At 43.9% G+C, this 144,179-nt stretch overlaps 1 long non-coding RNA gene and 1 pseudogene across 3 annotated transcripts; both read left to right on the top strand.

Moving 5' to 3' along the window:
• The first annotated feature begins 52,129 nt into the window (after nucleotides 1-52,129).
• On the top strand, nucleotides 52,130-119,750 carry LOC144369680 (E3 ubiquitin-protein ligase RNF213-like; annotated as a pseudogene). Its single transcript, XR_013429432.1, has 40 exons — nucleotides 52,130-52,320; nucleotides 53,327-53,764; nucleotides 54,743-54,915; nucleotides 55,158-55,313; nucleotides 55,610-55,821; nucleotides 57,698-57,981; nucleotides 58,545-58,803; nucleotides 60,162-60,359; nucleotides 64,824-64,977; nucleotides 67,769-67,930; nucleotides 70,640-70,729; nucleotides 71,355-71,477; nucleotides 75,652-75,823; nucleotides 77,554-77,727; nucleotides 77,911-78,057; nucleotides 88,191-88,776; nucleotides 89,513-89,674; nucleotides 90,521-90,755; nucleotides 91,706-91,846; nucleotides 91,956-92,120; nucleotides 93,175-94,327; nucleotides 95,225-95,418; nucleotides 95,628-95,783; nucleotides 96,418-100,032; nucleotides 101,792-101,928; nucleotides 102,491-102,586; nucleotides 103,495-103,613; nucleotides 104,342-104,473; nucleotides 104,911-105,036; nucleotides 105,452-105,589; nucleotides 105,848-105,986; nucleotides 107,402-107,593; nucleotides 108,322-108,467; nucleotides 109,590-109,744; nucleotides 110,906-111,118; nucleotides 111,391-111,572; nucleotides 112,187-112,307; nucleotides 118,431-118,531; nucleotides 118,693-118,875; nucleotides 119,552-119,750. The product of XR_013429432.1 is annotated as an E3 ubiquitin-protein ligase RNF213-like (transcript).
• A 65-nt stretch (nucleotides 119,751-119,815) lies between these two features.
• Nucleotides 119,816-126,348, top strand: LOC144369903 (uncharacterized). 2 transcript variants are annotated; one of them, XR_013429750.1, is made up of 4 exons: nucleotides 119,816-119,912; nucleotides 124,449-124,560; nucleotides 125,341-125,603; nucleotides 125,924-126,348. It is a non-coding gene; the product is annotated as an uncharacterized LOC144369903 (long non-coding RNA). The 2 variants fall into 2 exon arrangements; XR_013429749.1 differs by lacking the exon at nucleotides 125,924-126,348 and having other exon boundaries at nucleotides 125,341-125,641.
• The last annotated feature ends 17,831 nt before the right edge of the window (nucleotides 126,349-144,179 follow it).

Here is a 144,179-nt window from a genome sequence, read left to right as displayed (position 1 = left end):
CTTTTTTAAATTATGAGACATGGTCTTGCTAAGTTGCTTAGGTCCTTGCTAAGTTGCTGAGGCCAGGTTTGAACTTATCATCCTCTTTTCTTGAGTCTCTTGAGCCTCTGGAATTATAGGGGTGAGCCACAATGCCCAGCTCATTGATTAACTTTTGAATGTTGAAGTCATTATATTCCTGGAGTTAGCCCCAGTTGGTCCATTATGCATTTTTAAAAAATATTTTTTAAAATATTGTCTGTGTTTTGCTAGACTTAGTTAACATTATGAGAAGGGTATTGCCCTTTTGATCATGATGTATATTGATCTGCATGTTCTTTTGATGTCCCTGTTAGATGTTTGTAGAACAGTTGTGCTAGCCTCAAAAAATGAATTAGAAAGTGTCCTTTACTCCAGTATTTTCTCTTAAGAGTTTGTGTACACTGCTGATATTTCATCTTTAAATGTTTGGAAACAATACCAGTTTCTCTGTTTTAATTGTAGGAAGGGCTTTTTTTTAACAACTTCAAGAAATTAACTACAACTTCAAGTTCTTCAAGAGATTGAGAGTTATTTTGAGTTTTTCTTTTTCTTTGTACTAATTTTTGGTGTTTTTTGTTTTTGAGGAATTTGTCTTCTTTTCTAACTAAATCCATTTACTTCTTTGTTCATAATGTTTCTTATTCTTAAACATCTGCAGAGTCTTCAGTGATGTTCTCCTGTGCCTTCCTGATATTGGTGATGTGTGTTTTTCTCCTTCTTAATCAGTTTTTCTAGATGTTAGCAACTATAGCAACTATGTTACTTGGTGGGGTTTTGTTTGTTTAAGAGGGTTGTTTTTTTGGTTTTTTTTTTTTTTTTAGTACTGAATACAAGACTCTTACAACTGAGCTAAATCCCCCATCCTTTTTTACTTTTTATTTTGAGATAAGAATTCACTAAATTGCTGAGGCTGGCCTCAGACTTATGATCCTCCTGCCTTGGCATTCCCAATCACTGGGATTACAAGTGTGCAACACCACATGCAGCTATATTAATTTTTTTGAAGCATTAGCTAACGTTAGGCTTTACTGATTTTTATATTGTTTATTTTCTCGTTCATAGATTTCTGCTCTTGACTGTAATGGTTTAATTATTTTATTTTATTTTACTTTTTTTTACAAGTATAAAAGTATTTTATTTATTTATTTTTATTTGTTTTACTTAGTTACACATGACAGTACAATGATCTTGACATATCATACATTTGAATCAGATGGGATATAAATTCTCATTTTTCTGAGTATATAGGTTGCAGAAACACATTGGTCATTCGGTCACATATATACACACAGTAATAATAATGTCTGTTTCTTTCTACTATCCTTCCTATATCCCTACCTCCTTCCGTCCCCTCCCATCACTTCTCTCTATCTAATCTAGGGTAATGCTGTTCTTTTTTTTCCTCACATCTTCATACATGTATTTTGTATAAAAGTATTTTAATTAGTTCATTTTGCCTTAAAGAAATGCAGACAGTAAAACAAATAAAATTAATGATCTTTTATGCCATAATTTGTGTCAGGAAGAGTTTAGTCCAGTAGCTTTTTACAATGTTGGATTATGCATCTCCAGGTATTTAAGCAGCTGAAAGACAATTGTAGTGAACATTCATGGTTTACAGAATGCTGGAGACATATCCGCCTTATTCTGAAGGACAGCACTAAAGGAAAGGAAGGTCACTGACGTATAGAAACCCACCTGTATTTTAAGCCATCTTCAGATAGTGATCAGGTTTGTACTATATAAAGGCAGCAAGAATCACTGGTGTATCATCTTTTCTCACTCTCAGGCCTTCAGCAGGTGCAGCAATTTGCAGGGCCTATGGATCTAGGGAGATAACTTGTCCACTCTTTAAAAGAAAATGACTTTGCTTCAGGTTTCCATGTCATAATATCTTTGTAGTAACCATGCTTGTGTCATGATAGTTAAAGCTATGTGTCTTAAAATAAAACAGACAACCTCTGTTGTCTGTCTACATCAACAGAGGGTGTATTGCTAGAGAAGAGCGAACTGTAACTCATTTTCACCTGTCTTGTTTTTAGAAGAACCAAGAAACTAACTTAAAACTTTAAAAGTTGCCCTCACATATGATTAATTAATAAAGTTTTTAAAAAGTCTTTTAGGGCCTCTCATTGGATTGTTTGGTCTATAATGTGGTTTGCATTGTGTTTGATTTGTTTGGAGAAAGATGCACAAGAGGACCAGGTCACATTAGTGAAAGTTTTTTTTTTTTTTTTTTTTTTTTTTTTTTTTTGTGGTGCTGGGGTTTGAACCTAGGGTCTTGTGCATGCTAGGCAAGCACTCTACCAACTGAACTATATCCCCAGCCCTAGTGAAAGTTTTGATCACATTAAAGATAACAGTTTAAAAGGTCAATGTGTTTAAAGACAAAAAAAATCATAAAGTAATTGTTCATTTCAAGGTTAAACTTTGTCATTGGCTTGTTACTAACATTTGAAATTATTATTAAGAATCTTTATTGCCCTTTTATTTATTAATAAGGAGAGGAAAACTTTTGCACTGTCCCTTTGCAATTGTTTTGTAGATAATATATTACCACTGAAAGCAAGATACTTAACTAAAGAGGGGAGGGGAGGGGGGATAGTAGAGGATAGGAAAGGCAGCAGAATACAAGACACTAGTATGGCAATATGTAAATCAATGGAAGTGTAACTGATGTGATTCTGCAATCTGTATACGGGGTAAAAATGGGAGTTCATAACCCACTTGAATCAAAGTGTGAAATATGATATGTCAAGAACTATGTAATGTTTTGAACAACTAACAATAAAAAAAAAGACTTACATTGTGCCAGGAATGGACAATACTGATTCATGTATGTGCATTAACTTTTTAATAATGAAACAGCATAATGAGGCAGAAGTTATTGCTGTCTCCATTTTACAAATGAGGCAATCATGGCTCAGAGAGATTAATAATAAATGTGGCCCAGATTGCAGAGCCTAGAATTTAGAGACAACGTTGCCTCTTAGAGGGTTGTATGCTGTATGTTCTCATGTCAGGTGTGCTGGTGGAGAAGGACCAGACTGGGTAGCTCACCCAAGCAGCTTCTAATGCTGATGCTTAGTTATAATGCTGATTTCTTCCTGTTAGATGTGTCAGTTCATATTAAGATCTCAGAATTCCTGGTTCCCAGCATTTACATAGACAGCAGCTTCCTGTGATCCCTTTTAAGAAGCTATAACCAAAGAGTCCCCTGAGTTGGTTTAATTGTTTTAGATATAACTCGCCCTTATTTCTTAAAATTCTTATGGTATAAACTTTATCTAATTTAAACACTTAAAGTTCTAAATTCCTAATTATACCTTCTAGCTGAGCCATACACTTTTGATATCCAATACTTTCATTTTTCATATTGTGTAGTTCTACATTTTCTTCTTTGGCCTATCAGTTCTTCAGAAGTTTGCTATTTAATTTGCAAAACTTAGGAGAGTTTCTAAATATCTTCTTGTTATGGATTTCTAATTTAGTTCCCTGTTGTTAGAGAATTATGGTTTTGATTCTTTTAAATGTATTGAGGTTTGTTTTATGGCTGCACACGTGATCTGTTGGGGTGCTCATTCCTTGTGGACTGAACAGACGTAGGGATTGCTCTGGTAGAGCATATTGTTCTATAGATGTTCATCAGGTCAGGATGGTGCTTCGAGTTTTTGGACTAATATTTGGTTAGTTCCATTGATTGGTTCCATTAATTCCATTGATTGCATTTAATGGGTATTAAAATTCCAGCTATCATTGTGACTTTCTCTATTTCATTGTGGCTTGCACTCTTGATTTTTTTAACTTTCTGTGAAGAATGCTGAGTTTTGTAATTGCTTACAGAGCTTTTGCTCTCTTTGTTAACGTGGCTGGTTTGCTCTTTGTCCTCTTGTCTGTGCCTTCCACTAAATTGGAGATTCAGTTTTAGCACCCTCAGCTTCAATCCAGCAGGCAGCCCATTTGTTATGTAGTCTCTCATAATAGGAACAATTATGAAAATTGTTTAACTACTTTTTAACAAAAAATATTTTATGGGGAAAAATGTTTCACTTCCTATAAAATATGTGACTACACTTGAATTTTGATGCTTTTGATCTGAAAAGAGCCTTTCTTCCCCTTAAATCTCATTCATTATTTCTGTCCTTGAATTGATTATCTTCTTTTTTTTTGTGAGGGCAGCACATGTACCGGGGCTTGAAATCAGTGGTACTCTACCACTGAGCCACATCCCCAGCCCTATCTTATATTTTATTTAGAGTCAGCATCTCACTGAGTTGTTAGAAAAGTTGTTAGAAACTTTTGTGTAGGCTTACTTTGAACTTGTAATCTTCCTGCCTCAGCCTTTTGAGCCACTGGGATTGCTGGCATGTACCACCATGCCAGGCCCCTGAACTGACCTTCTTCATACTGTTTTATTTATAGCATGTGCCATCTAGGGAAGGTGGTGGATCTGCCCTGCCCTCCTCTCAGCTCCTCTAGAAGAGCACTTTTTATCCCAGCATGTTGGTTCCTTCCTCTGTGTTTCCCTTCCACCTGCTTCTCCTTCTCTCTTGCATCTTCTTACCAACTATTGCAGTTATTTCTCTCTTCCCTCCTTCACAGTGACTTCTTCATATAGAAGTTTCTTCTGCATCCATGTATCATCAGGCCTTGGATCAGTGCCCACATTAGGAAGGCAGAAGGTTTTCAGATTGAATGTTAATAGCACAGATGTTCTGCCATTGGGTAAGCATGTCCATTGCACTTGCATTGTCTAAGGAATTTCATAGATACCAGATTCTGTTTCAGCCCTTCCCTGCAAATGACTGATTTTATAGATTTTTCTCCAGCTCTGGTACTCTTCAGCACCCCCAAACTATGCCAGGTAAGCATGAAACATAATTTTGTTTGAAAGTAGGAAGTAACCCCCACTAGAATTCTCAAAAAAATTTAAGAATATCATTTTCCAACCACTTCTTTTTGGCTTTTGGGATGTTTTCTAAGATTCAGACTGGAAGCCCACAGAGTGCTGAAGAGGGGATGGCACAGTGTGAGCCCCTTACTGTCCACCCTGTACCTCAGTTTCTCATTCCACCCTGTAAGCACCTGGCCTATGGCCATGGAGAAGCCTGCAGCAAGTGACCAGTGTTCTCTTCCTTAAATCTGGCAGGGCAGAAAAGAAACTGCCCACTCTTGCAGATTTGTTTAGAGTCTGAGCAGAATCTCTCTCTCAGGCTTAGATGACATTAATGCAAGCATTCTTGACCCAACCACAAGCACCCTCAACCCCACCACAAGCACCAAGGCAGAGGCAACTCTCATTATGTGGTGTTTTTAACCAGCAATAAATTTCAGCTCAAGAAAGGTGAAGGAATACAGGCTGGGCTCACACAGTCAATGTGCTTGCCTATTTAAACTCTTTTTAAGGAAACCAAAGATATAACAGATAGCAAGCTCCAGAGAAAGGCATCTTACACTTGCTGATACCCAAACCTCCTCATTCGGATTATTTATTGCTTCAGGTTCTTTTCTTTGAAAAAGAACTTTTTCTTAAGTGCTCAAGAAGACACTGCAGTGGGGGAGAGCCTAGAAGAGAGAGAAGGTTGTGCTGGGGCCCCTCATCTGTTGCAAGCATTCTGCCTCAGCTCTGTAACAGCTCACACAGGGAGTTTTTAAGTCCATTTGGTTAAACTGAACACAACTCAGGTTTCATTTGAGGACAGTCTACTCCATGCAGGGTTGAGAGGTAAGTGTTCTCGCTCATGAGATCAGTCCCCAATTTGCTAGAAAACAAGCTACTGTGTTACAGGTTTGAGGGGATCAGCAGAGACATATTCTGGAAGACCAGCTCCTCTGTCCCCAGCAGGCAGCAGCCTGAAGGGCCTGTTGCAGTCCAGGTCTCTGCTGGAAGATCTCAGACTCACTGTGTGGTGCACCTGGGTATTTACAATGGTGGGTTTCATTGCCTAAAGCTGGATTAATTGGTTCTGCAGAAAAGAATTTAGCACACTTCCCACCAGGGCCTCCAGGCCCTTCACATCAGTGCAGACCCCCCACCCTCCAAGGAGCTGGGAAGGCAGGACTGCAGTTTGGAAGGAGAGCAGGCTGCTGTCACGTGTCCCCTCTCTGGCTTGCTGAACATTTGTGCAGGGTCCTGCTGCCCATGATGCAGTGTGTATCTCCCCTTGCAAATTCTTTGAGGATCAGGCTTCCTTTTCTCTGCCTCCATTGCCTTTGGATATACTAGAAGGTGCTTCTGTTCAGCTTTCCTCTTCAAAGATTTCTCTCCTATGATTTAATGATAGAATGCAGTTTTTGCAATATCATTGCTTTTATAAAATACATGTTTGCAAACAAGAGAAGTGTGTGTGTGGTGGGGGGATGCCAGACAGCTCTGGTGTGCACCAAGGTCAGGAAGCAACATATTTCATGTCTGACATGGGTGCATTTATTTGTTTATACAGAACCACCTGCTCAGCCATGTGTCAACCTTAAGGAGTCCTTATGCATTCCACACTCCATTAAAGATGTGGGGTGTTTGGGTTTTGGTTTTAATTAATAGATTATTTGGGGAGCAGTTTCAGGTTGATAGAAATTCTGAACAGAAAGAGTTCCCTGTACTCTTCTCTCAGTCTCCTTACAGTCTGTTCTATTAATTACAGTTGACAAACCAATCTTGATACATTATCATGAGCTGGACTCTGTGGTCTACATTCAGGGTAACTCTTTGTGTTTTACCTTCTATGGATTTTGACCAATGTGTAATGACCTCCATGATGATAATGATAGTATCATTGGCAATAGTTTTTCTGCTTTAAAAATCTTCTTCATGACTTTGCCCATCTTCTCCCTTTACCTCTAGCAACTACTGGTCTTTTTAGTGTCTCCATACTTCTACATTTCCAGAGAGTCATATAGTTGAGATCACACAATATGTAGTCTTTCCAGGTTGGTTCCTTTCACCAGTAATATGCATTTTAATTTCCTCCCTTCATGTGGCTCAATAGCTCATTTTGTGTTAGTACTGAATACTATTTCACTGTCTGGGTGCATCCATTTCTGCTTGTCCATTTACCTCCTGAAGTGAATCTTAATTTTCTCCAACAGTTTTGAAAAAAGTTGCTGTAAATATTCATGCGAGTTTTTGTGTGGAATTCTAAGTTTTGAACTCATCTGGATAAATAGCAAAATTCTTGGATTGTAAGATGCTGGATTTAAAAATCAAATCATTGGGAATGTTTGACATCTACTGCTGCACTTCCAGACCTTGTGTGCTTTCACCAAGGATGACTACCAGGAGGACGGATTCTGAGAGCCTTACTGGGAAATTGCCTATGAACATTTTATTGGGAACTGGACCATTTATGTGGACTCCGTCCAGATGCAGAGGGAGATTGAAAACAAAATCACAGGTAAGAGTCACAGATTTTTCTGATGAGACATCAAGTACACTTGAAGGCACTTTCTGTAGGCAGTTGTCACTTGTGTGTTTTTTCTTTCTGTAGGCAGTTGTCACTTGTACATTTTACTGTTCATAGCACAGAGAGTGAATCTCTGTTTTGTCTCTTTTGCTGGGTACTGTAAAAAAAAAAAAAAAAAAAAAAAGAGGTCTTTTTAGCTCATGGTTTCAGAGGCTGAAAGTCTAAACCACATGATACCAGCTCTGGTGAGTGTTCCTTTGGCTTCATCACACGATGAATGGCAGGCATCATGATGGGAGGATATGCAAGGAGGAAAGATCTTTCAGCATAACAGGAAGCCTGAGCATCCCAGGAGGGCCCAGGCTTGTTCTTCTATGACATCATTCTTGAGAGAACTAAGCAGGGTCCCAAGGGAACTACCTTAATCCCTTCTGAGGGACAGTGTTGCTTACTAAGCCCCACCTCTTAGAGGTTCCACTACCTCTTAACATCTCCACACTGGAAACCAAGCTTCTGACACACAAACCCTTGGAGGATAGACCACATCCAGTAATAGTTAGCAAGTGCAAGGCATAGTTCTGCACTCCTAATTTAGACAAACCTTATGAGTACATGGTACCTCACTCATGGTTCTTATGACATCTCTAGGGCCTCCTGTGCTAGACCAGGCAGCTCACTCAATCTGCTTCTCCTTTGTCCACATTTCCTAACTCTTGCACCCTCTCTGAACCAAGTTTGGTCCAAAGAAAAACAGGCTTGATTTCAGCCTTTTTGGAGAGAGGGCTGCCCATTACCTGGGGAGTGGACACTTCAGTGAACACAGGCTATGTCAGGATTTAATTTCCAGAGAACAAAGCAAAATTCTTGGTTCAGAGTCTGAGAAGTGGGCAGGTCATTTAGGAATCAGCTCCTTGGGTTGGCAGTCAACCCTAACACAATAACTTGTGAACATGGATGGGATCTCACTTAATGGAAAGCCCTTGGGAAGGAAGAACATGACCAAAGTCCTCCACAGCCTCCTCTTCTTCCTTCTGATCCCTCCACATCATACACACACTTCTTCCAAGACCCCATAATGTATCAGGAAAACCTTGTGAAGATGGCAGCATACTAGCACCTGAGTCTGGTTGGATTCTTTTTATGGTGTTCTTGACCTTGGTTGCACGTTAGAAGCTGCAGTGATCTCTAATGCCTGCTTTACTTGAGGGAGTCTGGACAAAGGGGGTATTAAACAACTACCCTGGTAATGGGATGAGTAGAAAGTTGGAGAAAGGAGGACCCAAGGCAGAGGCAGAACTTTGTAACTCCAGCTTACTCTGAAAGGAGGTTCACTGACAGGTTCCCACTGACCTGTGCTGACCTGTGCTGTGCTGAATGTGTGTTCATTGTAGGAATAAACTCTTAGAATGAAAATATGAGGAGTCTACCCTGGTACAGTTCTTTAAATCTATTTCCTGCAAGGAAAGACATCAGCTGGGCCCAAAAAGGAAAATATGCACATTGTTTGATCTGGCAATTACTAGAATCTTATGTTGCAGAGGTAGCTGCACATACAGGGCAAAAATGAAAGGATATTTCCTGCAGAAACATTCCTGAGAGATAAATGCAAAGCAAACTAATTTATCAGTAGGAGGTTGCATGGGGCATTGGAAGTGCATCCATACTGGGGAATAGTACACAGCTATAAAAGAATCCATAGACCTGTCCAAAATATTTGATTCTGTTCTAAAACCAGAAGCAGGAATATATAGGTGACACAATTTAATTTAAATTGAAGTCTGATCTTTTGTAAAACACCATATGAAACTACTGTTCATAGATATCATAATAGTTAAATGTCAGTTGTTTCATGTGGTTGAAATTAAAATATGTATAATATATTGAGTATTAACTTATTAACAATATGATAGCTTTTAATAAGAACATGAAAGGGCTATTAGGAATATTTACTTTATAATGCCCACATTTCAACAGTACATTTTTTCCCAAAGAGTATGTGTTGTATTGGTAATTTTTAATTAAATCATATTAAGGCAGATGATCATGCAATTGCCTAGACAAAGCTTTTTCTCCTGATTTTGGCATGAGGGACATGGCTCCACCCCTCACCCTAATAATGAAAATAAACTAGAATCTAATGTCCATGGCCCCTTAGTCTTCTGGAACATCTGCCTCCTGGACCCTTTAGGGGAAAGAGAAAGTTGCTGGGTGGGGACAAAGGAGAATTTTTTGTCTTTTGCTTTATTTGATTTTATCTTATTTGGAGTGCAGAGATGCAACTAGATTTGGACATTGTGACTTTTCCTAAGAGGGCACTAGAGTGAGTACTCATTTTGAGACCAAATCAATTTTTTTGTCAATGTTATGTTGACCAGAAATTTTTTGTTTTCTTCCAATGGGGAGCTCATTGCCCCTGGTCACAGAGCTGTTCAAGTGTGGGGTACTTATTTATAAGGCCAAGGGGTAAACATGAGTCCACATAGTTCCCTGGGGTTACAGGGAAGTACCTCTAGAGAGCCCACCTTTCATCACATATAGGGAAGGGATCAGTCTGCTTCAGTCAGGCCACTGGCTCTTAAATACAGTAGCTTTGTAGGGCTAGGGGAGGTGCTGGGCTAGAGGGTTGAGCCAGCAGCCCCAGGACAGCCAGCCCTCTGCCTTGCCCAGCCCTCAGGACCCATCTCTGCTTACCATGGTCTTGCAGCCTGGCTTCTGTGTGCCCCGCTGCCACTTCCCATAAACCCTATAGAGGGAGACAAAGTGCTGCTTTTCACTGGGAATCTAAAGCAAAAGGAATTTGAAAGCTTGGTACTATTGGTACATCCTATTTTTCAAGAATTCTTTTACTCTTTTGGCATATTGTATTGGGCAAATCCATGAATTACCCTTGCTCTTTTAATTTAAATTCATTTTAAGTAGTATTCTAAAAGACAACATTAACATGATACAAAAATGTTTAAAAAATCAAAATACTGAATGAGGAAAAGGTCATTTCTAATCCCAGAGCCAAGTTTGACCCACTAAGATCAAGGACATCAGATGTATTTCCTAAATCTCACCAAAATCGGGAAGGGAGGAGACCTTGGTAAAAATGTAATACCACTCAACACCCCTTCCCTGTGTCCAAAGCATCAAGAAAGAAAAGTGAATGTGGTCATTTTTGGCATTAAGGCTTGTTGAGTTCGTTTGCATTCCATCCTGTGTATTTCAGCTTGTTTCCCTGGTGGGTAGTGGTTTGTGGTTATTTCCACAGTAGGATGAGCATTACTTTTTTTTAAAGGTTTGGTGTACAATTTTGCTCCATTGTGTAATTTATTGGATTGTCCACTTGCACTTACATATTTTGGCTGGGCAGCTAGGAGAGAACTTGAGTTGAAAGGGAAGGGACATCCACAGTAGGCTTCGAGCCTAGGGCAACCTGTCCACTCCAACAGCTCAGCAAAGTCCTCGGGAGCCAGCAATACCATGCAAACCAGCTCCCTGAGCACCAGCTTCATGAGCAATGTGAGCAATGCTGGCTACATAGTGCACAAACAAAAGGACCAGCCCTTCCCACAGCCCCAGATCATCCCCCTGAAGGGCCAGATAAGACCCATGGTGCCCCCACCCCAGCTCTCTACATCCCCATTGGTGGCTAAAAGGCAGTGCCTGCCTATGGGGTATACCTGCCCAACTTCTATTGGTCCAGATCCCTGTGCAAATGACTCCACAGCAGGTGCCCCCTCAGATGGTTCCCAAACTCAGCTCATGTCACAGCAGCATCGGCTCCACCAGCATGGTCTACATCACTATGGCACCCTCCAACACTTCTGTGGCATAGAGGGCAGCTCTGCTCTTGGAGAACACTGTTCTTCTAGAACATCACAGAAGATGTGGTCTATAGCACCACACAGGAAGCAGAGAAGGAAGAAGATGACTCTGTCCCAGAGACCAAGCTCCTGAGGGACAATGACACTCATTGTCACACACAGATGAATGAACCACAAGTCCAGCTGGAACCTGAGGGGTATACAGGGGCCAGGCACCAGGAGATGAGACCCCACTGTGACCCCACAGGGACTTTAACCCCCTTTGAGAGATCACAAGCCACAGTAATCACAAGAATGAAGACATTGGAGGGCTGGTTTGCAGACTCAATGACCTAAAATCCTGCACCTGTCTTGTCCATTTTCTATACTCAGAGCTGCCTCTGGGTCCCCCCCCCCCCATTTGTTTGGAAGCCACACTGGTGCCTAAGCTGAGTAGAGGGCCAAGCAGCATTTCCTCTTCAGAAACAGGACACATAGTGACCCCTGTTCCACCTGCCTTTATCCTGGTGCTCAATCAGTAGTGAGATGCATATGCTCTGCAGAAACATAGGCAACATCTTCACTCCATATGGTATATGTATCAAGTATTAGAAATGTGGGGAGAACAGGTCTGAGAAGGGGTAGGTAGCAGGTGGTTACCTCGGGCTCTGAGATTCTCATCAACCAGCCTGCTGGTTTAAGGATGGAGGGAGCTCCATTTCTCTCTGCTGCCTCCCTGCCAGTTGTATTCTCTCAGCCAAAGATTAGCAGGACAGCACACTGCCACCTACCAGGGTCCCAAGAAAAAGGGCTTCTGAAATGGGAGCTCCTTATATTCAAGCAAAATGTACCTTTATAGAAACTGACACAATCTTGTATTTTTGTGAAATGGTTTTAATTATATTGCATGTGTATTTTGCCCACTTTGCTGGAATTCAAGAAAAATATTTCTTGGGTTTAGAATGTTTAAAAGGAAGCAGTATTGTACAGAACACAGTATTGCAGTATTGTTATTTTTATTGTTTTTTAAGAATCATGTACAGACCTTCCATGATATATATATATATATATATACACACACACACACACACACACACACACACACACATACCATTTTCATGGAAGTATTTTAAGCTTGAATAATAACTTAGTAATTTAATTGTTTACATTATCCACTTTGGGATGCTTGTTGTACTGTGTGGAAGCAGGGTCCATTCATTTCAGAGCCCTCCTGACACAAAAGCCAGCAGGCACACCTGGTGCACGTTGCTGTTCTGTTTGTAAATCTCACACATGGTGTATCCAATAAAGTGAAACAGAACCTTTGTCTGGCACTCTTGCAGGCTGTAAGGAGAGGCTGTGGAAGGTGCCTGCTGAATGAAGGAGATGTGTGGTGATTCTCTGGGCCCTTTCTGTGGGTTTGAAAGATTCACATAGGACCATCAACTCCAGGCTAAAACCAATGTAGTTGTAGTATAGAGAAGTGATGGAAATCAATTCCTTTATTTTTATTTAATTTTAATTATCATGTGTTAATTGTGCACATTGGTGAGGTTCAATGTGATATTTGAACACATGCCTACAGCACGTGCTAATCGAACTCTTTGCCATGCTCACCCACCCCTCTACCCAGCCTCTAGTAACTCTAGTTTACATTCAAGTTGATTTTTTCCCACTGATTTTCTCTGTTGAGAGCTCAAGTGTGAATCAGTTACAGATAATGGATTTATGGTGGCCCCTGACATTGTTAGACCTGGAATCTGTCATTTTCTGGGGCCCCAACACAGGGCTGAGATATAGAAAGACGAGTGGGGGAGGGGGTAAGCATAGGGCTCTAAGCCCCCTGTTCCATCTGTAGTGCAGCTGGGTGCAGTGAGCTGGACTAGAAGACATTTCTGGAGGCCAGTGGCTCCAAGAGTCCCTGACAAACAGGGGTTTTGGAAACAAGGGCACAACCTGGAGGTTTTTCTGGAAGCCAGCAAGCAACCCTGCTGGGCCCTTTACCTTGACATTTTGATAGAGCTACTTCTTGTCTATTGGAGTGGTAGAGGGGAAACAGAGCTGTGAGCCTACTCAAGGTAGACCAGCATTCCTTAGTCTGCAGGTGATGCTCTGCAGATCATGTGGCAGAATGCTCACTGCCTTCCCTGTGATCATTCTGACCAAGCAGGGCTGGGTGGCCCCAAAATGTGCATTTCTAATGAGAGGGCCTAGGATGCAATCTCTTCCTGAGAACTATTGAGGCAGAAAATCCTTGAGCCTCAAGACACATTTCAGGGGACAGGAGCCCATCCCAGATGATGAATTCCATCCTAGTTCTCCTTCAGAGTGTACATTCTAATTGAATTTGAAATTGACTCACAGCATAGCAAGGTTCATGTAGTACAGGCATTGTATACCAGTTTGGGTAAGGATGAGAGGTCACGAGGAGGAAAAAAAACCCACTTGAACAACAAACCCCTTCTCTTGAAGTAGATCCCTCATGCCAGGGTGTGCAGCACCTTGAATCATTTTGACTTTAAGGTTTCTCTTATTGTAGTAGAAGAAAAACAGTATCTTCCTCACCCAGAGCAAGGCGTATGCCTGAGACCTCTACAAGAAAACCCAGATTAGCAAGAGAAAAGCATCCCATTTATTTGGTATGAGTTTTATGTGACCCAGAAGCCTTCGTAAAAGAAGACCCAAAGCATTAGGGAAAGATGGTGTTTTTGTGCTGAAATTAATGGAGTGGACAGTGGCAGGGAAGCATGATTGGTCAATGGGTATGACCCAATGGAAATTTACTTGGGGGACTTCAAAAGGCCTCTTTGTTAGATTCTTCTCTGTGTCTTCAGAGATAAGGACATTCCTTCTGCCCAGGTATAGGGGGAGAATCTCTGGAGCGAGGATTTTAGGACCTGCTTCAGAGCGAAGCCAGAGAATTCTATGAGTTGCTTCAGGGGAGAAGGGCAGGATGAGGTCAGAAGGCCTTCTGCTTCTACAGTTTCCTCGAATGTCACAGAGCTGTGTTTGGGGGTAGAATGTCCTGACCTGTTTTCTTGCTCTACTGGCCCAGCACAATACAGCTCACAGATTCACCCACACACAAATAAATAAATTCTGTTTCTTCATGTTCATTCTAAGATCAGGATAGAAAGGAATAGATCTGACTGGTTTAAGAATCATAACATCCTCAGAGGCCCTCTCTTGGCCAACATTGTCCAGAATGCATAGGGAAGAGATATTATGTTAAATGAAGTGACTTCTCTGATCTTAAAGAGGAACTAGATTCTGTCTCTGACTTGATTCACCTGGAGGGTTGACTATTCAGTGGAGACCTGAGATTGAAAAATTGGAACTAGCCCTTGCATTGCTTTTCCATAAGCAGAGCCAGAAAACAAGGCTCCGTGCCACTTCGGTCAGCCTTGACTGTTCCTAAGCATTAACAGTGTGCTCCAGGCTACCAACAGCATGGTAGGGCTACAGCAGCAGAAACTGGGAAGGTTTGTTTCCCAGGGAGTGGGGGAATACCAATAAAACATCTCTGCCTGCTCACTCCAAATGTAACATTGTGGTACAACTTTAGAAAATGTGATTGAACAATGATTGCTTAATGGGGACACTCCAGATCCATTGATTATAGAGCTGAGCTGCATGATTCGAGTATATGTAATAGGTCTGTCCTTATTTGTTCCCACAAAAGAGGAATGTTTTCACAGCTGTTAAGTTGCTTGCATATAAGTTAGTTTTTTGATTTGTTTTATTTGTTTATTTGTTTGTTTGTTTGGAGGGGGTACTGGGGCTTGAACTCAAGGGCACTCAACCACTGAGCCATATCCCCAGCCCTACTTTATATTTTATTTAGGTCTCACTGAGTTACTTAGTGCCTCACCATTGCTGAGGCTGGCTTTGAACTCTCAATCCTCCTGCCTCAGCCTTCTGAGATTATAGGCATGCAACACTGTGCTTGGCTTGTAATTGAGTTTTAAATCGAGGCATTGGACACCACATATACCTTATACACCCATTAGATTTTTTTATAAACAACAATTGTTAAGACAGCCTGTCATCACACTGCACAGACTTTTCTGTACTGACTTAGGTTGTGTGACTACCCCTGTGTACAAGAGCTTCCCATCAACTCAGGAAAATCCCTTGGTGAGATCTCATGGCATGGAAACACTTTAAATCCATTCACTTCTTTTTTAATTTTTACTCTTTTATACATAAAAACAATGATAATATGTACTAATGGAGTACCATGAGATGTTTCATACATATATATGTTGGGTAATGTTTAAATTAGGTTAAACATTTTTAATTTCTCAAACATTTATCATTTCTCTTTTTTGGTAATAACTTCCAAAATCCTTCTAGCTTTTTAAAATATGCAATACATTATTCTTGTCTACAGTTGCCATATTATGAAAAATTTTCTTTCTTTTTTAGGGGGGCTGGTGTACTAGGAATGGAACCCAGAGCCTCACACCTGCTAGGCAAATGCTTACCCATGAGCAACACCCCCAGCAAGTGAATCTACTCACATGTTCATGTTGGTAGCCATCTTGGGACAGTTTGTGGTTTTGTGATTATGTTTGAAACAAATCCCAGGCATTAGTTCCATGTGCATGTTTGTTCCCGAGACATTTACAATCTTTTGAAGTGAACATTTAAAAGAGAGTTGTGTCAAGGATATCATTTCCAAATGACATCTCTCAACTTCTAGCTACAGTTAGAGTGGACCGACTTTCTGCGATCAACTTCATTCCCTATAGCTCCTGCCTTTCTCCTCATCATTCCTCAAAGTAGTAGAGACCTTAAATATTCAAAATTATTGAATTTTCAGTAGTCAGCCTTAGAAATAAAAGAGTAATACTTTATGCAGGTGGAAAGCCTTGGATTTTTGGTTGACCTGGTGACAGCCAGGACACAAGCCTCATTGCTATATATTTAAAATTAGGACAGTAGTGTTTTTACAGTATTATATTTCTTTTTCAGTTTTATTTCATTCACTTAATTAGTAAATAGCAGATACATTTATGTCATTCAGGAATTTCTATCGCTCATTCCCTCAGCCTTCCCTTCACCTTCCACCTTGAAGTAATTGCTGTTGCTGATTTCTTAGGGATCTTCCCAGAGTTTCTCTAGGCATAAATAAGCCAGTCCATTCATATATCATTGTACATACCCCTTTTACTTTTTTACACAAATGGCCACCCTCTACACAGTTTGTTTCTGTCAGTGGAAGGCACTCTGGCCCCGAGTGTTCCATGGCAGGTATGGACCTTACTTGCTTTAACTCATCCCTGGCAGCCAGACATTTGTGTGACTTCTCCCTGTTGCTGTCTTAAACAGTCCTAGCGCCAAGCCTGCACATGTTTCTGTTTCAGACATTCCTGGAGGTGGTCTTGCTGGTGAGCAAAGGTGTGAGCTGTCATGGACATCCCTCCAGGGGGTTAGCCAGCACTGCTACCCTGATAGAGTGTGCCAGGTCCCTCAGCATTGGAGCAAGCCTCACCTGAGGCCAGGGTGTCCCCACACCTGACCACCTGCTGGCAAAACGGGCCTAGGGCCACAAGGCTCCCCTTGAATGTATACTTTTATGAAGTCAGGCCACATTAGAATTTTTAACTCATTGTTTTATTCACTGTCTTCTGTAGTCTGAGGTTTTAGTGAAAACTGTTACCCTGAGGCAGAGAGACAGATGCAAAACCATCCCTTGGGCATTGGAAGGCCCTAGATGAATCTGTGAGAACCCAGGGGAGAGACCAAACAGAAATGAACATTTATTTGAAACTCTAGAAGGCAACTTTAACCCTCACCAAAGATTGGAATAGCAGTCACCCACAGAGCGGCAACAGCAACACCCCACTCCAGGATGGCCTGTAGCCTGTCCATCTGCTACTGTGATCCAAAGTCTACCTCCAGATGAATGACAGCTCATGGGTCTCAGTGAAAACTAGTCATCTGTAAAGGAAAGGATTCCCACTCTGGTGAAAGGAAGAAGTCAACCTGCCTCTCTGGCTCCTGCTGTTCAGACGTGCTAGCCCTGTGCTAGAAGTACAAACCAGTGACAGCCCATGCTCTCCATCCTGTGGCCTCATCTATATGGCCATTTCCTTGTATTCTGCTGTCTATAATGTGGCTTTGCTTTCCAAGAGTTTCAAAAATCAACTTTTTTGGTCTTTTTTTCTCTTTCAACTGCAGTTGGTTGTCGCTTCATCATCCTGGGTTTTTTTTTTCTATTATTTCTGTTTTCTTTTATTTGTTCTTATTAGTTATACATAATAATAGAATGTAGTTTGATATATTATACATATGTGGAGTATAACTTCTCACTCTTGTGGTTGTACATAATGCATAATGTAGAATGACATGGGTCATGTAATTATATATGCACATAGGATAGTAATGTTCGATTCATTCTACTTTCTTTCCTGTTCCCATTCCCCCTCCCTTCCCTTCATTTTCCTTTGTCCAATCCAAAGTTCTTCTATTATTCCCTACCCCCCCATTGTGAATTATCATCTACATATCAGAGAAAACATTTGGCCTTTGGTTCTTTGGAATTGGCTTATTTCACTTAGCATGATAGTCTCCAGTTCCATCCATTCACTGTCAAGGGCCATGATTTCATTCTTCTTTATGGCTGAGTAATAGTCCATTGTGTATATACACCATGTTTTCTTTATCCATTCATCTGTTGAAGGGCATCTAGGTTGGTTCCATAGTTTAGTTATTGTGAGTTGAACTGCTATAAACATTGATGTGGCTGTGTCACTGTAGTATGCTGATTTTATGTCTTTGGGGTATGTTTTAGTTAGCTTCTTCACTGCTGTGACTAAATGACCCAACCAGGACAACTGTAGAGGAGGAATGGTATTTGAGGGCTCATGATTTCAGAGGTCTCAATCCATAGACAACAGGCTCCATTCCTTGGGTTTCCAGGTGAGGCAGGACATCATGGAAGAAGAATGTGGTGAGGGAACCAGCTCACATGATGATCTAGAAGCAGACAGAAAGACTTCACTTTCCAGATACAAAATATATTACTCCATAGCCCCACCTCCAATAAATCACTTCCTGCAGTCACACTCCACCTGCCTCCAGTCAACACTGTCTGGGTTAAGGCTATCATAACCCAATCATTTCTCCTCTATACCTTCTTACATTGTCTTACACATGAGCTTTTGTGGGACATCTCACATCCAAAACATAACAGGGTTTAAACCAAGGAGTGGAATAACTGCGTCAAATGGTGATTCCAATCCAAGTTTTCTGAGAAATCTCCATACTGCTTTCTAGGGTGGTTGCACCAATTTGCAGACCCACCAGCAATGTATGAGTGTGCCTTTCCCCCACATCCTAACCACCATGTTGTGATCTTTACTGGAAAACCACAGTAAAGCCACCTCTTTGAGGGGAAAGCCTATCTAAACTAATAGGAATATCGAATCACAGAACACTGTAAGAAAAGCCACCATGACTTTTAGATATGCAAAATAATTCAAATTAGGCTATAGGTGCGAAGACACTAATATGCAAATTGTCTGAATATTTATTAGATTTTCCATCCTTTGCTCCCTAATTTCCATTTGCTAGACAGTTTCTCCCATAAAAAATACAATGTTTAACTTCAGCCAACTAGTACCTGAGTGACTTAAGGTGGAAATAGCCAGGTGTTTAACCCTGCAAAGAGAGGGCCATGGATCCCTACAGGTATGCATGATTTCAGTTAGGCTTCTCTTTTGTGCAACACCTCACACTTCCTTTGCCTGGACACCCACAGAGTGTTTAAACAGGATTAAGTTCTGGGCCTTGTGGAGGTCCTTCCTGTTCCTTCAGGGGAAACCATGGCCTCATGAATTTCAACTGGTTGTGTTAAAAACTGAGTCATGACTAATTTTTTAACAGCTTTACTCTGCTACAATTTACTTTTGTAAAATTCACCCATTCTAAATGCACAATTCATTGATTTTAAGTAAATCTGCCTATTGTGCAGCCTCCTTCCCAATCTAATTTTATAAAATTCTCAACTTTTCACATAGATTTTTCATGCTTGCCAGGCACCATGGTGATTGCCTATAATTCAAGTGCCTTGGAAGCCTGAGGCAGGAGGATCAAGACTTCAAAGCCAACCTCAGCAATTTAGCGCAAGACCTTTAGCAACTTCATAACACCCTGTCTCTAACTAAAATACAAAAGAGCTGAGGATGTGGCTCATTGGTTAAGTGCCCCTGGGTTCAATCCCTTGTACCACCCCCCAAAAAAAAATTTTTATGCTTGTCAGCTCCAGGCAGTCCACTCTACTTTCTCTGTTTTTGGATTTGCCTTTTCCAGTGTTTCACATCAATAGAATTACTGAAGATACAGTATTTTATCTGGCTTCATAAATTTAGCAAAAATTTTTAGGGTTCATCCATGTTGTACATGTATTAGAGACTCATTACTGAATAGTATTCCATTGTCTGGATATACCACAATCTGTACCATTTCACTTGTGGATTTTTCCAATTTAAGGCTATTATGAATAAAGCTGCCATAAAAATTTGCATATGTTCATATATGGGTACAAGTTTTCATTTGTTAAAAGGTAAACTATATCAAATAATATAAATAACTAATTTACTTTTATTTGTGATTCTAGAATTGAAAAACAACTCATTCTATGTAGATGAGTGTTCCAATGAGCTGAACTGAGAAGTTTGGCCTCATCATAAGAAATCAGAAAAGGAAACAAAGAGGGATTGGTCCTTTCTAAGTTTCTTTCTTAGCATGGAGTAAAACAGAAGAATTTCCCATTCCAGCTAAAACTGGCTTTGTCTGAGTGTTTGGCTATTACCCCTCACTCTTCTGTGTCCTTGAAAGGTGAGGTAACATCTTGGTGGTGTGGCACTTTAGCACAGTTACTCCATTTTTATTCAGCTGGGGCCCATTGCAGGGGCTCAGTGCAAACTCATGGGCTCCTATATGGTTTAACTCTTTTCTCTGGGGTGGATTCCTAGGAAAAAAAATTGCTGAACAATGACAAATAATGGACTTTCTTTTACATGGTCCTAGGGATTGGATGCAGGGCTTCTGCATGCTAGGCAACTGCTCTACCACTGAGCCACATCCCCAGACCTTTTTATTTTCTGAGACAGGGTCTCACTAAGTTCCCAGTGGACTTGTGATCCTCTGGCCTCTCAGCCTCACAAGTAGCTGAGATTATAGGAATGTACCACCACCTTGACTGGCTTCGATTTTAGCAATGGACGGTTGGTGTGCCAGGTGTTAGTAAGAATCCACTCACCAACACACATTTCTTACACAGCACCACATAAAGCAGGAACAATGTCCCCTGCATGAACAGGATACCAAGCTGGTGCTAAACTACTTTGAAATAAATATCAGTATTTTTGGTTCACTTTCACACTCACCTTCTGGTGCTTTCCTGTCCACAGTGCTCACAGGCTTATACTGAAGTATGTGTTCTCTGCTGGAGCACACGTGCCTGGAGGGGTCAAAGGCTCAGGCTGTGGAGGCACCATGTGTAAAATCCATGGTCTCAGGAGGTAAGAAACACTTTTGTCCTTTCCCTTCCCCCCTCTCTCTTTCTCTCTCTCTCTCTCTCTCTCTCTCTCTCTCTCTCTCTCTCTCTCTCTCTCTCTCTGTCTCTCTCTCTCAGGTAAATGTTCTTCACATTGTAATTATTATTCAATAAGGGGAAACTTCTAGTGACTTATTACTTTCCGTATAAATGCTGTTTCTTTCCTATGCAATACCATCAACCATATTTATTTTGTGAGGGAAAGTAATCTGGTAAGTGTTCAGTTTATTATGTAGTTCCTATAAATATGCATATTCATTACCCATGAGGTAGTCTCTTAATAAATTTCATTAACTTGATTATCCCTTGGGGAAAGTTTTTCTTGTTAAATAACCTCACATATACAAAAACCCAATCTCTTCCTGATATGTATAAGAAAACCAGAGTGCATATTAGAAAAGCTGTTTTTAATCTGCTGCAGCTAATTCAGTTATTGAGAACAGTATTTTGGGGTTTAATTGCGCGAAATGCTCAATTCCTAATGCAAACAGCCCAACAGAACCCTTTTCAAGATGCTCCACTGTGACATTAGATTATTTTGGGTGACAACACTTGCTGAACTTTAATTGATAAAAGTTGAATATTTTTCAAAGAAAGAAAAAAGACATAAAGTTATCAACACAATTTCTTCATTGCCCTAGTGCTACTGAGAAAGACTTACTCTCATTATATTTAGTTACATATCATGTGTCAAATGAGAAAATTGCTCACACAGTTGCTGAAAAAAATATTCTTCCAGCATTTTGTATAATATTTGATATGGTATGTATAATATTTGATGATAAGTCAGCTAATAAATTAAAAACTGTATCTAGTGACAACAACATATCTCTTCAGATTTGTACTATTGCAAACATTTAAAATTAATACCTCTTACTCAGTTACAATCTAGTGTAGATTTTGCAGGCCAGCTGGATGAAAGCACTGATATTAGAAACTACACAGTGCTTTTAGTTGTTAATGTCACGTTTGCATGGAAGGATGATTTCATGGAGGAATTTTTGTGCTTTTTTAAATTTAACCTCTCATTTAAGTGAATTAGATATTTTTTACAGAATTGGAAAAGTGCATTTTTGGTTAATATAAATTAAACTGAAAGAAATGTACAAGAATTACAAGTGATAGGACAGCAAGCTAACTGGAAAACACAGCATAGTAATTAAAAAATTGCTGGAAGTTACTAATAATGGTGCTATGTGGAATCATTCATTTTTCATGATGTATATATCATGAAGCTTTAGCATCCAGAAAAATTCCACAGAATCTCATGGAAGTATTGGAAAATGCAGTAAATGTTGTTAATATTATTAAAGAAAGCTCACTGCATAGCTGACTTCTTGATTATGTTCAGAAATTGAAACTAATCACACCAACTTACTGTAGCATACAAAAATTCATTAGTTGTCTCAGGGAAAAATCTAACCAGGGTGTAGGAGCTAAGGAATGAGATTCACAGTTTTCTCATTGAAAAAAAAAATCTCATTTAGCCAATATTTTTGAAGATGATATATGGGTAACAAAATTAGCATATTTAACTGATATTTTTGGCATTTTTAATGAACTGAGTTTAAAACTACATGGGAAAAACCATAGTATTTTCCAACATGTTGAATGTATCCAAGCATTCTCAAAGAGATTGTTGTCAAGGCAAGCAAGGCTTAAAAGTAATCATCCTAGCTACTACATGTTCCCAAAGTTTTTATGACATATTGAAGAGAATATTTATTAATAAAACAATTTGAAGGAAATGAAATTAGAAGTATTGTTGTATCTCACTTCTCTATCTCAAACATTTAACCATTTCTCTCTAGAAGAGAAACTTGAGACATTTCCATTTGCTTTTCAAAACCCTGAATCAATGATCAAGTTAAACTTAGTACCTAAAGAAGAAAATAAATTATTGCAGCTTAGTTCTTCATATATGTTGAAGAATGATTATGAGACACTAAGTTTATAAGCATTTGGATTAAGATAGAGGAAGCCTTTCTTTGCTAAGTAGAAAGAGGATCCTGCTATCACTACCATTCACAACAGCTTGTTTGTGTGAGGTGAGCTTTTCTATCTTAACCCAGTTAAAATCAAAGGGAGGAGACAGACTGCATGGCACAGCAGGTATGTAGGTAGCATCATCTTCCTGTGCTCCAAACTGGAAAGAGCTGTTGAACAGAAAGCACACTTGTCACGTTAAACCAAATCTTCCCTAGATTTTGCTTTTGTATTATTTTTAATGTTATTTTGTAATATTTTCCATTGTATTTAAATGTTAGTGGAACACAGTATGTGATAACCTCATTATGCTTCCTTTTATGCTTTAATATTAATAAAATCAATGATTTTATGTTTATTGAACAAGAAAAATACAAACAATAAGAAATTCTAGAGAGGATGTGGAAAAAATGGAATACTTTTTCACAATTGTAGAGATTGTAAATTAGTACAACCATTATGAAAATCAGTATGGAGAATCCTCAAAAGACTAGGCATGGAACCACCATATGACTCTGCTATACCACTTCTGGGTATTTATCCTAAAGAATTGTAAGTTATCATACTACAGTGATACATGCATAGCATGTTTCGAGTATAGCCAAATTATGCAACCAGCCTACCTGTACTTCAACAGATGAATGGATAAAAAATGTGGTATATATACTCAATGTAGTTTTATTCACCCATAAAGAAAAATGAAATTATGTCATTTGAAGGAAAATGAATGGAACCGTTATGTTAAATGAAATAAACCAAGCTCAGAAGGTCAAAGGTCATTCATGTTTTCTCTCATATGTAGAAGCTAGAGAGAAAAATGGAAAAAGAAGTTGGAAGGCTTGTATTTTATGAAAATTAAAAGGGAATCAGTAACAGAAAGGAACCCAGCAGGTGGGAGAAAGAGGGGAAGGGGGGAAAGGTTGGGGAGTAGGGATATTGGCCAAATTATATTATTATATTTTGTACATGTATGGATATAAGATAACAAATCCCATCATTTTGTACAATTATAATGCACCAATAAAAATGTGGAAAATGAAAAAAATTAATTAATTTAAAAAATTAAAAAAGAAAACTCTGTGACCTACTGTAGAGTTACAATTTCTTCAGGTAAAAGAGACTGAGGGATAATCATTAACTAATCAAGCAGCATGTCAATCCAATCCATTCCTATACACATCTCTCTTTGCTCATATAGCTGCTCTGTCTTGTGTTAATCTTTTCCCTCTCCTGATCTTGGGGCTGAAGATGCTGAGGCTTAGGTTTCTACAGAGAACTGTGGTAGTACAATTAATTATACACTCATATTGACATTACTTGTGACTCTTGGTAAGCTTTCTACCTATGGGAAATGTTTTGCTATAAAATTTCCTCATTCTGATTTTACTTTATGATACCATTTGCTCTATGGGCAGCTAGTGCTTGTGTAATAAGAAAGATAGTTATTAAAAAGTCTGAGGGTAGGGCAGAAAAGGGAAGTCAAAGAAAATGACAATTACAATTTTTTAAAAATAAAGGAATTAACTTTGGATACTTGCTGAATATAATCATCTTAAATACTATCAAATTAATATTAAATATTTTTCTCTTGAGCTGTTTCAAAGCATATTATAATTGAGGTTTTATTACAAAATGTACACAAAATAAAAGCCAACAGTGAGTTCTGTCCCATAGATAGAATAAAAGGGGACCAAATAAAGAAAATGAATTTTATCACTGTGTTGTGCCCTAGGAAGGCTTTGGCAGAGATGGGAGTGAATATAGGACAAGTCTTCATTCCCAGCAGTTCAGGATTCAAATGTGACATTCAGTTTTGAAACACTGTGCTGACTCCCTGCTGTACTGACTAAAGCAATTTGTGTTCCAGCAAAAGCACTGTGATCATTCAAATTGGGGTTCTGGCTCTTCTTCAGTACATGGTACTTGCTTCTTCTTGATGTTCATTAGTAAAACAAAAGCACTGGACTGAGGCAGAGGAAACCCAAAGCAACCCCCACCCCAGTCACCAACTAGCAGACCTCCTAATTGGTTTTTAAGCTGCTCACACCTGTCACCCAAGAACTGCAGCAGCAGCAGCAACAGCAGCAAAGAACTAGTATCCCAGAATCTTCCAAATAGGACAAGAGTTCCTGGCTGCAGCCCAGACAGGCTGACAAGGGGAAGTCACAAAGTTCAGGTTGTTGAGAGGGCATGTGTGCTTCTTGATCTTAAATGGGCCAACAGTTCCCAGCTGGTATATAGGGAGAGGCTGGCACAGATCCCACAGGAAGCCAGAGCTGGGAGGGACTGTCCTGTCAGTGACAGAAGAGTTCTGTTCTGGACCGGAAATCATCAGGAGTGAGGGTAGTCAGGGTACTGCTTCTGCCAAGGCCCTTGACATCCAGGCCTCTCACTCTTAAGGATCTGCACCAAGCCATGAAACCTAGAGGGCCTGATGCTAAGTAGCTGGACCAGAGCTGATTGAGAACAAGCCTTGAATCTGCCTTACATCTTGGGTTTTAGAGTCTGGGAGACTGCGGTGGTTGTGAAGGCTCTGGTGAGATAAATGTTGGCAGGACAGCTTGGGGTTAGTATGGGTTGATGCTTGGTTCTTGGTCCCAGTTTGGCTGTGGGCCTGGGCTGCCCCAAGTGGTCAGCCAGTGCCACCTGGGGAAGACAGCTTGTTCCTCACTTTGGAGGATCATTGCAGCAGAGCAAAGGAGGGGTTGAGAGGACCTTAGTGGAGCCCTGAGGATGGTGGCAGCTGTATTCTACAGGCACTGCCTCCCTTAGTTACACTTCTGCTGAAGGTTATTGAGCCCCATGGCAAGCTGGGACCAGAATTATATTGTAAAGCTATAACTAGGGCAGGGGCTGGCTTAGGGGTAGGGTGCTCACCTGGCATGGGTGAGGCCCTGGGTTCTATCCCTAGTTCCTCTCCCTGCAAAAAGCTGGAATCATCCTGGGCAGGAAGACTGTGTCTTGCATTTTCTTTCCTAAGGCAAGAGGTCAGATGCAGGCCCAGGTCACTCCTTGCATCTCCCTGGCCTTGCTCTTGTCTTCCATCTCCCCCTCCTGCAAGCCTCCTTTTCTCCACACCAAATCTGCAGGGCTACCTCGCCTCCTCCCACTTGGAGGAGTCATCTGCAGCTTTGGGTGGTGAGTGACCATTCTTTCCTTCTCTGCTCCTTCTGGAAGGGCCCAGCCCAAGGACCTCTTTTCCGCAGCTGGGTACTTTGCCGACATTGGACCCTTTCTCATTCTCCCTGTCACAGTCCACCTGGCCTCCTGACTACCCCCAAGTCAGTTGTGATTGCATCTGCAGCATAGTGGGGGTGGGGGCTCATGCCTGCCCCTTAGAGTGGCATCTGAGCTCCCTGCACTGTGCTTAGTACTAGAACATTCCCAGCATATGCAGGTGCTCCGAGCATGGTGGTGCCTAAATTAATTTCCCAAAGTGGAGGCAGGAGGACTGAGGCTTTGCCCTGACAAGTTGGCCTTGGGGCCAAGCCCAGACCCCACAGGCTGTTCTTAGTAGTGGCCAAGCAGAGGGAAGCAGTGCCCAGACAGTGCCAGGTAGGGGTGGAAGACAAAGCAGGGGACCCCCAAGGGCACTCAGGCTTTCTGACATATCCTTGATAAAGGAAGCAGGTGGTTTGAGCGCATCTCTCCATGAACCTCAGTGGTCTCACCTCCTCCCCCAGCCCAGGTACCCCAGGAAAATCAGCCATTAATACCCAGTTGGGAGTGTGCACCCCAGCAGGGAGGCTGGTGACTAGTGAGCCCCTCATATTTCCCTGTTTCCCTGAAGTGTGTGGGGGCAGGCAGCCCACAGTTGAAGTGCATGGCTGTGTCTCCCTGGGGCTTTGCAGATGTAGGGTGTCAGAGCTTGTTCCCCACCCTCCCGGGGGAGTCTGTGTGGCCTTCTAGGCGGAACCCTGGCCCCTCCACACAGGTGTGCTGGTGCTGCTGTCACTGGACTACCTGACCTCACTCTTCTACTGTATCCCCAAGGCTGTGCTGGCCACCATTATCATCATGGCTGTGAACCCACTGTATGACACCAAGATCTTTGGGACACTTCGGTATGTTAAGAGTATGTATATGGATCAGGCAACAGTGCCCACACCTGTCACCTGGGAGGCTCAGACAGGAGGATGGCTAGCAGGAGAGCAGCTGGGCAACTTTAGCAGGGTCCTCTGTTAAAATACAAAGGGCTGGGGTGTGGCTTAGTGTGAGAGCCCTTGCCTAGGCTGTATGAGGCCATGCAGTGCAGTCTCCAGTGCTAAAAAATATGTATATTTTTTACAAAAGGAGAGAACACTGTAGCACTGTGTCTGCAAACACTGAGGGCATGCTTAACCACATTCATCCTCACAAATTTGTTCTATTTTGCTTACTGAAGTGTAAGAACTTATGCAGTTTGTATGGCTTCCTTCCCATGACCCCAGTGAGTCACCAAATGAAAGGAGTGGTTATTTTATCCATGGGCTTCCATGCATATTTCATATTTTGAGTAGCTTTGGAATACATTGTCATGCCTGTATGCAATATAAGGCTCTCTTAAGGGAAACTGAGGCTTGTGGGGGTGAAACATTTCTGAGTCACATATGTTGGGGGTACTTTATGGCTGCACTTTGACCTCAGAATACCTCCTCAGCAAAGGAAACCTATGAGTCTGGGGGTTTGTGGTACCCACACACCTCTATCCTGAGCCTTTTGATAGCTCCAATGCTCTCCTCCCTCTGAGGTCCCTTGAGGGAAGGCCCAGGCATGTCCTGCCTGAACCTCAGGCACAAGAAGGTCTTCCTCTCTCCAAGGCAAATGTACCAGGTGTGGCCTGTGGCTGCTACCCGTGAGGCTCCAGAAATGGGAGCCCTTGGGGCTGCTTTGGATCCATGACCACCACTGCTTCATGTGTGAGGACCAGAAGGCTGTCCTGCTGACTGCAGGGTGCATTAGGCTTAGGTGGTAGTGGGAAGCCAGGGAGGAGAGGCACCTCTCAGCAGACTTTTCTCCCAGGGCTGGACCTGCTACCTCTCTGCATTAGGTTCCTGCTGTGTTTCTGGTAGGACTAGTACAGCAGGCTGGATGGGATTCTGGTGTCCTTGCTCATCCTCCTGCACTCCATAGCCAGGCCCAAGACCCAGGTGTAGATCAGGGGTGAGCATTCAATGGTGGGACTCCATGGCCTTGCTGTCCTGGTGTTTGAGTTCATGGGTGATTTCAGTCTCTGCTGAATATGATGTCCTTTGGTCATGCACTATAGCAGTCTCCACAGTGCCTGGCCTCCTTCCAGTACCCCCTTCTGTTCCTCCAGCACCCTGGGCTCAACATGGGCTTCCTGCTTGGGACAGGCAAGGCCTGACAGAGGCTGTGTCCAACCTGCCTCCAGGACTCAATCTTTTCCCTCTGCCTTCCAAGGTGTCAGAGGAGCCAGTCCTTTTCTTGCAGCCAATCAGTGGCCTGCACTTCTCTGTCACTGAGGCCCTGTGGGAGATGATACTGAACCAGGTCTTGGAAGGTATGTGGCTGGGCTGAGGTCACTGTGAGTTCCCACTGCCCTCTGTTCCACTGCTCTCTGTTCTCCTGCCCTGGCTGTCAGGCCCAAAGGACCAGCCCCAGCCATCAGGGAGACACTTACCTGCTTGCACAATCGGGAGGTTGACACACAGATCTGAAGTGGGCACTGGACCCCAGAACACCCTGCTGTCTGCTTCAGCAAGGACCACAGTGCCCCAAGTGTGGCTCCCCCTGCCATGTGGGTCCTGCCACCCTGACATTCTCACTAGGTGTGACAGAGTGGACTGTCCCCCAGGATCCCCATAACTCTGAGCGGTCCTGGAGTCCACACATCTACAGCATCGACTACACCATGGTGCTAGGGCTCGATGAACTCCTGGAGGACTTCCACAGGCAGGGTGCTGCTCTGGTCTTTGTGGGTCTACAGGGAGGCATGGCCTGACCCCTTTCCTCTGACCTGGTTCCTGATTGCCTAAACTTCACCTCTGCCTGTCCTCCAGGGGCCACTCCCCTGCTATGAGTACCAATCCATGTCTGCAGCCAGACTATATTTAGCACTGAGGACATCTGGCTCCAGAGCCATGTTCATGGCTCATGGTTGTCACATTCTTGGTGGTTTATGCACAGCACTCCTCCTGGTGGTCTTTAGAGACCATTCATATAGAGATCTCTCCCCTGGAAGCAGATCCCCAGGCAGGCTGCCCTCCTTCCACTTATCCATGTCCTGGCTGTCTACCCTGTGTATTGGGCAGGTGGGCTTGTGCCCTGGACTGGAGAACATCTGTTCACGGGTGCTCTACTGGCTTCCGACCTAAAGGGGTTTCAGTACTTCTAAATCCTGGAGGAGGCAGGTGGGTGCAGAGGACATTCTCCAGTGAGCTGGACAGTCCAGCATGTCCACACTCTTAGGGATCAAGACAGGACAGGACATGATCGGAACAGCCAGAAACTCTGGGAAAGGGGAGGGCCCTAGGGGCATGGGTGGAACCTTATATCTTCTTTCTCTGCAGATGTTTTAAATATTTGTGTCTGTTTGTGGTAATCTTTAAATACAAAGAAATATCTTAAATGTGTCTCCTTGATTGTGCATATACCAATCAAGATAACATATCACTCATTCTAGAAAGTCTTCTCAGGCCTTCACCCTTAGGAAGAACCACTGTTATAGCCAGTGTGGTGGCACACAGCTATTATTCCAGCAACTCAGAAGGCTAACACAGGAAGAGTGCAAGGTCAAGGCCAGGCTCAGCAACATATAGATCCTGTCTCAAAATAAAATGTGAAAAAGGGCTGGGAACATGGCTCAGGGGTAGAGCACTTGACTAGTGTGCTTAACACCCTAGATTCCAGCACTGCAAAAAAGAAAAATAAAGATTGTTTTTGTGTCTGACTTTCTGGGCACAGTGCATTCTCTGTGCGATTTCTCTGGTTTGTAACTAGAAGCCATTCAAATGCAGAAAACCAAAGGGTAAGAGAACCTGGCACAACTGCAGGAAGCCAGCAGTACCCAGCAGAGAGATGGACTACACAGGAGGATGACCTGCTCAGAGACTCAGGCAGAGCCCATCAGAGCTAGTGATGCTAACCCAGATGGCTGACCCCTTCCTGGCACTAGACCCTAAAGGCCAGCCTTTAATTTCATTGAACAACCTGAGGCACCCTTACTTCTTCTTTTTTCATATTTATTTTTTTCTTTTTACTTATACATGACAGTAGAGTTTATTTGACATATTTATACAAATGACATATGTCTTACACTAATTAAGATCTGAGTCTTGAATTTGTACTTTATATGGAGATTTATTGCGGTGTATTTATATATGTGTATAGAAAAACAATGTCAGATTCATTTCAGTCTCTTTCCTATTCCTGTCCCCATTATGTTCCCTTCATTCTCTGTGGTTGCTGTTTATTTTTTAATGGCTGAATATGTTTATTTTGAGTAAACTGTATGATGCTACATATTTGTACCCCTGAGAGGAAAATGTACATTGTAACAGCTAGTAAAATGAAGAAATCTTGATTTTTATAATATTAAGCAGCATACTTAATATCTGTAGATTATTGAATAGCACAATCATATTACCATATGTACCATCAAATTTTATACTTAATAGTATATTTCAAGTGCTCAGAATACCTGAAGTACCTGCCTACTTCTAATTTGAACAGTCCATATTCTTGCATGGTATTTTGGGTTATACCCAGCTGTCCCTGAATGTGATATAAAGTATAATTTTTGATTCAATTGCAAATAACACATAAAAAAAGAGATTCTAAAGTTGTACATTCTTATGATAATGCATTCTCAATGAATACTATCATGGGTCTCTTGCATCTTTAGAATAATTTTTTGCCTAGCATTCAAAAACTATGGTAAAGACAAGACTAGAACAATGTCAAAATTTTCACAAATTTCTCCATTTTACCCACTCTATTCAAGCCTTTCCTTGCCCTGGATATTAAATCCAGAACCCCTCACATGCTAGTCAATTATTCTATCACTGAGAAACATTCCTAGTACTTGGAAGAAGTACTTCTACTTGTGGCCACAGCTCCTATTGGGCAGGTATTCCTCTATTGCTACAGATCTTGCTCATTTCTGGGTCACCTTCCTTCTTGTCTCTGTAGGGGAAAGCAGCCATGGCTTCACATTTGTGGTCTGTTCATTAGTATTTTGCCATTCTCCATTGTTGCCCTTAACCTTTGGCAAACTCTTTAATTATACTTCTGTGAGTGTTAGACCAGGACGCAAGAAAAGACCACTGACTCCAATTAAAATCAAATTAAAGCAAGCTTATTATTTCAACCAGCCGGGCTGCCTTTCCCTCCCAAAATGGCGGGAACAAAACAGCAGCCCCACCTTTCCTACAGCCCAGCTTTATAGCCCAGAAAATTACACAAAAGGGGGGTTACCGATAACAGAACTCTGACAAGCATCACACTAATGGTAGTTTACATTTTTTTTTTTTTTTTTTGCTGGCCCCAACATCAGAATTTATGAGGACCATTAGAGCCTCAGAGAGGGTCATTGTCTGGCCAGGGAAGGCCAAGATTGATGAGGTGTCACTAAAGTTTCAGAGAGGGCTGCTATCTGGTCAGAGAGCCAGGCATGGGTGAGTTCAAGGCACGGGCAGGCATTCCAAGCAGGTTCAGAATTTGTAGTAATTTATAGTAAAGCTGAAATTAGCTTTTCATGGCTTTGTGGCAAGATGGCTCCCAATTTTAATAAAAGATCAGGTTGGGTCTATCATGAGGATTTTCACTTCTGTGAAACTGTAATTTTTTTTCAGCCCATTGTGGTGTTCCCTATCTCTTTTTCCTAGAATAAGCTGAAAACTAGGGACATTAATTCTCCTTTAAAGGTCTGGTAAACACAATTGAGAATACAATAGGATCTGGTCTTTACTTTGTTGGAAAGCTTGTTATTACAGCTTCAATATCATTAGTTTTTAATGGTCTGTATAGGTTTGCCATATGCTCTTGGTTCAACTGCAGTAGGTTTTATATGTCTAAAAATTTGACCATTTTTTCTATATTTTTTAATTTATTAGAATATAAGTTTTCAAAAAAAGTCCATAATGATCCTTTAGATTTCAGAGATGTTTGTTATGTCATTTTTCATCTCCAATATTATTAATCTGAGTCATCTCTTTCTTTTGGTTAGTTAGAATGAGGGTTTATCAGTTTTGTTTAACATTTTGAAGAGCCAACTCTTTGTTTCCTTAATCCTTTGTATTTTTTATTTTCTATTTCATCATTAATTTTTACTTCCTTCTACTGATTTAGAAATAATTTTGTTCCTTTTTTTATAGGGCCTTGAAGTGCATTATTAGGTTGTTATTAGAATCTTTTTGAATTTATTTTCTTATTTGTTTTAACTAGGTATACATGACAGCAGAATGCATTTCAATTCATTGTACCCAAATGGAGCACAATTTTCATTTTTCTGGTTGTATATGATGTAGAGTTACACCATATGTGCAGTCATGTATGTACCTAGGATAATGATATTCATCTCATTCCACCATCTTTTCTGTTCCCATACCCTCCCTCTTCCATCCCTTCCCTTTACTCAAAGTTCCTCCATTCTTTTCACACCACCCCCATTATGGACCAGCATCCACTTATCAGGAACAACATTCAGCCTTTGATTTTTTGGGATTGGCTTACTTTGCTTAGCATGATATTCTCCAACTCCATCCATTTACTGGCAAATGCCATGGTCTTATTCTCTTTTAATGCTGAGTAATATTCCATTTTATGTATATTTTATAGTTTCTTTATCCATTCATCTGTTGAAGGGCATCTAGGTTGGTTCCACAGTTTAGCTATTGTGAATTGAGCTGCTGTGAACATTGACCGTGCCTGTGTCACTATAATATGCTGATTTTAAATCTTTTGGGTGTAGACTGTTGAGAGCCACAGAAGGAGTGGTTGAGAGGTGATTCCAGAGCCATTAAGATGATGATAATTAAGTTAAGCTGTGTATAATTGCTGTGACTGGATGATGCTGGATTGGGGCAGGCTGTGTATTGAATTGTATATAGACCCCTGCTGTCAGGCAATAGGGCGGCTCCTGCTGCCTCAGCGCCTGCTATTTTTGAGTTCTCAGGGCGTTTCCCATTGAGTTCCTGTTGAGTTCTCGCTGGGTTCCCATGGAGTTCGAGGAGCCTGGTGGAGAGCTGAGAGAGTTCCCGGGGAGTGCGCGTGGAGTTCTGGTGGAGTTCATGCAATAAAGGAGTTCCTGTTTGAACCTACAAGTGCCTTATAGCGGCTCGGTTATTTTGTGCCCAGCCAGACTGTGACAGTAGACCAAGAAGTGGGATAACTGGGTCAAATGGTGGTTCGATTCCAAGTTTCTGAGGAATCTCCATAGTGGTTGCACCAATTTGCAGTCCTACCAGCAATGTATGAGTATAACTTTTTCACCACATTCTCACCAACACTTATTATTGCTTGTATTCTTGATACTTGCCATTTGGATTGGAGTGAGATGAGGTCTTAGAGTAGTTTTGGTTTGCATTTCTCAAACTGCTAGAGATGTTGAACACTTGTTCATATATTTGTTAGCCGATTGATGGGGCAGAGAAAAGGCTGTGAGATGACCCCAGAAGAAGAGGGAGCCCATGGAGAGCCCCAGGTATAACTCTGATGTTCTTTAGGACAACTGGAAAAACTTTCTGCCTGTCCCCTGGGCATAGAGCTTTTTAGGAGAGTGGCTTGGCAAGAGCCCACCAAAATGACAGATCAGGTGACAGAGGAAGGAAGAGGGTTTCGCAGCTTGGTGGAAAAGGCATGCTCTACCCAGAACCTGCCTGGACCTACAATGAGCTCTAGCCAGATAGGAGACTCAGCGACATCAGATCTTGATGCAGCATCCATGCTGTGGCTGGGGAGGAACACCAAGGTGAACCAAATGACTTCAACTCTGTTTAAAAGTGATTCTGTTTTTTTTTTTTAATTGAAGCAATAGCTTTGGCGTTTTCGTAAAAATCATAAATGCCTATTGTAAAAAATGCAGAAAACCACTTCCCTAGCCTCTTTCCACTCTGATGATCACCCAGAACTTCCTATCCCTGGGATTCATGCATCTGTCAGCATGTGGGCACACTGCTGGCTCCATGTGCTCCATTCATGGTGCTCTGTGACCTACATTCTCATACATCATTTGCTATGAATTACTGTGATAATGAATAGTGTCAGGATAAATGGTTTTTAATGTCTGCATCTATATCAGAATATTCATAGTGAGCTCTCTGTTCAACTAGAATATGGATTGTTTTACCCTAAAATTCATTTGTTTTGTTTTATTTTAGGGGGATTTTTTTTTTTTGGTGGTACCAGGGTTTGAACCCAGAGGCACTGAGCCACACCCCAGCCCTTTATATTGATTTTTTTGAAATTTTGAGGCAGGGTCAACCTAAGTTGCTGAGACTTGGATCCTATTGTGAATTGAGCTGCTGTGAACATTGATGTGGCTGTGTCACCATAGTATGCTGATTTTAAGTCTTTTGTGTCTGTGTAGCCAAGGAGTGGGATAACTGAGGTCAAATTTCGATTCCAAGTTTCTGATGAATCTCCAAACTGCTTTCTCCCAAGCTGCTGGGATGCGAGACTCAGTGTGAATTTTACAGGGCCAGAGCATCTCAGTTTGGACCAGTTGCTCCTGAGGGACTTGGTGGATTATGGACAGATTGTTTTACCCTAAAATTCACTTGTTTTGTTTTATTTTAGGAGTGACAGCACAGTGGTGGAGTATTCAAATCAAGGTGCTCTTCCAAGCAGGTGCGTGTGCATGCCTGCACTCTTGCTGCAAGAGAGTGAGCCTCTGGACAAAGGGGATATGGGGCCCACCAGGGCTATACCCGAGACCAGGGTCCCCAGCTTTTCACCGGACTGGGTGAACTTATCTCTCCAATCCTTACCTGCCACACCTAGGTGATCTTTTCAAGGGCTACTGCCCAGGTTGGAGCAGGTGTGCATTATGGCAGAGCTGGTAACCTGACCTCCTTCCCCCCATCTTGCCTGGTTTTTCTCTATCTCTGCACCTCAAGAATCACATGTCCATACCTGTACCCTCCATATCCTGGGGCTGGATTCAACGTGACTCCATTCTTCTTTAAAAGAAAGTCCGAGCTGGCTCAGTGGTCCACACCTGTAATCCCAGTGACTCTCAGGGCTGAGGCAGGAGGATCACAAAAGTCTCCCAATTCCAGGACAGCCTGGGCAGCTTATCAAGACCTTTTCTCAATATAAAAATAAATAAGTAAAAAGAACAGGAGATGTAGTTCAGTGTTAAAGCACCCTGGGATGTGATCCCCAGTGCCAAATGGAAAAGAAAATTAAATAACTACAACAAAAATAAAATAAAGGCCACCAGGAGTGAAACCACAGAGCTGATTGGAATGAGGAATGTACCTTTTTGAATCATGATTTTTGTAGAAAAATCATCGTTATAAAATGTGTCTTATGTGGCTCTGCCCTTTGTAAACTCAGCCAATTCTGCTTCCCTGTTTTAAAAGAATATTAACCCTCTGCATGGATGAAGTTTATCCCATCATGTGAATTTGTGCAGTTCCAGGCAGATGGGTTTTCCAGAAGACTCCTGGCAAAGGCTCATGGAGCTACTGCTTGCCATGATGAATCTGGCCCCATCTGCAGGTGAGTGGGGTTCCTAACTCCATGTGGCTATGAATATGGCCTTACTTGGAAATGGAGTCTTTGCAGATGCAATTAGTTTTTTTAAAATTTTATTTTAATTGTAGTTGGAGATAATACCTTTATTTTATTTTTATGTGAAGCTGAGGATAGAACCCAATGCCCTTCCCATAATAAGCGAGTGCTCTACTGCTGATCCACAACCCCAACCCCAGATGTAATTAATTTAATTCTGATTATATTGTAGTGGTCCAGGATAGGCCCTAAGTTTAATATGAACAGTGTCCTTGTAAGAAGAGACAGAAGCCCAGACATACAAGAAGATACCCACTGTTGATGCAGACAGATCAGGGTGTAAAATATAAGCCCAGCACATTCAAGATACAGCTCAGACATCCAGGGCTCTGCCCTGCTTTAAGGTCATTGACCATTGTGGGGAGGGCAGGAGGTGTGGAGTAGAGTCTGGCTGCTGTAGCCAAGAAGGAGCCAGGAGCCAGGAGGGTCATGGGTCATATCAGGGGCACACACCTTATGTGCATGCAGGCATGTATAATTATTTTTTAAATAATAATAATTATTATTCTTTTTTGGTACCAGGAATTGAACCCAGGGATGCTCTACTACTGAGCCATATCCCCAACCCCCAGTCCTTTTTACTTTTTATTTTCAGAAGGGATCTTACTAAGTTGCTTAGGACCTTGCTAAATTGCTGGGGCTGGCTTTGAACTTGTGATCCTCCTGCCTCAGCCTCCCCAGCTGCTGGGATTACAGGAGTGCACCACTGTGCCTGGCTTCTTTTTCAATAGATGGTCTCTATATTGCCCCAGCTGGCCTTGAACTCCTAGCCTCAAACTGTCCCCCGGCCTCAGCCTCCTGTGCCTGACTTAATAGCTGTAGAATTTTGATGGAGGTGAAATCACATTTTATAAAATTGCCTCCCCCCCTTTTCTGTGGCGCAGGAGATGGAACCAGGGCCTCGTGTGTGCCAGGCAAGTGCTCTACCATTAGCTCATCTAGCCTCCTTAGTAGCTGGGATTATCAGCATGCACCATTGTCTGTGGCTTAAAATTAATCCTTTTAAGTGACAGTCCAGGTACCTTCAGTTCACAATGTTGCCCAGCCACCCACTCTGTCTAGTTCTGAGCCATTTTCATTACACCAAAATAGAGCTCTATCACCATTATACAGCTACCTCAGATTCCGGCCTCTCCCAGGCACCCACAGTTCTAGCAAATGCACAGCCCAGATATATCAGCTCAGCTGCACCCCAGCCTTCTACCCTGTTTTCTACATTCAGGCAGCAGTGAGGGTAAATTAGTGCGTTTCAAAGTTTTTAACAAATGACCCTAAAGGGGAAATGTTTTTTTAATACTAGATGAATCAAATCAGGTTATGCTGTCGACAGCCCAGCTGGGTCAGGGCAGTGGGACAGGTGGCCAAGACCCCAGGGCAGACACCCAAAGTTGGGCATTGAGACAGGTTTCCTAAGAAGTGCTACAGAAGGTCCCATGGAGAACAGGGGAGGGGTGGGACTTTGTGCTTCTCCAGGGAATAGTGTTCCATCCCCACAGTGCCTTTCCCTCTCCAGTGTGCTCTGATCTGCACTAGTTTCCCCAGGGAGGGACTGTGGGGGTTACCAGCAGAACAGCTTAGCTAGCTTTGTCCCACCCAAAGTACCCATAGAACTTGGTGAGCACACACAAAAGAACTTGGTGAGCACACACAAAAGTAGCTTTCTACAGGTAGCACTAACTTGCCCTGATTCCCAGCAAGTGTGAGAGAATGCCAGTGTACATGGGACAATGTGTACTGTGGACATTCTGGCCCAGCTATGCTCTCTAATTAGTGCCTTGACATGGCTAGATTCTTGTGAACAGAGAGGGAGACTTAAGGGACATGGTGTTTCATTGTCCTCTTTTTCCAGGGATGACAGGTCAAAGAAATCCAGCCTTGCTAAGGAGGGATGCCTTCCAGGAACTCCACAGAGGGAGTACACCTCCCTGTTGTTTCAAGGATGTCACAGAATTGGAGGGGGTAGCAAGGATGAGCCAATTCAAAATGCTACAGAAGTCACTATCCTTACAAAGCCCCACCATTTTTCTTAAATAAATGTTCCCAGATTGCTGTCTCCACTGGTTAATTTCCAGAATTCTTATGAAACTTTCAGTATTATTCTTTGTGGCCCTGAAGGACTGTAGAGATAAGAGCAAGCTAAGATTTTAAGAGGGAGAGTTGAAGGGAAACATTTAGCATAGAGAGAGAATCTGGAGGAAGGAGCATGGGAAGGAGTGGGAAGATACTAGAGATGAAGTTGGCCAAATTATGGTTCCCTGTAGGTACAGATACACCCCTATGATACTCATCATCCTGTATAATTAACACACACCAATAAAATGTAGTGTTTTTTTTTTTTCCCTAATTTCCAGAATTCTTAAAAAGCTGATTGGGCCTTTTTTTTTTTTTTTGGCAAGTTTTCTCACTGGTTTTGTTGAGGTGAGAATTCTCAGCAGCCCCCACTTGAATTTCTGATGTCTCTGAAGTTCACATTTAAGAAATAAATGAATTAGCATCATAAATTCCCTGTGAAGGAGGACAGTGACCCACTAGCTGGCCATGCAATTCTGTTAGGGGATGGCAACCAACACTAAAAGAATACGACTCATCCTGGGCACAGGGGCCACACCTATAATCCCTGCCACTCTGGAGGCTGAGATGGGAGGATCCCAAGGCTCTCCTGGCCCTTGGTGGGTGTGAGGAGGATTCGGGGACCTGGAGCCCTTGGAAATCTGGATCAGAGCCTCCTCCATTACCTGTCAGGCGCAAAGCGGCAGGGGACGCCTCCCAGGGGGAAGGAGCAGTGATCTGGGAGGGTGCCAGGCCCTCTGGGGGTATCACGTGGTGGGGAATTCCGGCCACATCCCTACATACCCAGCAGTGGCTAGGAGGCTGGCTGAGAGGAGGTGCCTCGGGGCACATGACCTATGGATGAAAAGAGCGCGGGACCGTGGCTAGGCTCTTTGCGCTGTAGGTGCCAGCGGGTAGGTGACGGGATCTTGCTTGGCAGGATTCAGACATGGGGGGCTGCGGGTCTTGTGGGTGCCAAGGGTCCCTGTGGTAAGGATACACTCCTTGGATACCGGATTCCATTGCGTAGGTTGCGGGGATGCGGAATATAGGTCTCCTGGGCGCCAGAGACCTCTAGAGAAGGTGATGCGGGATGCAGGTGCGGGTTATGAGTCTCGCTGGGCTGGATGCTGTCCAGTGGGTAATTAAGGTCCCACGGGTCGGGGTGCAAGGCCGGGTGGTGAGGAGGCCCTGGGGCAGTGTTGCGTCCTTAAGCGCAGGCCGCCTCTTCCTGCTGGTTCAAAGTTTTGGTTTCGAAGGGATGTGGTTCAGCGCTGTCTCGACCCCAGCTCTCCGGCTGCAGGCGGTGGGGCTGCAGGCCTTTCCTGGGTATGGTGCGACATCCCTGGAGGACAGTCCACCTATCTGTGTCCCGCTCCAGCCCGGGGGTCGCGCAGGAGCCCACAGACAGCACAGCTGGGGTGAAAAGGCTGCAGCTAGAGCGCTTAGCGCAGCGGGACGGGGGATCTGAGACCTGAGGCTCCGCCTCTGTAACCGCTGTAGTAACTTTTAGGAGAAAGGCTCGCTTTCCAAGCAGCTTTGCAGGCTGCCTAGGGGTCTTCTGTGTTAGGCCAAGGTTCTTCCATAGCTGAAGGTCCACCTGAGTTCCCTGCCCACCTCCCCCAAGTTCTCAGTGATTGTCTGGCAAGCTGGCCTGGCCTGCAGTCTGAGCTGCAGTCTTAGCCTCCCTGGGTGATGGCCCAGACAGAAGGGGGCTTCTGGATGGAAGGGGATCCAGGGTAGAGTGGGACTTGGGATTGGGCAATGACCATGAGCAGCCACAGGAGTCAGACTGCTGCTGGATTTCCATTGGCCAGGGGAACTTTCTGGCTACAGCAATCTCACTTTCTCACAAAATGAAACTTAAATGGGACTATGGTCACATGACAGGAGGCACAGTTTATAGCTGCTACCTTGGGAACTCTTGCTTCTCTTTCAGACCTCCAGGGCTAGAGAATCCCCCAGCCAGAGACAGCACATCTCCTGCCAGGAGGCCTCCAAGTTCTGTAGCCAGTGTGAAGAGAGGCTGCTTCCTACAGCCCCAGGACCAGGCAAATCCCAAGAGGCACTGGGGTAAGTGGAGAGTGTGGGCATCTGTGCCTTCCAGGCAGATGGGAGCAGGGCCAGCTTGCAGCCTCAGGGAGGCCTGGCCCCTCCCCCCACAGAACTCTTCCTAGGGGGCACTTTCCTCAAGTAATTTTGTGAGGTTCTTTACTGGAGTCATCATCTGTCCTGCTTAAAGTTTCCCATCTCTTTTCTTTGAGGGAACTGGAGTTTAGTCCCCTTTGGGGATGAAAAGCCTCTGGCTGAGCTGAAGGGCCCTGGATATTCCAGAGGATATCTTGGGAGGTTTCTGAGGCTGCTGGAGGGGGAGGGCTCTGTGGATTTGCAATGCCCTGAGAGGGTCCCCACAGCCTGCCCAGGCTGTCGATGGAGGGACAGGAGGGCACCAGCTGTCAGATGGGTCTTCCTTGCTGAAGACAGGGATAGAGAAACTATCTCCCCTGCTCTTGTCCCACTGCCCCAGAGCCTAAGTGGCACAACACTCCCAGAGGGCAGCACAGCACTCCCAGAGTGCAGCACTGCACTCCCAGAGGGCAGCACAGCACTCCCAGAGGGCAGCACTGCTCCCCCCCAGCCCCAAGGACACCCAGAGCACCCTTTGAATCTGCAACCTGTGCATAGCAGGGAGGGCCTGGGAGAGGACCACACATGTGCTCTGGAGATGTGCCACACACACCTGTGCTTGAGTGGGAACAAAGTCCTTATTTCAGCTTGCTGCTTGCCCACAGCTGACCCTTAGTCCATTGAGCAGGTGTCATGGGTGTGAGTGGGTATGAGTGGGTTCTCCCCCTGCTCTGCCTGGGCACGCTCTCATTTTCAGGTGCTTTCTTTGGGCCACAGGAGGTGTGAGAAGGCAGCTGCTTTCTTTGGTTGATTTTTGCTTCCTTGGTGTTTTGTCTCTGGCTCTTTGAGGAGGGGCTTTGAATTACAGTGAGATTTGGAGTCCATCTTTTCTTCTGGAACCTAGCTGGGCCTTGTAGCTTGGGCCTAGGGCAGATGCACCTGGTGATCCTGAGTGGTTGTAGATTCCTTGCCTTGTGAAGATAGAGCTGTGGAATGGTGAAGCCTGCCAGGGTTCCCCACCCCTGGGTATCAGGAAGAACATCTGCCAGCTGGGGCCTTGGGGGGGTGGAGGGTTTGCAGTCCCAGAGATTTTAAAAAAGCCAAGCTGCTAACTGTGATGTTCCCAGCACTGTGCTAAAGATGACATTATTATAAATCCCTGTCCTACAGATGCTGAGAGTGAAGCACAGAGAGGTTAAGTAACTTGTCACAGCCACACAGCTAGTAACAGGAAGAGATAGGACCTGAACCCTCTGGAGCCCACATGCAGGTTGAATACTGTGTTTGAGGTCTTGCTGGTCCTGGTTTGAGGGAGAAAAGGGGTGCTGGTCTGAGTGATAAACAGTGCCAGCCTGTCTTTAGAGGCTTGCTGTGGGGTTGGTATTAAAATCAATGATGCGACAAGACAAGGGGTTCCCTGACCATGGCCAGAAAAGGGCCAAAGGGGCAGACACAGCACCCTGAAGGGCTTCATTTAGTCCCCATCCCTTTGGGAAGTGGCAATCCACCTTCATCCTGCTTCAGAGCCTCCCTGAAAGGCCACTGCCCTCTGCCCCTTTTTATTTTTGGCAAGGGCCTGGGATGGGCCCAGAACCACTTGCCAGCAGAACCAGAACAAAGAGGGATCTTCCTGAGAACAGGGACATGGGGCCTTTTTATCAAATGCCCCTGATTCTTCTCATACTGGAGTCCTACTGTGGCAGGAATCAAAGAAGAAGCAGCAAAGGACAAATGTCTAGCCATGTCCCTGAGCCTTCAAAGGGGAGAAGTTATATTCCTAGGGGAGTTATTTACATTCCAAAAGGCAAAAGATAGGGGTCTATTCTATTAATCAGGTTTCCTGGAGATAACTGACTAGAAAGGGCAGGAACCCTCCCTTTTCTAGGCACTACTTCTCATCGCAGTGTTTTTATAGTTTTTTTATACCCAGGCCTGGGTTTGTCATCCATTACACTACCAGGGGCTGCCTTCCAGGGGGTGCCCATCCCTGCAGGTAGGGAGAGAGGGCAGAGTGGCCTGACACCTCCCCTAAGCCAGAGCCTGGCAGAAGTGCCAGCCCTGGCTTCCTCACACCTGGGATTAACTGTTTACAGGAATTGAAGCTGAAACAGGAACTGGGGACTTGGCTCTGCAGCAGAGGGAGGCCACTCCTCTCAGTCACTTGGAGGTTCTCCAGGTGGTTTCACCTACTGGTAGGAATCCCAGGCCCCGGTGTGTTCTGCCAGGTACCCAGGCCTAGAGGTCCCTTGGATGAAGGCATGGGGGGAAACCTGGGGTCTCTGCACAGGCAGGGGGTGGGGGTGGGGTGAGGGCTTTGAGAGGTGTGGGCCCCCCCTTTCCTGCCCAGGTACCCAGGGACCCAGTTGGAACTCCTTCCCCAGTGCTGGGAGGTTCCTGGAGGAGGCGTGATGGTCCAGGCAGTGTATTTCTTTTTTATTCTGTTTTCCTGGAGGATGTATGTTTCTATGATGGAGGAAGTAAGTTCAGAGTCGCCAGAACATCAAGGCTCCTGGGAGGTGGGGAGTGTGCTTCTTGGAGCCAGGATGGTGAACACCACTTGGGAGGGAAGCAGCCTTAACTCTGAGGCCCAGGGTGGGTGCGGTTCAGTCCAGTCCCTGGCATGAGTGGGTAAGACCCCATCTAACAAGAATGAAGTCCAAATAGCAAGGTCCCTTCTGCTTGAAGTCTCCCAGGGGACTCCACTGGAGGCCCAGCCTGGGAGGGAGTGGATGTTCACCAGGTGGGGAAGAGGCCTGGGCTGTGGCATCTGGTGTCTCAGTTTTGGTCCCCTCTGCCCCCAGCACCTGCCACACAATGGGCTGGCAAAGCCTGCTGTGCTATGCTCTGGTGTGTTTGCTTTTGAGTTGTCACAGAATTATCATAACATACATTTGGCATTTGATCCCTTGAAGTGGAGCATTTCAGGGGCCTTTGGAGCTTGCCTACTGTCAGTGAGCTGGTGTGAGCTTTTACACACTTTCTGGTCTTGGGGTGTTTAACCATTGAGCCACATCCCCAGCCCTTTTTATTTTTTTATTTTGAGATGGGGCCTCATTGCTGAGGCTGGCTTTGAACCTGTGATCCTCCTGCTTCAGCCTCCTATGTTACTAGGATTACAAGTTTTTGCCACTGTGTCCAGCTCTTCCTCGTATTTCTAAGGAAATTGGTGTGCTGAACAGATGGAATGCTCTGACCTGGCAGGGTCTGAAGCTGTGGGCAGCCTGGCCTGGCTATGCCCAGCCACCTGCAACTGCTGGGCTGCTTCCCTAGACAGATTCCTGCTCCTGGCCAGTCTGTCTAGAGAACATGTTCCTGCACCCCAGTACTGAATGCTTACCAGGGCAACCTCTGCTAGCCCCCAGCCTCTCTAGCTGCCTTGGCTGCAGTGTGCCTGAGGTTTCATCTCCTCTTCCACCCTCCCCTCCCCAGTGCTGGGGGTGCTTCATTTTGTTCATAGTCCAGTGGGGTGGGCAGAAGTGGCACCTGTGGATCCAATTATAATCTCCATTAAAAGGGAAGCCAGATGCCTTTTGGAAATCAGATGGACACTTTTATTTGTTCTTGTTGGACTGCCTGTTGAGATTTACAGTCCCTGGGGCTGTTTGTGTTGCAGAACACAGGAAGCCAGGACCTAGCTTGAAAGTTTGGGTATGCCTAGGGTCTTGCTCCTTTCTCTGGTCCTGGCAACCCAACCCTTTTGCACATTACAGCTGTTTCCTCAGGCTGCAGGTGAAACTCATGTTGGTCAAGGTCCAACATTCAGCTCATCATCGTGGCCCCCCCAGGAGAGGGTGGGTTTATCCAACTCCAGTAGGAGCTCTGGAGCTCCTGACTCTGTCCCTGGAGCCAGAGAAGATGCCAGGTTCTGACTGGATGAGGTTGCCCGTCCAGCTGGTATAATGGGAGAGAGGCCCGTCAGAATCCTGGGTTTATTGTTAAGTGTTAGCTGTGAAAGGAAAGTGGTCTGGGAGTAGGGTATGTGGCAGAAAATTTTCCAACTTTTTAATGATGTGTTGTGTGGGGGAAGTTAGAAGTCTTTGTGGGTGGTGTTGAGTTTGAGTTCTCCACAGGGACTCAGCATAGGGTCTGAGTCCTGCAGGAGGACTTGGTATAGGGTCTGAGACCTGCATTTGGGCCTCCTTTAGTATGTGTAACTGAGGGTCTTCTTCCTCCAGCACTCTGGGCCTAAGGTCTTCATAGAATGTGTAGGGAGGAGATGCAGTGGTAAAAGAGCTGGGAGAGGAAAGAGAGCAGGAGTTAGGGGAGGGAATACCTGGAGCCCAGCAGACCTGGGCCTTGAGCAGTCAGCTCAGAGAAGGTTCCAGGCACAGGCTTGAAATGGCACCATGTCATCAAGACCCAGGTTTGACAAGAGAGAGTCTTCGAAGGATTAAATTTGGGCTCAGGTATACAATCTTGAGTGGCTGTGTGTGGACTCTGTGGGTGACATAACTGGTCAGGTGACGTTCTCCATAGACAAGAGGGTAGATGGATGGGATAGTGCTAGGATAAGGGAGGCAGGCCTCCACTGGGAGGTACCTGGACTGAGGCTTCCTGCCCCTGAGGAAGGGGAGTTTTCTTGTAGGAAGGAAAGGGCAGATTCTGTTTTAGAGCTGCAGAGCTGGAATATTGTGGACATTGGCCCTGCCCTGACTCTTTCTTTTCTTTTCCTCTCCATTTCTCCTGCACCACCCCTTTCTCTTTCTTCCTTGATAATAGTGATTGAACCCAGAGGTGTTCTATTACTGAGCCACATCCCCAGCCCTTTTTATTTTTATGTTGCGACAGGGCTTTACTAAGTTGCTGAGGTTGGCCTCATACTTGGAATCCTCCTGCCTCAGCCTCCCCAGTTGCTGGGTTACATGCACCTGCCAGCCCAGGCTCTTTCTGTCTGATTCGCTCTTTGCAGCTGGGGCTGAATCCTTGGCCACATCCTGTCTGGCTGTTAGCAGAAACCACACCAGGGCCTTGGGGGAGGATAGGGCTGATCTTGCAGGGGTTGTCCCAGTGTGGCCTTCTGGTGCTCCCTGCCTTTTCCATGATTTGACCTGTCCTTCACCTGCCTGTGTAGATTCTGAGAACAATAACTCCTTGTGGCCTAATCCCTGAAGGAAGAGATGGAATGCAGGGAAGTGCTGAAGGAAGATGGGGACCTGTGCTTGTCCCCAGGCTCCAGTGATTGGCAGGAAAATGCAGCTGAGCCCAGTTCCGATGAAGTGTCCTGGACCATCCAAAGAGTGAGTGAGCCATGCTGCCTCCACCCATCCCTGCCTCTGCTCTGTTTCCCTGGTGGCTAAGCTGGGCTGTCTGAGCCACCCTCACTGCCTCCATGTGTCCCCTGCTGCCCGACTTTTTCCCTGCAAACTTACTGCACTGCAGTCCAGCTGGCTCTAGAAATGCTACCACATGGGCAGTGGCCTGGCTGCCCCAGTGTCTGGTCCATCCCCACAGGAGTCTACAGGCTTCAGACCCTGGGTCTCCACCTTCCTTTCCCAGCCCTAGACCAAATATGTGGGTGTCTCAGGAGCTGTGGCTGGGCCATGTGTGGGTCCCACTATCCTCTGTGTCTACGTGTTGAGGTATGGGCTGGGTGCACCTCTACTGTGCTGCAGGGCCTGTGTGTGGGTGCTCCCTGGTTGGCAGGTGCTCTTTGTCAGAGTGGGGTCCCATTGGCCTCTGGGAGTTGTCAGGCACTGGGGAATTATTGTTTGGTAAAGGAACCCACTGGAGCCCCAGGAGGCTTCTGAGAGGGATCTCCCTGCAGGTTTTCAGGAGCACTAGGTGTGCTCCATGACTCAGCTCCAGCTCACAGACACCCAGAGTGGGGTACCTGCTCCCAGGCTACCTCCTGGGCATGGAGGGGATTGGGGCTTTCTGTTCCTGGGCTGGGTCTGGTTTGTGAGGTTCCTTGCAGAGGATGCTCTGTGGTTCGGAGTGTGGCAGTGACACACTGGGGTGCAATATATGTGATGCCTGCAGGGGAAGGTATATGTGTGTAGTGTTTGGTGTATGTAGTGTGTGTGAGGTGAGTGTTGATTTGTGCATGTGTGTCAGGGTGTAAGGCCTGTGTGTGAGGAAAGAGGTATGTGTGTGTTGTGTATGGTTGTGTCCTTTCCCTGGAGTCACCTCTTCCTCAGGGAAGAGGGATACTGAAGGCTTGGCTGAAACCTCCAGTGAGAGTCACTGCAGAGACACTTAGGGCATGGCAATTAAAAATGTTGCATTGCGCAACAGGACAAGGTTCTTTTTAAACATTCATAGAGTAAGTGAAGAATCTTTGTGGAAGAAAAAAATGAGTAATAGCCAGAAATCATAGCTGTGCTCAATGGTACATGCCTGTAATCTCAGTGACCAGGAGGCCCAGGCAGGAGGATCCAAAGTCAAGGCCAGTCTCAGCAGCTTAGTAAGACCCTGTAGCAAAAAAAAAAAAAAAAAAAAAAAAAAAAGAAGATGAAACAAGATAACCATTGAGGACAAGAGCCCTGTGTCCAATCTCAACTTCATACCTTAAGAAACTAGGAAAAGGTGAGGAAACTAAACCCAAAGACAAAGAAGGAAGGAGATACTAAATATTAGAGCAGAGATTTTTTGAAAAGGAGAGAATAGAAGAGCAACAGAGAAAAAACAATGAATCAAAAGGTTGAGTCTTTCAAAAGACCAACAAGATCCATAAACTTTTAGACTAATTTAAAAAAAAAGGAGATAATATGTAAAGAACTCAGAAGGTCAAGGGTCCTATATTTTATCTCTTATATGGAAGCTATAGAACAAAAAGTGAAAGGAAAGTGGGGGCAGACCTCATGACAATCAAAGGGAGACCAGTGGAAGAAAAGAAGGTGCAGGTGGGAGGTGGGGAGGGAGGGGAACTGCTGGGGAGGAATCCTGGCAAAATGGTATTGTTACATTGTGTATTGCATGCACCAATATGCAACAACAAACACCATCAATGTGTGCAATTGCAAAACACCAATGAGCAAAGATTCCAGACTGGGGTAGAGCCCTTGCCTAGCACATGGGTTCCATCCTCAACATCACATAAAAATAAATAAACAAACAAACAAATAAAGCATATATTTTTAAAAGGTGTGAGAGAAACTAAAGTAGAAATGAAGGTGAAGACATTACTGATGACTTTATAGAAATAAAACTCAATTTGAGGGAATATCATAGAGTTGGCATTTGGTCACCAAATGTTTAACAAAACTTACTTAATTGTGGCATCGAAAGCACTAGAAACAAAAGGAAAAAGTAGAAAAATTGGACTTCATCAAAATTTAAACTTTTTTCATTTAGAGGCGGAGAAGAAAAACTGAAAAGGCAGCCAATGGAATGAAGAGGTATTTGTAAATCATGTATCAGATAAGGGTTTAGTATCCATGATATATAAAGAACTCATGACTCAACAACAAAAAGACAGTCCAACTTAATTCTGGACAAAAGATTTGCCTGAAGCAGCCTGCCTTCCCCTCCCTTCTTTCTTTAAACTGGGAATTGAATCCAAGGCCTCCTGCATGCTAGACCAACACTACCTCTGAACAGCATCCCAGTCCTTATTTTATTTGGAGATGGTCTCACTAAATCACCCAGGATGGCCTTGAACTTGAGATCCTCTTGCCTCAGCCTCTGGAGCAGCTGCAATAACAATTATGCACTGCCACACCTGGGTTGCAAAAGCTTTTCTCCAAAGAAAATATACAAGAGGCCAAGAAGCCTGTGAAAGGCATCAGCACCCATTGGTGGTTAAGTGCAATGCAAAACCTCTTGACACACCACCTAAAACACACTAGGATAGCTGTGATAAAAAGTATCAAATCACAGGTGTTGGTGAGGAGGTGGAGAAGTTGGAGCTGTGGTGTCATGCTGTGGGGAATGTGAAGTCCTACAGCTACTCTGTAAAGCAGTGTGGCAGCTTATCAGAAAGTTAAATTCAGAATGCCATATGACCCAGCAGTTCCACTAAGTATTCATCCAAGAGAAAAGAGAATGGGTGTTTGAACAAATGCCTGTCTGCACATTCAGAGCAGCAGAGCCATGGCAGTCCAGTGGCACAGCAACCCAGGTTGTCCTCAGTGGGTGAACAGCAGGTAAACTACTTAGGCTGTATACACTCGGTGGAATATCAGTCAGCCATAATAAAGAAGGAAGTGTATGTATCCAAACTGTAACCAGGGTGGACCTCAGACAAGCAGTGCTACAAGGAGGAACCCGAGGTGCAAGGCACAAACTGTGTGAGGCCTATTATAGGAAACATGCAGAACAAGCTCATCCAGAGAGATGAGTAGCTCAGAATTGGCAGGGGTTGGGGGCACTGTGAGATTGGTTGCCTTTGGGGTGATGAAGTGGGAGCGTAGTACCGGTGGTGATTGACGACATTGTTGAGTGTTTACTTTCAAATGTTTGGGGCAGGGGTGTGGCTCCGTGTGGAGCACTTGCCAGCATGTGTGAGTCCCTGGGTTCCAGCCCCAGCACTACAAAACAGCAGCAAAACCACTCCAAACTGTCTATTTTTGTATGATTTTCACACTGTGTGTGGTGTTGTCACAGGAGATTTATTTAAAACACATGCCTGAAGGTGCAGAAGCTGCAACTGAAAGAAACTGGGAGCTAAGTGCACAGGTGAGCACGGTAAGTGTCTCTGGGTCTCTGGGCAGTGGCTTCCCAGTCCCATAGTGAGCCTGCATCATGCTTCACCGGAGCTGGTATTGCTGTTGAGAGAAGGTCTCTGAGCTAAGACCTGATGTTCCCAGGAGGTGGGCAGAGCCTGGGGGTGGCCTGGACCTCAGAAGCCAGGATGAAGTCACCAGCCACTTCCCAGCCCTCCTCAGCAGAACTGAGCATGTCCTACCACCTGCTCAAGAGAGTGTTCTGGTCCACAGGGCCATGGGGAGGTGGCCAGCCTCCTTCTGGCCCTTTCTTCAGTGGCCACTGGATGCTGGCTTGTTGGCTCCTGCTTGCTGGCTCTGCATCCTTCCAGAGGCTTGGAGATTTGTTCTTCCGGCAGCAAGGAAGCGACCTAGCAGGGGCCTGAGTGGGTCAGGTGGGAGGCTCCAAGTGGCCCTAGGCCCTCAGTGGCTTCCCTTCCTCAGCCTTTTGCTGGTATGATTTAACAGAGGCTTCCTGGTGGAGGCACACCTGGCCTCTGGAGGCTCTGAAGGCTGTGCTTGGCTGAGCGTTGGGTGTCTGGAATGACCTGCCCCCTCTGGTGCCTCTGCAGCTGTATTTGTTGGAAGCAGGGGCCCAGGTGTTCAGGTGGACGTAACAGGGGACCAGGACCTGATTTGCCCACCTGCATCCCCCTTCTTATTGGCCTCAGCTGCCTTGGGCTCTGTGTTGTGTTTTTCCTGCTCCATGAGGTTTCCCTAATTGGGCCTGGCTGGGGCAGGGCTCCAGGGTATGTGGGTGACACTGCGCTGTCTGAAGGGGTCATGTCTCAACAGGTAGTGGCCTCTGGACCTTCTGTAGATGCCATAGAGGATGTACCTGGTGAGCAGGCAGCTGCCCAGCGCCTTCCCAGCAAGAGAAGAATGAATGAGGCTGCTCTGTGTGAGGTCTTGGACACCTTCACTGCGGACGATGAGCAGGTAGTCTGTGTTTCTGGCTGCAGAGCCTCCCACCAGCCCTGGAATAGCTGGACCTTGTGGCAGGTCATTTTGGGGATGCCTTCTGTTCTGTGCTGCACATCCTTCCTGCTCACCCTGACTCCCAGCTTCTATTTCTTGTGGAAATCTCTCCCTTGACATCCACAGGCCACCCAGGGGTCTACTTACCAGCCAGGTGGCATCCAAGTTGGGCACAGGCCCATCAGCAGTCTGTGCCTGAGACACCAGTGGTATGGTGTGTACCCTACTGAGCTTGATGTCTGCTCCTTGGGGTTCAGATCCTGCCCTGTCATTTTCCAGAGCATTGGTTGGGCGTGTTCCAGGTTCACTACAACACAAGAAGCTCACTTGTGTAATGAAGGTGCTATGCACATGAGGAAAGCAGAGCCTCTTCACCCCTGCAGGGGGATGCGGTCACTCATGGAGGGCTATGGTTTGTCCTGAGTACCATGGTCACACATTGTTTCACACATGAGTCGGGCTGGGCCCTGGTAAGTTTGGAAGCCTGGTATGGACCTTCCTCCAGGGGCACCTGAGCTTCTGCAGTCCTGTCCATCAGGGATTTGGGCTGTGCTTGTATTGGAAATGAGTAGTCTGCTGCTGTCCAGGTATGGCCAAAAAAGGCTGTGCTTGTATTGGAAATGAGTGGCCTGCTGCTGCCCAGGTATGGCCAAAAGGGTGTGGGTACACAGGGGGATGTCACTGACCAACTTCCCTGGCATTGTCCTTTATTAACTGGTTGGGGTCCTTCCAAGGGTCTTCCCTGGACCATCTCTGCATTTCCTGCAGTCTCCACACCACTTTGTCATGGAGGGTATAGCCAGGCCCTCTTCAGGGCACCTGCAAGCCCCAACCAGGGTGCCTGCCCTCTTAAGGTCCTGCTGCTGAGTGCCTCCCTTCTGACCACTCCCCTCCTAGAGGGCAGCAAGCAGCTGTTCTAAGGTTGAAGCAGGGTGTGTACTCTGATGGGCCTGGAGGGTCCTCTGTGCCACGTGGTGACCTGCAGGTATCTATAAGACCCCAGCATCCATTTCATCCTGGAAGTTAGGACATTAGTTACCTGGACTTAGTTTTCACTTCTGTAAGAAGAAAATAACCTAATCTGAGATTTGATTATTCAAACCATTAGAAATGTTTTGTTTCCAAATTACCAAAAATGCAACTCACATTGGTTATGTTGAATTTATTGCTCATATCATGGATGAATCCTGAGGCTTTAGGCAAGATCAATCTAGGCACCCAGCTGGTAGCCCTGAAGTGCAGGTGTAGCTCTGCCTGTCTGCACTGCCTCCTTACCCTCCTGGCCACTGTCTCTAGTGCTCTGGACCATCCCATTTCTTGGTCACATGGCATCCACAGTTCCCTGCCTCAGTGCTTCATCCAGGGAACAAAGGATGCTCCTTCAGAACAGAGGGAAATGACCCAGTTATCTCACTCCTTGCTCTATACCCAAAGGACTTAAAATCAGCATACTACAGTGACACAGCTACATCAATGTTCATAGCAGCTCAATTCACAATAGCTAAACTGTGGAATCAAACTTGATGCCCTTCAACATATGAATGGATAAAGAAACTGTGGTACTTGTACACACTGGAATACTACTCAGCATTAAAAGAGAATAAAATTATGGCATTTTCAGGAAAATGGATGGAATTGGAGAATATCCTGGAAAGGTGTGTCAGGTGGCTGTCCCTGTGGCTCTGCCAGGAGGCCCTCCCACGCAAAGCTCTGGTAGCCAGGTTGCTGGAAGGATGTGTCAAGCAGCTTCCAGGGGCGAGACCTCACTGTCCTCATTACAGCCTGCCCCTGGCTCCTCACAGCCCTTATCTGCTACAGGGATGAGCCAGCTGGCCCTGGGGGCTTGGAAGCATGTAGCACCCACCTGTCAGCCTCTTTCCCTTGGGCCTCCATAGGGAGCTTCACTGCCCACCTCCTCTCAGCATTTATATCCTACTGCCCACTAGCATGAGGACTAGCCATCCCTGTCTGTGTTGCTGGCCTGTCCCCATCCCTGATGCTGTACCCGCTTGGTGACATTGAAGTCTCTCCATTTCTTATGTGGACCACATCCTGGGCCTTAGCCCCTCTGCACTTCTGCCCATTCCCTGCTCTATCACCTCAGCCTTGATGCTCCACGTGTCCTAAGGCAGAGGCCTACTGCAGGTGTTGGCTGAGCTGGCGGAGTGCCTTTCCCAAGCCCATCTGTCCTCACTCACCCTGGCTCCCAGCTCTCATGTACCTGTGTCCCACCTGGAGGTGCCCTGGTTCAGTTGTTCTGCACTCAGTGCTGCCCCCAGGTGCTGCCAGAGTCACTGCCTGTGTCCAGGCCTCACTCACCTCCAGAGCTGCTGCTTGCACTGGGTGAGGGTGAGCAGCCTGAGCCTCATGGGGTCTTTGTGTGCTGGATTTTGGCTTTCATCCTGGGTGAGCAGGAGCCTTAGGAGGCAGGGCTCATGTTTGTACACAAAGACCTGTGAGTCCTTGCTAACCAGAGCAGGTTGGATTAGAGGTTCTGCATCTTTCAGACTCAGCCTCTTGCCACCTTCTCCAGAAAGCCTATGAGTCAGAGTGGCCTCTGACCTCCCACCATGCCCTTCTGGCTGGATTTGTGCTTGGCATGTCTCATGATGTGTCTTAGCCTGCCTCATGATGCTGTCAGCATCGTGGGACAGGACCCTGTTTTGCCCTCATGCCCTCATGGTCCTTGTGCCTCACAGAGGCCCATATCACTCAGTGGCTCAGTATGGAGGCAGCACCACTTGGATTAAGCACTGACATTTCAGGGTCTCTGGGAAGGGCTTAGGGAGTATGTCCCTCCTGGAGTCTACACTGCTTTGATGTGGTAGTTTTCAGGAATTTCTTGGAACCATCAGGATGCTGACAGACACCATTAAGGTCAGGAGACCCCAGACCTGTCCAGCAGTCTCAGAGGCTTCCTAGTGACCCTGAGGTGTCATGGAGAAGACCACCAGTGACTGCCCTATCTCATGCTCATGACTGGGCCTGAGCGGGCAGCATAGGCCTCCAAGGAGCCTGTGAAAGTGAGTACCCTGGGGCCCACCCAGACTGCTGAGTCACTGCACATGTTAACAATGTCTTGGGTGATTTGGTTGCCCTTGGAAGATGGAGAAGTTTCTGTCTTAAATCTTTTTTTCTTGTGCAAAGTCCTGGGTCCCTTCCTCAGTACCATAAAAAGAAAAAAGTCTCTTAAGCCCTGTCTTTCTACTGCACACACTGGGCGCTGACTCTCATGAGCCCAGTCAAGAGCATGAGTCAGGCTAGGAGTGCTCTGGGTACCTGGAGGGATTTTGTGGGCATCTGAGCAGTTCTGCAGGAAGGTCAGCTAGGATTCTTGGGGAAGCTGCATAGTGACTCAGAAGAAGGCCACACATTCTAGGCACAGATGTACCCAAGTTCTTCCCTTTTCTTGATGGCTTAATGCAAGGAGTGAGGGTCTAGGGCAGGTGCAGGTTCACCCCCAGCTGTCTCGGGTGGCAGGGTGTCCCCACATACAGCCAGGACTCAGGATGTATGAGCCACTTGCTTTCAGTGGCCCATTGACACCTCCTCTAGAGCATAATAGCCTTTGGGGCCAGGGTCCCAGTGGCCTACTCCTCACAAGCTGTGTTACTGGTTTCCAAGGCTTCAAGAGCTCAGGAGCAGTCTTACTGCTCCTCCATACTCTGCAGTCTTCTCACCTTTATTCTGGTTTTCTTGCTTGTGACACATACTACGAAGAGTGTCACATGAACAGTCCATGAATGTTGTAGTGTCCAAGAGCAATCTTGTAGTGACACCCCCAGCCCCTATATGCAAGGCTCTGCCTGGCATCTTGCTCCTTGGTTCCCCTACCCCCCACCCTTGGTTTCTTAATTCAGTTCCACCCATGATAAAGAAGTTGCAGGAATGACCAATGTAAGTGGTTCAGCAGAGCTAAGCTTGCTGTACCAGAGAAATTGGGACACAAAAATGGGAGGGAAACGTGGGGCAAGTTGTAGTAAACCTAAGAAGTAAGATTGGTATGTCTCTTATGTCTCTCCTGTTTAGAACAAAAGAAAGAAAAGGAGGAAGAATCAGGACACTACTGCTTCCTCAGAGCAGGGTTCCTTGGCCCCATCGCCTTCCATTCCCCAGAGTCCAAATTCACCTTCACACCCCTGGTCCCAGGACGCAGCCCTGGCCCAAAGCCAAGCCCCGCATGCTGGTCCATCTGGCCAGTGCAGGGGTGCAGCCACAGGAGATGTGGCTCAGAGCAGGCCAGCACCACAGGACCACACGGAAGAAATGGATCTCCACACTTCCACACCCTCTGGGGCAAGGAGCCTCTCTCAGGAGGTGTCTGGGCCACCCACATCTATCTGCAAAGCCCACCCTAAGCCTGAAGATGCTGCCCAAGGGCTCCCGCTGCCTGAGTCCGAAGGGGATTCTGAGCCTCAGAAAGAAGCACAGAGGGCCAGGCAGCACGTGGAGGTCCCAGCCTCTGGGGTGAGTATAGTGAGTGGTGGCCAGGGGCATGGGACTGGCCCTCGCACCTTTGGTATGCCATGTGGGTGAGACGTTACTTCTCTATCTGGGAGGGCAGCTGTGGAGGCAAGAAGGGACTATTGACCCTATACTCGGCATTAAGGCCAAAGCTGATCTTAAGCCGTTGGGGCAGAGCAGCCTTTCCATTTGTCTCTGTGGCTCAGACCCCAGGAGTCTGGGGTCTTTATTTCCTCCAGGGAGTTCACACTACAGCTGAGCCAGATATTCCAGTTAACAGGACTGGGAAACAAATGAAAGATAAGGTTCAGTCGCAGCAAATGAGCTGCCCGCAAGTCCCCCTGCTTCCAAGGAACAGTGCCAGGTACAAGTTTCTCTCCAGGGTGGGCTGGGGGACACTGCTTGGCCTTCCCGGCCCCTTCTGCTATATCCACTCACTAGCCCATCTTCAGTCTGATTGTGTGGCACGTTATGGAGAGCTAGGGACAGTGCAAAGGAGATCAAGCCTTCCTTTAAGGAGCTCTCATTCTTGATGGGGGAAGACTGAGGCCAAGCCAGGCAACAGGAAATGAGCTGAGAAAAAGAGCACGGTTGGTACCAGGAGGGTCCCCAGGAATGTGATGGTTGGTGCCGTGAGGGAAGGTGGCCCCTCAGCCAGGGAAGCTGGATGAGGCTTCCAGGGAGGTGCTGGGGGAGCAGAGGCTAGAGGGAATGAGGGGTGAGCTTTGGGGTCCCTGGGGACAAATTCAGATGAAAGAATTGGCGTGCTAAGGCCTGGGGTTATCTTGTGGCAGCCTGTTCTCAAGGGAAGGAACTAGTGTGCTCAGTAGTGAGAGAGGGAGGAGGGCCCAGGCAAGGTTAGGGAAGGGTCCTGAGAGGCCATGGAAGTGGACTGGAAGGACTGGACAGTCCACCTGGGCTGCTGTGAGATGCATGGCTGAGGGGCAGCCTTTCAGGCTGGGGCTTGGTTGCTCATTTCAGGAGGGTGAGACCAAGGACGGGTTGGCTGCTCCTGGAGAAAAACCAGGTGAACACAGCTCAGAACACAAAGACTTGAGGAAGCCAGAAGGGAGTGACAAAAATTACACAGCTGCTGTGACAAAGGAGAAGGAGCAGAAGAACCAGAAGGCCAGCACTCAGGCCATCCCCTCAAGGTACCAGGCTGCCCCGCCCAGGCACAGGGATGCTGTCCGCACCTGTTGAGGGCCCCTGTGACAAGTCCAGCTGTGGGGTTTGCAGGGGAGGTGGCTAGCCAGGTTGGGGTTTCACACTATCTTTTCCTCTTCTTGGCCGCTCATGGTGGGCAGTGGCCAGGTGTGAAAATGACCAGTAGAGAAAGAGGAGGTGGGCTGGGCCAGGAGCAGTTGGTGACCAACTGCTTCCTTCCCTCTTCCAGCTGGCTGAACCCGGAGGAGGGGATCACTGTGTATTTCCATGCCATCATTCCCAAGCATGTCACTTTCGACCCCATGCTCCACACTGTGTTCATCAGGGGAGGAGAAGAGCTTGGACAGCCCGAGTGGAGTGACGCTTGCGAGATGTACTACACTGAGTGAGTCCTGGGGCCCCCAGTCCCCTTGGTGTTTGTTAGAGGTGATCAGTGAGTCCCCAGGGTCCCCCTGCTCCCTGGGTGAGTGTGTTTGATACTCCCAGCATGCATTCTTTGTCTCACTTCGCCATGGCTCTTTTTTCTGTTCTAAGTAGAAAGGAAGCCCTTCCCTGTTCTAGACATGCCATCTTGGTCAGTGTGCATTCTATAATTTTGGGTCTATGTTCCTGGGGTGTTTGAGAACAAAATCTTCTGATGTGAGACTTCCGGATAACTGGCCAGTGTCTGTTGATTTCCAGGGACTTACATGAGTACGGGTCCCTCATCGAGGGCAGCATTGTCATTCCCAGGCAGAGCCTGGATAGAGCCATCCCTTACAAGTACGTCCTTCACTGCGGCCAAGGTTCCAACTGCACCGTGGAGTATGAGTACATCTACGAGCAGCCGCAGAAGGCGGGCGAGCACGTGAACTGCTGCCTGTGTGTCAAGTCCTCCCTCCTGCGCTCCGGAGGTAAAGGGCCTCTCCCATGGCACATGTGTCCTGGCCTGGGTGGGGCTGTGTGGAGCAGACTGCCTGGTCTGCATGGGTCCTCTGTTGTGCGCTGCCCCTGCTGTGGTTTAACTTAGGTGAGAGAGGAAATGGGAAGGAGAGAGGATGAAGCCAAAGGAAGGGTTGGGGCTGTGTGCAGGGTGGGCCCAGGTACCGGGCAGACTCTGGAACAAAGCAGGGAACAGGGAGCTGCTGGCTGGCCCTTCCTGGAGGCGTCTAGGTGGTGACCAGAAGCAGGACAATGTGTCGAGAGCCTCCCTATGGGCCTCTGTATTTGTCCTCATCACATTTTGCTGGTGGCACTTGGGTGGCTTCCACATTCCGTCTGCTGAATCTTTGGAAAGAACCCTCTGCACCTCTTCAGTCCCTCAGCAGCTCTTCCTTGGTGAGCCTCTCTGCAGATACTGGCTGTCCTGTCCTGCCTGGGCACCTAGCTCTATCCTGAACGACCTCCGAGACCCAGAATTTTAAAAATATATTTTCTGGGCTGGCCTCAAGTGTCTGGGCTCCAACTAGAAAGGAAGCCCTCCTGCCTCATCCTCTTGAGTGGCACTCCGAGGACTTCAGCTTTGAGGCGAAACTGGACTTCATCAGATAATTCCACAAGGAAAGATGGAGCTTCTTCTCTGACAATTCCCACAAAGAGAGGGGCTAGAGTGGGCTTAAGGAGAAGCTCGGGAGGAGGCCATGCCCAAATCAGCATATGAACCCTGGCCAACTGTCACCTGGCAGGGTAGGAAAGGACAGGGTAGAGCTGCGGTGGCAGGGCCTACCAATGTGACAGTAGTGTGCAGTAGCTTAGGGCCTCCTAATCTGATCTCCATCTTGTAGTCTTCCTGCTTCAACCCTGGAGTTACTAGGATTATAGGCATGTACTATCATGCCCAGCTCTCTGCCCTCTTATAGGTTTTCTCTCTTTTTTTCATTTTCTTTCTTTTTTTGACAGTGTTGGAGGTGGAACCTAGGGCCTTGTTCATGCTAGACAAGTGTTCTACCTCTGGTCTACCTCTAAGCCAGATCCCTAGCTCTTTTATTCACTTTTAAATTTTGAGTCACGTTTTCCTAAGTTACTCAGGCTGCCCACAAATTTTGGATCCCCCTGGTTCAGCCTCCTAAATTGCCTGGAGTTCAGCCGTGCAACCACAGTGCTTGGCTAACCACTTTTGTTTTCTAATTATTTTACAGTTAATGTCACTGGGTTTTCTTGGTCTATAATTGTGTCACTTGCAGTTGGTCCTCAGAATAGACATAAATTCAGCCCTTGCCCTGTACTGGGCACCTGCTAGTGGCTTGTGGCTGTTGGGTGATCTGCGTTGTTCTCTTTGGGGTGGGTATTGCTGTTCCACTATGCACCCTGTTCATTTACCAGAACAGTACTTAGTTGCTAGTGAGGGATGAAGTTTTGGTATAAGAAATGTTTAACCTGCATATGGTCATGTTTAAAGCTTTTACCAGGCTTGCTGAACTGCATGGCTAAGCAGAGACTTGGTTTTAAGCTCATCACTGGATTGTCTAGAATTTCTCTCTGCAGGGGCATGACCTGCCCATGGTAGCTGATGGAGTGAGTTCTGATCACTTCAGTTTACCAGACTTGTTTTCCTTCCTTCCTTTAATCCTCTGACTGTACTCCCCTGTTTCTGTTTATTTTTCAGAAGGGTTCTCTAAGTTGCTAAGGCTGACCTTCAACCTGTGATTCTCCTGCCTCAGCCTCACTGGCATTATAGACATGTGCCACTGTGCCTGGCTGCTCCCCTGTGTTTCTGTCTTCTGGGGTGGTACCTTGGGTTGGTGGATTTTGAGATCTTAAGTGTGACATTTGTCTTGCTATCACCCATAGACTGCCATCAATATGATGACATAATTCGCATGAGGCCTCCTGGGACACTGGAGAAATTTCAGAACCTCTTCACTAATAAGATAAAGAAGGAGCTGTTGAGGGGGAAGAAGATGGCAGCCGAGATCATGCTGGGCCGCATCTTCAGCGTCCTCCAGACCTGGAACCCCATCAACCTGAGGAACTTCTTTACCCAGTTCCGGCAGTTTTACTCTGTTGTCCGAATGCCTATGATTTATGAAGGGAAAGCACAGCCCTGGCATAGCCTGGGCCTCAGAGAGGAAGAGGTATCAGTCTTCCCCCAATCACCAGTAGCTCTGGTGTGGGTGGTCAGGGTCCCCTGACCTACTAGAGGCATATAGAGACCCTGTGACTAAGTAGGGCAGGTGTAGAGGGGTCAGGAGGACCTTTCCATCCCTTTGTTTCTGCACCACCTCTTGGGAATTCTCTCCTTATCTCTCCTCCTGATTGTACCCATGAGCCTCATTCCCAGCACCAATCTTGCATTCTTTCCGGGCTTAGGCAGAGTTGAAAGAAAAGGTGGAGCCCATCCTTTCCCCTTCAGCCACACTGTGGCTTGGAGACAGAGCTGGCACTCAAAAAAGTTTGACATTGAGCTCTCATGAGCATCCAGGGGCCTCCCAGACCCCCTCACTACACTGTTTGAGACTGAGCATCGATGTGCTCCTGCTGCTCCAGAAGCCCAAGTGCTGGGGAGGTGGGAAGTGGGGCAGATGGGACCCTCCCCAGAGCTCTCTGTCCTCAGGGCCTTGATCCCCTGCCCAAGGGGCCCTCCAGCCTCCAGGGCATGCACTCCATAGTCATGCCTCTTCTTTTCCCCCTGCATCAGGTGAAGAAACACCTGTGGAAGTATTTGAAAAAGCAGATGAGACCATTTCTGGAAGGAAAGAGTGGGGTGCCCTGCCTGAAGGGTGCCCTGTGAAGAGCAGACTGAGGATGGGTCTGATCATTCTCTTCCTGGTGGAAGATACCAAACTCTGCTTATTGGAGCGTGACCTGACCTCACTGTGCTCCATTCTCTGCCCCAGTCCCTGCTCACCAGATGCCCTGCATAGCGACCTCCACCACATACTGTTCACATCTGAGAGGTATCCCATGGTTTTTTGTTTTGTTTTGTTTTGTTTTGTCAGAGGTTTCATAGGCATTTATCATGATTTTTATCTGACTATAGAGATAAGTGCTAGTCAGAGAAAGGCTGAGTGCACACTGGGGAAAAATAAAACCACAGTCATGTTACCACTTGCTCCTGTCACTTTCCTGGCATGTATGTCATTGCTAGTGTTGTTAAATTCAGTTTTCTCCTGAATACCCTGACTTCAAAAGGCTTCACAGGGCCAGGTACCATGGCAACACTGTCATCCCAGCTACTTGGAAGGTTGAGCCCAAGAGCTTAAGACTAGCCTGGGTAACTTAGTGGAACCCCATCTGGAAAAATAAATGAATAATATAAAGTACATGACAGAAGTGCTCCTTAGAGGACCTTCCTCTTCACGCTCAGCATTCCTTAGCACTGGGGCCCAGGCCTGCCTGTAGGTATCACCTACCTCAGCTGCGGAATCCACAGGGATGCTGTTCCTGCTGTCCCACCTGTGCTGGTGGAAGGACACTGCCCCTGCTGGGTCAGCCATGGCCTTTTATGTGTAGGGGAGACCTCTTCTGAGCTGCTGTGATTGGAGGATCAGGGTCTCTTCTGCTTCTGTTTGGATTGAGCTTGGGTAACATCAGGTGGCCTTTCCTGAGCTCTTAGCACCTGTGGGTTTCCTAAGTTTTAAAGACCCAGGCAGTTGCTGTGTCCTGTATGAAAGAGAGACAGAGGTAAAGAAATCTACAAACAGCTGTACATGGGTGTGAGAGAAAGGAAGAAACATCAATTTTTGTGCCCGTGGAACACACATCATGTGCCATTCCTTCTAAAACATAGCTGGGCATGGTGGCATGTGCCTATAATTCCAGTGACTCAGGAGACTGAGGCAGGAGGATTACAAGTTTAAGCTTCAGCAACTTAGGGAGGCCCTGTCTCAAAATAAAAAAGGTTGGAGATATAGCTTAGTGGTAGAATGTCTCTGGGTTCAATCCCAGTTTAAAAACAAAAACATTTGCTTTGTGTTTAGGTCCACCATTGCCAGACTGCCTGGTTCAAACCCTAGGTCCTATGTGAATTCGTTGGTTTGAAACTGAGCACCTCAATACTTCAGCTGTATGGTGTGGGTGGAAATGACCTTAGTGGGTGTCTTTTGGCATTTGTGATATCCTGGTGCATTGGGTTGGGGGCCAGGAACTTGTCTTCCTTGCCACCCTTTGACTCTTGGTCTGGGACTCGGTCCATGTGTGTAATGCTCCTTTTGCTGGGTGCAAGTGGCTGTCCCTTCCCTCCTGGGACATCAGACCACAGGGAAGGTTGGACACAGCCATCCATAGCTCATGGTAGGTCTTGGTTCCCTTCCAGATGGCAAGAGTACTTGGTCAACCTGTGCCAAAGGTGCATGGCTATAAGGGTCATCGACTGGCTGGGCATCCTCCCTGTCCTGCACTACTGTATGCAGCTGGACCCTCCAAGAAAGGACTCTGTGAACCAGTCTGAGGACATCTGGGCTGCCCTCAAGGGAATCTCCTTCTCTCAGTTTCAGAAAGAATTGCTAAATGAGTAAGTTGTAAAGATGCATTTATGTAAGCACATCTTGGAATGATTCATCAGCACTTTGCCATGGAGCTACATCCCCAGTTCTCCTTTAAATTTTTAATTTTTGAAGCTGGGCATGGTGGCACATGCCTGTAATCCCAGTAACTCAGAGGTTGAAGCCGGAGGATCGTGAGTTCAAAGCCAGCCTCAGCAAAAGCAAGGCGCTAAGCAACTCAGTGAGACCCTGTCTCTAAATGAAATACAAAATAGGGCTGAGGATGTGGCTCAGTGGATAAGTGCCCCTGAGTTCAATCCTCAGTACCACCCCCGACCAAAAAAAAAAAAAAAAAAAGATTTAATTTTTGAGATGGGTCTTGCTAAGTTGCCTGGCCTGGCCTGAACTCATGATCTTCCTGTCTCTGAAACAACTGGGATCACTGGCATGGCCAGTGTACTATGCAGTCTTTCTCTTGTGACTGTACTAATATGTGTTTACTCATTTGTGTGACAGATACTTAGCAACTCTGTGTATCCCAGGACTTAGCCCTGAGTACCACAAATCTTAGTTTCTGACCTTTAACCTTGCCTTTTACCTGAAGTGGTGGGTGATGAGTGCATTTGGTAGAGCTGGAACAAGCTTCTCCTTTTGCTAGCCATAAAGCTCAGGCCAGAGAACTGGCCAGGAAAAGCAGAGTACTTCCACATTCTCTGCTGTCTGATTGTGAGGGCATTGCGGTGTCCCTTGGGTGGGAAGCTCAGGCCTCCTGGAGTGGAAGTCTTGGGTGGGCAAGGGTACACAGACAATGGCTTGCCCTGATCCCAGGTCTTAAAGGCACAAGTGTATCCAGGCTTTGCCAGGCCCCCCCTGGGTGGGATGGGGGGTGGGCTTGAACACTTCTGTCCCCACTGAGAACTGTGCTTCATCAGGAGAAATGGTACTCACAGATGCAAAACTCCAAACTAAATAAATGATAAACTGGAATACTAAGCAACATGCATTTCACCAATTTAAAAAGCCAGAATAAGGCCAGGGCTGGGGCTGGGGCTTAGTGATAGAGCACTTATCTAGCTTGGCCAAGGCAATGGGTTCCATCCTCAGTACCACCAAAAAGAAAAAAAGTCAGAGCAGGAGTCACAGAGGAATCGAGAGCAAAGGTACCAAGTAGAACTGTGTAGGTGGAGAATCAAATCCAATCCCAAACCAAGAGCCTGAGAGGAGGAGCCAGCAGATCCAGATCCATAGCTCTGTAGAGCTCTGTGCCTCCTCTCCAGCAACTGGTAAAACAAATGGCAGGAGAATGAATATGGTACAGATGTTGGGGACAAAGCTACAGACCCAGATGGCACCCAGGGACTCCAGTGCCCTGCATGGCAGGTGTGCCCGTGGGCACATGCAACAAAACAGCTGCATTCTGAGCTGAACCACTTTCAGTACCCTGAAGGTGCTGCAGTCCAAGGGTGCAGGTTCCTAACCACAGCTCAGCAGATGGCTCTCTGGAAAATCCTTACATGCCTGGATATGTTAACAGCATGCTTCTAAATAAGATCATCTTAGAGTGAGGAAAGGTTCTTCAAAGAAGACATGGAAAGCACAACTACATAAGAAAAATCGAAGGGGGCTGGACTGTGCTCAGTAGAAGAGGACTGCCTGGCATTGAGTGAGGCCCTGGGTTGCCTCCCCAACACCACAAAAAAAAGTTTTTGAAATCAAATTTAAGTTCAAAACTTAAAGTAAATCTGAATTAAACATGAAATCATCACTGTACTCATTTCCACATACAGATAACTGCCATGTGTGGAATAACCTATCCCCTTGCCCACCCCATCCACTGGGAGCCAGGTGCCATCATTAGGGATAAAGGCAGTGAGCTCAATTGTTCCCATCACTTATCTAGTTTTGAAACCTTTTGAAATGAAAGCCAAATGGAAATGATTTTTAAAATTTATTTTTTTTGGTGCCAGGGATTGAAACCAGGGGTACTCAACTATGGAGCCATATCTCTAGTCCCTTTTTAATTTTTTTTTTTGAGACAGGACCTCACTAAATTGCTGAGGGTGGCCTTGAACTTTTGATCCCCCTGTCTCAGCCTCCTAAGTTGCTGGGACCACAAGTGTGCCATACACTTGGCTATTTTATTTAGTTTTCATTTGATTCACTCTGTATTTCTGGTTCCAAGATGAATTGATATCTACTTTAAAATCTGAGCATTCTGGGCCTTCCCAGCCTTGCTTTTCCTTGTCTTGAGTCTGTTCAGTGCTCTCACTGCTGCCCTCGTCTCTGTCCTGGTTTCTTCATTTAGGAGCCAGTTTCTTGACTTCATGGAGAGCAGGAAGCAGTTGCTGTATATGGATGAGTATCTCTTTCGATCCTGGTTCAGTTTGCTGCCTCTGAGAAGCCTGGTTTCCTATATGGAAAACTCCACTGAATATTTGAGTCTCATGCCTGCTAGGGTCCTGGACTGTTTTCTAGGGACTCACTACAGGCTGCAACGGCTTCAGAAGATCTCTAAGATCTCAGAAGATCTCTTGGAGGTTTGTGGTTGGAAGTAGATTGTCAGGTCCTTACTTAGTAAAAGCAGGTCACACACTGAACATTGAATGCTTGTGGGTCTTCTGTCCTGAAGGGCAGGTTGGGGGAAGTGCTCAGAATTGCTGAAATAAGAAGTCATTATTTCTTAGGGTTAAAGTTTGACTTCCCAGAGTTGATTCTGGTTTAGTATATAGAGGACAAGGGAACAGTAGCCGTTTGTTAATTATGATTGTTGGAAGGCTCTGTGAACATCACATGTGTCATAGTTGCTGTCTTTCCTTTTATGCTTTTTGGGGTAAAGAAAATGGTATAAGGGCTGGGATGCAGCTCAGTGGCAAAGCCCTGGGATTGATCTCCAGTTCCAAAAAAGAAAAAACAAAAAAAAGAACCCCAACCAAAAAAAAAAAAGAAGAAGAAGAAGAAGAAGAAAATGGTACGAATTTATAGCCTGCATTTTACCAGTGGAAAATGAAGATTGGCCCTTGAGCCCTTGAAGTCTCATGTGCAGGGAGAACAAGACAAGTCCCCATGCCCTTCTCTCTTCTCAGCATAACAGCTGTTTTCTGGTTGAAACTTTCATATTTCCTTTTCTCTTCCCTGCCTTAGCATGTCGGGAATGTTTTCAAAATGCTCATGTACCTCGTGAACATCTATCAGGACATGTAAGTAGAACAGCCAATTACTATGGGGCTCCTATGTTGTGTGGGCTGCCTCGTGTCAAAGTGGGAGGGTGGTACACCGGCAAGTGCCCCAGTGTCCTCTGCAATTGCCAATCCAGCCATCCAGGTTTTTCTTTTTTCTTTTTCTTAAAAAAAAATGAATAGGGCTCTGGATGTACCTCAGGGATGGAGCACTTGCCTAGCATGTGCAAGGCCTGGGTTCAGTCTACAGAACTAAAAACAAACAAACAAAAAAGCAAATCACACTCTTGGGTGCTGAGATTTTGCTTCATTCCCACCCAATCTTTTGGCCTTTGTGTTTTAATTTATTTTTAAATGATCACTTTCATAGTGCAAATGTATGCGTCCTGCATTTTTAAAATATTTGCTTCTATGGTTTTTGTAAGTTGGGCAAGTTTAAAACAAAAATCAAAGGTTGCCTTGCAGAATCATTTACTCCAACCCCTGTGCGTGACCTTTGCCACCTGGAGGAATAGCACATGAAACACAGAACAGGAATGTGCACCAGGGGCCCAGGTGTTCCTGGAGCCTCTCAGCACTGTTGGTCTCCCTCCTCTGAGCCCCTGGGATGTCTGGACGTGGGGCACAGCACAGGGTCTCCCTGCACGACAAGTCCCTGTGACTTTGCAGGGTTCTTTCTCGTATCACCAGGCTGTCAATTAGTAAATGTGAAACCCTTTCACACCAAGTGGAAGAAATTCCGTACACAGTGCACACTCTTCTTCTAGTACCCTCCCTCTCTCCCTTCTGTATCTGATTTTTTTCTTAAGTTATATTTAAATTATTAGAAAGATTCATCCTTTGCTATTTTTTTGAATAAGGGAATGTATTTGAAAAATATTTTAACTTGGTTTTGATTGAGTTCCAACTGCTGAGCTAAGTCAAAATGACTGTGTTCCTTTCTTATTTCAGTCACAGCTTTAAGGCTTATTGTAATGATAGCCTAGAGGAGATCAAGTAAATGCCTTACTTGTGGTCATTTATTTTATTTTAAGTAATTAATTCATTTGCAGTACTGGGGATTGAACCCAGAGGCTTTTTACCACTGAGCCACACTCCAGCCCTTTTTGTTTCTTATTTTGAGATAAGGTCTTGCTAATTTGCTGAGGCTAACTTTGAATTGGGCCATTCTCCTGCCTCAGCCTCCTGAGGCGCTGTGAGTACAGGCATACTTGTACATCTAAAAAAGGAGAAGGGACTGGTAATTGATTGATAATTGGTATTGTTTTCTCATTTCCCAGTGACTTCAATGATCTCTCTGGATCCTGGTGGGGGTAGGATTCTTGAGAAGACCTCATTAGAGTCCTACTTGACTGTGTGCCTGAAGCTCCATGAAGCTGTCTGCAGGATCACCAAACGCCTGAGGTTTTACGAGATCCCTGCCTTGTCTGCCGAAATCATTTGCAGAATTATTGGACTTAGACTTCCAGTGGTGAGTTATGTCCCAAATGTCATGCCGAGGAGAGGTCTGAGATTCCATGCAGTCTGATTTGGAAGGGAACTTGGGGTATTTGGGGAATCCTGGATGAGACAGAGTGGTCAAGTCAGCTGTCAGGTATTTATTTGGCACCGCCTAGATACTGGGTTCTGTTTTGTGCAGACTACACACTTAGCTCTTAGCCTCACAAAAAAGATGACCCATTCTTTGTCCTTGATTCTATTGTTCACAGAAAACTAGGGCCTGTTTCCCCCTAAAAAGCACATATCTATGCCTCATCTTCCCTGCCAGAACCCTTCTCTTCATGTTGCAACACAACATGGCAGTACAGCCCATGTCCTGCTGCCCTGCTCAGGCCCCTGTGCCCCTCAACTTGAAGTCATCCTCCCCCTCATGCCCCAGAGGGAACCAGACTTTGATTTCTGCCACTGGAGATGCTCTGCCCTTGGCCTTCACACTCAGTTCTCTCACCTGTGTCTCAGGGCAGCTTTCCTGCTGCTGTATTGGGAGCTCTGCGTTGCTATGCAGCGTCTCCACTATGGGTCCTGAGCTTCTGCTGTGGGTGATGCAGAGTGGCATCTCAGGCGACTCTCTTTTTTTTTTTTTTCAGTGAGTTTAATACAATATTTATTGATTTCTTTTTTTATTGATTGTTCCAAACATTACAGAGTTCTTGATGAATCATCTTTCATACATTTGACTCCATTGGGTTTTGAACTCCCATTTCTACCCCATATACAGATAGCAGAATCACATCTGTTACATACTCACATTTTTACCTAATGGCATATTAGTGACTGTTGTAATCTGCTATCTTTTGTATCCCCTACTATTCCCCCCTCCCCTCCCCTCCCACCTTCCCTCTCTGCCTCCTCTGCTGTTGTTCAATTCTCACCCTTTTATTCCCCCTCCCCCTTGACCATCATAACCTCTTATACTTTTGTGTATCATTGAAGGTCTTCTACCATTTGCATACTCTCTTTTTAAACTTTTTCCACTTCAGAACTGTGACATCAGGAATGGAGATGGTTAAGTCTATATTTTCACTTTATTCCTTTCAGCCTTTATTCTTTAAAATACCACAGACACACTCTATTTTTTTTTTTTTATGCCAGGGTTGAACCCTGGGGTGCTTAACCACTGGCCACATTCCTAGCCTTTTTTTTTTGTATTTTATTTAGAGACAAGGTCTTACTGAGTTGCTTAGAGCCTTACTAAGTTTCTGAGGCTGGCTTTGAACTTGGGATCCTCCTGCCTTGGCCTTCTGAGCCACTGGGATTACAGGCACTAAGAATGATTACTGATATGGTGTCTGCCTTCTCCCAGGTGGTACTATTTTATCCATCCCAGGTTAGTGCCAGTTCCCAATAGATGATGCTTTGGAAGTTTGTCAGTTATTTAGGATTTACTTTTCTGCAGAAGGAAATGTCCCCATTTGTTGTTTGGGGTCCCAGATCTGTGGTCACAAATGCTCTACCTGTGCTGCAAAAAAAAAAAAAAAAAAAAAAAAAAAAAAAAAAAAAAAAAATTGCAGTATTAAAACAGAAACATACTGGGGCAAGTGGGAGCCTCTTGTCGGATGGTCATCTGGGCGGCTGCCATGAGGACCAGAGCACAGTTCAGGGCCCTGCTGCTTGTTCATCCTCAGGGTTGTTCCTGCAGTTCATTTATTGACCACCTCTGTACAGCCCTGGATGACACTAGGATGGGTCAGTATGGGACTGGGGCCACTTTTGGAGTTGGTGGAATGCTCGAGGCCTAGTACCAGGGAAATGCATGCCCCGCTGAGGCATCCAGATTGTCCTGGAAGGTGCTGTGCTGTTCAAGGACATTGTACAAGGGCCCCTGTTTCAGTTTCCCTTGAGACCCCTCACGCTCTCCTGCCCTGCTCTCACCTGTGCCCTGTGCTCTGGTTACCCTGCCTGGAGCCCTGTTGTTGGTATGCCTCCCCAGCTCCTTGTGTTTCTCCACCTTGGCGCTTACTGTGGCTGAGGACCGTGCTCTTCCCGCTGTCTGAATGGGTCATCTCTTCTGCTCTGGTTGGTTCCTTCCTGCAGGAATGGCATCTGCTTGGTCACCTCATCAGTTTGCCCAGATGGAGGCACCAGGGTGGTTCTGTGAGCCTTGAGGGGGGCAGGAGGTGGCAGACCCAGGTTTTGTGGGCTCTGTAAGAGCACAAGCTGTGCAGCCCTCAGGGGCTCAGGAGAGGCCTCTCTAAAGAGGGGCCTGATGCTGGAGTTGCATGTGCTCCCTGGCAGATACCTCTGGAGTGCAAAGAGGGGCTGAGGGAGTGACAGGACACCAGAGGCCCTGAGCCCCCAAAGGGGGTGGTTCTGTTCGTGTGGTGGTAGAGGAGAGGAGGAGAGAAAGTGGCTGTCCCCACAGAGTTGCCAAGGGAAAGGACTGGCTGGCCTCAGGCCAGAGAGGGTTTACTTCACATCCCTGAGGAGTGGGTGCCAGGAGTTTGCATGGTCCACTGGCCCTGGGTTCTCTGGAAGCTCTCTGCTCATGGGTCCATTCTTCTCACCTGATCTGGAGAAAGCACAGGGCTCTTATGTGTGCTCCCGCTGCTGGAGGCTCTTGTTGAGGTGGAGTCTGCTCAGGGACCTATAACACCCAGGCCTTCTCCTCTCCTCTCCCATGTGGCCCCTTTTAGGGGAGCCCAGGGTTTTGGAGAAATGACAGTGCTTATGTCAGTTGGGCTTCCAACAAGGACAGAGCTAGGAGATGGCTTGGGTGTGGGGAGGAGCAGAGCAGAGCTGGTAAATCTTTTATGTGCCCACAGGACTTGGTAGAGGACCTGGGAGCCACAGCCAGGAAAGGCTTACTGACAGTTGTCCTCCAGGGTGTCCTGGCCATCACAAGATCCTGGCTGCACACAGTGTTAGCAAAGAACATGTTCTGGAAAGGTTCAACTGTCCTGTTCACATACCCTGAGGAAATCCAGGTAAGCTTTGCCTGAGGCTGCAGAGTCTCCACAGGCACCAGGGTGGGGAATCACAGAGCTGTGGCCCATCACCAATTATTTGGTCCCAAGGCCTGAAGGCTTGGGCTCATCATGTACCTTGCCTCTGGCCCTGGCCCCTACTCTGAGGACAGGACATTGCCCTTTGCCTGTCAGGAAGTCGGTAGGATGGGGTGCAGTCACGCTGAGGCAGGGGTTGCCAGGAGGACCATCTGCTTCCGGTCTGAGGCTGCAAGCCAGCAGTGCAGCACTGGAAAAAGAAGGCCAATATGATAGGAAGTGCCTTTAGCTGGCAACTGAGTGAAGCCATTTGACAGGATGAACTCTACCCCCAAAGCCTGGGACATGGGAAGGACTCCACAATAGGCACCCCAGTGATGGTAAGGATGACTAAGACCCTGTGGGATCTGGGAGCCTGAGTTCTTAGAGGGCTGCAGTGGAAGGAGGTGGAGGCAGGAGGTCCTGCCCACCCCAGGCCTGCTCTTCAGCCTGGCTGCCTTATTCCCTGTCCTGGAAGTGGAAGGTTGTTCCCCTTCAGACACAGTCTTCCAGGGAGACTGTGGAACCTGCTCATGGTCTTCACACAGAGTTGGGAGCAGGACTCATTGTGATGTGAGGCAGGGGTACCCCAACTGTATAGATTAGGATGGGCACAGGGCCAGAGAGTTGTTCATTTCAATCAAGGACAAAAAAAAAAATCCTCCTCCAACTACTTTATGAAGTTTGATACCATCAGACTGAAATTCCAGGAAAACACAATTGGATTATTAAATATTATTCCAGGATTCTAAGTGGTATAATCCCCAGGCATTAAACATGAGTGAAGGATAGCTGTGGAGCCACTGACAAGAAAGAATGTTTCTAAGTGCAGTAGTAATGATAAAAATAAGTGAAATTAATTAAACATCTACTCTGAGGTGGTTGTTGCTGTTATTGCTGTTTTATAAGTGAATTTACCAAGGTCTGGGGAGATGAACATGCTGTTGGTATTGTTGGAAGTCAAGGCTCTTTCTTACCAGGAGAAGGAAAATACAAAAAGGTAAAAGAGCTATGTGGTATGGAAGGAGCTAGAAATAGTAGTAGGAACTCATGATTTAGATAGTTGCCCCCTCTGTCCATCAAGAGTCCTGTGGCAAAGGCACCCTGGGACCATGAGCACCTATAGAAATAATGATGCCCTGGGACCTGAGCACAACATATCACATCATGGGTTTTCTTTTTTTTTTTTTTATTTTGTACTGGGGACTGACCCACAAGAACTTTACCACAGAACTATATCCCCTGCCCTTTTTATTTTTTATTTTGAGGCAGGGTCTCACTAAGTTGCCCAGGATGGCCTGGAACTTGTGACCCTTCTACATCAGCTTCCTGAGTAGCTGAGATTTCAGGCATGTTCCACCTCACATGGCCCAATCATATCTTCTAACTGCTATTTCCCACCATACAATGCTATTCCTTGAAGAAGAGCCACCTCCATGAGCCATCTCCAGGAGATGCACAGGTGGACCAAGAGCTCCTTGTGCTAGAATATCAGGAAGTGATGAGGCTGCAGGCCCATCACAGGGATAGAGTTAAACACATGTGGTGATCCAGACATCTCGGTTAGCAAGAGGACTTCATGTGAAGTCTGTGGTTGCCATGGTGGTCTGCTGTTGCTAGGTTTTTACTTTTGATGACTGAATGGTGGTCATGTTCATGATTGCAGAAATGGGGCCAAAAAAGCATAGAAATTATCTGGGCTATCTTTGCAGTGTTTTGGAAGTCTGAAGTTATTCTGTACTTTTTAAGAAAACTGTTGAAGATGGTTACGTTAGCCAAATCTGGTACAATTTGATTATTAAAAGGCAAAATGATAGGAACAGATTAAAATTCATTGACAAACATACAGAAAAAAAGAACTAAGAAATGTAGAATGAATAATTACAATAGAAGACTATCACTTTGTAACCAAGGTACAATAGCTGATGCAGGCAGGTTTCACCTAGGAATCTGAGATCAGTGGGGGCTCCAAGAGGAAACAGGATTTCCAGTGCCCCATTGCAGATGCCTTTATGGAGGAGGAAAGACGACTTTCACAGTGAAGAATTCTGGAAAACAAACCTTAATCAAGGGCCAACCTTTCTGTCAGCCCCGATAGCACCAACAGGTCTCATGGGCTGCTTGTTAAGGCTAGAGGTGTTTGATTGGGCAGCTGTGGCAAGTGCAGACATTTGGCCACATCTGACCTATACCAAGTGCATTTTTATGTGGCTTGACTTAGTAGTGTTCCAACCAAGCCTATTGTAATCAAGGGAAAACTGTTAGTCAATTGAGTCAAGAAACAGTCTACAGAAAGGCCTGACCTTTTCAAAATTGTCAACATCAGGAAAAGATAATGCCAGAGAACTTCTCTAGAAAAGAGACATGATAAGTAAATGCATTATGTGTCCCAAGGTGGACCCTGGATCCAGATGTCAGGTAGACATATAGAGGCACATGGGTAGGGCAGCTGCTCCAAGGCTCCTGTTCTCCTAATGCTGCCTGTCCTGAGGGCCTCTCTAAGTTGCTGAGGCTGACTTTGAACTCAAAATCCTCCTGAGCAGCTGGGACCACAGGTACCCCCCACACCTGGCTATTGCTATCTTTTCTGTAAGATATCCCTGTGATGTTTACTTGTCCCTGTGGCTGTCACTTAATACATGGGTTTTGCAGGTCTGGCGGCGGCTGGTGGGAATAAACTTTCCTGCAGAGCATGGCTGGCAGGAGTCGCTGCTGGGGGACATGGAAGGGAGGCTCAAGCAGGTACCAGACACGAGGGACACCCTCAGAGTGGTGATGAGCCCAGACCATTGGCAGGACCTCGGGCTACGAGCAGTGCAGTGTGTGCAAGCCCTGGGATCCACCCCAGCTTTGCATTTTTCTTTCGGATCAGGCCTCTGCAGTTTGACTACAGAAACATTTCAGAGTTCTAGTGTGACATTCTTGAGAAGAGCCAGGGAATGGGATTGTGCTGTCACTGGGCCCCTAGACCTGTGTCATAAAGCACTTTATGTGCAGATGCTCCAAGGGACCTGCAGGTGGCAGCAGCCTTATTAAACACAATGACATGGAGAAAACACACACAATCAAAAATGCCCTTCATTTTGAATGAAACCCAGGAAAATTGGTTTCTACATGACTGTTTTATAAGGACCTGATCAAATGGATCTTTTTAGCAAGACAAAAGCGAGGAAAAATGGCTCATTTTTCAAAATTTGCATGTTTTTGCAAGCTGCTGTTCTGGCTACTTTTTTGTAGCATGGGAAGAGACTAACTTGGTTTCATCTTTGCTCCTCTGGTGACGGGCAGGGAGGACATGCTTAGTGTAGGGCAGGGAGGAGGGGAGTCAGAATAACCACTCACACCCCACCCACCTCTGTGTTTGCAGGAGAGGCCTCTCTCCCAGATCTCTGCCTTCTGCAGCCCTCACTGGGATGCCGCTGGCCTCAAGGACAGTGTGGCCAGGAGCTTTGAGAAGTGTGTCATCGAAGCTGTGAGCTCTGCCTGCCAGGTGACCAATCTCTTCTTGAGAAACATGCTTGGGTTCATAGCTGCTTGTTGACATGGCCAGCTCCAGGACCTAAGTGCTTGCCAGTTCCAAGGCCTCTGCTGATCAGGATTGGGTCCTAGGTGTCCCCTCCCTGGCTTGGGCCTCATGTGATTCAGTGCTCTCTACCCACTCCTTGAAATAAAACTTGGCTTCCTGTTGCAGAGGCAGCCCATGCTTGCTATGCAAAACCACAACCATGCTCACATGCCTTGGTGCAGGTTATCTGGTGGGCTATGCCTCCAACTGCCCATTGTGATTGTTTCTGCTGGTTTATTATGGTTTGTTAACTCCTGCCCAACAGGTATACAGGAAAGGACCCCAAAGGTTGATAAAGCATCTATGGAAGGAAGCTTATGAAGATAAATAGACTCCATCCTTGTTGGTGTAGAGTGCTTGCCCAGCATGTGCAAGGCCCTGGATTCTATTCCCAAAACTGCAGAAAAAGGGTGAAAAGATTCTATCGGTTCACTTAGCTTTTTTCTGCAAAGTGGTATGGGTTCTGTCTTACCTCGTGACAGGAGTAGTCCCCACACAATACAACTGTGGCTCCCCGATGGCCCCAGCACCCTGCTCTGTTTCCTACAGGACACCTCATGCCCTGCACAGGCCTCACCTTCATTGTTGGCCAGTGGATTCCCAAGAATTAGAAGTCCCTTCTTCCAAGGAAACAGATTCTCATCTTTTTACATGAATAATACTTTCTAAGGCTTTCATTTGCTCTTTGCTCAGTGATTTAGTAACATGATAGTCACATGTCCTGTCGCTCACCCTTGGAAGCCACACTTAGGTGGTGGAATGTGTTTGCAGGTGTGGGTACCACCAGCACAGTCTACCTGGCAACATTCTCATCAGCTCAGAAAGAAAGCACAGCTCTTCAGCTGCCATGTCCACCCTCCACCATGTTGACCCAGACCCCTCCCCAGCAGCACCTAATCCCCTTCGTCCTCCACAGACTGCTCAGGAATGAAATCACATAGGCTGTGGCCTTAAGCACATGGCTTCATTGAGTGTGTGTTTAAGGTCCTCCATGCTGGAGCACCTGTCAGTACTTTGTCCTGTTTCATGGCTACATGTTGCTCATCATATGGACGCAGTGTGCTTTTATGTTCCGTTTGTCCCCTGATGGATATCCAAGCTCTCCCTGACTGATGCCTGTTATAAATCTGCTGCTGCGAACCACCATGCACAGGTTCTTGTGGATATGCTATTCATGCTGTCTATGCTTATGGTGAAGTGGCTGGATCACTTAGTACCTGTGTGATTTGAAGGACTGTCTGGCCCATTCCCACACTGGCAGGACCATTTCCATGTCAGTTGCCAGCTTCAGAGGGTCCTGACTTCTCCACACCCCACAGCCTTTGCTCTCAGACCTGGGAAGTACAGTCTGGTGGTCTGGAGTGGTTTCTCTAATGATTCTGATATCTATGACCTCGGGTACCTTCTCATATGTTTATTGGCTATTTCTTTTTGCAATGTCTTTGGAAAAATGTCTGTTCAGATCTTTAGCCCATTTTGTTCATTGGGCTGTAGTATTTCCTTTATTGTGGCTTAAAGAGTTCTTTGGATAATCAGGTGCAAATCTCCTGTCAGATATGTGATCTGCCAGTATTTTCTCCCATTCTCTGGATTGTTTTCACTCTTGGTGGTTTTTTTAGAAGCACACAGACTTTTAATTTTTTTTTCTCTCTTTCTCTTTGTGATAGTAGAGATTGAAACCAGGGGTGATCTACCACTCAGCTACATCTCTAGCCCTTTTTGTTTCTTATTTTGAGACACAGTCTTACAAAGTTGCCCAGGTTGACCTCAAACTTGTAACCTTCCTGCCTCAGCTTCCTGAGTAGCTGGGATTACAGGTGTGCTCCACCACTCCTGGGAAGGTTTTAACTTTTGGTGAAATTCAATGTGTCTATATTCTTTTTTCTTTTGTTGCTAGTACTTTTGACATCAAAGAATCTAATGCTAAATTCTAGGTCATCAAGATTTACCTGTGTCTTCCTCTAAAAGGTTTTTGTTTTGTTTTGCTTTTGGCACCAGTGTTAAACCTAGGATCATATACTAAGCATGTGCTCTGTCATGGAGCAACCCCCTCTGAAAGCTCTAGAGTGTTAGTTCTTAACATTAATTCCTTTTTCTATGTGGTATGAGGTAAGGGTCCAGGTACATTCTCTTATATGTGGAGATCCAGCTGTTTCAGACCATTTGAGGAAGGCACTGTACTTCACCCCTTGATTGATCTTGGCACTCTTATCAAAAAGTCTGTTGACCGCAGCTGTGAGGGTTTACCTCACATCTGTCCATGTCTCCACTGCCATTTCGTTCAAGTAGGTCGTAAAATTAAGAAGCATGTATTTTCCTGATTCATTATCCTCTTTGACATCGTTTGCTCTTCTGGATCCCTTGGGATTCCATATGAATTTTGGAATCAGTTTGTCAATTTCTGCAAGGAAAGCAGCTGGGATTCTGACAGGGATGGCTTTGAATCTGTAGGTCAGTTTGGGGAGTGTTGACCTCTTAAAAATGTCACATCTCATGGTCTCTGAACCTAGAATGTCTCCCCATTTATATTGGTCTTTAATTTCTTTCAACAATGGTTTGCGGTTTGCAAATAGTGAGGTCTGCATTTCTTTTTTGAAATTTATTCCTAAGTTCTTTATTCCTTTGCTATTGTGACCAATGATATTCTCAGGGCTGAGGTTGTGGTGCAGTGGTAGAGCGCTTGCCTAGCACATACGAGACACTGGGTTTGATCCTCAGCACCACATAAAAAAATTAAAAAGTAAAGATATTGTGTTCATCTACAACTAAAAAATTTTTTTAAAATTATTTTCTCAATTTTGTTTTCAGATTGTTCATCACTAGCACTTGGAAACAGGGCTGCATCTCATCTCTGTGACCTACAGCTTGGCAGGCTTGTTTCTTGGCTCTAGCAGAGCATACATGGGAGAATAGTTTCTTTGAAGTTTCAATGTAGATGAACATGTTATCTGCCTTTGAGGATAGTACTTCCTTTTCAATCCCAACACATTTTTTTTTTTTCCATTTTCATGCCTAATTGCCCCGGATAGCAACTCTGGGACTGACAAAGGAGTGAAATTGGCCATCCTGGTCTTGTTCTTGGAGTTTTGTCTCATACGTGTTCTGCATCTATTAAAATGATTGTGTCATTTTTTTTTTCTATTGGTGTGATGTATTCATGTTTTTAAGTCTGTATATGTGACATTAGAGATTGGACCCAGGGGTGCTTTATCTCTGAGCCACATTGCCAGCACTTTTTGTTTTTCATTTTGAGACAGAGCTTAACTAAGTTGCTGAATCTAGCCTCCAAATTTTGATCCTCAGCCTAGCCAGCTGCTGGGATTACAGGCATGTGTCACCACACCAGGCTTATTAACTGATTTTTGATGCTAAAACATGGTTTTATTCCTGGGATAAATCTCACTTCCCCATGGTCTATAACTTTTTATTTATTGCTAGTTAATGTTTTCTTTTATCCTTTTAAATGTCAAAAATTATCTGTTGTTAGTTCACCCAGTGTTTTGTACTGATTACTGAAACTTTTTTTTTGTAAAAATGTGAACCCAAAGAAGAAAAGTGTTTTGTTTTTTGGTGAAGCATCAGAAGGAGAATTGTAGTGTCAGTGGTGTTTGAGGGCAGCTCAGGATATAAAACGTACAACGTAGTAAAGTTTTCCTCATCTTGCTTTTGGTATTTTTCTTTGCAGGCAAGTCTAATAGAAATACAGAAGCTGGCAGTGAGCTGGGAGGGCATGTGACTTGGGGTTGTTGGGGTGTGTTCATTTGTTTGTGTGCATCTTCAAATCTCTGGCACCTCACATATGGAACCAGGCCACAGGGAAATGGATATGCTCTAGGAAACATTAAGTATTTTACATTTTCTGTTCTTTTTCTTTTTGCAGTATGAGGATGAAACCTAGGGCCTCTGATAAGCTAAACTCCCCCTTTATCAGGGGGATATCCCAAGCCTCTCTTCTGTGTGTATTTTTTTTTTTTTGGAGGCACTATAAAGCTAGCTTCAGTAGATTTCTGAAATGCTATTGAGTGCTAACTTATGTCATTAAAAAATAAATCAGTAAAATCTTCTAAATTCTCTCTTTTTAATTCATTTTTTTTTTTAGTCTCGGATCAGTGTCCTAGAGGGAGTCTCCTGTCATGATTTGCAGAAATTTGGCAGCCTTGTGTCTGCTGTGATCACCAAGTCCTGGCCCAGGAACAACAGATAAGGCCTGGATGAGATTCTTGAATACCTGGTTATGGGGCCAGATGTGAAGCAGCTCTTCAAGTTGTACGGTGCGTGTAGGACTGGTTGGGGTTGCTGTCCTTCCTTGGGCAATAGAACAGGGCAAGGTACTTGACCTGATCCTCAGCCTGCATGTGCTGAGGTTTGGTAAAGGCAGGATGGGCAGAGGTGCCCAGGCAGGTGATAGGCATAAAGAGCATCTAGCACCAGAGCCATTTTCTGCTGAGTGCCTGCTGAATACCTGCTCTTGTGGGGACACACTGTCCTTGAAGCAGCCCCTTGAAAGTCCCCAAGGCCCTTGATTTCCAGTTGAGGGAATGGAAGTGCCCAGGGCAGGTAGCTTACCCAGTGTCTTGGAGACTTACTTTTTCAAAGATAACAAGTGTTTGGAACTCAAATCCAAGCCCAGCTTGCCTCCCTGTGAAGCCCATCTGTCACAGATTGAGACTAATATTGATAATTAACAAAACATGAAGTGACTCTTCAGCCATTGCCTTCCCAGGTGTTGTGCATTGATTGCCCTGGAAATGATGGTGCAGGTTTATGAATAAAATTGCTAGATTCAGATCTTGTAGTGGAAAAACTCTAGGTGTGGCAATAAAAACCCAGGGCAGATGATTGTCTGAGCCAAACCAGTTGTGTCCTTCCATGCCAGGAGACAAATAGGAGTAGCATGTGGTCCTGAAGGTGGCTGCTGTGTGCACGGGCCATAGCAGTCTGCTGGGGAAGACTATATCGTGTTACACTCCACATACTCAGCAGTATGCATCTAAGGCTCCTCCTTGTCTTTTCCTGGCTTCATTGTTCTGTTACTTTTATAACTGAGCAAAGCTCCCTTGTCTGGATGTGCCTGGGTTGGTCCATTCTCCCACTGAAGTTCATCTCAGCTGTGTCCATGTTTTTATAATTATGAATGAAAGTCTGTATGTGTGAAGCTGGGGACTGAACCAGGGCCTCATGCCTGCGAGCCTAGCACCCCACCATCAAGCTGTATCCCAGCCCTCTGCTATCTTTGTTTTTAATGGTAAAGATAAACTTGCTCTTCTCATACTACTCTATGGGCCTCATATTACTGTGAGATAAATAGTCTGGCAGTTAAACTAAGCACATTTTAAATTGTTGCCCTCTAAGTTGTTCCAAAAGCTCATGTTCCAGGTTTTGATCCTCAGACAGGCATAGGCAGAGCATGAAGCTTCAGCGTGGATCTGTCTCCTTCCTTGGTGTTATGCAGATGCTTCACTGCACCCATGGAGTGGCCTCTTATGTGTGAGCTTGTCCTTTTGCAGTTTATTTTTGTACTACTGCAGTTATTCCCAAGACAGGTGAATTTCATAGGACATCATGTGCAGTCCAAGAAATATGTTCACTGTAGCATGGACTCAGGCCTTCAACCTTGAGCACTGTGGTTCTCCTGGCTGGCTTTGGCCATTGGGAGGGTCTCGTCCTCTCAGTCAGGAGATGCACTAGGGTAAGACCTGAACCTTACAGGTATATGCACAGATGAATGACGCATCAGCACATCTGGAAACAAAACTCACTGCTGCCGGAGCCACATGGGCATGGGGCTAGTGTGAGGTTCTAAAAACAAAGAGAGGGGGCTGCCCCCTCTCCTTGTTTTTAGAACCTCACACCAGCCGTGGACCATGACTATTCCACGGTTTTGGTACAAGGTTTCTGTAGCTGGTGGAATTGCATTTCTTGTCTTGTCATTAACTTTTCCCCCTTTTCCATTGTGTTTAGTTTGAATTCAACCAGCTCACTGTACTCCTTATCTTCTCAGGGACAGATGAGACGCTCTTAGCCAACATCACAGAGGACGCCAAGAGGTTGATGGCTGCTGCCAGCTCTGTCTTCGCAGAGGTTGCTGGTGATGTCCTGAATGGGTCCATATTGGTCAGATGGTTGGAGCTGATCCTGAAGCACAAAAGTCAGTTTCTGGACCTGTGGCAGTTAGGTGAGCTGAGGCCAGGCTTGTAAGAAGCTCATGTTCACATGAGTGCTGTTTGTCCTTATCCATGCCACTTAGTGGAGGCCTCTCTGTCCTTCTGGTGGTAACTGTGGGGGCACTCCTAGGAAGAGAAAGGGGTGCCATGAAGTTTGTTTCCTTTGGCTGACTTTGTCATTATTTTCCAGAGAGAAAAAAAGTTTTCATTGCAAGAGAAAAAATGTGACATGGAAGAGACACTGGACTGGAGGATGGATGAAGTCATGTTTCTGAAGAGAGAGAAGAGACAGGTGGACAGCCTCCTGAGGCTGAGTGGGAAGGTGAAGCACCTCGTCCAAGGTACTGCTCCCGCAGTCACGCTGGGCCACCCTCGAGAGCTATAATGGGGACAGAAGCAGGCCACAAATAGTGGGGCCTTATTTGGCAGGGAGAAGCTTTTAAAACATGTTCTTAGCCCAGTTTTCAATGCATTTGCCCAGGGAAGCAACTTCAGCTTGTACATTCTTGTTGTGTATCTCCACGCCCATAGACATCTGCAATTTCCTAGTGTCACTGTCCTGTTCTGGCTTCCCATGGAGGAGAGGCGTAGATCTTTCTCCAGTCTGTGCCCTGCACATGAGGCTTCTTGCTGCTCTGTCACTCCCAGTGGTGTCCTGAGTTACTGGCGCATTCTTCAGGGTTAGGCCTTCACCATGGTGTGAACACAGGATTCAGAAGTGGATCGTGCCATGGACCATGACTATCCCACAGTTTTGGCACAAGATTTCTTTAGCTGGTGGAATTGCTTTTCTTGTCTTGTCATTAACTTTCCCCCCTTTTTCATTGTGTTTAGTTTGAATTCAACCCCGAACTATATCAGTTGTATGAGTGGATGGCTCTGAAAAGTCTCCCAGACTAAGGGCTTATTTTCCCTGGTGGGGAGGTGGCCCTCAATCTCCCCTTACCTCGCAGGGTTGCCTTGTGCCTCCGGGCTGGTAGGACAAGTCCTGCATCCATGGCCTGCACTTGAATTCTGTTTGACAGAGGGTGGCATCTGCTGCTTGCTGGGATGGGGGCACAGGAGGCCAGATACAGAACTGTGCCCCTGCTGTAGGTTGATCATTTGGCTGGGGACAGAGTTTCCTTCAGAGTGCTGCTTGAGTATTGCATTGGGCCATCAGATGCAGCCTCACTACTGATCCTCTGTGTGAGGCTTATTGTCCTTCCCGGGATGCTCTGGAGAGCTCTCTGGCCCTGGTGTCCTGAAGATGTCATAAAACTGTGCTTGACTGTTGATCTCTTTTCCATCTCCAGGACTGGGCACTGGCAGATCTTTGTCAGCTGGAGATCTAGTCTTAGAACTCTAGGGAGTTCTCATGAATTGGTTTATTGTGGTTTCCTTCTTGCTGGGTTCACATCAGCAGCTGCTGGGCCTGCTAGAACAGTTGCCTGATTCTCATAACATCTCTTCTGTTTGGGCTTTGCTTCCTGAGCCTTCTCCTCAACCTTCTTGTGCAGCCTTGGCATTGAACTCTTCATTTCAGCTCTCATATATTTAATTTGAAGACACTCCCTTTTTTATTTTTATTTTTCTTTCTTTTTTTTTTTTTTTTTTTTTGGTACCAGGTATTGGTACCAAAAACCCTCTGAACTCTGAATTCAAGTGCACTTAAACACTGAGCCACATCCCCAGCCCTATTTTGTATTTTATTTATTTAGAAATAAAGAAATAAAAAAATAAAAGAAATAAAATATTTCTTTTTATTGGTTCTTTTTAGTTATACATAGAAATAGAATATACTGGCATAATTTTAAAAGCATGGAATATAATTTGTTCTAATTCATCCCCAGTATTTTTCTTTACCTTAATTTCTTCCCATTCCCTGTTCCCTTCCCTCTACTCTACTGATCATTTTGCTATTTACTTAAGAGTTTTTTAAAATTAGTTTCTTGTGGATATACATGATGCTGAGATTCACTGTGGTATATTCATGGTATATACACACAGGTATATAGGAAATTTAGGTTGCATTCATTCCACTGACTTTTCCTATCCCTTCTCTCCTCCCTTATATTCATTCATCTTTGTCTACTCTTCTGATCTTACTTTGATTATTTTTAATGCCCCCCCCCGATTTTGGATTACTTTCCACATATCAGACATAATATTCAACCTTTAACTTTTGGACTGTGGCTTATTTAACTTATGATAGTCTCCATTTTCACTCATTAACCAAAAAAAATACCATAAACCATTTTTCTTTATAACTGAGTAATTGTAATACTCCATTGTGTACATTTACCACATTTTTGAGAGAGAGAGAGAGAGAGAGAGAGAGAGAGAGAGAGAGAGAGAGAGAGAGAGAGATTTTTTTTTTTTTTTTTTGTAGATGGACACAACACAATGCCTTTATTTTATTTTTTTATATGGTGCTGAGAATTGAACCTGGTCCCGCCCATGCTAGGGGAGTGCTCTACCGCTGAGCCACAATCCCAGCCCCCCACATTTTCTTTATTCATTTGTCCAAGGGCACTGAGGTTGGCTCCATTGCTTATCTATTGTGAATTGAGCTACTGTAAACATCAATGTGGTTGAATCACTGTAGTATGCTGATTTTTTTTTGAGATTGCATTTTGTTGGTTCTTTTTAGTTACACATGAGAGTAGAATTTACTTTGATGTAATTGTATAATCATGGATTATATCTTTTATTGGTGGGCTGAGTAATTTCTTTTTTATTATTATATTCATTTTTTATTCTGCTTAGTTATATATGGTAGCAGAATGCATTTCAATTTATCATACACAACTGGAGTACAACATTTCAATTCTCTGGTTGTACATTTTGTAGAGATGCATCATTTGTGCAATCATACATGTACGTAGGGTAATGATGCCCATCTCATTCTACCATCTTTTCTACCCTCATAACCCCTCCCCAGCCTCCCCTTTGCCCAATCCAAAGATCCTTCATTCTTCCCACACCCCCCATCATAGATCAGCATCCTCTAAAGGGAGAAAACATTCCACCTTTAGTTTTTTGGGATTGGCTTACTTTGCTTAGCATTATATTCTCCAACTCCATCCATTTACCTACAAATGCTACAATTTTATTCTCTTTTGATGCTGAGTAATATTCCATTGTGTGTGTGCGTATGTGTGTGTGTGTGTGTGTGTGTGTGTGTGTGTGTGTATGTGTATACCACAGTTTCTTTATTCATTCATCTTTTGATGGGCCTCTAGGTTGGTTCCACAGTTTAGCTATTGGGAATTCAGCTGCTATAAACATTTGTGTGGCTATATCACTATACTATGCTGATTCTAAGTCCTTTGGGTGTAGAATGAGGAATAGAATAGCTGGATCAAATGGTGATTCCATTCCAAATTTTCAGAGGAATCTCCTTACTGCTTTCCAAAGTGGATACACCAATTTGCAGTCCCACCAGCATTGTATGAGTGTACCTTTTCCCCCACATCCTTGCCAACACTCATTATTGCTTGTATTCTTGATAAATGTCATTTTGATTGGGGTAAGATGAAATCTTAGAGTAGTTTTGATTTGCATTTTTCTAATTACTAAATATGTTGAACAGTTTTTTTTATATATTTGTTGATCGATTGTATATCTTCTTCTGAGAAGTGTCTGTTCAGTTCCTTATCCCATTAATTGACTGGGTTGTTTAGGTTTTCTTTCTTTCTTTATTTTTTTGTTTTTTTTAAATTTTTTAATTTTTTTATTGGTTGTTCACAACATTACAAAGCTCTTGACATATCATATTTCATACATTAGATTGAAGTGGGTTATGAACTCCCAATTTTACCCCAAATGCAGATTGCAGAATCACGTCGGTTACACATCCACAATTTTACATAATGCCCAATTAGTAATTGTTGTATTCTGCTACCTTTCCTATCCCCTACTATCCCCCCTCCCCTCCCCTCCCATCTTCTCTCTCTACCCCATCTACTGTAATTCATTTCTCTCCTTGTTTATTTTCCCATTCCCCTCACAACCTCTTATATGTAATTTTGTATAGCAATGAGGGTCTCCCTTCATTTCCATGCAATTTCCCTTTTCTCTCCCTTTCCCTCCCATCTCATGTCTCTGTTTAATATTAATCTTTTCTTCCTGCTCTTCCTCCCTGCTCTGTTCATAGTTGTTCTCATTATATCAAAGAAGACATTTGGTATTTGTTTTTTAGGGATTGACTAGCTTCACTAAGCATAATCTGCTCTAGTGCCATCCATTTCCCTGCAAATTCTATGATTTTGTCATTTTTTATTGCTGCATAGTACTCCATTGTGTATAGATGCCACATTTTTTTTATCCATTCAGTAGACCAACGCTAAGACACATTCTTTCTTTCTTTTTTTCTTTTCTTTCTTTCCTTTTTTTGGTATTGAGGTTTTTGAATTATTTCTATATTTTGGAAATTAGTGTTCTATCTGACGTGTGTGTGGTAAAATTCTGCTCCCATACCTCACTGATTGTTTCTTTTGCTGAGAACAAGTTTTTGAGTTTGAATCCATTCCATTTATTGATTTTTGATTTTATTTCTCATGCCTTAAGAGTCTTGTTAAGGAAGTCGGGGCCTAATCTGACATGATGATTTGGGCCTACTTTTTTGTCTGTTAGGTACAGTGTCTCTGGTATAATTCCTAGGTCCTTGATACACTTTGAGTTGAGTTTTACGCATGGTAAGAAATAGAAGTTTAATTTCATTTTGCTACAGAGGATTTCCAGCTTTCCCAGCACCATTTGTTGAAGAGGCTATCCTTTCTGCAGTATATGTCTTTGGTACCTTTGTCTAGTATGAGAAACCTGTATTTATATGGGTTGGTCTCTGTATCTTCTATTCTGTACCATTGGTCTACATGTCTATTTTGGTGCCAATACTAACCTGTTTTTGTTATTATTTTTCTGCAGTATGGTTTAAGGTCTGGTATTGTGATGCCCCCTGCTTCACTTTTCTTGCTAAGGATTGTTTTGGCTATTCTGGGTCTCTTATTTTTTCAAGTGAATTTCATGATTGCTTTTTCTACTTCTATGAAGAATGTCATTGGGATTTTAATAGGAATTGCATTAAAACTATGTAACAGTTTGAGTAGTATGCCCTTTTGACAATATTAACTCTGCCTATCCAAGAGCATGGGAGATCTATTCATCTTCTAAGGTCTTCTCCAATTTCCTTCTTTAGTGTTCTGTAGTTTTCAGGTCTTTCACCTCTTTTGTTAGGTTGATTCCCAAGTATTTTGTATTTTTTGAGGCTATTTTGAATGGGGTAGTTTTTCTAATTTCTCTTTAAGTGGATTAATCTCTTATGTATAGAAATGCATTTGATTTATGGGTATTGATTTTATATCCTGCTACTTTGCTGAATTAATTTATTAGTTCTCGGAGTTTTCTGGTGGAATTTTTTGGATCTTCTATATATAGAATCATGTTGTCAGCAAATAGTTTGCATTTCTCTTTTCTTGTGCACATCCCTTTAATTACTTCTGTTTTTTTCTGATTGTTCTGTCTAGAATTTCAAGGAGTATGTTAAATAGAAGTGGTAAAAGAGGGCATCCCTGTCCTGTTCCAGTTTTTAGAGGGAATGCTTTTATTTATTTATTTATTTATTTATTTTCATTTAGAATGATGCTGGCCTTGGGCTTAACATAGATAGCTTTTACAATGTTGAGGTATGCTCCTAATATTCCCAGTTTTTCTAGTGTTTTGAACATGAAAGTGTGCTGTATTTTGTCAAATGCTTTTTCTGCATCAACCGAGATGATCATATGATTCTTGTCTTTAAGTTTATTTATGTGATGTATTACATTTACTGATTCCATATGTTGAACCAACCTTGCGTCCCTGGGGTGAACCCCATTTGAACGTGGTGCACTATCTTTTTAATATGTTTTTGTATGAGATTGGGCAGGATTTTATTGAGAATTTTTGTATCTGTTCATCAGGGATATTGGTCTGAAGTTTTCTTTCCTTGATGTGTCTTTGTCTGGTTTTGGTATTAGGGTGATGTTAGCCTCATAGAATGAGTTTGGAAGGGTTTCCTCCCTTTCTGTTTCATGGAATAATTTGAGGAGTACTAATAATAGTTCTTCTTAGAAGGTCTTGTAGAACTCGACTGAAAATTCATCTGGTCCTGGGCTTTTCTTGATTGGTAGGCTTTTGATGGTGTTTTCTATTTCCTTGCTTGATATTGATCTATTTAAATTGTGTATGTCCTCCCGATTCAGATAGAATAGATCATATGTTTCTAGAAATTTTTTGGTGTCATCAAGATCTTCTATTTTATTGGAGTATAAATTTCAAAATAGTTTCTAATAATCTTCTGTATTTCAAGAATGTCCATCATGATATTTCCTTTTTCATCAGGAATTTTAGTAAATTGAATTTTCTTTCTCTTTCTCTTTGTTATCCTGGCTAAGGGTTTATTAATTTCACTTATATTTTAGAAGAACCAGCATTTCATTTTGTCAACTTTTTGAATTCTCTCTTTTGTTTTAATTTCATTGTTTTCAGCTCTGATTTTAATTATTTCATGTCTTCTACTACTTTGGGTGTTGATTTGTTCTTCTTTTTCAAGGGCTTTGAGATGTAATGTTAGGTCATTTATTTGTTGACTTTTTATTCTTTTAATGAATGAGCTTACTGCAATCAACTTTCCTCTTAGCACTGCCTTCATAGTGTCCGAGAGATTTTGATATGATGTGTTGATATTCTCATTTACCTCTAAGAATTTTTTTAACTGATCTTTGATGTCTTCTGCTACCCATTTCTCTTCTAACTGATCTTTGATGTCTTCTGCTACCCATTTCTCTTCTAATATCATATTATTTAGTCTCCAAGTGTTGGAGTAGCTTTTATTTTTTATTTTATTATTGATTTCTGCTTTCATTTCCTTATGATATGATAGAATACAGAGTAGTATCTGTATTTTTTTGCATTTGCTGAGAGTTGCTTTGTGGCCTAATATATGGTCTATATTAGAGATGGGTCTGTGTGCTTCTGAGAAGATGTATTTACTCGATGATTGATGAATTACTCTATATATGTCTGTTATATATAAATCATTTAATTGTATTATTGAGTTCTGTAGTTTCTTTGTTTAGTTTTTCTTTGGAATATCTATCCAGAGGTGAGACAGGTGTGCTAAAGTCACCCAGTATGATTGTGTTGTGATCAATTTCTTCTTGAAATTGAGAAGGGTTTGTTTGATATACATAGAACTTCCATTGTTTGCGGCATAGACATTTATGATTGTTATGTTTTGTTGATATATGGTACCCTTAAGCTGTGTCAAATGTCCTTCTTCACCTCTTCTGACTACCTTTGATTTGATGTCCACTTTGTCCGTTATTAGAATGGAAACCCCTGCTTGTTTACATGGCCTATGTGAGTGGTATGTTTTTTCCCCATCCTTTCACCTTTCACCTGTGAATGTCTTTTCCTATGAGACGAGTCTCTTGAAAGCAGTATGTTTTTGGATTTTTTAATCCAATCTGTAAATCTATGTTTTTTGTTTGATGAGTTTAGACCATTCACATTCAGGATTATTATTGAGATATGGTTTGTATTCCTGGTCATTTTGGTTTATTTTTGGTTTTTAAGTTGACTTGGTTTCTCCTTTGATTGGATTTTCCTTTAGTGTGGTTCCTCCTTTTACTGATTTTTATTGTTATTTTTCATTTCTTCCTCATGGAACATTTTGTCAAGAATATTCTGTAGTGCAGGCTTTCTCATTGTAAATTCTTTTAATTTTTATCATGGAAGATTTTTATTCCATCATCAAATCTGAAGCTTAATTTTGCTGGGTAGAAGATTCTTGGTTGGCATCCATTTTCTTTCAGAACTTGATATACGTTGTTCCAGGATCACCTAGCTTTGAAGGTCTCAGCTGAGATATCTACTGAGATCCGAATCGTTTTCCCCCTATATGTAATCTGAAACTTTAATCTTGTGGCTTTTAAAATTCTATCCTTTTTCTATATGCTAGGCATTTTCATTATAATGTGCCTTGGTGTGGATCTGTTGTAATTTTGTATATTTGCTGTCCTGTAAGCCTCTTGTTTTTGATTTTTCCAATTCATTCTTCATGCTTGGGAGATTTCCTGTTATTACTTCATTGAAGAGATTGTGCATTCCTTTGGTTTGTATCTCAGTGCCTTCCCCTATCCCAGTAATTCTTATATTTGGTCTTTTCATGTTTTCCCATAATTCTTGAAGGTTCTCTTTACAGTTTCTCACCATCATCACTATGTGGTCAACTTTATTTTCAAGATTATATATTTTGTCTTCATTGCCTAAGGTTCTGTCTTCCAAGTGATTTAGTCTACTGGTGCTTTCTATTAAATTTTTTATTTGGTTTATTGTTTTCCTTCATTTCAAGGATTTCCATTTTTTTTTCCACAGTCTCTATGATTTTCTTGAAGTAACTTTTTGTTACCTGTATTTCCTCTCAATCTCTTTGGTGGAGCAGTCAATTGTTGCTTGTATTTGCTCTTTTAATTCATACTTTGCTCTGCAGATCATTTTAATTATGTACATTTGGAATGGAATGTCAATGGAATCTATTATTGTATCAGCTTGGTGTGTTTCAAGCACTTTCTTCCCTTGTTTCTTCATGTCATCCATGTGTCTTCCTCTCTAGCATTGTAGATTTGAGGTATTATAGTTTCTAACTTATAATCTTGTAGTGATTACCAATTCCTTGCCTGCAGGAACCTGAAATATGGTCTTGTTGGTCCTGCCTGTTGCCACTAAATGGAAGCCAGGGGAAAAGCCACTGCATGCATCAGCAGATGGGGACATAGCATGGTCGCTCTCCTCCTACCATAGAGTGAGCTGGGGTCGCTGTTGTCTGCTCCACTTCCTTCTGTGAGGCAGAAAGGCTGAGGTCGCTGTCATCTGCTCCTTGTATTTTATTCAGAGACAGAGTCTCACTGAGTTGCTTTGCATCTCACTTTTGTTGAAGCTGGGTTTGAACTCACGATCCTCCTGCCTCAGCCTCTCAAGCTGCTGGAATTACAGGCATATGCCACCACACCAGCACTTTTTTTTTTCTAAATTTTTTTAGTTGTAAACAAACATAATACCTTTATTTATTTGTCTTTATGTATTGCTGAGGTTCAAATCAAGTGCCTCATGCACTAGGTGAGCTTTCTACCACTGAGCCACAACTGCAGCCCCTCCCTTTTTTCTTTAAAGATCCATTTATATACTATGCTGTTGTCATGGATCATGGTTGAAGTATCTTATCTTTTGGAGATTATTGGTATTTTTAAAGATTTTTCTTTTCCTTGCATAGTTTTCCACTTCATTCAATTTGCTTCTCTCTGTTGGCTTTTCCCCCTTTCTTTTCTTTATCGCATGCTGAGAATGAAACAAACCTAGCCTTTTCTTTTTCTATGTGGCCCTGAGCATCAAACCCCATGCCTCACACATGCTAGGCAAGCATTCTACCACTGAGCTACATCAGCCCTATTGGGTTTTTGGTATGTTCCCCATGTTAAAGCTTTTTCTATTCTGGTTGAAGATTTTTGTTTGTCTGTGTCTATAAAGACAGTCACCACAAGTGGATTGACAGGCTTAGGGGTTCTGGGCCATGGCCCCTGAGGCTCTGTGGCTGCCCTTGAATTGACTTGGTCCTTGAGGGCTTCTCTTGTGGGCTGGTCACTTTTGCAGCCCCCTGCCTGCTGCCATATTTCTGGATTCAAGAAGGAGTGTAGGAGGGTGAGCTCCTCTACTCCAGTTCTCCTGCCCTGGTGGCTGTGTGGTCCTCTTGGTTCTTAAATTGAATACTCCCTGTCCTTTGTAACTGCCCAAGACAGGTATGTGTCTAGACGTGGCCTCCAGGCCTGAGAGCCCTGCAGGTGGTCCTTCCTGTTCCTTACCAGGCAGAGGGCAGCCTCCATGGTGGGGATGGACTCTTACCAACTGCTTCTTAAATAGACTTTGAACTCACTTCTTGTTCCCTCTCTGCCTCCTCCAGTCTAGAGTGACCTTAGAAACTAGTGTTCTTGCCTACCAGGAGCTTGTGCTTGGCCTTGCTGAGCTCATGTCTACGGTGGCCTCAGGGTCTGTGTTTTCAGGCCCCAGGAGTATCATTTGGTGTGGTCATCTTTCTACTTCCCAGTATATGTTGCTATTGGGCTCCTTTTCTACTCTCCTCATTCCTGATGGTTATGATCTTTGAAAAAGCAATTTCTAATCTGTCACTGAAGACAGATTTGGGAGGAAAGGAGATGGATATGTGTTTCCAATTGTCCTTTCCACACAAGAGCTTACAATCTGTTATTTATCTTGAAAACTGATGAATGAGCCACAGCAGGGTGGAGGGGAGGAGGGATGAATTCTTCCTGTGACAAAAATCCCAGCAATGGTGTTCACTTAGTTTTCTTAAGGCAGTGATTAGAAATACTGGGAAAGTAAAATAAGATGCTACCATGACTAGCAGTTTAACTTCCATGTTTCCTTGTGGTTTCCAAAGTGGATTTTGGAGAGATTGAAGCAAGACACATGGAAGACCTGAATTGCAAAAGACTGAATGAAATCATGAATTTGAGCCAGCCATTGTCTTCGGCCTGTAAGCAGATGACACACTACAACCTAGGCCCCAAGGTCCAGGAAATGGCTGAAAGGATAGACTCACTGACAGACAGCCACATCTTCCAGATCTTCTGGGAAGAAGCCGTAGAGTCATTGAACGATCCCAAAGGGGAATATAAAAGTCGACCCCTTGCACTTACAGAGGCCTATCGGTACTTATATTTGCCTTGTTACCAAAGGTTCATGAAACTATATCAGGATCTGAAGTCAGGAGATGTCACCTTTGCAGAAATTGATGTCATCTTCAAAGACTTTGTAGATAAATACAATGACCTGACTTTGGACCTCCAGATCATGTGTGAAGTACATCCTCAGGCCCAGAGGGGCTGGATCTCAGAGCGTGTTGAGCAGATCAAGGAGTACCATAGCCTGCACCAGGCAATCAGCTCAGCCAAAGTCATCTGCAAGGTCAAAAAGGATTTTGGATTGACTGGTGACTTCAGTGTTCTTCACACTTTAAAAACTTTGTAAGTTATTTTCTGGGGACTCCTGTGAGGTGGGGGCCTACCTCAGACTCCTTGGAAGCCCCCGGGATTCTGGAACGAGCAGTGTGGCAGCCCCCCTGAAAGGCTCTGTCTGGGCTGCACTGAGGCTGGAACATTACATGGCCTGCATTTTTACCTTTGCTTGAGATAGTGTGACTGTTCCTTAGCTAGTGAGTTTTCTTGGGTCGATCTGAGAACCAAAAATTCAGGATAGAGAAACCATACTCTTTCCAGAGGAATCTTATTTCATTAGGTTATAAAAGCACAAAAGGAAATATTTTATCAATTGTCCAGGTACCTTTCCTAGTTCCAGCAGGAAGTACCAAATGATACATTACTCCTGTCATAGGTCAGGCCTGAGTTTCTCCTTCCTGTTTTTAGCCTATGTTTCAATAGAGACAGGCATGATAGTGCTTAAAATTTAGCAGAGTGTGGAATTGTCTATACCTAATCTTGAAACTTTTAGCACATCTGTTACTCTCACAAACAGAGAAGCCCAGAACTGGCAGGGCTGCTGTGCAGAACAGGTTTCAAAGTCCTTGAAGGCTTCCTCATGGCACTGGGTAACTGTGGACAGTAGCTTCTGCAGTGTAGCAAAGAGGGCCATGGAGGTCATACTATTTTTGGTGCAAGAGTGTGTCACACTCTTGCTGTAGCGTCTTCTTGTCCAGGCATGTGGGAAGGCAGGCATGGGTGGTCTCTGGTATAGCCAGCAGAGCTTCATCTTTCAGACTGATGACTTCGAGGCCACCCGTCATGAGAGACTGGATCATATCAGCCCACAGCTCATCCAGGCCAAGAAGCTGCTACAGGATATAAGTGAGCCCCACTGCCAGTGTCTAGAAGAGCTGGCCCTGCAGAAGGAGCTGGTCAGCTGGCTGCTCTGGGACGTATGTGGGTAGCTCGGTTTCAAGTGTTTGCCAAGTTTTGTTCCTGAACTTGAGGACATCCTGCCTCAATCACTTGCGTGTTAGGTGGGGGGCAGCGTCTGCTTCCAGGAGTTTGCATCAGGGTGGCTTTTCAGAGTTCTGGTTAAAACTGTTTTCTTTTCTGCTCTCTCCATCTTTGGATGCTGGCATCATTTTCTTCAGTATCTTGACTCCTTTTGTGCCTTCCAACTCATTCTTCTAGAGGACTAGGCAAGCTCTTGCACATAAGGGGATGTTGCTGCAGCAAGCTTGCGGAAGCTGTGCATTTCTCTCCAAGTCTAGGGCTGGGCAGCCTATGTGGTTGTACAGATTAGATAGAGGGTGGGGGAGGGGAGGTAAGAAAGGCCAAGTAGATGGAGCAGGAGCAGCACTTGTGCACCACAGAGGCCTGGCAGGACACCTCCTGATAGCATCCAGAACTGTACTGCTTGTACTCCTGAGTCTGCTTTGATGTACAATCTTTGATTGGTAATTAACTCAAGAGAATTATCTCAATTTTTTAAAATAATTAATCATCTACATATTTTTTACCAACTGAACCTGTTTTTGTTTAAGTGATGATGTTTGTGGATTAAAGGAAATAAGGTACACACAAGCCTAGTACAGTGTCTGGGAATTGTTTGGTAAAGGTTAGATGTTGGTCAGTGGTGTCATCATATCCTACAAAAGAAAAGGTATCCTGGAGTCCTAACTGAAGGCAGGAAGTGGAGCAGGCCCTAGATGTTTACTTAGTATCTATTGATGGCCTCATGCCCCAGGTATGAGTTGTGCAGCTTCGTGGAGTTGTTCTGTGCTAGCCCCCTTTCTGTCTCAGGCATCACCGAGCTCCAGGTGTTTGTGGACCTCGCCTCCATCTTGGCTGGAGAAAATGACATTGATGTGGACCGGGTGGCCTGCTTCCATGATGCTGTGCAGGGCTATGCGTCCCTGCTGTATAAGCTGGACAAGAAGGCAGGCTTCAGCGAGTTCATGGAACTGCTGAAAGAACTCTGGAAGGCTCTGCAAAACGACCCTCACCTGCCCAGTAAGCTGGTGAGTCTTGCTCCCGGTTCCAAGGCATGGTGATCTTGTAGCTCGAGGGAACTGCTCTGCTTTGAGGGCACATGGGCAGCCATTTAAACTGAAGTTGAAAACCAGGTTTTCTTCATAAATGGAAATGCTTTTTTTGTCTTGGGTTTGAAGAGAGCTATGGAACTGCATGTCAAGAGTACTCTCCACCCTACAAGACAGGAGTGGAAGGAGCACAATAGGAAGTGTAAAAGAGAGTGTACAGTGGTTTTCTCTGAATGGTAGTAATTTTCCTTTATTTTATTACTTTTGGGTATTTTTTGCAATTGATATTGATTAATTTTTTATCAGAAAAAATAAACATTTAAGTAAATTGCCTGTACCAGAGTCTTAGTTAACCAGCACTACATAACTCACCCAATGAGCAGAGATGTCCAGAGGCCTGCACCCTACTCAGGACAGCTGGTCCTACATGTGATTGGAGGATGGGGAGATAGATAGTTTTCCTGCTAGAAGCTCACATTCTCTTAAAATTTTCCTAAGTTGTTCTGGCCATGCTCAGGGACCATGGCAGGATATTAAGAACTTAGGGCTCCTGTTCAGTCAGGCATCTTTCCTCAGAGGGCCTTTGTTCTGAGAACACAGCAGGATGGTGGCCTCCCACCTGGCTGCAAGTCCTGTGGCCATCCACCCAATTACCCATAAGTGCAGGCCACGTGAACTCCATGTGTCAGCTAGGAACCAGGCACCAGTGCATCTACACTGAGTGGCCAGGGTCCTTGGGGACCAAGCAGGGTCCTGAGGGATCAGGCAGAGGCACCTGAGACAGCCTTAGGCATTGGGTGAGCAGCTACACCCAGAGCCCTGGAGGGGAGTGGCTGGAGTTTGCCCAGCAAGGGCAGAGTCAGGAGGAGGACATCCAGGAAGATAGTCATTCGAACCCTGGCCCATGTTCTCTACTTTTGTCCCAATAGTGAGATTCTGCCAGGAACTTGGAGTGGCTGAAGACAGTGAAGGAAAGCCATGGATCCATTGAGCTCTTGTCCCTGTCCTTGGCCACAGCAATCAACAGCAGAGGCATCTATGAGATCAGGGCACCCACAGGTGACCAGAAGGTGAGCCCTCCCAGATTCCAGGTGCACTGTTGGTGGCACATACTGGCCTGCTGCAGAGTCAGGGTTTCAGCCACTAGAAAATGACCTCTAAACATGTTGTGCCTCCCAGATCTCCCCAGATGCCATCTTGCACCTGATCCTCCCTGGGGGTCACAGTGGCCTAGAGCCAGATCGCTCCTACACTTTGGAAGAGCTGAGGGATCTTTTAAACAAGCTGATGCTGATGTCTGGCAAGAAAGACCAAAAGAGTATGGAAGTGGAGAGGTTTTCTGAGGTGAGCAGGTGCCCTGTTGCCTCAGGCTGGGCATGCAAATGGAAATAAGCAGGGGTTGGCCTCTGGTGGACAGAGTGGTTCCAGAGAGTGGAGCTTGTGGGTCTGCAGAGTGCACCTTGCGTGAAGTCACATCTGAGATGGGATAGGCCCTAGGGCCATCAGCTCCTCCAAAAGAGCTGATGGATTTACCATCTGTCACCAACCAGTAGTGACAGATGGTTAATCCACTGCATTTAACAGGAGGTGACCAGGTAGATAGTTCTTAGGAAGAAGTATGAATGGCTTCATTTACTTTGTAAATTGGCAAAATCAAAAATCTCAAGATTCTAATGGGCACTCTTCATCAAAACTAAAGTAACCAGGGCTGGGATTGTGGCTCAGTGGTAGAGCATTGGCCTAGCACGGGCAGAACCCCGGTGCGATTCTCAACACCATGTAAAAATAAAGGCATTGTGTTGTGTTCATCTACACCTAAAAAATAAATATTAAAAAAAAGTAATCAAGCCAGGTGTGGTGGCACATGCTTGTAACACCAGTGACTCAGGAGGTTGACACAGGAGGATTGCAAGTTAAAGGCCAGCCTCAGCAGCTTAGTGAGATCTTGTCTCAAAATAAAAAGGACTGGGGACATAGCTCAGTGGTAGACTACCCTGGATTCAATCCCCAGTACTGAAAAAAATCTGAAGTAATTGTTGACACAGGTTATTGATTTATATAATAGTCTCTCTCATGTAAAGTTTCTTTTCTTACAGTTTATTTGTACTTCACAATTGACATTTTTTCCCCCAGTGCTGGATACAGGGCCAGGGCCTGGCACATACTAGGCAAGTGCTCTACCACTGAGCACAGCCCAGCCCACAGTCGACATTCTTATCTGCCACTTGATCACTTCCCAAAGATGGGAGCCCACTCCTTAGGCTGATCGTGTTTCCCAGTGACCCTAAGGGAGGAGTGAACCCAAGCCCCTTCAATTAGAACCTGTGTGTGTCTAGATTGGCATGTCCCCCTCCAGTAGTTCACTGTGACATCTGCCTTATGCCCCTGTTTCCCCCAGTTATTCTGCCATGTGCAGCGGCTCGTGCAAGCCTTCCTGAACCTGTACTCTGCGGGAAACATGCTATTCCGGATCTGGACTGCCAAGGTCTACTGCTGCCCCAGGAATGGCGTCTCCATCTGCATGGACTTCCACTTGGAGTTGGTAAGCCAGCTGACAGAGAGTGGGGATGTCACCCAGCTCCTGGAAGCCCTCTGCAGGCAGATGGAGCACTTCTTGGATGACTGGAAGGAGTTCGTGAGCAGGAAGCGCAGAGAGCACTTCTACCTCAACTTCTACACGGCCGAGCAGCTGGTCCTCCTGAGCACTGAGCTCAGGAAGCAGAGTCCCAGCGAAGCTGCCCTCATGATACTGTCCTTCATCAAAGACAATTGCACCCCAGCTGACATCTTAAGGGCCACCGAAGGGTTCAACGAGGCCCCCAGGCACCACATGAGGACAGTGATGGAAGAATTACCACTATTGCAATCCTCTAAGATCAGCCTGGTGACCAAGCTGAGGGTCATCATGAAACAGTCCCTGGAGTGCATGAGTGTCTTTCTGCCTGGCTGCCTGGACCTGGAGGCTTTGGGCCATTGTCTGGCTCACCTGGCCATGATGGGCAGGCCTCCTGTGGAGCGGTCTCTTCCTGTGGGCCTGCAGGCTGGCCAGCCCAACCTGGTCATATGTGGCCACTCTGAGGTGCTGTTGGCTGCCCTGGCTATCTACATGCAGGCCCCAGGCCAGCCCCTGCCCACCTTCAATGAGGTGCTACTCTGTACCCCAGGGACCACGGTTGAGGAGGTGGCCCTGCTCTTGCACCGCTGCCTGGCCCCGGTTTCCCAGGGGCACAAGGTCTACAGCCTGCTGTTTGCGGATCAGCTGAGCTATGAGGTGGCCTGCCAGGCAGAGGCCCTCTTCCACAGCCTGTGCACACAGTGTCCCCGGGTGGACTACCAGCTAGTACTGGTCTGTGATGCAGCACGGGAGTGCTGTTACCTGCCCTCAGCCTTCAGCCAGCACAAAGTCCACATCATCCCCCAGGCGCCCCTCCATGCCATCCAGGCCTACTTGGCACATCACTACCAGGTCCCAGCACAGACCTTGTCAGCAGCAGCTGTGTTCAGAGACCGGATGTGTGTGGGGATCGTGGCCTCAGAGAGAGCAGGACTTGGTAATGAGAGTGCTGGGATGGGCAGGCAGTCTCTCAGGGCTTCCTAGTGTCCCCTTTCTCTGTAGCAGTGGGCACCTCAGCTGACAACCCTCTGCAGGTGGGAAAGTGAGTCTCAGGAGAGTCTGACTCCCTGCGGTCAGTGCTTCCCCTAGAAGGAGCCACCTTTCCATCCAGGTTGCAGTTCCTGGAAGCCCTGATCCTCTCCTTGCATGGACTTCTCTGCAGGTCACTTTTTTCCTGCATAACCTCCTTTGACTTATTCCGGGTTGTGTTGGTGTGAGCAGAAGAGGCACAGCTGCTCTAGCTCTAGGAGAAGAGTGCCTTTGCACCTTCCCTTTAGTCACTGTCATGTTTCCTTGGAAAGAGGTGGTGACTTCAATTCTGTTGACTTCAACCTGTGAGCATCACTGTGCCCTGTCCAGATACAACCTGTTCTCTCTCCCACTGGGGGACATGCCTCTGCTTTTACTTTATTACACTTCCACCATTGTCATCATGGGGAATTCGAGGATGCTGGGTGGGTGACAGCTAGGGACTCTGACTTCATGGTGGAGTTGTGCTCTAATATGATGTTCCATTGCATCAGTTTTGAATTTTATATAGAGAAGTAACTGTAACTTTTTAATTTTTTTTAGCTGGGGATTTACCCCAAGGGTGCCCTACCCCAGCCTTTTTCATTTTTTATTTTGAGATATGGTCTCACTAAGTTGTTTAGGGCCTTACTAGGTTACTGAGGCTGGCCTTGAACTTACAATCATCCTATCTTGGCCTTCCAAGCTCCTGGGATTATAGGCATGTGCCACTGCTCCTGGCTGAGAAGTAATTTCTAATCTCTCTGGAATCTGTTCCTCTTGATCCATAGGCTTAGGATCTAATTTCCTTGTTTTAACGTTCTAGGAAAATCTCTCTATGTGAAGAGATTGCATGAAAAATTGAAAAAGAAGTTAAACAGTGAAAAGGTGCCTTTAAAGATTGTTCGGTTGACTGATGCTCAGGTGAATGAGGGCCAGGTCCTGGGCTCCCTCCTGTCTTTCTGGGATGTTCAGTATTGGAAAATGCCCATGATATTCCACTTTGATGTGACTGCTTCGGTAAGTGCCCACATGGCAACTGAATGGCCACATCAGAAGGCTCACATTCCCAGGGTCCCATCTGCTTCTCCTTGAATGAAGAGTCCCTTCGTTCTATACTTGCCTGTAGTCAGTACTCTTCTCCCAAGGAAGAAGTCAGGAGGGTTCTGGGGATTGGGAGGAATGGTTGGCAATTGTGTATTTTCAAACCCATGCTTCTCTGTCTTTAGGTACAGACTGGAACTTGGGTCTTTCTTTTCAAGATCCTCATTTTACAATACCTAATGGATATAAGTGGGAAAATGTGGCTTCGGAACCCATGACATTTATATATCATTGAAATTACAGAAGGAAATTCAGTACTGCCAAAGAGGTCTACAAAGCTGGTATGTAGACAGGGCATTTTCAGGTGGTCATGGCACACCTTTGATTCTGTGGCTTGAAGCCTGGGTTGACACATCTTGGTTGTTTTCCACTTTCACCTTAGGGTAGCTGTGAGTACATGTTAGGGGAAATGCATGCTTCAACTTAGATCTTAATGATGTCTAGAATGAGAATACTCTCATGTCGATTGGTAGCATCTTGGATTCATCTGGATATGTCAGATTGGTTCCTATGTCTTGGGTTGAATTCCAGGGGTGCTGAGTGTGGAGGATTCCTCTGTTGATGGCCACTGTCTCCCTTACTGCCAGTGAAGAAGACAGTGAGACGTCATTCATGGAAACCTGTTAGCTGGTGGGAGTTCTATTGTTACAAATGTGTTCATGCTTGGTGAAGAGATCAAGTCATAGGACTGGATATAGCTTTATGGTTCATAATGCAGATGCCATAGTTGAGCTTCTGTAATGCTCTAACATGCAGATGCCAGCCTCTGTGAACAAGAGGCTGCAGAAAGCCACATGCATTCAAGTGATTGTTTTCATAAAGGTCTATCCACAGGAGACCACGTGGAAGGTTAACACATATGGGCATCTTTCAGGAAATCAAATTCTAACTTCTATTTATGTCTCTTCTTTGCAGAATCCACATGCCCCCCAGTTTAGTTTTCTTGACATCTTCCCCAGAGTCATCTGCAGACCTCCCAAAGAAGTGATAGCCATGGAGCTGAGCCCTGAGAGGAGCTTCATAGAGCCTGGAATGGATGAGAGAGAGTTCTGCAGTGCTACTTTCCAAAGACCTTACCAATATTTAAAAAGATTCCATATAAAACAAAACCTAGACACATTTCAATACCAAGCAGACTCTGTTGAAGGTACCCCAGGGGAGTGCATCCAGCACCTCCTCATATATTGTGGGGTCATCAACCCCTCCTGGTCTGAGCTCCAGAACTTTGCTCAGTTCCTCAACTGTCAGCTCAAGGACTGTGAGGCCTCTGTGTTCTGCAATCCAGACTTTACTGGAGATACACTACAGGGCTTCAAGAACTTCGTGGTCACCTTCGTGATCTTCATGGCAAGAGACTTTGCCACACCAACACTTCATACCTCTGACCAGAGCCCAGGGAAGCACATGGTCACCATGGATGGGGTTGATGAGGCAGAGCTCGCCCCCTTCACTCTCTGGAGGAGGTGGGAGTCAGAGCCTCACCCTTATGTGTTCTTCAATGGTAACCGTGAGACCATGACATTCATAGGCTTCCATCTCCAGCCCAATGAGAATGGCAGCGTTGATGCCATCAACCATCTCAATGGGGAGATAATCAGGAAAGATGTCATGACAGAACAATTGTACAGGGGGCTATTGCTTCAAGGCGTGCCCTTCAATGTTGACTTTGATAACCTGCCCAGACACGAGAAACTCTTGAGACTCTGCCAGCCACTAGGAATTCCTCAGGCCTTTGACCCTGATGAAACATATGAGCTTACAATGGACAACATGCTCAAGATTCTGGCCATTGAAATGCGGTTCAGGTGTGGGATCCCAGTTATCATCATGGGAGAAACTGGCTGTGGGAAAACCAGGCTCATTAAATTCCTTAGTGATCTGCGGCGTTGTGGTGCCCAGGCTGAGACCATGAAGTTGGTCAAGGTTCATGGAGGAACAACTGCAGTCATGATTCACTCCAAAGTCTTGGAGGCTGAGAAAACTGCCTTATCCAATAAGGACCAACACCAGTTGGACACCATCTTGTTCTTTGACGAAGCCAACACAACAGAAGCCATAAGCTGTATTAAGGAAGTCTTGTGTGACCAGACCGTGGATGGCCAGCCCCTGGAGGAGGACTCAGGCTTGCACATCATAGCTGCCTGCAACTCTTACAGGAAGCACTCCCAGGAGACCATCTGCTGTTTGGAGTCAGCTGGTTTGGGGTACAAGGTCAGTGCCAAGGAGACAGCAGACAGGCTGGGCTCCATTCCCCTCAGGCAGTTGGTGTACCGTGTCCATGCCCTGCCCCCCAGCCTGATTCCTCTGGTGTGGGACTTTGGGCAACTGAACAACACTGCTGAAAAGCTCTACATCCAGCAGATTGTGCAGAGACTGGTGGACCATGTCAGGATCAGTGAGGACGAGACCCATGTAATCACGGAAGTGCTCTCTGCCTCTCAGAGGATCATGAGGAACACTGAAAATGAGTGCAGTTTCGTCAGCCCCTGGGATGTGGAGCGCTGTGTGAAGGTGTTCACATGGTTTCATGGCTGCAGCGAGATGCTCTTGGTGAAGCTGAACACCTTTCTCTGCGAGACCAGTGTCAGCAAAAATAACTTCAGGAGAGACCCCGTCCTCTGGTCCCTGGTACTAGCTGTGGGGGTCTGTTACCATGCCTCCCTAAAGGACAAGGAGTCCTACCGCAGAGCCATTTGCAGGTATTTTCCAGAACCATATGACAACAGCGGGGTCATCCTGGACGAGATCACACACGCACAGGATCTTTTCCTGAGTGGGGTGCCTCTGAGGAAAACCATAGCCAGGAACTTGGCTCTGAAGGAGAATGTCTTCATGATGATCATCTGCATTGAGCTAAAGATACCCCTATTCCTCGTGGGAAAGCCTGGCACCTCCAAATCTCTCGCCAAGACCATCGTGGCAGATGCCATGCAGGGCCAGGCCGCACACTCCGCTCTCTTCCGCAGCCTGAAGCAGGTCCATCTGGTGTCATTCCAGTGTAGCCCCCACTGCACCCCACAGGGCATCATAAACACCTTTAAGCAGTGTGCTCGCTTCCAGCAGGGGAAGGACCTGCAGCAGTATGTGTCTGTGGTGGTGTTGGATGAGGTTGGCTTGGCAGAAGATTCCCCCAAAATGCCCCTGAAGGCTCTGCACCCACTGCTAGAAGATGGGTGCATTGAAGGTGATCCTGCCCCCCACCAAAAAGTCGGCTTCATAGGTATTTCCAACTGGGCCCTCGACCCTGCCAAGATGAACAGGGGCATGTTTGTGTCCCGCGGCAGCCCCAGTGAGAAGGAGCTCATAGAGAGTGCCAGAGGGATCTGCTCTTCAGACAGCCTGGTGCAGGACAGGGTCCGAGGGTACTTCACTCCTTTTGCCAAGGCCTATGAAACAGTGTGCAGCAGGCAGAACAAGGAATTCTTCGGGCTTTGCGACTACTATAGCCTCATCAAGATGGTCTTCGCCACCGCCAGAGCATCTAACAAGAAGCCTTCTCCACAGGATATTGCACGTGCAGTCCTTCGGAACTTCAGTGGCAAAGATGACATCCCTGCTTTGGACATCTTCATGGCCAATTTACCTGAGGCCGGGTGTGTGGAAGAGGTCAGCACCCTGGAGCTCATCAAGCAGAACATTTGTGGGAGTATGCAGAACATACTCCCAGCAGTGGGGGAAGTGGAAGAAGCTGAATCCCGCTACTTGCTCATACTGACCAAAAACTACATGGCCCTGCACATCTTGCAGCAGTCATTCTTCAGTGAGGACCAGCAGCCTGAGATCATCTTTGGTTCCAGTTTTCCCCGGGACAAGGAGTATACCCAGATCTGCAGAAACATCAACCGGGTGAAGATCTGCATGGAGACCGGCAAGAGGGTGGTGCTGCTGAACCTGCAGCACCTATATGAGAGCCTGTACGATGCACTCAACCAGTACTACGTCTACTTCAGGGGCCAGAAGTACGTGGACCTCGGGCTCGGCACCCATCGTGTCAAGTGTCGGGTCCACCCTGACTTCCGTCTGATTGTTATCGAGGAAAAAAATGTGGTGTATGAGCAGTTCCCTGTGCCCCTCATTAACAGGCTGGAGAAGCACTACCTGGACATCAGCTCGGTGCTACAGGGGTGGCAGAAGAGCATTGTGCAGGAGCTCACGCAGTGGGCAGAGCAGTTTGCTAAAGTGAAGGCCCATCAGTTCCTGGCTGGGCACAAGTACAGCCCTGCTGACGTCTTCATCGGCTACCACTCCGATGCCTGTGCCTCCGTGGTGCTGCAGGCTGTGGAGAGGCAGGGCCCCGGGGACCTGACGGAGGAGCTATATCACAGGGTGTCTTAGGAAGCCAAGTTGATCCTGCTGGACTGTGCCACACCAGATGCTGTGGTGAGGCTGAGCAACTCTGCACTGGGCTCATTTGCTGGGCAGGTGCTGTCACAGGAATACTGGTACAAGCAGCAGCATCAGTCCTTTGCAGATTTCCTCCAGGCCCAACTTCACAATGGGGACTCGGAGTGCCATGCCATCTTCACAGAGGTGACTGCTCCACAGCCTTTCCCTTTCCTCTTTCACCCAAGAGCCCTGGTCCCTGGGGCCCAGAGGTTTAGACTCTCTTCAAGATAGTGTGCAGTCTAGGAAACGGGTGTGTTTCATACAGGCACAAGGAGGATAAGTTCAGTTAGGCCTCTTTTTGACTGTGAGTAGAGCTCTGCTCTGAGAGCAGCATTGGGCACAACATTCAGGTCCCAGAGTGCTGGGTCCACCTGGGATGTAAGTGAATTGGTCTGCTTCCCATCCTTTGACAGAGTAAGAGTAATGGATGAGAATGTCTCCCATGCATGTGCCCTTAGTGTGTGTCATAGGTGAAAGGTGCACTCCAGATAGGGACATGGATCTTAGGTGGTTCTCCTTAAGAGAGGCTTTTTGCACTAAAAGAGAGGGCTTGCTGGGCCAGTGTCAGAGGCAGAGGCCTCTGTGGGACACAGGTGTTGAGTCTGAATCTGCATCTGTGCAAGAGACCTGGAGGAGATCACTGACAGACGGTAAAGTTCAAGCTTTGAGTGCTGGGTCTCACAGGGATGGAATAGGTGGAGAGACATGTGGAGGGCCTTGTCAGCAGCCTTGAGCTTTGTCTTGCCTGCACAGAGAGGAGCTATGAAGCAATATGTATGTGGACATACCCCACTGCCCCAGTGATGGGAATACAGTGGAGCAAGAGACTGACATTGAGAGGATAGAGCTGTCAGGAGGCTGCTGGCATGGTGCAAACTGCAGACAGTTAGCAGGAAGTAAGGGGAGGAAGGAGGTGGAAGACAGCCTTCCTGAGCTCACTGCAGCTTTGTGCAATCACCATGGAGAATCCAGGAACAGCAGTGGGTTTGGCAGCTAGTGGTGGTGACATCCGTTTGGGATAGGTTCTGATGTCTGCTGTATGGTTGGATGTGGGAACCTGAAGCCTATTCATAAGGACAGGCCCAGAGAAGGGGTCTGGAATTGAGTGCAATAGCACATGCCTATAATCCCAGTGGCTTGGGAGGCTGAGGCAGGAGGATGGGAAGTTCAAAGCGAGCCAGCCTCAGCAACTTATGGAGGCCCTAAATTACTTAGTGAGACTCTATCTCAAAATGAAAATTAAAAGGGCTAAAGGGGTTGGCTTGTAGCACAGTGGTAGAATGCTAGCATGTGTGAGACACTGGGTTCGACCCTCAGCACCACATAAAAATAAATAAAAAATAAAGGTCCATTAACAACTAAAAAATAAATAAATTTTAAAAAAGGGCTGGGGTTGTTGTTCAGTGATTAAACACCCCTACATCTAATCTCTGGTACTAAAAAAAAAAAAAATAGAAGGGGTCTGGAGAGCTGAGGTCCTACATGCCTAGGAACATCTGGGTTTGCACCATGGGATGTGGTCCATGGCAGAGACTTGGGAACTACTGAGGGGAGGAAGAGTTGCCAGTGGCTAACTCCATCTGATAGCAGGAAGCCAGATTACAAGAAGAAATGGTATTGTGCTGAGCCCTAAAGGATCAGGAGGCTCTCAGGTAGGGACCAAAATAGGAAAAGAGACATTGGCTTCTCAGAAGGCATCCAAGGCATCTTCTGGCCAGGGCAAGTCTTCTCTCTGTCATCTGTTGACCCTGGAGGTTCTGCTTGCCTCAGCCATTCCTTGTATGTAAAACCTGCTCGGGGTCAGGCTTCTTTTTGTCCCAGTGCCCCCTGGTCCTGGGTTCTAACCCACCACTCTGTGCCCTCGCTTGAATTCTGGCTGATGGCTTGCGCACCCACATTGCAGGTCACCACCTTCTCCAGACTGCTGACGAGCCGTGATTGCGAGGCCCTAGGGGAGGAAGTGAAGGGCTTGGCCCCGAAGCCCATGATCCTGTCACTGCAGCAGTTCGACACCGAGTACTCATTCCTCAAGGAAGTCCGGTGAGGTGTCCTGCCTGGCCATCGCCCTCAGCCCCCATCCTAGGTATATGGTATCCCATGATGGGGCATGGTAGCCACTCGAAAGGAACTCTGAGCACTGGACACTGTGAGAAGGTCATTGCTCAGCCTCATGGTATGCCCTTCCAGCCCCTGTCATAAGTGGCCTTCTCTACAGCTGTATCATATGTCTCTTGATATTTGTGTAGCCCTTTCCTTCTCCAGTGGATTGCCTCCTCACCTTGTGGAAGGAGACCCTACTGGATGCTGGATTATTCTGCATGGCTTGTGTTTCCCTTCACTTTGTGGAGTGTTGTGATCCATGTTTATGTTTTGTTTTGTTTCACTTATGCTAGGAACTGAACTCATGGCTGCTCTACCACTGAGCCACATCTCCAGCCCTTTTATTATTATTATTATTATTATTATTAATTTGCAGACAGGGTCTTGATGAGTTGCTGAGGCTAGCCTGGAACTTGTGACCCTTGTGCCTCAGCCTACGGAGCCATGGCTGCCTGTGTTTTAGGACAGAGGATTCACTTGGGTGATTCAATTTTTCTTTCAGAAGCAGCTTAATGAAGACAGCCAGACGTAAAATCCTCATTGTCCAGTTGGATTTTGATGATGGCGCTCACAATGCTCAGTTCATTGCATCAGCTAAGTATGTTCTTAGTATTTTTTCTCAGGAAACACAGGAAGCCAAAATCTACCCAGGACCTCCTGAAGAATTTATTTCCTGAAAGCAGTGTGAAAATAAGAATGACTCTCCCTCCCAGCTCCTGACATGGGCTAGGGAAGCTAGAGAGGAAAGGATGAAGGAAAAGGCCAGTAATGGCACAGAATTGAAATGCAAGAAGTGTCAATAATGGAATATTTGTAGTGTGTAGAAGAATGTGTTAAAGCTATGTTTGCAGTCATTTTTTTGTCATTTTAATTTTTAATCACACAATTAGGATTAAAGTTTAGTCTGGGATGTAGCCTTGTGGTACAGCACTTACCTAGCATGTCTGAGGCCCTGGGTTTAATCCGCAGCACTGCATAAAAAGAAAAAAAAAAGTACTTATCATAAGTTTAAGGGCAGTAAAACTATGTAAATAAATTAATATTTATTGGACATTTTTTATGATGACTATAAATCTGTTGCTTTCATAATTGGTGTGTTCTATTACTCATGTAATGTAAGAGTGACTTCTGCCCCTTTAAAGTACTGGTAGCCTAGTACAAAGTTAAGGCTAGCCAGATCCTGCTAGGAGGTGGTCTGCCACCACTGGGGGTGCAAGGGGCACTGTACCTCACTGTACTCTCTCAAAATGGGAAGGCCAACAAGTCCCACCCTCTGGCATGTGAGGGCCCTGAGACATGCCGAGTGGGAGTTCTGATCAGCAGTGAGAGGTAGAAAGTGACCCCACCAACAAGAAGCCATCCTCCTCTCACAAGAGATGTGGTGGCCCCTGGCATTGTGTGGAATGTGGTAAAGCCCCTGACAGCTCCAGGGACACCCAGCAGCCATCTCACACCTTGGCTTTTGCTCAATTGTTTGCTTTGTTTTGATTTTTGTTTTCTAAATAGATACTCTGCTATCAATGAAATCAACAAAATACAAGGAACTCAGGGATGCATCTTTGTCTATTTCATCACAAAACTGTCCCAGATGGGAAGCAGAGCATCCTATGTGGGATTTCATGGAGGTAGGGCCAAAGATAAGTGACTGTCTTTAAGTATGTCTGGGTTGATTCTCAGGGGTCCCATGCTGCTTGCATGTCTAAGTCAAACACCAACTCCAGCTGTCTCTGGGCTTCTTTGGCTCACTGTTCACAGCCATCACCCTGGGACTTGCTGCTGCTCTGTCAGCAAGGCCTGTGCTATGTCAGGTGTGCACAGGATAAGCTCCTGCTCCAACTTTTCATTGTACAAATGACTCAGAGATCTTCTCCTTGCAACCAGCCCTAGTGCTGACTCCTTGTGCCTGATTCCTTGATTTGCCTTCAAATCAGCCCAACTCTTTTTCTGTGGAATGATCACAAACTGGATTATGTAAGACAACTGGTATTCTGAGAAGAGGAAAATAAGTTTAATAATTTCACAGATGGAAAGACAACCTGTCAGTATCTTGAAGCACTTTCTAACTAAGTGACAGTATGTATGCTAAGATGCATGTAAAGAACCATAGACAGGATCCAGGTAGCCTTTGCACACCAGTTAATCAGTCTCAACACACAGGTTGATGGTGAGCATGCTGATATGATGTAGTGGAATTGATGGGTTTTGGTGTGTTCAGGGACATAGACTTTGAAGTACTGATCATTCCTCTGTCAGTAGTGTGATTAAACATCTGGACACAGGTGTGTCCCTGCTCATGGCTGACAAGAAGAAAGTGAAAAGACTTGAGAAGACTTGGTAGCTTTGTTCTTCACAGGGCTATGGTGGTCTGTGCACATCGATGACCTCTGGAGGTTCCCATTCATGTCCTCTGGTGTGACTAAGCTGCAGAGTGTTACCATCAGCCAGCTGTTCATGCCAGGAGACAGCCCTGAGCGTGAGTTGCAAGGTTTCAGTCTGGGAAAGTGGGGGCAGAGAGGCAGATGGAAGGTGTCAAGTTAGACAGCTTCCTGTGGGGCTGGAGTCAGGGTTGCCACACTTGAGTTACCTTTGAGTCTTGGCACCTGGCCTCAGCCAGAACTCAGGATGTGGCACTGACCTGCCTGGCTCATGGTCAAGATCACCAGGGCCATGGGAAGGCCAAGGAGCAACACCCAGTGTATTAACTGGTGTGCTGTGGGTCATGTGCCCCAGGCTGTGGGACACCTGAACAGTAGATTTTGTGCTAAACTGGGTGACAAATGTCCCCATGACTGGGGCTGCCACTGAAGCTTGGGACAGGAAACCTTGGTGAAGCTCTCAGCATAGGCACAGACTTGGTGTCACCCCATCCTTTTCCTTCTCCAAGTGGTGACTAGATTGTGTTCCCTTTGCTTGCATCAAAAGGCAACCAGGAGGAGGTGATGGAGGCAGAGACTAGCATGTCAGGGGAGGTGGCAGAAATGGAAATGGAAGAGAAAGGTCCTGAGGAGATGGAATGGGAGGCCGTGGACCTGAGGGGCAGTGATGTGAGTTCTCCTCTGTTTCTCTGTTGGCTGCAGGTGGCTGAGCTGGAGGAGCCCAGGCAGCTGTGCCAGGGTCAGGCTGAGCCCTGCCTTCTCTTTATGCTGGAAGTATGAGGGACTTACCAGGACAAGATCTGTCATTCCCTTCTTTATGAAGACTCCTAATTAGCTCTGCCCTGTCCCTCAACCAGTAACCAAATCCCTGATGTCAGCAACCACCTTGCCAGTGGTCCTCAGGGTGGTTGGGCAGCACACAGGGATCAGCTGGGAGAGGTCTGTAGGTCAGCTTCACCATGGAAACTGGCCACTGATGCTTTGGGCACGTGGACACGAGGCCACCTTCTTGTGTGGGTAGAGTAGCTTTCACCCACCCTGGACATGACAGCAGCAGATGACGTGCTATCTCCCTTGGCAGGCACAAGTCCTGGACACCACCAGACTGCTGAGGAGCTGTGTGCAAAGTGCCGTGGGGATGTTCAGGGACCAGGAGAGCAGCACACGCAACATGAGGAGAGTCACCATCCTCCTCAGCCTCTTGAATGGGGACAGTGTAAGCAATGGTATGAGTCATGTCCCTGCTTCTCATCAGGGAATCAGGTGGCTGAGTGTGGCGAGCTGCCCTTCTGGGTTTCTGTGGCTTGGCAGATGCAGTTGGCATAGTGGGAATCTCAGGACATCTCTAGAATTCTTCTCTAGAGTTGGCCTGGCCAGAGGACCTGTGGCTTCCCTCTCTGGGGGAACTGGTCAAGCAGCACAGTGGAGCCTCCAACTTGGTGCTCACAGGTGGACCAAATTATGTCCCTTCTGCCTTTTCACAGCCTCGTTCTTGTGGATATCCAAGATGCGCCTCTCTGTCCTTCTAAAGAAGCAAGAATAGAACCAGCTCTGCAGTCTGAAGGAGTGGGTGGGGTGAGAGGCTGTGAACCAGGATGCACTCCAGGAGGCCGGCACTTTCAGGTACTGTGAGCACCGGGCAGTGCAGGGATCTACTATATTGTCCCAGGGGAAGGAGCACACCAGGTGTTTTTTCCTCCACCTCTGAGGAGGGCAGAACTATGTTTTTGCTCCCTGGATGGTCTCCCTTTCCTAGCACATGTCCGAGCCATGCTCCCATTGCCCCTTTGCCACTGTTGCTCTGTCCTTGCTGGATTTGCCAGCCTCCCTTTTCAGTACCCCATGGTCTCCACAGTACTCGGGACCAGTTTTTTCCCTGTGGTCACAAGGAACACCCAGGAACAATTGGACCTGCTTGCACTGTACCCTCAATGCCCATTTCTGGGGGTAGCAGAGCCTTAGGACCCTGCTGGATGTTATGACTCTTCACTAACACTGTGTGTCTGGGACTTAACATCACATATCCTTGGGGCTAGACAGCCAGCCTCCTTGAAGTCCTTTACACCAGAAGTCCTCTGCTTTTTAGCTAACTGTGTTAAGTAGCCTTGTCTTAATATTCTTTTTGATTCTCAAGTTGTTTAAATTTGGTCTCTTGGAACCCCTTTGAGGTGACTGCATTACTCTGAGAGCACTTCCCAGGGCTCTCAGCTCCTCCAGCCCAGAACCTCTTTCACGACCACCCCTTCCCCATCCTCTGTGCATGTTCTAGTTTGAGGTCTTAAGTCAAGTGATGTCCTTGACTAGTGGGATGTTTGTTTTCTCAGTAGATGTTTTTAAGTTCTCTCTAGAATCCTGTGTACTATATATTCAGGAAAAAAAAATTCACACAAAAGGCCTTACTTTATTTTCCAACACAATTACCTAGTAATTCTTGTCCTTTACCATAAGAAATTATAGAATTTTTGTTATTATGTAAAAAACATATCTTTGCAACATGAAAGTGAGATGTAGTTAATTCAACCAATTAAGCGCTGTCACTCTAAAGTACTCAGGGTTATTTACAGAAACATCCACAATGAAAGCTGAATTCTGGATGAACATGTTTTCTTACTTAACTTCATCTAGATCAAATTTACGTTCATCTCTTCATCTTTATTATATGGTATCCACAGCTGATTTTTTTTTCTTGCAAAGTTTATTTATTTAGTGAAGTTCATTATTATTTGATTTGTTTATAGAACCTATTTGGCTTGTTCTAAAAAAACATTATATACAAAAACAGCAAATATTTCTTCATCTTTTCAAGGCACTAGTTGCTGTTACTAGATGTAGAATTAAGTTCCATCCAGTCCTGCTTCTAATTTAAGACAATCGCATTTGTGAGTCTCTTACACTTAAAAGCGATGAGAACTTCAATTTGCAGCCCTGGCTTGTAGGCTAGAAGGCTTGTTGACACAGAGGAAGGAGGCATCAAGATCATAGAACTGACTGTGGTGCTGAGCCATTGTCCCCTGTCCTCTGTCCCACCCCTGCTGCAGGCATACCCTTTGGAAGCGGGTCCAAAGCGTAATCACCCCTCTGCTGGCCAGCATGATCTCCCTCATTGACAGAGATGGCAACCTCGAGCTTCTGATCAGACCAGACTCACCAGCCTGGGCCCAGGACCTGTGGATGTTTATTTTTAGTAACACTAAGTTGCTGAACATTCCGGTTATGATGAATAACATAAGGTGAATGAAAATCCTCACAGCACCCTCAGTAGCTCTCCTGGGCTTGAGAATGTAGGCTCTGCTTTCCGAGGAATGTTTCTCCAGCTTCTTCTATAGCCTAGTGGTCATGGCATCCTGGCAGGTCTTTGTTCCATTTCCTTTTTCCTCATTTTCTTCTCTGAGGGCATCTGTGATAGTTCAGAAAGCCAGGCTGGATTCTGTGTGCAGTGGGGACACTGCCTTTTGGAGAGACTATGTCCTTAATCATGCTTGTGTTCCCTTATGCTGTTCCCCTGTTCTGTCAGGGAACCTCCCCAAGTTTTCTGTTCAGATTACAGGGACTTCAGTTCTGGAATGTAGGCCAATAAGATGCAGGAGAGGGGCAGGCACAGGCACTGGAGACTTGGTCCTGCCTGAAGCTTTGGGCCCTTTCTAGGCCCTGCACAGGTGGCCTGCTTTCATTCTGCCTGTAAACAAGGGTTATGAGGTAGCCCTCCAGTTTCTGTGCACTGGTAGCCCTGGCCAGGAAGGCAGACAGCAGCTGTCTATGGAGCCTCAGCACCTTGTCTTGTTTTGATGTGGTGTGGGGGATGGAACCTGAGGCCTCACACTTGCCAGGAAAGCACTCTACTGCAGAGCTACCCCCTCACCCCTGACCCACAGCACCTTCTGAGAATTGTGGCATATGTCCGCTGGTGTTTGGAGCACCATCTCAGGAACTGATTCTCACTAACCTCACCTCACTGCAGATCCAAGAGTGAGATGTCCTTTATCGTAGTACAGAACCATATGAGCCTTCCCGAGGGTGCTTTCAACAGTGTCCCCTTCAGCTGGAGAATCAGGGACTATCTGGAAGACCTCTGGGTCCAGGCCCAGTACATCACAGATGCAAAAGGTGAGTCCTACTCAAGATGGGCCCGATGCAGCCCTGGTGAAGCAGCCTTTACCCACAAAGACACTGCCTGACCATCAGTGGGCAGACAGCAGCTAGCACCTGGTAAATTCTGGGACTTGTAGTTCTCACACTTTGCATGTGGAATAGACTCAAGTTCATGTCTTACCTTCATTTTGAAATGTCTGCTGAAGAAATGAGAGTCTCCAGGAGATCAGAAGCCTTTAAGTCATGCCGTGAAGGGAGGCTGTGAGGTGATTTCTAGTGGCTCTCTGGCTGGCAGTCTGGTGAACTAGAGCATGTTCCAGCAGGGATGAAGCTTACTTCCTGCTGCAAGTTGACCATTCCTGTTCTGAGGCTTAGACCCAGGAAACAGCCCCTTCAAGCTTTCTCAGCAAATGCTAGCAATGAAAGGAACATGACCCTTTTCCCCATGCTGAGCCATTGTTTCCTCCTGAGTCATAGCTGGGGGCTGAGTTTGGCCATAGTCATTTCAGAAAAGCCAGTGGCATTGCTATGTTTTTTGAAAAGTCACTTTTCAGATATATGTGAAATCATCTTTTCAACATGTACTTAGAGAACCAGTATGCTCAAGGTGAACTTGCTTTCCTGGGCTTGCATTCTGCCACTTGTCCCAAACCAAAGTGAAGCAGTTGGTCTCCTGCTGAGAGAGTGTTTCTTCCCCTGGGGGAATGACCTGCCTAGACCTGCTTGTCCAGCTGAGTGTGAAGTAGGTAGCCAACTCCCCATCTGCTGGAAGGCAAATCTCTCTGATTGGTGTAGTCTCTGACCCCAGCCCTAAAGAGAAGCCCACTCAGTCGTGATTCCCTGGGAACTTACTTGGGCCCATTACACTGAACAGACTTGCAGCACAAAACTCAGGCTACCTCATATGTTTTTTCCTGTTGGAGTTAATGTGGATTTTGTGACCTAAATTGAATGTTGATCCTGCCTTCCTTTCTATGTCACCTAGGCTACACATCCACCATACTCTATTCCCATAATGGAACTTTGTCTTTGAAATGCCCCAGGGTGCTACACTAGCCTGTGGCTCCTTACTGGGGAGCAAGTTTCTCTCAGCTGTGGCTTCACTTGTCTCAAGCCGCTCTGGCTTCCTCCCTGCAGGACGGTCAGAGAAGTTAGTGGAAATCTTCCAGCAGACTCCCCTGGGCGTGTTTCTTGCCAAGCTCCCTGGAGATCACCAGCAGGAGCTGGTTCAGTGCTACTTGAGAGACTTCCTGCTCTTAACCATGAAAGTGTCCACCTGGGAGGAGATGAAGGTAGGTATCCACTCAAGGTCAAGTGTGAAAATTGCATGGTATAGACTGGGGACAAACACAGGAACTCAACTTCTGAGAGCTGGTGCTGCCATGTGGGGGAACAAAATGAAGCCACACAGGATGCTAGGCTGAGAATATCCCCCAAGGTGCTCAGAACACAGGGCCAGTCCTCATCACTCCCCAAGGCCTCCTGGAATGGGATATTCTAGTACCTTGAAAAACTCTCCAGGTTCCTTGTAGCACCCTCTTGAAATCGTTGAGTTTCTCTTGACAAATTTAAGACAAATAGGTAACTGATGTCTTACGGTAAGAATAATAAGTGAAATTCAATGGGAAAGTGGATACTTTTTTGTTTCTGGAGCTGGGGAGAAAATCAAGAGCCTCAGGCATGCTAGGCAAGTGCTGACTGCAGAGTAGCAGCCCAGCCCAAGATGGAAACTTAAAGAACATTGAAGAACATACTCTAGCCAGCATGAGGGAAGGTTAGCGAGATCTTTTGGGGAATGAGCAGAATTATCCTGATTTAAAAAATGGGTATAATTTATAAGCCAGCTACACAGGGCATAATTGTGCAGGAATCTAGAAAGCTTTGCTCACATGCTCAGCCCCACCAGGCAGTCAAAAGAAGATAAGCAGTCTCCAGATCCCAGTTGTACCTGCTCATCTGGAAAAACTGAGTTTTCAAAAAGAAGGGCAGGCTCACAGGCTTCCTGGGCAGGTACTGAGCAGTGGTCACATGGCAGGGTGGTTGGACAGTGCTCACAGCAAGGCTTTCCAGCTTTGTTTCTGATCACAAAGAATTAAAAACAATTTAAGTGTTCAAATAAATGAAGGAGGGACAAATTAAAGTAGGACCATTTTAAAATAGTTGTTTGCAACCATTGAAAACAATATTTTCACAGATAATGAGTGGTAGAGGAATTCTTATAACCTATTCTTGAGTGGAAAAAATCAGGAACACAGTGATTCTGATTTGAGGATGATTCTGAGGCAAGGAACAGTTAGGAAAATGGCTAGAGACTCTACTAAAAAGCAGTCAGGAAATAGGAAGTCTGGTTTGTAATTTTATTTTTTTGTGGTTTTTGAATAGTTCTGAATTCCTACAGGAAAACATCTCTTTATGATTCAAAAATACATACTGAAAACCCTTGAAAACCCCAGTTTCTGCAGATGGCCCTGTGGTCCTGTGTCTGTGAGCTGCAAGCAGCCTCAGGGAGTCCTGTGGATGGGCTCTGCCTGCCGTGGGTGCACCTGGCCTATCAGCATTTCAGGACCCGGCTGCACAACTTCTCCAGAATCTTGACCATCCACCCACAGGTTCTGCAGAGCCTCACTGAAGCTGCACAAAAGCACGACATGGCTGGCAGTGAGATGGTACAGCCCTTCGGGAGGCTCAGGCCCTTGGCCTGTCCCTGGGAGCAGAAGGAGAAACCCTTCAGGGGTGTGTGGATCAGCATAGCCCAGAGGTTTTGGGAACAGCTGTGCTTCCTGTATCCCGAGACCCAAAGGAGCAGGTTAAGAGCCTGGAATACAAGGACACACTGCCTCTGCTGGGACCTCTGGCCTAAGGAAGCCTCAGCCAAAGAAGAGGGTGGGTGGAAGGACAGGGGCCCTGTGGGGTCATGTGAGTGTTCGCCTCTTCCCAGACACTGGATGCATTTGCTACAATGGCCTGTGCTGAAATGCTGACAAGAGACATCTTGAAGCCAAGTCCCCAGACCTGGCTGCAGCTGGTGAAGAAGCTGTCCATACTGCTGGAGCTTGTCTGCTCCAATGGGTACTTGTGAGGCAGTGGGAGCATAGCCAGAGCTGTCACTGCAGAGGTCAGGTGAGATCCAGAGTTGGCTCTCCCTGGCGTGCTCAGCCTGTGCTCACCAGTGGACTCCCGGTCCTGGAACACCTTGCAGCAGGGAGAGCAGGTGCTCCTGCCATGGGAGGGGCTCTTTGTGCACTCAGTCTGCCCTTGATGAACCCTGTCAAGTGCCAGGCATCTCGTTAGATGCTGGAGAAAGAGGAAAACCACATGCAGTGAGGCCATGGTGCCCCAGAGCCACAGAAAGGCAGGTTATTAATCTGCACCTTGAGAACCACTGTGGTGGCAGGGAGCCATTAGAAAGGACAAGGTTGGGCAGGGCAAGCAGAGGGGCAGGCCTTCAGTGTTGGGGAGAGTCCCAATCCATGCTGTGCTGTGAGAGTCAAGAGAGATTTACTGTATGCAGGATTGTCAGAGAGTGGGCACAGTGGCAGTGCATGCTGAGGTAGCAAAGTGAGACTCCAAGTCCTGCCTGCACAGAGCACTGGGGGAGTGCTGAGGGCAGGGCTGGTGGATAACCCCTCCTGTCAGCTCACCTTCCCATGCTGCCTTACATCTGCTCTCTTGTCCCCTCCTCCTGTCTCAGAGTCCTCTGTTAGAGCTGAGTATGTAACATCCTCTTTTGACAGAACCCAGTGGAATCCTGTTTTCCCCATTGCACTCTTTGTGGAGCACGTGCTCCTGGGGACTGAGAGCCAGATTCCTGAGCTGTGTCAGCTGGTGACCAAGTACGTCTTTTCACTAGACAAGGTGAGCACTGGGCACTTCTCTTGGTCAAATGCAGAGTTTGGGAGCCCACTCTGCCCTCACCTGCAGGTCAGTGCTGGGCTGTCACCCAGTTGCACAGGGGAATGTGGATCCTCAGCCAGCCATTGCATGGATAAACTCAGTTGTTCAAGAGTTTGCCCTCCCTGATTGCCGAGTTGGGGCATGTCACTTAGGAATAGGAATGATTGTACAGAATTGGACTTCTTCAGGGAACTTGCTTGTGGATGCTTTGCAAGAGCTGAATGGTTAGGTTCTACCCACCTCCAGGATACCTCGAGCAGGCCAGCAGCCTAGCCCTTAGGGGCAAATTCACCACCATCCTTGGCAGGATGATAGCAATGCAGGAGAATGCCACTGGAGCTGGGACTTCAAAATACATGATGTCCATGGGACCATGGGAACCATGAGCCTCTGCCCCCAACACCAGATAAAGCTGATGATGTCGCAACCAGTACCCCTCAGAGAAAGCCATCATCTCTGTGGCTTTCCACCAAAAACAGCCACTCAGCACAACACGGTTCCTACCTGTGTCACCCTGTGATCTTGGGCTAGGGTAAATAGCTCATGAGCATATCCTGTGGGTGTACAGCCATTGGCCTTCAGTGTACCCACTGTCAGGGTGTCTGAGAAAGACCACTTAGGTGTGCAGTCTTTGAAATGTAGGTAGGTGCACCAGAAGGAGATTGGCATAGATGCCAGGTGCCAGCGTATTCAGACTTGATCAGAATGTCACAGGCCTTGTGCAGGATTGCCTATATGGGCCAGAGCTTGCTAACACTGCCAGGGGCCCACACTGCTTCTCGCTTACTCTTCTGTCCTCCTCAGCAGCTACCTTCCAGCTACTTATCTTCAAAGTCTATTCCTGCTGTCACAGCCTGGGGAACAAAAGAAGGGAGTGGCAGTGCCAGGGATGGAACCCAGGGCCTCACATATGCTAGGCTGGAATCCTGCCACTGAGCCACACTCCAGCCCCTGCACACAGTGCCTTTAAGAACACAGCCTAGGCTGGGCATGGTGGCACCTGCCTGTAACCCTAGCAGCCCGGGAGACTGAGGCAGGAGGATTGTGAATACAAAGTCAGCCTTAGCAATAGCAAGGCACTAAGCAACTCAGTAAGACTCTGTCTCTTAATAAAATACAAAATAGGGCTGGGGATGAGGTTTAGTGGTTAAGTGCCCCTGAGTTCAATTCCCAGTACCAAAAATTTTTATAAAAGAACACAGCCCAGGACACACACACACACACACACACACACACACACACACAGAGTACAGCTCATATTTCATCACCCTAAATAAATCCCTTGGCCTCATCTAGTTGAAAGAAGATGGGAAACCTTTCTCAGAGTATGCTTATGTGCCATGGAACTTAAAGGATTTTTTTAAAAAAATTTTTGGCGTTTTGTTGTTGTTTTTGAGAAAAGGGAAAAGGAAATTTTACTGCTTTGCTAGCAAAGGAGAAACACAAGGGACTCCTGTCCCAGAGGCTGTGATTCCTCTATCAGGGGGAACAGAGTGTTTTTAAAGAGGCTATTCAAAGGAATTCTGTTTTCCCGGATTAGGAAGGAGATATTAGGTGGATCAGGGAGGAGAGAAAAACAGGTATGCTTTAGAGCAGCAAAGCTATGTTCAAAGTATGAACTGGACCACTCTTGTGGAGGTTCTTAAAGGAAAAGTAGAGAAAAAATGGTGAGAAGGAGCATGTATCTGACCTATGGCCACAGGCATCCTGGACCACCTTCCCACATGGCCTGGACACAGCTCTCTCCAAGTCTTTCCTGTACCATCCAGGACCCTCAGACCCTGGGGATGCACTGGGCATTCAGCCAGGTCCAGTGTGGCCTCTGGTGGTCAGGTAGCCTGCTAGCTGAGAGATGGGTTTTCTGGCCCTGAGAGCTGGCATGCACCTGTTCATGGGAGACTTTTTCCCCAATGTAATGACCTCAAAAACTTCACAGGTTTCTGGTTCATTTCCTTCTAATCAGATCCTTGTGCAACTAACCATAGCCACAGATGCTACCCAGTTAGTTACCGAGCTTGAAGCCTGTGTTATACACTGGTCTGTGCTCTGTGCATTTCCTCCAGCTACAGGGAATCCCTACAGCTCCATTCCTTGGCTCCCTGAGCCTGGAAAGGGTGCTGCCCTGGATTGATGTTTGCTGCTCTCCTCCTTTGGTTAGAAGTTTAAGTGAAACTGTGAAGGATGTCTGGGGCCTGAGTCTTACCTCCTGCAGACTGCCACTACAGAGCTAACTCCTACACCCCTGGATATTGGTAAAAGCTGAAAGTAGCCAGCACATGATGGGTATTCGAATCTTGTCCATCAGCTCTGACAGGAAGGTTAGACATGGCAGACAGAGGTAGGTCTTAGGCGGGTAGGTAGTCTGCAGAGAAAGATGCAAGGGAGACCAATTCTCATGGCTCATGTCTGTAATGCATATTTTTCCACAGGTTTCAGGGAACTGGCTTTCCCTTCTGTCCTAACATTAACCTCCCCAACCAGCACCCCACCACTGGGCCACTGCTGCATTTTTTTAAGTGTGCTAAAATATACATGACACAGAATGCACCATGTAAACACTTTTAAACATATAGTCAGCGACATCAAGCACAGGGTGTTGTGCTGCCACCAGATCATGCTCCAGAGTGTCCTTACCTCCTTCCACACACACATGGACTCCCAAGCCATATAGATCCCTGCTCTACTTTCTATCTGTCACTCTGATTACCACAGGTAACTCACATAAGTGGAGTTGTTCAGCATTTGTCTTTGGTTTCTGGTTTGTGTCACCTAGCATGATGTTTTCAAGGTTCATCTGTATGGTGGCATGTGTCAGCCTTCAACCTTCTTAGGGCTGGATAATGAATGCCACTGTATGGGTGGACACTGAATCTGTCCACTCATCTGTTAATGGGCACTCAGGCTGTTTCCACCTTCTGGCTGTTGTGATTGCTGTGAACTTATTTGAGGCCTGCTTTTACTTCTTTTGGATGTGTACCTAGAAGGGGACTTACTGTATCAATTTATTACATTTGTCTCTAGCTAGGGATGCTCCACCACTAAGCTACATCTCAGCCTATTGTTTTACTTTAGGACAGAATCTGGCTTAGTTGCTGAGGCTAACCTTAAATGTGTGATCCTTCTGCCTCAGCCTCTGACCTCACTGAGTATGTGCCACAGTGCCCAGCTCAGAGAGTTTTGATGTGCATTGCCATGATAATTAATGATGCTGAACATTTTTTCATGTTCTTCTCAGGTATGTATGCATCTTTGGAGAAATGTCTAAGTCCTTTGCCCTTTGCTGAGTGGGTTGTTAATTAACAAATCAAAATTTCAGGATATTAAACACACATCATTTCCAAGTATGATCAATCCTGGGAATTCAAGGATGGCTTAAAAATATCTACAAATGTCATCAGTTATATAAATGAAAAAGTAAACTCTAAATGATAATTTAAAAAGGTAGAGAGAACATTTGACAAAAATTCATGATTTAGAAAAAAAATGCCCTAAGCAAAGTAGAAATAGGGAACTTTCCTTACTTGTATAATGCAGAGTGGACATTTGTGCTAACATCTGTACTAAAATTTATGCCTGACTACAAACTTTCAGAAACAGCATTAAATCATTAAATTCACTATCCTGTTCAGGTCCTTGGCCCATTTATTGATTGGGTTGCTTGTCTTTTTGGTGCTTAGCTTTTTGAGTTCTTTATATACCCTAGAGATTAGTGATGTATGAGAGGTAAAGATTTGCTCCCAAGATGTAGGCTCTCTATTCACCTCACAGATTGTTTCTTTTGCTGAGAAGAAACTTTTTAGTTTGACTCCATCCCATTTATTGATTCTTGATTTTAACTCTTGCACCAAAGGAATCTTATTAAGGAATTGGGGCCTAATCCTACATGATGCAGATTAGGGCCTACTTTTTCTTCTATTAGACACAGGGTCTCTGGTTTCATTCCTAGATCCTTGATCCATTTGGGGTTGAGTTTTGTGCATGGTGAGAAATCCGAGTTTAATTTCATTTTGTTGCATATGGATTTCCAGTTTTCCCAGAACCATTTGTTGAAGAGGCTATCTTTTCTCCAATGCATGTTTTTGGTGCCTTTGTCTAATATAAGATAATTGTAATTTTGTGGGTTAGTCTCTGTTCCTGTATTCTGTACCATTGGTCTACCAGTATGTTTTGGTGCCAATACCATTCTTTTTTTTTTTTGTTGTTACTGTCGCTCTGTAGTATAGTTTAAGTTCTGGTATAATGATGCCATCTGCTTCACTCTTCCTGCTAAAAATTGCTTAGAGGATGATATACAATCAATCAAAAACTTTATGAAAAATGTTCATCATCATTAGCAATTAGAGAAATGCAAACCGAAACTACTCTAAGATTTCATCTCACTCCAGTCACAATGGCAGCTATTATAAATACAAACAACAATAAGTGTTGGCAATGATGTAAGGAAAAAGGTACATTCATACACTGCTGGTGGGGCTGCAAATTGGTGCAGCCATTGTGGAAAGCAGTATGGAGATTTCTTGGAAAATTGGGAATGGAACTACCATTTGACCCAGCTATCCCTCTCCTCAGTCTATACCCAAGTGACTTAAAAACAGCATATTACAGGGACACAGCCATATCAATGTTTACAGCAGCACAATTCACAATAGCTAAACTGTGGAACCAAACTAGATGCCCTTCAGTAGATGAATGGATAAAAAATATGTGGCATATATACACAATGGAATATTACTCATCAATAAGAGAGAATAAAATCATGGCATTTGCAGCTAAATGGATGGAGTTAGAGAAGATAATGCTAAGTGAAGTTAGCCAATCTCAAAAAATCAAATGTCAAATGTTTCCTCTGATATAAGAAGGCTGGTTCATAATGAGGTAGGGATGGGGAATGTGGGAGGAATAGATTAACTCTAGATAGGGCAGAGGGGTGGGAGGGAAAGAGAGGAGGTATGGGATTAGAAATGATTGTGGAATGTGATGGACATTATTATCCAAAGTACATGTATAAAGACAGGAATTGGTGTGAATATACTTTATATACAATGAGAGATACGAAAAATTGTCCTCTATATGTGTAATAAGAATTGCAATGCATTCCACTGTCATATATAAATAGAAAAATTAATTAAAAATAAAAGAATTTGAGAAAAAAATAAATTTACTACCCTGAGTTGCTGGAGATGTGCATTTCTAAATGTGTGTCCAATAGACACTTTGATTTATTTTATGGTGCTCTGGTGGAACTCAGGGCCACACACATGCCAGAAAAGTGTTATACCTAACCCAGCTGCTTCCCAGCCCAACATTTTGTTTTTACTGAAGCAGACATATGCTAGATTGTTTGTACAGGACTGTTCAGAATTGCAAAAACTCAAGTACACACTAAATACTGGTTACTGGAAACAGGTATCTGGAAGAATATACAGTGGTTAAAGCAGCTGAGCTGTTCACCAGGAAGTCACTGAAGGGGCCTGCAGTGAGGCCTCCCAGGCCTGAGGGCAGAATGGTGCAGGACAATGGCAGGGTGTTTACACAGGTGCACACAAGTCCTCAGAGAAGCTTAGGAATGTGGGGAGGGGATTTGACAAGAAAGGGTTGCCCATGATGCCACAACTGGATGTATATGTGTTGTTCCTTCAAAATATGATCTAGCCAAGGGTGGTGATACATCCTTATAGTCCCAGCTCCTTGGGAGGCTGAGGCAGATGGATGGCTTGAGTCCAGGAGTTTGAGAGCAGCTTGGACAACATAGCAATACCCCCTCTTTAAGTAAATAAGTAAAACAAGATCTAAAGCAAATAGTCCAAAAATGCTCAGGTCTCTTAGAGCTTAATGGTGTGTACATTATTATCATTTAAAGTTTGAAATACCTCTTGATGAGGAAAAGGGGTAGACCTGAAAAGAAGGAAGATGGAAAATGACATTGGGAATTAAGTCCTTCTCTTTAAAAAGCAGTGGGGCCAGAAGGATTTGAAAGGATGTAAAACTGCTAAGAATTCCCCAGGCCTTGGGATGCCCCAGGGCACAGCTGACCCCTGTCCCTCCTCGATGGGTGCCATCCCTAACCAGGCCTTTCTCCTCCAGTGTTTTCAAGAGAACTCTGACCTCAAGACCCACAGGCCCTTTGTGGCTGTGATGACCACTCTCTGTGAATGCAAGGAGTAAGCCAGCAAGAGCCTGGCCAGGTGAGAGGGGGTGTTGGAGGAGGGAGCACTGGGAGGAGGGAGGAGGGAGCACTGGGAAGAGGGAGGAGGGAGTGCTGGGAGGAGGAAACGCTGCCCCTGGGGTGCACTGGCACCTCCAAGCCAGTGTCTGCCTTGAACCCCATCACCTGCTTGGATTCCAGGTGTGGAGTGCAGCTGTGCCCCACCTGCCTGGGAGATGCTCATGATCCTGTGTGTCTGCCCTGTGACCATGTGTACTGCCTGATGTGCATCAAGAGCTGGCTTGTCCCTGGGCAGATGATTTGCCCCTCCTGTTTAACTGACCTGCCAGATAATTTCTCTGTGACAGTTTCCCAAGAGCACAGGTAAAACACTCTTTCTCTTTAAAAGTATTTCTCTTCCTCTTTTCTCTTTTTTTTCCCAAATATAATATTCAGAAATTTAATTTCTATTAACCTTTGTCTGGTAAAAGCCTGGCTTCAGAGAGCTGTCTGAAGTATGACTTGGGCACTTCTTAGATGATGGGTGTCTCTAAATTCCTCTCTCCCCAAGGCACACACATCTGACAAGATTTTGAGACAGCAAAATTCAGAAAGTAATAAATGAAGCCCTTGAAAGAGATCCAAGAAACTTGGATACAGCTTCTCCAGCCTCCTTTTCGCATAGGTGGCAGGTGCTAGGCAAGCAAGCCCTCTACCATTGAGCCACACACCAGCTCTCTCCCAGCCTCTGGGAGGTCAGGAAGGGGAGCTGTGGGCTTTAGACCATGGTCATGCTCCATGAGTGGTTGCTTTCTCTTCTGTTTCCTCCCAATGGAGGGGTTCTATGACAAGCTTAGGCAGGTTAAATGATGGAGGTGTTCCTGGAAGAGATGTGTGTAGATGCTGTATGCAGTTTTTAAGACCAGCTAATGAACAAAAGTAGATATTTGAATCTCTTGATGTAAAACAACATGCTGTCCAAATCTCAAATCATTCTTCTTGCAGCGATTTGGGAACAGGGTCTCTGAGTCTTCTGACTGGGTTTTCGCTGTTTCCTTAGGGTGGCCATTGGGAAACATGCCCAGTTCCGGCAGATGTGCAACAGTTTCTTCATGGACCTGATTTCTACCATGTGTTTCAAAGACAATAACCCTCCTGAGAAGAACGTGATTGATGGGCTTCTGTCTCTACTCTTCGTGCAGAAGGAGCTCTTGAGAGATGCTCCCCAACGTGAGTTGCCTTCTTCTTTCAAATCTTGATTCAGTTCCTCTCTGTTTTGTGCCATGATATGAGCAATAGCACCTTTCTCTTTCTGGCTAAGGATACCAGGAACACACAAAGTCTCTCTCACCATTTGATGATGCTGTGGATAAGACTCCTGTCATCCGCTCTGTGGTGCTGAAGCTGCTCCTGAAATACAGGTAGGAGCAGCTCCCTGAATGCACACTTCTCTGAGGCCTTGGCTTCTCTGGCCTGTGTTGTGCTTGGTCTTTGTGCCACCACATATCCTCACGCATGATTGGGGAAAGTTTCTTCAGAGTGTTTAGACATGTCTCTGTGGGCATACTGTTATGCTCGAATTCAGGACCCCCAAAAGACCACCAGAGACCAAGATCGATGTAAGAAGCAAAGAGGTGTTTATTGCAAGCTAGCTCAGTCCTCTGCACACACAGCAACTTGTGGCACTGAGAGGCCCCAAGCCCAGGGTTTGCAGCAGTTTTATGCACTCTTTGGGGAAGGCAGGGACTTCACATACATCATAGCATCTCTTAGCAAATCATCACACACTGCGGGAAAATCAAACAACAACTCTTTAACATTGATTAGCACATTCACTGTCGGAAACAAGTTGGGTAAGGGTGATTGGTTAGTACCAGAGAGGAATTCGTTTGAACTGATTCGTTTAAGCCACGAGGAGTGTACATGCTGAACTACATGGTTTCCCAACATGTTATTAACCACCATAAACTACTATGAGGGTCATCTGGCATCCCAGGTATTTTTCCTGTCTCATGCTGATTGGTGGTTGCTAAGGGGTTGCTATGGGTCCTCACCTAGCCTGACTGAGTCAGGGACACCTGGCATAGAGGTTCTCTCCTGTTATTTGTAGATAAACAACTCATAAGGGTGGGTATGTGTGCCTAGGAGTGCTCTGTGGGTCTTTCCAAGGACAAGGGTCACGCCCCCTTCCTTGGACAGGCTTTGCTCTGAGGTAGATGCTGGCCAGGCATGGGTATGAAGTGAAAATACAGAGTGCTGGGAAAGGACCCTTGGTGTGGTGATGCATGCAGAACCCAGGAATGATTGTTCTGACCTTAGCTCCATGGCCACCCCAGAGTGATTTTTGGTGTGGTAATTCAGAGTCTCCCTCACCCTCAATGTCCTCCAAGTCCAGATTCCACAACATGTGGACTCTGTGTTTTCTCAAATTAGGCAGTCGGTGATGTCCAAGCATAGTGTCCTCTGGCTGATCCTTGTGTTCATTGAGCTTCAGTTCTCAGAGTGCCGGCAAGGACCCTTTGGTGGGGAGTTGGTTCCTGAACTCTGAATTTTTAAAAATAATACTGAGAGAGTAATTTGCCTGTTCAACATGTCCATGTTTGCAATAATATTGCCAAAGCTTTTCTGCATGAAGGAAATAGCAACCACAGTTATGGTCTTCTTCTTCACTGTGCATATGTACTTTTTAAAATGCCAGTTTCACTATGAGCTTTACTAAATCTCAACCCTTGAGTTTGAAATTTAAAAAAAAATTAGTTATAGTTGGACACAATATCTTTATTTTGTTTATTTATTTTTATGTTGTGCTGAGGATTGAACCCAATGTCTCACACCTGAGGGCAAGCACTCTACCATTGAGCTACAACCTCAGCCTGAGGTTGTGATTTTTAATGTTGGTCAATGGAAATTGACCTAGAACACTGCAAAACAGAAGACAGTGCTTATCTCAAAGAATGCTACTCCTAAAGTTCTCCAGATAAGAACTAGCTGCTTGTCTCAGGCCTCGCAATTTTGCCTGAACCAGTGACCACCGGACTACAGATCTGTGGTGATGTTAATGCATGTAGGTAGGTATCTACAACAAGAGATTGTAGACTAAAAAGATGCCAACATCTCAAGATTTGCCTTGCTCAGAAAACCAAGGCTTTTCCAAATGACCAATGCCTAATGTCACAGAATCATGTGTGTCAAAAAATGATCCAGTGGCTGGAGATGCAGCTCAGTGGTAGAGCTTTTGACTATCACACAGTGGGGACCCCAGTTTGACCCATAGCACTGGGAAAAATCCATAACAGAGTAGACTATGTGATTGTAATATACTTGATGAAAACAACTGACATGGTATCAGGTTCTATAACCAGCCTTCAGAAATGATAACTTTAAAAGTGTTCTTACAGTATTGAAAAGAATAACCCCCAATATATGCAAGAACTATTAAAGATTTCTCCCTTTTCCAACTATATCATGTGTAAGGCCAGATTTTCTTCAAATGCTTCAAAGTAGTATCAGAAGCAGATGTAGGAAGTCAGCTGACTTCTGTTAAACAGGCTTCCAAGAATTATAGGAAAGCCACTCTTATAAACATCATTAACACATGTGGGTTTATTCTTTTTATCTTAAATGAACTGATACACTCTTGAAACTTTTCAGTTTCTAATACTATAGGCATTGATAGATTTGACCCACATAAACAAATCAAAAAAACAAGGAGAGAAATGAATTACAGTAGATGGGATAGAAAGAGAAGATGGGGGGGGAGAGGGATAGTAGAGAATAGGAAGATGTGAGGGAAGGGGAGGGGGATAGTAGGGGATAGGAAAGGTAGCTGAATACAACAGTTACTAGTATGACATTATGTAAAAATGTGAATGTGTAACCGATGTGATTCTGCAATCTGTATTTGGGGTAAAAATGGGAGTTCATAACTCACTTGAAACTAATGTTTGAAATATGATATGTCAAGAGCTCTGTAAGGTTTTGAACAACCAATAAAAATAAATAAATAAATAAATAAATAAATAAATAAATAAATAAATAAATAAGTTTTAAGACTGTAAAAGGGCCTGAATCCAAAATGTTTGAGAACAACTGGTCTGCAAACTGGAACTTAATATTCCTTCAAGCCTCTGCAAACATATTTTTAATAAAAAGCTGTTAAGGAATCTCCATATTGCTTTCTAGATTAGTGGCACCAATTTGCAGTCCCACCAGCAATGTATGAGTAAGTGTGCCTTTCCCCCCATATCCTCAATAAAACTTATTGTTGTTTGTATTCTTACAAGCTGCCATTCTGACTGGAATGAGTTGAAATATTAGATTAGTTTTGATTTACATTTCTCTAATTGCTAGAGATGTTGAACATTTTTTCATATATTTGTTGATTGATTGTATATCATCTTCTGAGAAGTTCTGTTCATTTCCTTAGCCCATTTTTTGATTGGGTTATTTTTTTTTTGGTGTTAAGTTTTTGAGTTCTTTATATATCCTAGAAATTAGTGCTCTGATGTCCATGTGGTAAAAATTTACTTCCATTCCGTAGGCTCTCTCTGTACCTCACTGATTGTTTCTTTTGCTGAGAAAAAGCTTTTGAGTTTGAATCCATCCCATTTATTTATTCTTTTTTTAATTAGTTACACATGACAGTACAATGATCTTGACATGTCATACATTTGAATTAAATGGGACATAATTTCTCATTTTTCTGAGTGTACATGTTGCAGAATTACATTGGTTATGCAGTCACGTATATATCCACAGCAATAATAATAATAATTTTATTCTTAAAAAATAAATTTATTCTTAATTTTATTTCTTGTGCTATAGGAGTCTTGTTAAGAAATTGGGACCTAATCTGGCATGATGAAGATTTAGGCCTACTTTTTCTTCTAATAAGCACAAGGTCTCTGGTCTAATTCCTAGGTCCTTGATCCATTTTGAGTTGAGTTTTGTGCATGGTGAGAGATAGGGGCTTAATTTCATTTTGGTGTATATGGGTTTCCAGTTTTCCCAGCACCATGTGTTAAAGAGGCTATCTTTTATCCAATATATGTTTTTGGCACCTTTGTCTAGTATGAAATAACTGTATTTTGTGGGTTGGTCTCTGTGTCTCTGTACCATTGGTCTACAAGTCTAATTTGGTGCCAATACCATGCTTTTTTAGTTACTGTTGCTCTGTAGTATAGTTTAAAGTCTGGTATAGTGATGCCACCTGCTTCACTGTTCTATCCAACTTGGGTTTATACCCAAGGACTTAAAATCAGCATACTGTAGTGACACATCCACATCAATGTGTATAGCAGCACAATTAGCAATAGCTAAATTGTACGACCAATCTAGATGCCCTTCAGTAGATAAATGGATAAAGAAACTATGGTGTATATATACACAGTGGAATATTACTCATCATTAAAAGAGAATAAAACCATGACATTTTCAGGTAAATGGATAGAGTTGGAGAATATCATGCTAAATGAAAAAAGCCAATCCTAAAAAACCAAAGTCTGAATATTTTCTCTGATATGTGGATGCTGATCCAGAATGGAGGTTGGGGGGAGCATGGAAGGAATGGAGGAACTTTAGATAGGGCAAAGGGGAGGGAGGGAAAGGGAGGGTGCATGGGGATAGGAAAGATGGTAGAATGAGATGGACATCATTACACTAAGTACATGTATGAAGACACAAATGGTGTGACACTACTTCGTGTACAACCAGAAACATGAAAAAAATTGTACTCTATATGTGTACTATGAATTGAAATGCACTCTGCTGTCATGTATAACAAATTAGATTGAATGAAATTAATTAAAAGAGCTATTAAATCTATATACCTATATATATTTTATACCTTTATACACACAGAGAAATAGATGGGCAGATGATTGGTTAATAGATGCTCTTTTGTATAGGGTGATTCTGCCATTCTAATGTCATCAGGAATAATATTTATCTTTCCACAGCTTCCATGCAATGAAAGATTACATCCAGGCCTACTTGTCCCTATTAGAGAAGAAGGCATTCATCATTAAAGATAAGACTGAACCCTACATGCTCTTCATCAACTGCCTGGAAGTAAGCCAGCTGCCACTTTGGTGCTTTTCTTCTACAAACTCTCTGAACCATATGGTTTACACAGTGGCAGAGTTTCTGAAAACTGAAAAAATGCAGCTTTATTCAGTACAATTAATAGATGCTTTTTTTCCATGTGAAAAAAAAAGAAAGAAGTTTCAAAGACTTTGCTCTGCTCTTAGATGTCACACACACAGTCACAATTCACTTGGTGATATTTCCATCACTGCGTGTCTGATGTTGGTCTTGTGAGATCCTCACCTAGCATCTGAAAATGTCTGATGTTAGCACAGCAGTGAAATCCCCTACAGATGCATTTTTTGAAGGTGTCCCTGTTGTTCAGCAGTATATAGAGTACAAATAAAATGCTAAATGAAAAGAGCCAATCCTAAAAAAGTCTGAATGTTTTCTCTGATATGTGGATGCTGATCCAGAATGGAGGTCGGGGGGAGCATGGAAGGAATGGAGGAACTTTAGATAGGGCAAAGGGGAGGGAGTCATGTACATGTGTGTGCAAAGCAGAAGAAACCACAGCCTGGATGAGTACACAACAGGGTTAGCAATGGTCATCCCCACCTGGCGAGATCCTGAATCCTTTTTATTTTTATTGTCTTCATATTTTAATTCCTAAAACTTGTATAATGCATATTATAAAAATAGATTATACACATTTTTTCCTTATCAGTTTGCTTTTTTCTGGTTGTTTTCTATAATTTTAGAAGGATGGGGAGTTGCCTGTTGGAAAGTATAATATTCTTTTCTTTCTTGTTCTCTGTTCCTTAGGATTCAATTCATTAGAAGACCAGCGCTTACTGTACAAGGAGTGAACTCGACTGCCTGAGGGAAGAAGGCCGTTTCCTACAGACCTGCTCCTCAGGGAGACAAGGCCAAGGCCCATGCTCAGCAAAGGCATGGACCCTGGTGCCAACAGTCTTGAAAGAACAGTGACAGAAATGGCCATTCACACTGCAGCTGTCCTTCTGTGTGGACAGAGTGAAGTCTTGGTGCCCCTGAGGAACTTAGCTTTCTCTCCCGCCAGCATGTCGGTAAGCTGCATGATGATAACTTTGATTTTACAGTGAAACTTCAGTGTATTTTTTTCATGTTGAGACCTAGCCGGTGGCCGTGGGAACTCTCAAACCTGTCCACCTTTTAGATTCTCTGCCCCGTTGACCCACTTGATCCTTCAGCACAGTGCTGGTGAAAACATGCTGTGCCCTTTGCAGGTTCACACAGAGCTGTTGTACATCCTCTGTAAACAGCTCTGGAGCTGAGAAGAAACTGCCTCACTCTGTGCCTCTTGCTGGGCAGCAGCTGCAGCCCAGAGGCCCTCTCAGCAGGGCCACTTCTGCTCTTGGTCTTTCAGAATGCTTTTCTTCCAACCATGCCTGAAGACCTGCTGGCTCAAGCCCAGAAGTGGGAGGGTCTGGAAGGCGTCCAATGGTATAGTGAGTACCAGTGTATGGGGAGGGGTCGCACTCTTCTCAGCTTGTAAGGTCTGCCTGCGGCCATGCCATACCTGAGGCTGGACCTGGGCTTCACTAGGTTCTGCTGAAAGCCCATGTTACTTGCCTCCTCCTGCCTTTGGCTTGAGGGCCACAGAGTTAATTGACTAGATGACCAAATAATTTCCCTATGTAGTCATGGGATAAGAGCCATTGGGCTACACTGGTGCTCTCTAGAAATGTCACTTGGAAGAAGGGGGGCCTGGAGACCACACTGAGGCTCAATCAAAGGCCAGTCACAATCCAGAGGTTTTTGACCCAGAGAGAGCTTCCCGCAGCCTACACCTGAGAGACAGCCACATAACCCATGACTTTATATGAATTGTGCTGTTGCCTTAAGTAAATAATCTTCTAAAACTAGTTTTTAAAGTTGTACTGAAACATGCTTTTGCCAAAAAAATAAAAATCCAAGAGAAAAGAAAGATATACAGTGCTGCCACCAAGTTACCCCTGGTTTGTGTCTGGAATTCAACTTCTCTCTGCTGTGTAAACCAGACTATTTTCATGGGTGATATGTGTTCACTGAGCTCCAGGAACATGCAAGTAATTTAGCTGATGGCATGGCTCCAGGCTTCTGGTGAGGTGTTTAGGACATGGGCTCTGTGTCCTGTTGGTCAGGGCCAGAGAGGAGGGCAGCAACTTACCCTTCCCACATTTGGAATTTGATGGAGACTTGCTAATATGTGTCCTGTTGTTCTTTGAACAGTTTGTCCCGATGGTCATCCGTGCACTGTAGGAGAGGTGAGTCTTGGTGTTTGGGGGAGGCTCAAAATGTGCATTCCCATCTGGGGTGGTGGGGAAAGACTTGGGAATAAGGGTCTTCACCTTCTGGGAGGCACAGGTGCATTCTGAGGACTACTCAGTGTGTTCCAACTGAGTCTCATTTAGAGATACCAAGGACATAATTCTTTCCTGCAGGTCATCTGTGCATTGTAAGATATTTAGCAGCATATCTAGTCTCAGCTCACTGGGTGCCAGTAGCAGTACCCCCCAGCCCAGTGTGATGCCCAAGAATGTCTGCAGGCATCACCCAAGTCTCCTGGGATGCCATAATGCTGCTGGCTGGGAGCACTGTAGCAGGGCTCAGCCACACAGACCCTCAGCTGGATCACTAGCCAGAGAGAAATGTGGGCTGAATACCAGAGAACAGGAGAAGACAAGAAAAGAGGACTGATTTTTGGCACATTGCAGCATTTAATATCCAATATTTAGATTATAAATTACTAAAATGATCTAGCAAAGGATTATGAGAAAGAGTAAGTAGGGAGGTAATACAAATACCAAAGGGGATTGCATCACCTTAGATAAAGGGAGAAAGGGAAAATGAATTTCTGCTTCAAGATGCAGGCAGTAACCATAAGTGTCACCACTGTCAGATTGTCACCATAAGATGAGGACAGATGATTAATCATGCATAAGCAATGGAACAGAGTGAATACAGATAAGTCTTCCCAAGAATTTGCAATTATAGAGAGAAGAGAAACTGATGATAGATAGAAGTGTTCAGTAAAGGCACTTGAAGGTGGGAGGTGGTACAAGATCTATTATTCTGGAGGAAAGAACTTGTTACTAAGGGACTATTATTGCTAAGAAGACCAGGGCTAATTGCAAGTACAAGATCTAGTACACAATGAGAGTGAATAATTTGATGATTGAATTAGTTAATTGAGGGTAAATACTTTGAACGGTGCTTGTTAAAATCTCAAAGAACTTTCAATAGGTGCTATTATGGTATTATAGATTGGTCTTCAATTTGATCAAAAATTGTATTTTTTTCAAAGTCTTCTTTATTTATCATTGTAATTTGGCTTTTCCCCCAACATTTTTGTTAATTATTTTGGTAGCCTCTTTCTTCTCCTTTTAATTGTGGTGGGTTCATATTTAAATCATTAATTTAATTATCACTGTATTGGGTTCTAAGTTAAAGTAAACATGTGGTCCACCAACCATCAATAACTAGAATTCTCATTCATAAGAAAACATTTCCTCATTGACCTTGGGTTTTATGAATATTTTCTTATTTTACAGATGTAATATCTAAATCAAGAGTATTTAGAGTGGTATTTTCTAATGTCAACACATAAATAAATATTGTATGTAACTGTAAATATATCTATATGCCTGAACAGTGCTATGTTTTCAACCAATTGAATTAAAAGGGTGTAAATAAGAACTGGCACTTATTTCATCCATATTTTAAATTCTTGGAAACTCTTCAAACAATTTAAAATACATTTAGTATCAACGTACAACTTGGGTTAGAAAACAAAATAGGTTCACTTGATTTGGGTCATCTACTACATCATTGTCCGCAGTCACTGGTCAAAGTGCTTTCAAAGTGGTTATTTTAGAGCCAAATAACCCTGAAACAAAGACAAAACAATAACTGTTTTTTATGCACTAGACATTAGTAATTTAAGAATTCTTCAAGTTGGAGACATCATTCTGGCTGGTATATAATTAAATCATTCCAGAATGTGCCACTAACTTTAGGCTACTCTACCAAAATTGCAGGCTTCTGTGGGAATTTACTGTGGTATAAATTGTTAATCCAAGGCTCCTTCAAACTAATACTGACTATCAATCTCCAAATAAACTACTGCTATCCAAAGCAACAAAGTGAGCCACTAAAACTGATCTGCTAGACACTTGGTGATACAGTGATCATTGGAGGAAACAGGAAAAATATGAAATACAAAACATTTCAATAATTGAAGTTTAAAGAGGAGAACTTTTAGCTTTTCTGTCTGTAGCACAATATTAAAACTCTTATCTTCACATTACTGCATATATGTAGACTATTGGTCTACTAAAAGGAACCACAGCATTAAGTCAATATACATATCCAGTCAAATAGTTGAACAAATAGGTGGAAAAATGCCTGAGACTGCACTTACACTAATTCTTTGTTTTTAAACCTTAACTATGTTTATTTTTTTAAAATTTGTTCTAATTAGTTATACATAACAGTAGAATGCACTTTGGCACATCATACATAAATGAAGTATAATTTCTTATTCTTCTGGTTGTACATGATGTGGAATCACATCAATTGTGTAGTCATATAAGTTCATAAAGTAATAATATCAGATTTATTCTACTATTCTTCAAACCCTCATACCCACTCCCCTCCCTTCATTCCCTTCTACCTAATCTAAAGTAACTCTATTCTTCCCTAGCCCCAACCACCCCCATTGTGAATTAGCATTCTCATAGCCGAGAAAACATTCAGCCTTTGGTTTTTTGGGGAACTGGCTTATTTTGCTTAGCATATATTCTCCAGCTCCATCCATTTACTGGAAAACATCATATTGTTTTTGTAGACTTAGTAATATTCCATTGTGTATATGTACCACATTTTATTTATCCATTCATCTGCTCTGCTGAAGGACACCTCGGTTGATTCCATAGTTTAGTTATTGTGAGTTGAGCTGCTATAAACACTGATTTGGCTGCATCACTGTAGTAGCCTGATTTTAAGCCCTTTGGGTATAGACCAAGGAGTGAAACAGCTGGGTCAAATGGTGGTTCTATTCCAAGTTTTCTGAGGAACCTCCATACTGCTTTCCAGAGTAGTTGCACCAGCAGTGAATGAGTATACCTTGTTCCAACATTTATTGTTGCTTGTATTCTTGATGATTGCCATTCTGACTGCAGTGAGATGAAATTGCAGAGTCCTTTTGATTTGCATTTTTCTAATTGCTAGAGATGTTGAACATTTTTTTTTCATATGTTTATTGATCAACTGCATTTCCTTAGCTATTTATGGATTGGGTTGTTTAGATTCTAATAATTAGATTCAGCTTGTTTTAAACATGACACGGTTTTGTTTAAGCCATTATGATCAATCTATGTGTATGAGATGGAACACAGTCATGTTGTAAAGATTATGAAATCAAATAAAATAATAACATATTTTATAAGTGTTTGAAAGATCTGAGATGTCTGGGATGTGCCTCCTAACAGGCAAAGCCCCTAGGAATATTATCTGTTTGTAAGGACCTTCAAATCAGCAAAAGGAAAACAGCATAGTGCTCAGCTTTCTATCTCCATGTGGATATTATTTTCAAAAGTCTCAGAAAACGGGGCTGGGGATGTGGCTCAAGCGGTAGCACGCTCGCCTGGCATGCGTGCGGTCCGGGTTCGATCCTCAGCACCACATACCAACAAAGATGTTGTGTCCGCCGAGAACTAAAAAATAAATATAAAAAAAAAATTTCTCTCTCTGTCTCTCTCCTCTCTCACTCTCTCTTTAAAAAAAAAAGTCTCAGAAAACATCTTACAGAGTAAGAAAGCTCATTGGGGGTAGGCACACAGAATTTGTATTAGAACATTAACAATTTGTATGGAAAAGCGTTGTCAGAAGAATGCTACAGGCAGCCTTTTGATGAAAAGAATAACCTCCATGGAAAGGCTTGATAAGCTTTAAATCCCAGCTCAACAATTACCTAGACGTGTGACACTAGGAAATGCATTTAAATTCTTGAGGCCATCGTTTCCTTATCCCTAAGTAACAGAAAGTGACGATTTAATGACATAACATGTGTAAAATCCCGGACTGTAGTGCAAGAATAAATGTTATTTTCGATGATCCAATTAGAATTTTATATATTATTTTTATGTACATGTACACGTATAGCCACGGTGGTAATATTTGTCTTGCCTGACCTTTCTAAATCCTCCAGTGCTTATACGAGTAATTGAATATTTAATCTTAGTATTTATTGTTAGAATTCAAAGGTCACCGTCTCCAAGCAACCCTGATCATTGTTTGTTACACTTAAAATATGTATGACTGAAATAGAAATCTTAGGTCTAAATATCACTAAACTCAAATCAAATCAACTAACTAACTGAATCAAAAATACATTTTTAAATGCATTCAATATTTTTTAATTAACTATGACTTCTTCAAGCAGAAGCAAAAATAGGGCACATAAGCTTGTTTTGATATCTTTTCACAAGAAACAAAGCCCATTCACTCAAATTATGTGCATTCAAATACATCTGAGGAGAACATATTTATTACTAGTACATTGACAGTTTCTTCCTAAATCTGAAGGTCAGTGTTTGGTATGGCAAACAATATATCACCCTCAGCAGATATCTAGATATGTGCACGTTGAAGTGAAATTCTGTTTACTAGGTCTTCTGCAAGATTAAAAGGAGTCTGTGTGTCCCCTTAAACCCTGGTGAGTCTATGCTAGTTATTCTCACCTCTAAGCAATGACCAGACATTGGCAACACTAGAAAGGGCATGACATCTAGGAGCCAATACTATGCACATCTAGCACCTGCAGTTGGCCATGATGCTAAATGCATTTCTGGAAATACTGACGGATCCACTAAGTGGGAACTTGTAACACACACACACAAAAAAAAACCTGAAGTTGAAGAGAGGCATATAGAACTAAAGTTGCTAGAACCTTTTGTTTTGTTTGCTTTACTTTCTTTTGTTTGATGAATTAATATTGTATATAGTAAAAATACACATGTAGGCATAATAACATTGTTGCTGTTGCATTGAAATTATAATATTCTCATCAATGTAAAAGTGCTATCATGAAATTATTTATTTTTAAAGCAACTAGATTGTATGATGTATTGATAATCTCATGAAGGGGAAGATCAAGGTGATAACATCCTTGCTCACATTCTTGGTCCATAATGGGGGAGAAGTTGAGATTTCAACATTTCAGGTGTTTCATGCTTGTACAAGTCATGGACATCAGTGTAATTCACCTACCCAAACTATGCAGGGCCTGTCAATGCTCCCTCTATGAATAGTTAACCCCTGTTCTATTTTCCATCATATACTTCATGACATGACTTCCCCAAAACGAAATGCAATTCAGAAATTTTGTGGTATAGCAAGCTAAAATCCACTACACATATTGCAATTCATCTTTCTAATGCTTTAATCATCAGGTATGTTGACTTCATTTTTAGGTTACTACAACTGAAATCTGACCCATCTATGGAAGATTTATAATCCCATATTTCAAAATGTTGTGCGAGAGGAGTAGATTCCCAATCTTTTCAATAACTCTTGCAAATTTTCTTATTTGTTTCCTTTGTTAAATTTTCCAGTTTACTCATTTGACCACCTCTGGATGAGGTGTAATGTCCTGGCTTGCTGTTTCTTTCAACAGACATGTTAATTTCTGGAAAATGAAGCCATGTGTAACACACACATACCCAATGCCATCTAGACATGTGCTAAGTTAGTGGATGAATGGATAGGAGAGTAGATGAGTGGGTTAACAAAAACCATTTCTTTTTCTTGAAGCTGAAGATAAAATTCTAAGCTCACTTGAATCCACTTTTTATTAAAGTGGATCGTGATTCTAATTGTTTCCCAAATCACCAGAAAGCATCTGGAAACATGTCAACAGGAAGCAGAGACAGACACCACTACCCAGGGACAGAACAGGAACCCCAAAGGCACACCCCAATGAGCCCCTCCCCCAGCCACAGCCACCTGTGTTCAGTTACCACTCATCTCATCCCTATCAGGGGAATAATTCACTGATTGGGTTGTGACTTTCACAGCCCAATCAGTTTACCTCAAAGCCTTCTTGCTTTGTCTCCCACATGAGCTCTGGTGGGGGGTGGGGGGGGGATCAACTCACATAGGAACAACAACAGAATCTGAGTTGTTCTTTTGGCAGGATTTCATAATTCCACCAATCTTTCCATGACACCTCAGGAAGAGCATCTCATCACTACTGAGGTGATGGAGACACACCAATAGTCTTCCCTGAGGCACAGAGAGTTGCTGGTATAAATGACTTATGCATCCGACTTGGTAATTATAGTAGTTTTATGAAGATGCCTTTTGGGCCACTTCTTTTAAATTGTTTTGGATCAATTTGAAATACACTGTTTGCATTTTAAATGATTCTTGGAGTATGGATTAGACTTTGTTTTGTTTTAGGTTTTGTTTTGAACTGTGTCTAGAGCTGGTACACAAAGACTCTCCAAATCAATTAAGTCTATAAAGAGGACAGAGTCTTTTCACTGTGATAGATCAAGAAAAATCCTTTTCTCAGAACATTTTCTAATGAAAGACACAGTACTGTATGCAAGCATCTTGTGTCAAGATGATTGACTTTCAGTTCATTAACCAAAGAGCTGGCTCTTTCTTAAAAGCTCAGCCCACATCTCAGCAAATATTTGATTGCAGAAAACTAGGTGTGAAGATTTAGAGGAAGAATTCATTACTGATATTAAATAAAGTTCAATTCATTTAACAATATACCAGTAAGTTTAAAAATAATGGAAATTAAATGGTACTTGTCAGAATAGGTTTTTTAAAGGATATTTTCTGAACTATTTGTTTTAGTTTTTTTTTTTCTTTTTTGTCATGTTTATAACAGAATGTGATTCAACAGAGCTGGTCAGTCAAATTAGTTTTCCACATTATTAATATGAACTGATGAAGTCTTACGAAGTTTGCACACTAAGTCTAGAAGCTCTAAAACTTTCCAGAGACAAGAATTAAAAAAAAATAATTTATGTAATTAATGACAGGAAAACATGTATGTCTTTCTTCTTTTTTTTTTTTAGATTGCTTTTCACTAGTATATCTTTAACATACCACTCAGCTTGATTAAAATTGAACAAACATTTTTTTTTCTGATTCTAGCCCTCTGCCCCTCATCCTCACAACTCCCCAGGGTACATACTTCAGAAAATTAAAGAATTGCAAATTTTTTCTTTGTCCCTTTCAGAAATAAATGGCCTCTTGCCAGCTTCCAAATCAAAAGTATCATTTTCATGAACTTAGGACCCATTCTTTTGAAATGTAACTGTCAAGAGAGGGCCCTCTCTACTCTGTAGGATCTGACTTCTGTATGGCAATCAGCACACCAGATGGACTGATGACAATGATGAACCTCTCCCTAAGTTCTCCAGTACTTCTCCACTGGCTCAACGGAGGACTTAAAAAATTCTCCCATGTTGTTTGGGTAGGAGTTAAGTTCAAGCTCTTTTCCCTATCGCATTAGTCCTGACATTTACTGCCATGCTCTTGAGGAAAACCTCCCTTGCCTGTTTAACGTTTCCCTTTGACATTCATAATTTTATTAAAACAAATTTTTGTTACCTTTTCTACAATTTCTATTTCCTGCCCTTTTTAATTTTCTATGCAAAACTGAATATGGTAAAGGATTACAAATATGAGGCCTTTTAAACCCAAATGGTATGTTTTTCTTCCCTTCTCTCTTTTACAATCAATTAAATGTCTTCTCAGGTCACATGAAACATATTTGTTTACCTGTAGGAGAGATTGTTAAAAATCTGCACAACACATACTTAATACTTGATGTTACAGAAGACAGTTTAGGTGGCACTTAGAAGAGTTGCATTTTATTTTCATTGCCATATATTTAATAATATTTTACACTTAATGTTATATTACTATATTTTTTGTTGTCATAAAAACAAATTGTATTTAAAATATGTGCTCAAGTGTCAGTCCATCTGTGAGAATGATGGTGCAAAGACACCTTCCCACAGGCACAGGACCCTGTGATAGCTCAGATCCTTGGCCATAGGCTGGGAAATTCAACCAAGTAAAAATGAACAACTATTACAAATTTTAAAATACTTCCAGCTTGAATTCTATGGTAAAAATTATTTGCTCATAGGTAAATTTAATAATTGAGGTTATGAGTTTATTAATTTTTCGTCTCAAATATTTATAGAAGCCAACTACTGGTCAAAAGTACTCTTCTTCTGGAATGAGAGAGAGAACAACAACAACAAAAAAACTATAAAGACAAACTTTTCTGATGATGTCATAATCCAAAGGGCCCAAAACTGTCATCACACCAGATGTACTGCTAAGACACTTTGGAAAGACATTCAATTAATAGAAAGGGAGAATACAATGTGAAGAAACATCAGAATTTATCAACAGAGAAGGGAGGAAAGACAGTCCTGGCAAGAGACCCAGTCCCCAGCTCTGTCCAGGAGCAGAGATGGAACACTGTGGCATTTGGGGACAAGGAGAGGATAGAGCTGTTTTTTGGAATGAAAAAAAGATTAAATCCTCATGCATTGCCAATGACTTTAGAATTAGCTTAGTTTAGATTTATCTTACTTTTTATGGTTTTATAGCTTTTGTTTCCTTTAATTTTTAATTTTTAAATTTCTTCTATATCTCTTATAAAGAGTAATAATCATTTTTATGTAGTTTTGAAATTTTTTGCAATATTATGTGACAGTCTCAGTCTTACATTTAGTATATTACTCATAAAATTTAACTTAGTTTTACCATCTTTTAAGACCTCTACATTAAATTGCAATTGACACAAAATAAATCACACCTCATTTTTAAAAGCCACTGACACAATGTATTCATCATCTCAAAGGTTTTCTTGTGCCCCTTTGCAAATCCTCCTTCCCACTTCGCCAGAAAACCCTGATCTGCTTTTGTTCCTGGATTATTTTGCATTTTCTAAAATGTTATGCAAATGAATCATACATTAAACACTTTTTGGCACGTAGGCTTCTTTTCAAAGTGTAACTATTTTGAGATTTCCCCACATTCTTAGTACATTACGGGTCCATTTTCTTATTACTGAGTTACAATCCATGGTGAACTCATGCCTCCACGTTCTTTCAAGCGACTGTTGATAGACAGCAAATACATGTGTAATGATCACTGTAGGGCCATGCACTTTCCTCTCTATGCAAATACCCACAAGTGGAGTGACTAAGTCCTAATGTAGGTCAATGTTCACTTATTTAAGTAATTGACAAATTATTTGCCATTTAAGTTCCATTTAAGAGGAGGTGGGTGGGAGTCCCAGATCTTCCATCTCTTCCCATGCGTATTTTAAGCTTTATTCTAGTACGAAAGTGATTTTTTTTTCTCTTATTATTGATAGTCAAAGGTTTTTTACATGTTGTGGGTAAACATCGTTCATCAGATTTTCTCCTAGAGTGGGACTTTTTAAAATTCAAGTCAAGTCTTCCAACGGGGAGAAATTTCTAATTGTGATGAATTTAAACATACAACATTGTATGCAACTTTTGGCCCACACCCATGGACAGTATAATTAGTCCATTTGAAATTGTTCTTCAGCTCACTGATGCTTTGGTCATTTATTTATTGGTGTTCAGCATATGTTCCTAGTGTTTCATTGGGTTGATCCTGTTGCTGTGTCTTCATGAGCTCCATAGCAAAGTCAATCTTGTATTCATTCCATCCAGCATATTTTTTCATCTTAGACACACTAAGTTTCATTGGAAAATATAATTGAGTCTTTTTTATACATTCTATGTCTCTACTTATGAATATATAAAATAGAATTATAATTTCTGTTTTGATGTGCTTATCTGCTAATTCTAACATCTGTGTGGGTGCTTGCTGCATGGATTGCAATTCTTGATTTTTCTTCTCATTATGGATTGTATTAAATGGAAAGCTTTTAATTTCTTTTCTTTCTGGAACTTAAAAAAAATCCTTTATATATTAACGAGATTCTTACAGGGATACAGTTACTACTTGGACCAGTTTTACCTTTAGGAATTGTCTGATACAGATGGTTAGGTAGTAACCCAACCTTTTTAATTTCAGGGTTTTTTCCTACTATTGAGGCAAGACTCATCTCTGTTCCCTGCAAGCAGTCTGTGAACATAAAGTCATTCGAGCCAGGCTGGTGGGAGTAGGTACCAATTCAGGTCTTGTGTGAGCACTGGGTTCCATTCCTTGTAACTCAGTGGATCTTCCCCTTATTTGGGGATTTTCTCATGTGCATGCCCTGATCAGACCTCTGTGAATTTCCGAGGAGGACTCTCTGTTATCTAGGCTTCCTCTCCATACACCTTTCTCTCAGATAGTCTTATCTACCTTTCCAGTTTCCAACTCCAACTTCTGGATTTTCCTTATGAAACTCTCTCATCAATTATGAGAAGGCACAGTGGAGAGAAACAGGAAATAAGGCAATGCCATTTAGGAGCCAGGAGGAGGAACAAAAAAGATAAGCCACCAACACACCATGAATTGAAAAAGATGGCATCATGGTGAACCATGCTTTGGAGTCTTGCAACACACGGTGTGCCCAAAGCTGAAGAGAATGGGAGATTCCTCAGCACACAGCTTCTGTTGAAACACAGGGACCCTTCAGTTTCTCACTTGCTATGTGTTTTCCGACTCTCTTTTTACCTCTTCTCTTCAGTTAGTTCTTTAACTTTCTTTTCTCCTTTTTTATTTTCTATTCAGTTTCTGCTACTGTTTTCCTTCCAATACCTGAATTGTTTATCTAAATTACAACCCTCTACTGTCGTAATCTATTCATTATCCCATATATATATACATGATATATATATATACACACAGACTTTTAAACTACAGCTGTTGTAATAAATAATTTTATTTGAAATTAGCTTTTCAATATTATGACAGAAGAATAATAAGGCACTTACTACTTTATAAAAACCTAGAAAGTTGTAAAAATCTTAACTGTGTGCATTAGAAATCCCTCCATAAAAGATTTCACGGGTGCTCTTTCTATTAAAAAAAAGGGAAACATTTCCTTACTCATGATAGCAAATCAATTCTCAGTGCTACTTTAATTTTTTGTCTTTCTTTGACTATACATTTGTCTTATGTATTGAAAATATTAAAATTTAGAATCCTCTGATAAACCCCACATTTTACATGACATTCAGACAAAGAACATTTTTTGTTTCTTAATAAACTACTGAAAATAAAATGATTTTTTTTTTTAAATTTATTTTCTAGTTGTAGTTGGACACAATACCTTTATTTTATTTATTTATTTTTATGTGCTGCTGAGGATCGAACCCAGGGCCTTGCACGTGCTAGGTGAGCGCCCTACTGCTGAGCCACAATCCCAGCCCCATAAAATGATTTTAAATAATTTGTAGAAATAAAAATAAGGTACAATTAATGAATTTAATTTTTTTCAAATAATTTTATTATTTATTCATTTTTGACCATGTTTGAAAAGAAAGACCATTAATTTTTCCATTATAGAAAGTTGTCTTCAAGCAAAGATAGATTTTTTTTTCTGTGCAGTCAGGAGAGAACCCAGGGAATTGTGAGTGATAGGAAAGTACTCTACCCCAAACCCAGATGTCCAGATCCATGGATGACTTTTAAGTAGAGATTGACACAGCCCAGGAAGTGTAGCTGTTATCTTCTTTAAAAACTTGGATTTTGACTTCTAGTCTTCTAATCCCAGAAAATAGATTCTTCATAGCAAAGTGTATGCAGTGATATAAAGTTCCTGGTGCTCCCAGGTTAATCCTCTGAGAATCACGTGGACAGTCTTTTTTTTTCCACCCCACGTGGACTCCCATCTTCCAAGGAGTGTCAGGCACCACATGTTTCAAGTTATTTGTGCTGTGAGCTTAGCCTTCAGTGACTGGAACAGTTTCCCCTCCTCCCTCACTGGCTCACTCTTATGATTTTATTTTCCCAGTGAATTTTTGGTCAATCAATGATTACCAAACCATGGTGGGTTGAAAGTAGTCATAGTGAGGTATTTTATTATAAAAATAAGTTTATTCTATAAACTTTTAAATGCTTTGAATTTTTAAAAATAAATTGCACAAGAGCCTTTAATGTACACACAAATTCTTAAGGAGTTGGTAGAATCATTGTGATATTTCTGTTCATGTGGCAGGTACTGAACTTGTCTGTTACACACATATTTTAAATATTTTGGTACATTTTGAAAGGAATATTAACTAGCAAGATGGAAAGTAAGTGCAATAGAATGTAAGATTGAAATTCATGGGTGGAAATGCAGACTTTGAAGAGAGTTACATATGTTCCTGTTCCCTTAGGCAACTTATGCTAACTCAGCAAGCAGTAGAAGGCAGATGGATCATGTAGACAATGAACTTGGTAGAATTCTGGTGTTTGAAGTTTTGACAAAGACAGACTATTATCAAATAATGAATTTGTCAGGGAAATCATCATCATTAGATATATGTTCCTTCAATTTTGGGAAAGAAATCAAATTATATCACAATTATTATACACCATTAAAATGTTTGGATTAACCTTACAATGTTCTTAAATCTGTGGGTTTTGGAGCATGTGTACAAGTCACATTAATTGCTATGCCATCTTATTTGCTAAATGGAGAAGCTGTGTTTATTTCAACTACATCTTCTTGAACAAAATGTTACCTCTTTCTCCTAAAAATTTGCTAAAAGTATTTGTTATCAGGTTTAAAAATGTCCCTGGTGTTGAATTTACAAACTGGTTGGACACAGAAAAAAAAATATTTATTTTAGGAATTACATTTTTTGGTAATTTTTTTAATAGTTTATGACAATCTGAACAAAATGAGAATTTTTTCTTCTTTTGTAGCCTCACCTTTATTCTTATATTGGATCTCTAATTTTTCAGTCAGGGCAGCATTCAGAATTTTGCTGTCATATAAAACAAGCCTGTAACATTCTATTTTTCCATTTCTGTTTATACTCAATTTTTTAATGATTTTTATGTTTTCTACTAACTTCATGAACTAATTTGTTTTAAGATGAAGCTTAAAATTAATTAAAATATGATTTCTTATCTAGGTGAGATTACTTTATTTAAATGGTGCATTCCCAACATATGCTTTGAATCTAAGAGAAATAGTTGACTTTCAGAAGAAATATTGTAAAAATGTAAAGAACAACTAAAAAAGAAAAAAAATTATCTAGTTTGGTTTCAATTATAATGAGATTGATATATAACCTTGAAATAATAGATATAGTCTCCAGTACTTAGTATTCTGAGAGGTACTTGGAATAAAGTGAGATTTTATCACTTCAATCTTAAAATTACCCAAATAAATTTTGGAGTAAAACATGAAAATATAATTATCAGTTACATTATTTTTTTCTTTCTCTATTAAGCAAAAGTCGTTTAAATATATATGGAATTGAAAATGATACATTTAATGATTCCTGTTTTAAAATTCTGAGAGTGTTTTGGGGTTTTAGTTATTGTATTTCTCTCCTATTTTGTGCACTTGCTCTACAGCAATGAATAACTTGTATACCATTAAATCATTATAAGTACTACAGATAACATGCTTTGGCCAATTAATAAAATGGGTGCCTCAACTGTCAAAAAATTATCTAGAATTTGTTCAAGATTTCAAGTGTCAAAAATTGTCTTTCTTTCATCGGATTATGGCTGATTTTCCCTTGGTAATGTCGTTTCTGAATCCATACTTTCAGATATTTTCTTGGCTGTGAATGACTCTGCTCTGCTCTTTCACTGCTCCCTGGGATTTGGAACTTGATTCTTTTGTCTCCTTTAGGTATGCTTGCCTTCCAAACTCAGCGTCTTCCATTGTCTCAGATAGCCACTCCTGTCTCCAAGATGAAGTTCTTTGACTCCTCTTCCCTGTACTACTTCAGATGATATATTTTTGGACCCGAATTGGCTCTGTATACACAGAGATAAAAATTTAAACACTCTTGGTCTTTGAAATCTCATAATTTTATGTGAAATAATGTTTATATAATAATAATAATAATAATAATAATAATAATAATAATAATAAAACCTGAGGAAATGCAAATTTGATATTGGCTATTAAGAAGTGTATGCCCTGAATGCACCCCCCATCTTTACACACTTATTAACTCAAGGTTAAGTGAGTACACTTGAAGGATAATAATAAATGGAGTCTTTGTAGTTCATGTTCATTGTTCTTCCAGTATCATTTTATAGAAACTGGAAATAGAAAATATTTGATTGTTGCGATGCCTAACTGAATACCACAAATTTTATTTTGATTTATAACTCAGAGGATAAAATCATTTTATTACTCTGTTATTTTCATATTGAAAAACTAGATCTAATATCAGAAGTCATTGTTATAATGAAAATATGTTCATATGTGAATACATTAAATAAGCATATCAAAGAGAAGGCATCCGCTGTACTTCAACTTAATTCAAAAGACAATTTGCTGGTTATATTATGTATTGAAATAGAAAAATATTATCTAAACTCATGTTTTGACAGGAAATTTAAAAAGAAACCCTCTATTCTATAATCACCCATGACAAGATTCTTATGTATTTTCCAGGATTGGCATTTAAATGTTTTAAAATTCAAAAGCTTCACTTTGCTGCTTCCTAACAGCAACTCTGTAAGGTCTCTCCACAACTCCATCAGAGGATGAAGGGAAGGCAGGCAGAGCAGGGTGAGGAAGAGTCAGCTGTGACCAACAAGGAATGCATCCTTCTCACTTCCTTGAAGATTTCTAATTCTAGAATGGATTTCACATTTTAAAGTTCACCTGAAATCAGGTGGAACCAAAACAATTTACAAATATAAAAGCTTAATACTTGAACACAAGATCTATTTCCTGTGTATGTGTAGGCATTCAGGCAGGTATTTCTGTATATCAACAAAGCTTATATATAATAACTGACAAATGTTCTTTCCTTTTTATAAAAGTCTTTTATTTTTTCTAAAACCACACTAGATTATTATTACTCTTCATCACATACAAATAAGTGAACAGAAATAGAAGTCATTGCTCTCTAAAAAGATAATTTTATTTATGTATTATCTTCTACTGACTTGCTTATTTACCACCTCAATATCTTGAGAAATAGACAAGTTCCTTAAGGTTACTTCAGCCTGTTCCCACGAATTTGTTATTTCCATTTCTTTAACTGCTCCCATTACTTGATTGATTCAATTTCAAGTGTCATTTAAAGTCCTCTTTTCCCCTTAGTGCAGGGAAGATCTGGTGCTTGAGTGGATGGGTCAGAGGTGGCCCGCTAGGTTTGATGTCTGGAGGTTGTGGTTGGGAGCTCTTCTCCCAGAGGAGAAAATGATGTCCCCAGCTGGCTACCAACGTGAGCTCCTAGTTATTTCCCACACTGATCATAACTGCTCTTAGTTTTGATGTATCTTCCTTAATGTGTTGCTCACTTTCTGGACAAGATATTTTAATTCTGAATCTCTTTGAGCAAGATCTACTTTACATTAAAAATAACTTGTGTTACCCTTGCCATAGCAACTACAGCTCTTTCCACTTTTAGCTCTCTCAAACTTCTTAAGCCCCTGTTCTGTGTCTCAGGTACTGCTAGTCCAATGGCTGACTAATGTGAATCAAAACATATTCCCATCAGCTTGATTTAGCTGAAGGGATTATATGATGTCATTGTCATTCAGATTTTTCTGAAGAAGAAAGAGTGGAGTGGGTCACCTACTCAACATTATGTGTTTCCCCAAATGAATGCACTGGCCACTGTTCTTTTTATAGCCCTTTTTTCTGCTGAGGGAGGACTGAATTGTCATGTTTAATCAAGCCATTCTGGGTATGGCTGTACCTTCAGCTCTTTGCTCTGTGAACTTGGATTGTGGGGCTGCCTAAAATCCTGCCAACATCCAATTAAAAGTGATGCTGGAAATGCCCAGGTCAACTAATCACAGGGTAAAATTTCTATTGACCCAATTGGACTAAAGTTCTTTGAAATCATTGATTGCTTTCTAATAATATTTGTATCTTTGAGGTGACAATTTGGGAAAAGCATATATATTGTTAAATGTTTAATAGAAGATAAAGATGTTTAGATCATTTCAGAACCTTGGTTGACTAATGCATTTTTCTTTGTTGATGGCATGAATTTCATGTATTGTGAACATTTGTTTTTATTTTAAAGATTCAGAACAATAGGACTCTAAACAGCTTTAAAATTCAAAAATATGTGACCAAATAATTGGATGGATAATTCTATGAGGATTATAACAAGCAAGATGGACTATTTTTTGAAAGAAATAACCAAGAGCAAGAAACTAAAATCACAAAAAATGCACTAGTTTATTTCATCATAAAAAGATATGCAACTAACCACTTGCTAAGTAACAATGATTTTTCCAAACATAAACAACACATATACTGTATCTAATATTTAATATAAGAATGGTTAAAATCATAAAGCAGATGCAGTCTCTTATTTTAGGATGTATTATATGTCTCAGTTGTTGAATATACATTAAGGCTCTTAGCATCTTCACTGTGTAAAATCAAACAAAGATGGAACATCCAAACTAAAGAGGGGACAAATGTATGATATGAGAAGATGGAGTAAAATTAATTGTATTAGTTATTTGGAGTAGTTTAGAGGGCTGTAAAAAGGGATTTAACATAATCATCTCAATGGGTATAAAAATATTTATCAAAGTCGAACAGCCTTTCTTGAGATGACAACAAATTAGATATACTAGAATTATCTCAAAATATTCACATAAAAAGCCCAGTTAAAAGGCACACTGATGACATTATATTTAATGATAAGCAAATTGAAAGCTTTCACTCTAATATATGGAAAAAATCCAGGGTGTTTAGTTGTTACATTTCAGTTCAACATTGTGCTAGAGATTGCCATCAGGGCAACAGAGCAAGAAAACTAAAGTCATTTGGACTGGAAAAGAAGGGGTAAATTCTCTGTTAAGGACAAAATGTTCATATGCATATATACTTGTATGAAATAGATGTATATTTATATGTATTTTTTACATATATCTTTATAAACATAAGAAAATTCTAAGGAATTCACTGAAAAGCAATCATAACTAATAAAACAATGCATCATGATTGCAGGTTCTAAGACACAATAATAATAATAATATAATAAATCAAGCAAGTGAAAAGAAAATCCACAGAATAAAAAAATTTGCAAATCATATATGTTAAGGAACTTGCATCTAAAAAGTATAGAATAGTCATAACTCAAAAATAAATGCAAACAGGGTTGTTTGTAATAAAAGGAATATGCATTTAAATAAACATTTCTGCAGCAAAGGAGACAAACAGCAAGTAAAATCTCAATGTCATTAACTTACAAGGAAATACAACTCAAAACCATAATGTGTTGCCATTTCACACACTCTGAAATGGTGATAATCAATATGATAAAGGATAAATGAGAATGTGGAGAAATCAGAATTCCCATACACCCACTGTTAGGAATGTAAAATGTGTATGTAGCCCCTTGGAAGGCAATGTGAAAGTTCCTCAAAATATGAGTCTTACATGCTCAGAAAATCCTGAGTGTTTACTCAGGAAGTATGGGAATACCTGTTCACACCGAAAGTTGAACATTAATGTT

Source organism: Ictidomys tridecemlineatus, chromosome 13 (genome assembly GCF_052094955.1).
Source record: "Ictidomys tridecemlineatus isolate mIctTri1 chromosome 13, mIctTri1.hap1, whole genome shotgun sequence".
In the NCBI taxonomy this organism is placed as follows: Eukaryota; Metazoa; Chordata; class Mammalia; order Rodentia; family Sciuridae; genus Ictidomys; species Ictidomys tridecemlineatus.
Note: the sequence above shows the minus strand (reverse complement) of the source record. Positions and strands in the feature narration are given on the sequence as shown.